The 144,179-nt window shown below is 35.5% G+C and overlaps 4 protein-coding genes and 1 non-coding gene across 5 annotated transcripts; 1 reads left to right on the top strand and 4 right to left on the bottom strand.

The window, feature by feature from the left end:
- Positions 1-4,626: 4,626 nt before the first annotated feature.
- On the bottom strand, positions 4,627-9,890 carry LOC142349139 (uncharacterized). Its single transcript, XM_075400554.1, has 2 exons — positions 7,824-9,890; positions 4,627-7,692 (listed from the first exon to the last, which is right to left on the bottom strand). The coding sequence occupies exons 1-2, from the start codon at positions 9,888-9,890 to the stop codon at positions 4,627-4,629; spliced, it is 5,133 nt and encodes a 1,710-aa protein (XP_075256669.1).
- A 23,848-nt stretch (positions 9,891-33,738) lies between these two features.
- Positions 33,739-62,879, bottom strand: LOC142349272 (uncharacterized). The gene is made up of 3 exons (XM_075400723.1): positions 62,381-62,879; positions 40,256-40,561; positions 33,739-33,964 (listed from the first exon to the last, which is right to left on the bottom strand). The coding sequence occupies exons 1-3, from the start codon at positions 62,609-62,611 to the stop codon at positions 33,791-33,793; spliced, it is 711 nt and encodes a 236-aa protein (XP_075256838.1). The 5' UTR covers positions 62,612-62,879; the 3' UTR covers positions 33,739-33,790.
- Positions 62,880-72,146: 9,267 nt separating this feature from the next.
- Positions 72,147-76,058, bottom strand: LOC142349358 (mitochondrial calcium uniporter regulator 1-like). The gene is made up of 3 exons (XM_075400841.1): positions 75,772-76,058; positions 72,686-72,898; positions 72,147-72,429 (listed from the first exon to the last, which is right to left on the bottom strand). Exons 1-3 carry the CDS (start codon positions 76,015-76,017, stop codon positions 72,187-72,189), a joined length of 702 nt encoding a protein of 233 aa, XP_075256956.1. The 5' UTR covers positions 76,018-76,058; the 3' UTR covers positions 72,147-72,186.
- A 2,957-nt stretch (positions 76,059-79,015) lies between these two features.
- On the bottom strand, positions 79,016-111,348 carry LOC142349560 (serine/threonine-protein kinase mTOR-like). The gene is made up of 6 exons (XM_075401200.1): positions 104,951-111,348; positions 104,255-104,476; positions 84,892-85,136; positions 84,421-84,566; positions 83,378-83,807; positions 79,016-79,879 (listed from the first exon to the last, which is right to left on the bottom strand). Exons 1-6 carry the CDS (start codon positions 111,278-111,280, stop codon positions 79,333-79,335), a joined length of 7,920 nt encoding a protein of 2,639 aa, XP_075257315.1. The 5' UTR covers positions 111,281-111,348; the 3' UTR covers positions 79,016-79,332.
- A 26,472-nt stretch (positions 111,349-137,820) lies between these two features.
- Trnam-cau (transfer RNA methionine (anticodon CAU)) lies at positions 137,821-137,892 on the top strand. Its single transcript has one exon. It is a non-coding gene; the product is annotated as a tRNA-Met (tRNA).
- Positions 137,893-144,179: the final 6,287 nt, after the last annotated feature.

The raw sequence follows: 144,179 nt of genomic DNA, 5'->3' as shown, positions 1-144,179 counted from the left end.
TTGTCAAAAGGCAATATTTAATTTAAGTCCATCTATAGCGCACAAACTTACAAGCTTGCAGGATAATGCGTACAGGAAATGGAGCACAAACATGAAAACAGAGCATTACCGCTACAGAAGCACAACAACCATTTCTCAGAGCAATTCAAGAAACACATCAATGAATAGAGATTGTTTAAGATTATTCGAAATTTTATTCAGGGCAGGATTCAAAAGAACATATTAAGCGACAACACAAAAATAGAATGAAGTCAAGGTGCTCGGTAATATGCATTTGCATACTACTATGTTCAGAAATCTACGCTCTCTGCTGGATGTTTCATCTGGTTCTACTCCTTTTCACCGGGATTTATTTATGCCTATAGTTTAACCCCCATTTTTACAACCCTCTGTCATCTACCCCCGCAACCCCAAGTTCTTAGTGGTTGTTTGAACCGCTGAGCCGTCTGATGCAGCTGTGTTTCGAATGAGCTCTTGGCAAAACTACTTTGGGATTAGACTATCTTTTTCTGGGTTTCAGGACAAAATACCCATTGTGACAAAATACCCAATGTGACCAAATACCCAATGCCAAAATACCCAGTGTGACAAAAAAAATACCCAAAATACCCAATACTTTTTCATAATGTTGAAACTACCGGAACGATTATTTAGCATAATATTTAGCTAGTGCATTTGGCTATGCCTTGCGGGCCATGGCCATGCCTCAGCCGCCCGTGGGATTTGATATGAAAATATCACAACCGAACCTGGGACCAAATTATAAGCTTAGTTATGAGACAACATGCTTGTAAAACCGAGTGCTAATTTGTAATCGGATTAATGAACGAAAAGATCAAAGGGAATAAATTGGGTGTACTGGCATTGGGTATTTTGGCATTGGGTATTTTGTCATGCGACCCTTTTTCTGCCACTGTTTTCTCGCCACTTTTGTTATATGAACAGTTGCAAGAAAAAGGAGACAGAAAAAGATAGTCTAATCAGCTGCAGTGTATTGTAAGTTATGCAACTGTTACAATTGCAACGAGAGTTGACTAAACACATTACCACACGCTTGTTACCCCCTCGCAAAATTAATCAAAAAGTCGCCTTGGAGTTGGATAAGGTAGTTCTCGTGGAGTTCTTTTGATAATTAGCAAGAGAAAGGTGTGACTTTGCGGTAAAATTCTTTCATTAAATAGAGGGATAACAAAAACTCAAATATAATGATTATTTTTTAAAAAATTTAATATTTTTTTCCATTTGATTGGTACCAGTCTCTCCCCTCACATTACGAGCATTGCTGCCAATTATCCGACTAACATAAAAGCCGCTCTTATAGTTGACCAGAGCTATGAGTTTGACATTAATTAGTCCTTGTCCGACATCAATTAGTTGCCTTAGAGAAACTTAGAAGACAACAAAATACACCATACTTCTCAACAAAAAAAATAAAACGTAGAGCTGTGAATAAATCCAATCCAAATTCTAACTGATAGAGCTTAAAGAATGACTAAAAATTTAATCTTCTGGAAATTGTTCTTGGTTTTGATACTGGATTCAAGAAACCACCGTACAAAATACTAACTCAAAGCAGTTCAGAAACGTCAAATTAAGGCTTCTTAATGTTATGAGAAGATTTAATAGGCACATAATAGGCTCCGGGCTTTACTTGTTTATACTGTTTCTTAAGACGGAAAGGCAACTTAAATTGCGCAAGCTAGCTGGAAAATGTTCCAGACGATTCTACCTAAAAAAGTAAAAACGGCCAAGCAAAAAAATTGCACAAAAAGACAAACAAATACAATAACTACTTCAAACTTCGTACGATAGCAATTAAACAATCACCAATAGCTGAAAGAAACTTGTAATATAGCTGAAATTTGCTGACCTGAAAGCCGAACCGAAAAAATTTGTCAAGTCAAAGTTTGTTTCCACTCAGTTTTCGGTAGCAACTTTTTTTTTAGAAGAATAGCTTCATTTCAGTTTTAATTCGATCTAAGTTGACAACTATTCTCCTGAATAATACATTCTCCTTCACTTCAAACCCTACGTTTTTTTTTCGTTATGCATATTCGTTCATGTCAATTGGGCGTTTAACATCCAAGGACGCAATTTTTTAAGATCAAAATCTACCAGCCATTCATGACGTCAGCAAAATTGGAATGCGTCGACTAAAAACAGAAATCATAATCTGTCGAAATTATCTGCTCAAAACACTGAGATCAACTTTATTATAATCTATTTTTGCCCGTATTATAATTATCTGGTTATTATGGTTAGAAACATCACGCTCTGTATCAAATTAGTAGATAGCAAAATGAAGTAAAGATATACGAGTAGGACAAAAACAAACTGATTGACATTCAGGTCAGAGTAGAGGAAACATTTATTAAAATTGGAAGCAAGAGTTATAACTAATTCCCCGATTCTCCCAGAAACATGCTGGAAGCTTCACTCCATTGCAGTGTCAGTTAACACAAACTAATCAAGTCAGAGTAAGCAAAGAGACTTACTCTGAGACCGTTCTCACTGACAAGTTTCAACATTGCTAATGAGATGGAGACGGCGAAGGGAGAATGAAGAAAGAGCAATTTTAATTAAAGCAGCCGTCACTCAACCAGTCAAAGTCTTCGGCATTTGCTTATATTGTAAATGCTAAACACTCCTCTATCCTCAACAATACTATTGCTCCCACCATTATCGGAGCAGCTTCAACTTATTCTTTACGGTTTCATACTTTTCTACCAATTTTTCTTTGCTATGCGGAAATAATATAAAACATTAGACGGCAGTGCAAGAATTCAAAACATCCCCTCCAAGACACGCAAAGCGCGAAAGGAGGTACATAGGTAAATGACACACACGTTAATTAGCAAACACAAGTCAGGCGATTAATTAGCAAACACAAGTCAGGGGATGGGGGTCATTTGGACTTTTCAGTAAAAAAAACTCACTTCAAGAAAACGTTTTGCAATGGTCCCAAATTCTCTTAAAGTCATACATTCACATTCAACAGCAACTCTCAAAGGTGATAGGTCACTATTAATTCTCAAAACACTCCTTGAATTTTCGTCCCCTTAAAACGTGCACGTTTCGTGTTTTAACCATGGTTGCGTGACTCTGCAAAGTCACTTCGAAATTCTGACTTAATATCTCCAATGCCTTTCCTCGGTAACTTCAAGCAGAGTCACGTAATCAATATACTTAATCAACTCTTGTTGCGATAACAACAGCTTTTTAACTTCGATGAAATGAAAAATCGATGAAAAAACACGTTATCGCCCATTTAACATTACGAAATCTACTTTCTCATTAGACTAACTTTTCTCATTATCAAACTTTTATCACCGCTGTTAATATATAAACAGTGGCAATACACGCTAGTGATGAACTCGTATCCCAATCACGGCAGTGTGGGGCAAGTTATGGAACTGTCGTAATCGCAACGACTAGTGGGTGTTAATCTATTGCAGCCTGCTTTAGGCGGAAGGCGGTAACTGAAATTATTAAGGCGCCCTCAAATGAGGTCAATAGTGGCTATTATATACCACTATAACCACTCATAAAATTGAAAGAAATTACAGCAATTTGGGCGCACTTTTCATTTGACTTTTAGTAAAGAACTGTCGCCACTTGAGTTCAGCTGCTGACACGAATGAGAGAAATTTAGATCACGCAAATCGAAAAAGTCAAGGGCGTAAAAGTCACTCAAGTCAAAACGGTCAAGCAAAATTGTTGCCTAAAAGGCCAACACTTTAACAACAATTCCTTCGAGCTTCGTTCGAGAGCAGTTAAAAATATTACAACACGGTTATCACCCCCTCGAAGTCAACTTTCGTGCCCAAAAAGGTAGCTCTCATATCTGAAGAAACATGAACAAAACAGCAGTTTATTTTCCGTTTATGGAAAATTGATCTGACCTTTGTTTGCTGAAACAATCCCATAGAATCTAATGAAAAAAAGGCATGGGTACTGATAAGTTTTGGCGAAAATATTCAACTACTATATAGCTTTTATGACGATCAACTGAAAAACTCCACCACAATACCAACCCCTGTTTTCGAACTCATTCACAAGTAGAACTATGGCATCAAGGGAGATTCAGTTCAGTCCAATTCGATCAACCGATGTCATTAAATCATAAGTGGCAAGCGTTAAAAACATAACCGCCTAGCCTCGAGCGAATTCCTCTCAACGCGAAGGGGGGACGGTGGGAGGGCGGGTTTTGGCTGTGTTATCTTTTCTTTAGTCTGATCCGCTTTCAGAGACAACGACTGGTTTTCAAGAGTTTATTTTGCTGTATGTTCTTTTATAAGCTTGTATGCTTGTTAAATAATAGCTTACAAAGGTGTGGTTTATACCCGCATTTACTATCAAAGTTAAGTGTGGCACGATGAAACTCATGTATGATAATGAATAAAAAGGTTTGGCATTGCAAGTCAAGAAAAATCAAAGTTAAAGATATGACTTTTACAGCGATTATGAATATGAACTCAATAAATTTGAACTAAATAACAAGAGGAAGGATTGGGGGGCTAAACGGTTACGGACCGTTTACACTCCGGCAAGCAACAACAAAACTTAGCAAATAAATTTATCAGAAAAGAACAAAATAATTGACATCAGAAATTCAAATTTACTGCCTCAAAAGTTTCCGCTTAAGTGAGTTTTATGCATCAATTTGACATGATTGAAGGAGTATTCATAATTGAGTTCTGTCTGGGTTCTCGATTTTTCAATGTGAAAGGGACCGAACATGTCCATTCCAGTATTCACAAATGGGTAGAGTTTGGAGTGCTCCGGAAAGCGAAATTTTGGTAGAGGAGCCATCTTCGGTCTGACATTGTCTGCTCGCCAGCGTCTGCAGATGAAGCAGTACTTCCCTAAAGTTCTTAGAGCTCTGCGGATTCCAACTATCATGAACGTTGCTTGGATATGTGCACGAACATGTTCAATTCCATGATGCCCGCAGTCGTGATGTGCTTTCTCAATAAGCAGTTTGGCAACTCTGCACTTGCTGTGGAGTATCACCGGATGTTTGCTCTGAAAAGGCAATCCAGATTTTTGAATTCGTCCCTCAACCCTAAGTAGTCCGTCGCTATCCAGAAAGGGTGTATATGGTAATAGTTTGTCCTTCTTGTCTAGGGGTAGTCCACTTTGAAGTCGAGAAACTGTGTCCTTGAAGTGTGTGGACTGAGATATCCTCAAGAGAAAGCTCCGAGCCTTGTTTTCGTCAGCCGCGAAGTCGTCCAATTCGCAAGGTTCTTCGCGTTTGATCAACCTCTTCAGTACGCGCACTGCTCGAAACACTGTTCTAATTGTGCCAAGGAGTCGAGGCCAATTTGAAAATCTGTTCGGATCTACCAACGGTTTTTCACTGGTCTTGACATCAACTTGAGTGGCGTATGTTTCAGCTGTTTTGTCACCGGAGAATGTCCACTCGCTCTCAGGTTTGATCAGGAAAGAAGGTGCTGTTATCCAGAATTTTTGAAGATCGCATGGAGCTAGACCTCTGGTACCATGATCAGCCGGGTTCATTTTTCCTGGTACGTGTCGCCAGTCATCTTTGTTTGAGTTCTCAGCAATTTTGTTGAGCCTATTTGCGATGTACATCTTCTGTCGATCCTTTGATTTGATCCAACTGAGTACTGCTGTGCTGTCGGTCCAAAATTTTTTGCTCTTCACATCTATTGTCATCTCAGTCTCACAGAAGCCTGCTAGTTCTGCTCCCAGTGTAGCTGCTTCGAGCTCCAATTTGGGAATGCTCATCTGTTTGATTGGTGCCACCTTGGACTTGCTGATGACGTAGTGGGTAGCTATTGAGCCGTCAGCGGAGATTGTCCTCAGGTACACCACTGCTGATACTGCTGAAAGTGAAGCGTCTGTGAAGGTGTGCAACTCGTGAGTTCCATCGACGTTGGGAACTAGACATCTGGGGATTTGAATTGAAGGCATATTCTCGAAGTCTTCCATCCATTGCTGAATTTCGTCGTAATGTTCCTTTGATAGTAGCTGGTCCCAATTGTGTCCTTGTTTGACGACTTTTTGCAAGATGCATCTCAGTCGAATTGCAAAAGGCGAGATTATTCCAATGGGATCAAACAAAGAAGCAGCCATTGAGAGAAGCTTTCTCTGTGTGATATTCTCTCTTTCATAGCTCAGTTTGGGTTTCGCAAAAAGAAGTTGATCGGATTCAGGGTTCCATGTTTGACCAAGTATCCTTTGTAACTTTGGAACTCCAATTCTGTCTTCCTCTGGAATCTTTTCCAGCACAGCAGGGTTATTGCTGAGAAACTTGGTGAGGTTGAATCCCCCTGTTTTGAGAACATGTTTCAGCTCAGTCGCTGTATTTGCTGCCTCTTCCTCTGTTGAGAATGTTTGAATGAAGTCATCCATGTAGAATTGTTTTGTGATTGAGTCAAAGATTTTTGGATGTTCTTGTCTGTTATCGTGGGCGCACTTTTGCAGAACAAAAATTGCGCAGGCAGGAGAACATGTTGCTCCAAAAATGAGTCGTTGGTATTTGGATGTCCTCTCCTGATTATTGTCGCTCCACAAAAAACGGAGAGCATCTTGGTCTTCTTCTCTGATTCCAACTTGCATGAACATAGCCTCTATGTCTGCTGTTACTGCAACCTTGTACTGACGAAACCGTAGAAGAAGTCCATGTAGATTGCACAAAAGGTCCGGTCCCGTTAGCAGTGCATCGTTCAAAGAAACCCCTTTGTATTTTGAGGCTGCATTTGTCACTCGTCTTATCTTGTCTGGTTTTTGCTTGTTGATGACGGGATGATGCGGTAGGTACCAAATGTTCTTTGCATCCTGGTTCGTAACAGCTGCTATGTATCCCTTATCCATATCATCAAAGATAGTGGTCATATATCTCTGCTTCAGTTGGTTGTCTCTCTCTAATCGCTTCTGCAGGGCGTGCCACTGAACCCTTGCCATGAAGTAGTTGTTGGGTAGCGTGACGTTTTCTCGCCAAGGGAGTCCAATCTCATATCTTTCCCCGTTGTGATGTGTGGTCTCTGCCAAAGTCTTTATTGCCTTCTGGTCTTCTTCATTGTGTCCCTTCGTAGAACCCTGACTAAAGTTGACACCTTCAAAGGTCCAAAAAAGATGTAGAAGATTTTCGTCCGGGTCGTCACTACCTCGCTTCAGATGGTTGAAAAGAGTGATGTTGTGGTTGCTGCTTCCTTTATGATTTGGTTGAAAGTACTCTTGTGGCACAGGGCCTGTCAAAGTCCATCCTAACAGTGTGTTGACTCCGTAGGGTGTTCCTGGTTTGCCGGTAGTGAAATGTCTTGGAACAGTAGCCAGAAAAGCATCTGCCCCTATGAGTATTCCAATTTTGTTGTCACGAATTTGTGGGAAGTTGATTTCTGCCAAATGATCATGGTCTCTACAAAGTCTATTCAACATTTCTGCGGGGACAATTGGCATCTGGAACTGCTCAATGCAGGTTGCGTACACAGGAAGACTTGTCACCGGTTTTGAGCCGTGAAGTGAACCAATTTCAATCATGACATCAGCTGTTGTTACTGTGTGCTCCCCATGTAGCGAAGCTAGAGGAAGTTGTATATCTTTGGGGACTCTAATCCGAAGAGCATCAGCAATATTTTGTGTGATCTGTGTATTATCACTCCCACTGTCCAAAAGTGCATAGGTCTCTATGTTGAAGTCTTTGTAGAAGAGCGTGACTGGTATTGCCTGTAGTTGAATAAAAGCTCTGACCCATGTGGGTTCCCGATTTCTGCTACAAGTGTGGTTTTGCACCCGTGGAAATTTCGATGAATCATCATTCAGTTCGTTGCTAGTCACTGATTGAAAGTGAGTGTTACTTCTGTCATTAGTTTGCTGGGTATTGATGTGCTGCTGATTGGCAGTTTGATGTGAGTTGTTGTTTCCATAGATGGATTACGAGGGTTGAAACTGTTTTGATTGTATCCCATTCTGTTGTTGGTATTTGGCGTGTTACTGGTTGTTGACGAAAGCTGAGACGTTGTATGGTTGAAGTTTCTACCGTAGTTTGACTGCACCGGGTTGTTCCTGGATTGGAATCCCCCTTTACTCGTTGCTTGGAAATCACTTCTCTGCAAAGTCCTGAAGTCGTCTCGATGGAGAGTTGAATGATGAAACCCATTACATCTGTCTACAAGACATCGAATCTTTGATTTACAAAATCCACCCTCATGTCTCTTCAAGCAATTGATACACAAGTTGTGATGCCTCACCAATTGCTGACGTTCAGCTACAGGCTTGCTCAGGTATTCTTTGCAGCGACCAAGGTTGTGATCCCCAGAGCATAATTGACAATTTGAGCTGACTTGAAGAACTATGTTGGAGTGTTTCTGGCCTTGGGAAGGCCGTTCAACCCGGTCTGTCCTTTGTGGTCTTTGTGGAGAGACATCCTCGCAAGCCTCTGCATATGTGCTTATCCAATCTGCAAAGTCAGCCGGATTTGGCTGCTCTATTCTCATGCTCCTTACATGTTGATTCCAGCGAATCGTCATTGGTGTTGTCAACTTCTCCTTGGCAACTTTAACTACCGCAGAAGCCCTCAGGTCCGATTCAAAATGGTGAAGTCGAAAGGTCTGTACCAAACGTCTGAGGAAGGACGCAAAACTTACAAAGCTGCTGGGATCATCCATTCTGGTCCTAGGCCATTGTTCAAGTTGTGTGAGGTACGCACTCACAACATGCTGCGGCTTTCCAAACTTTCTGATAAGTTCCTGAAGGGCCTCCTCATAGAAGTCTCCGTTGTAAGAGTATCCACCGATGAAGTCTTTTGCTTTGTGAGTTACCGAGTTTTGCAAGTACGTCATTTTCTGAACAGTTGAAAGAGCTGGATTGTCGTGAATGATTGACTTGAAAAAGCTGTACCATTGATGCCACATCAAAGGATCGCCTGAGAAATGGTCAAGACTAATCTTTGGTAGACTGAACGCATTCATCATCACTTGATGGTTGGTCCATTCAGAACTGTGGGGTCGTTGTTGGAACTGTTGCTCAGAAAACTGTTGTGGCATGAAATTGAAGTGACGGTTGGTCTCTCCGTTGGGAGCGTTCATCATTTTGTTTGTCTCTGGGAATGAGTGATCCATTTGACTACCGAGCAAATGACGTGACTGCTGCTGATTCCGCGGATAGTGATTGTCTGCAAAAGTTTGAGTGAAATTGTCAGGCATTGCTTGATGTTGAAATCCGGTTGCTGTACCGGAATTCCAGTACACAGTGTCTGATGGTTGATCGGTAGAAATATTGAGGGTAACAAAACCTTGATTTGGAACATTCACATCAACAATCGGGCAACTCTGAACCTGTTTCGCATCTTCACTGAAGCTGCGATGCTCCTGTATCGCACTGTTCTCTTTTGGTTTCTGTTGCTGAGCATTGTATTTTTCTACACTTGTTCTTTCTTTTTGAAGATCACGATGACTGTTTTTGAACGGTACACCATCATGGTCATCAGAACTGAACACCTCATCCCAGCTCTCAGCGTTTTCACCTGCATTTTGCATTGGCGTTTTACGTCTCATTCCGCTTGGTTGTTTACGTCTGCTTCCTGAAACAACCACCTTGCTGCGTATTTTGTTGGGCTCTTCCGAGGAGGTGTCGGAAGAGATGAACTTTTGATGGTTTGACCCATGAATCAATCTGACTTTTTGTTTGGTTCTCAGCCATTTGCAATTTCTCCGTGCAGACTCTGCAGCAACAGTGTCGAACTCTTCTTGTGTCAACTGCTGTTCTATGAGTTTGTTACACATGCGATCAAGCTCCGCTTTTTGCTCTCGAAGTTCGTCAACGAGCTCTTGGAGGTCTGTTGCTGCTTCTGTTTGTTGCATTTGTTCGTCGAGTAGGTCTTGTGCTGCTTCCCACTCAATGACTTTGAACCTCAAGAGTTGCATGAGTTGAGCCTTGGAGGTTGACTTTGTTTTGGTTTTGCTTCACATGGTTCTGGCTTTTCTCATTGGTTAATGGTTACTTTGTTTATGGTTGCACGATGACATTCACAAAAAAAAATTATTGCACTATGAGTGTTATGAGTCACTGCACTTTTAGTTAGCACTTAAAATGTTGTTTGAACGCTTATTAATTGTTTTTTTTTGTATCTAAAAATAACTTGAATGCTATTTATACTGCTGTTGTGGACAGCTATTAATGGTTTGGTTGTCTTATGTTTTACCAAATCTTGCTTGAATGCTGTTTTTTTTATTAAATTATATTATGCACGCTTTGCGCTGTGGGGAGGGTTTTGTCTGATCACGGTCGCAGAGAAACACCCTAACCAGGGGAGGATACTGTTTTACCTTTTAGAAAATTTTGTGCCTAGAAACAAAAACTTTTGCACTTGCGTGTCAGCAGGTGCAAAACTGTAAATCAGAATCAGCTAGAGTATCAGTTTGAATGTAAGAAGGGCTTAATCGAACCCTGAAATTTTAAATGCTCTTTCGCTAGACTTAGGGTCAGAGAGTTTTAGCTGAACTAGAACGTGCTATAATCTAAGAAAGATCAGGCTTTGCTACCTATTTATATGTTCGACTATCCCCGTCGTCAGCCTATGCGTTGGTTCAAAAGAGAACCCGCAGCCTCACCCGCTCAGGCCCCAGTCAATCTTATTAGCAAATGTGGGACCTCTAGCCGCATGGACTAGAGAACTGCATTGAGCGGATTGCATCATTATGTTCGGAGTGCAATGAACGATGCAGGGGGAAGGTCATCGAACTGTAACTTACTTAGAAAGCCTGACAGCCTAGAAATTTGAAGTGCTAAAATATCAGATGGAAAAATCTATAGCACGTTTAATTCAGCTAGGTGGTGGGATTTTTTAAAGTTTTAGTGAAAAACTACAAGTCGAAAATTTTAAGTTGTCTCTGTATTGTGAGTCGATGGTTCGGTTTTAAAACCGAGGATGCGCCAAAATTTGTTATCTTTTCTTTAGTCTGATCCGCTTTCAGAGACAACGACTGGTTTTCAAGAGTTTATTTTGCTGTATGTTCTTTTATAAGCTTGTATGCTTGTTAAATAATAGCTTACAAAGGTGTGGTTTATACCCGCATTTACTATCAAAGTTAAGTGTGGCACGATGAAACTCATGTATGATAATGAATAAAAAGGTTTGGCATTGCAAGTCAAGAAAAATCAAAGTTAAAGATATGACTTTTACAGCGATTATGAATATGAACTCAATAAATTTGAACTAAATAACAAGAGGAAGGATTGGGGGGCTAAACGGTTACGGACCGTTTACAGGCTGCACGGGGCCCTTACGGCCTGAACCATGTTGGAGACTAATGAGCTGAAAGACTCTAAGATTACTTAATGCCCGCTGGGAGCTACCTGTTTATCCTGTTCATGAGGACGAAAAGTCAAATGGCTCAGACGAAAAACAGGTCAAGTGAAAAATCGCATTAAAAAAGACCGATAGGACTAATATAATTGCGACAAACTTCGTTTGAGAGCAATTAATAATAAACTTAAGTGTTTTTCGAAAACTATCTTGAGGTCTACAAGGTTTTAACATTACGCAAAATGTAGAATGTCTTCTCTAGAGCTCTTGGATGTTAATTTTAAACAATTGCTCCAAATATTGTTTTCATTGCAGCTGCGTAACCGACTGTGTTCAGCGGATAATCGAAACCGAACTCGGTTCTGCCAGTCTCAGCCAATCATTACGTTACATTTTAATATAAGTAGTCTTAATTATATTAATAGGCGATTGCCTGTCCACGTGTGACCGTGGCGAGGCGACCTTTACTTGCATCAACGCTGTGATCTCCGGTTTCGCCGGGAAAATTTGCGTGCTTTTCAATTTTTTTTCTTAGTATTGGAAAAATTAGTTTGACCGAAAAGGATACCAATGGGAACCCCTTTTCCTCAAACAAAATATGTAGACACTTGAGTCGGTTAACTTTATAACGATTCAGCAGCTCTCAATTTTTTGAAATTCGTCAGAAAGAAGCGATATAGTTTAATAATCTCTGTATATAGTTGATCTACTTTATTTTGAGCACATAAGAATTGTGGGGATTCAGACTGAAGTAAATAATAATTGTTGCAATCGTGGTGCTGAGACCGACGACAGTGGACCAAGCTAATCAAATTGTTGGTGTTTAGCAAAAAATCTCTCAATATCTTGCACAAAACGTTTGATTCTTTCCCCCCCCCCAATCTAAACAGCACTAACGAAGAAAGGGGAAATCCTAATCAGGGAAACCGCAGCGGTTTTTTTTTCATTTTTATCTTTGATTCTAAAGCTCAACAAGGGGACCCAGAAATGCGTTCACACCTAATGTTCCGACCCCGCCAACCATGTTTTTGGTTAATTGTCCACCAATTGAGGAAGCGATGGAAAATCTTCAAATCACTTATTGTTCGAAAATAATTGGTGCATCCTTTTAAAAAACACCGCTCTAACTTCATTCCACTATACAAATAAAACAAAAACACATTAGAGGGCCAATGATACCTGCCATCATGGAGAGTAACAGAAAAGAAAAAACAAAATTAAATGAAAACAACAAGCATTACTTACGACCAAAACTCATTGTCTATTTTTTTTTAAATTTAACGAAAAAGTCAAATTTGAATTAGACAAAAACTAAACTAAACTGAATGACTCATTTCAGCAGATTTTTTTTAAAAATGGGACTGTTTTTTTTTGAGAAAACGGTAGAGAACACAAAAAGGGGCAAACTTAGAAAATACGTTTATACTTTTTTGAAAACAATTAAATTCAAAGTCATGAAAGCCATTAGCTATCAATTGGAATCGTTCAGTGGCTTTGTTTATACCTTCATACAAACCATTGAGACTTGTCAGTGCCCAAAATGTCATACGACTACAAAAAACAAAAGAACAAAAATCAGAAAGTAAATTCAATTTTGCGAGGAAACGGTGTAGAAGACTGTAAAATCACAATATATTAATTAACAATTTTAACACAATAAATGTGATCTTCTCCTTGTCGTTAATGTGATGGTCGGAGAAGACAGCAAAAGAGATTCTCAAAAAAAGGAATTTATTAAAATTGAAAAAAAAATATACAAAAACTTATAGTATCAACACCAAAAACCACTATTTAAAAAGCAGAAACTCAATGAAGACTACACTATAATACACTTGAAATGATTGCTATCCCTGTCTTTGCTGAGACTACGCTAAAAGGTGCCAGAAATATGATTGAAAGTGGCAAAAATTTTAAAAAAAAAACACCTTTTAATTTCAGCAACAATTTTTTAAAAACCGCAAGACAAAACAAACTGAGATTTCAACTGAAAAATGGCAAACAGATTAACTTTATAGTTTAGGAACCCAAGTGGACATGTTATTGAGATTAAGTCAAAAGACTACATATTAACAACGAACACAAGCAGAACTCAAAACTTCACTAACAATTTTACTCAAACTGTGTTGAAGACAAAAACATACGCTTATCGCTAAAATGATCATGTTTGTTCACTGGCTTTCAATTGCAAGTCAATCTGACCTGTCAATAATTGAGGATTGATTTGGAATCATTCTGGTTTGCAACTAACATTAAAACAAAAGTATTTGAAAAAATATATAGCGCGGCTTTATAATCCGAATGTTTTTTTGAAATATAAAATTCCACATCTGCACAAAAAAGGGTCTACTTGTACTGTTGGTTTATTTTAACGACAACTGTTACAAAAGTTACCGAAATAGCTAAATCGACTAAGAAGCCAAAAAAAATTGGGTACTTATCGAGTTATATTACCAAAATAATTTTTTGTATCAACTGAAAGCTTTTGATAGTTTCTTTAATAGCTCCCTCGATACTGAAGTAGCCATTTGAGTAATCGGATCCAGTCATAAGACTACAAAAAAACAAAATTTTTGCAAAACTAAACAATTAAAACAAAACAAACAAGAAAATAATTGGTCGGAGACATAAAAACCATGAGCTTTATTCAAAAAACACAGTTTTCATTTACTGGAGATTAATTGTACATAAATGGAACCTCTGATTGATCGAATTTTTAAATAAAAACACACTTGCCTGTACGTGGAATGAAAAAAAATGAAAAATGATTCTAAAAAGGACAGACCCAAAACAGAATCCGAATCCTTTTTCGTCGCAAAACTCAACGATGGGACCAAAACTGTTGTGGCTACCCGGCCGTCAAAAAATTTAATTGTTCTAAAACATTGCGGAGTACAATCGTTGGCCATCGAAAATGATGAACAACCAAAAAATTATGCATTTTTAAAATAAATATCTGTTTAAAACATAGCCTGCAGATTGCCGGAAAATAGCCGCGATAGACGCTTTTTGCCTTCCATAATTGAAACAACTAAAGAAACAAGATAGCCAGATTGACCAAAAGTACTTCAGTAGACCACTAAATTGTTTGGGTTAGATACGTACTGTCATTTTTATGATACACATACGGTCCATAAGGAAAAAGCCTTAAAAGAGCTTTTTCAAAATTGATTTTCGAAATCAAAAACTCAAGACTAATACTCAAGAATTAGGGCATATAGGTTTGGCACTATTTAGATGCACACTATTGATCTTTAACTAGTAAATGTTCATAAAATGAAGTCCCATAAGTGAGTTCAGAGGTCATTTCTTTGAGTGAGGTAAGTCACGCAATCGACCTAAAGCAAAATTGACGTCACGCAGACAAATTTTAACTGCTAGGCAGTAGAAGTCACTGAAGTCATTGAAAAAGTCAGGGTAAGGCGAAACAAAAATCTGTTCGACCAATTAAAAAAATATTAGGAGCGCAATAATAGCCGCCTGGAATTGCTGACGCGGCAATTAATTAGCGAAAGACTGCAAAAAAGTTTTTTTTTTCGGAAAAATTTCTGAGGATTCGGAGGTAAATTAAGCTAATATCTGAGAACAGGGAGATTGTGTCACCAGTTTTAATGTCTACACTACCGGTGAAAATGGACAAAGATGGCGCAATAGACATATTTGATGGAAACAAAAACGGAAACAAAAAATGCTGAATTTTCAAAAATTTAGCTGGAAATATAGCCAAAACAGTTAGTTCGAACAATTCATCAACTCTTTTTTGCCTTCAATCATAAAACCAATGCGACTATCGCTAACAATTTTATCATATTTTTTTAAGCAAAAATTGATCAAATTTAAGCACAAATTACGAAAAAAACGACGTAACTCGAAGAACTTTTTAATTTAAAATTCTACGTTTGACAAGCTTTCAATGATACTACTCACAACCCTGCACGATGAATACATCGATCAGCAAAAATTGACAGAACAAAAAAAACCCAGTTGAGTATATAGTCCCCCCCCACACTTAAGTGGGCCGGAACAATTACATTGGGTGAAAACGAATGTAACTGTTTTCGAAGACAATTTGTAAAATACTTTATCAAGTACGACTTTCTAATCTCAAGTGTTTTCATTAAATTAAACTAACGACAGCTTCGGTAGTAAGCATGTTAAGATTGTTAACATTTGAAATTCGTTTTAACTAAAAAAAATTGTTGCTTGGCGAACCTTTAAAATTTTAGATTTGCTTTAAGATTTGCTTACATTTACACTTTGTTTTAAGCATTACCAAACATTTGGTCGAATTCTTATCGCCTACTTTTGATGACGTAACTAGCATATCTGTAATTGCAATACAAAAAAAGCAAATTAGTTACTAATTAAACGATAAAGAAAATCAAACTAAAAATAAATCTAAAAGCTATTATAATTTCTCGTAATTACAAGAAGGTACATTCATCAACAAAATATACTAAAAAGAGTCAAAGACATTATTGTTAAAAGCATTAAACAAGCAAATTGTTCAATCAGTTGCTTTCTTGCAATCAAAACACATGACTTTGAAAAATGGCTTTCAACTTGACATAGCATGGTGTTATTAAAATCTAATTTGAAGGTTGTGGAAAAAAATTAAAACCAAAGAAACACCTAAAAATAACGCATAATTAAACAAGGGTAAATCAAGTGCAACAAACATTGGCGGTTAAACATAGCATTTAGAAGACAAATAGTTTAAACAGATCACGTTGTTAAGAAGAGAAAATGATCTTGAAATTTAAAATATCTTCAGAGTGGCAACTACGCAAATTCTTCATTCCTAATCAATTTATAGATATTGGCTTCATCAATAAGGCAAGAAATTAACGTCAAGATGTTTTTGAGAAAGTAATTTTTATATTCTCAATTACAGCAACTGGCTCCTCAACTTTACAATTGCCCGAAAAACTAATGATACTTCTAACAAAACAGTAAAAGCAAGTCATGACCTTTAAAGAAATAAACACTTCATTAAGATCTAACAGCGGTATTAAAATTGGGGTGTATCAAAAAACCTTATAACATTGTACTTTCATTCATTTCATACGAGGACAACAGAAAATTTTACCATAATGCATCTGTTATGTCGCCATGATGTAAAAATGCAGACTTGAGAGAAAACATACTTCCCAGTGCAATAAAACAATCCATTTTCCTATAAAGGCCTGAAAAACCACATATTATTAGAACAGTTAAAAGATATTTCTGTCGCATCACGATGAAACAGTACTTCTACAACATCTGAACAAATAATTGTTCCGACCCCACTGGTGGGGGGAGGAACTATATACTCAAATGGGTTTTTTTTCAGACAATTTTGACCGATCGATATATTCATCGTAGAGAAATAAAAGTGGTATCATTAAAAAACACTCTGAAAGGGAAGCAGTTCAAATTACTCCCTTTGAACAAGAACAATGTCCAATAGCACACAGAACTTGATTGAAACTTCAAGAACTATGTGATTGAAAACCCGTTATGCAGAATGTTTAAGAGCATATCGTCGTATTTGACAGCAGTAAACAAACAAATCAAAATTCATATATTTAGATCAAGGTCAATAGTTACACTATCAATTTCGATTTAAAGATGTTAAGACCTTGAAACAAAAGAGCCAAAAAATATGCCAGCTGCTAGATTTTAAGTACAACTTTCAATATTCGTAAACGCAACATTGCTTAATAACTTAAAAAGTTAAAAGATAAATATTCATAGAAGAAAGTAGCTGAAAGAATTTTGATATCAGTCTAAGTATATATTAAGTGACATATCAAGTGAAATATTAAGTGATGACATTTCCTGCACTGAATTTTAAATAAATATACACATATTTAATCCGATCCGACTTGTGGGGGAGGAACAATATACTCAAATGTGTTTTTTTGTTCAGTCAATTTTGGCCGATCGATATATTCATCGTAGAGAAATGTGAGTGGTATCATTAAAAAGCTCGTCCAGCGTAGAATTCGATTTTTTTGAATTTCGTATTTTTCGAGGAGTTATAGAGGTTTAAGTTTTGTGTGAACACATGATATTTGCATGATTTTGTTCACTTTTAGCGTAATTTTTGTTCAAATTAAGATTTTTTCTAAAAAAAATAGTAATTCAAAAATACATTTCACGCCACGAAATGAATCAATTTGTGTTCCTAATAGACGAAAGGCGATACCAAAGACTAGTTCTGGTCTCATAAGGAAGTTTACTATCAAAAAATTCGAAAATTCTAATAGAGCTCCTTTTTTGGAAACATTTAATGGTTTTTTGTTTTTTTTTGTCACCTAGAGGCTAGTCACTTTTCATATGGAGGCTTAGTTAATGACAAACCTCATTTACAGTAAAATGATGCCCAATGAACAAAAATTCGTTTTCAAGGAATCGTTCATGTTTTTTTGTCTTCGACTCTTTGAGTTTTCGTAAAATCAATTGAAATTTTGATTTTTTTAGGTTTTACGAAAGAAATCAATTTCGAGTTCCTAATAGACAAAAGGTCATAAAAAGATTAGTTCTGGTCTCATAAGGAAGTTTACTATAAAAAAACTTCGAACACTCAAATTACTATCAATTTTTATTAGAAAATCTTTCATATTTTTTGGATTCCCATGACACAAACTCGTTGACCAAAAGTGCAATAGGTGTAGTAATGGGCATTAAGTGAACCTATCTAGTTCTTTAGATGGACAGCTAGTGGCTGTTAAGACTTTGAAAATAAACTTTTGGAAATTTGTTTCAACATTAACCAATCATAAACTTGTTTTCGTGAACTGTACGTCAGCCTCAGTAAGTACAGGACTCCTTTCCCTCCTACTGCAACCAACATTAATCTGTTTAGCAGTATTATACTCTAACTATTGGTAATTTGACTTAAATGTCACAAGATTTCAAAAAAAATTCAAAAATTTTGGATATTGTTGTATTATTGGTTGCTCTTTAAATCTTATAACATTATCTTAATATTGATAGCTCCCATTGGCTTAGAGAAAAAGTTCAATGGATCATAGAAAAAATTTTCAGAGAAAAAATTATGGTTTAACTGAGCCTAATTTATTGACATCCGTTGAACGCTATTGAATTTAATGGCTGTCAAGACTTCAAAAATAAATTTTCAAAAATTATTTTTTCACATTAACCAACCGTTAACTTATTTCCGTTAACTGTAAGTCAATCTCAGTAAAGTCAGTACCCTTTTCCTTTCTACTTCAACCGAAATTTATCTAGTTAGCGTTTTATCTTTTGATTGCGTTAACTATTGGTTTTATGACTTCGATGCACGAGTTTTCATAAATTCTTTTAATTTTAGGTTATTTTTTCGTAATATTTCTTTTCCTTTTGAAAACGTTATCACTTCACCTTACTATTGAATGCTCCTCCCATTGGCTCAAAGACGACGTTCAAGGGACCATAGATATTGTTTATGGTTTAAATAGACCCGACACTTTCTTCTCGCACTTCTCTAATCAATTTTTATATTTTGCCTGTATTTGTTGTTGTTTTCATAGTCAGTGACTCGTTGTAATGTCTTATTGATGACTTTTGAATGAAAAACATCGTTGTCGTCCCATGGAGGCATATCTTAGCGAAATTATTGGCTTCCGTTGAAATCAAATGAATTTAATGGCGTTGATACTACGGGTTTTCTCAAAACTTTCGTGGTTTGAATGTATTTGTTCATATTTGTTGATTCTTTGAAGTCACGTTGTCAAAAAAGAGGAATCCCATTGCTGTTAAAGAAATAATTAAATAGAAAAGCTTTTACTGAAAATTTCAGTTTTTAATGGCTCTTCGCAGGACACTTTTGTCGCTCAATTTTTTTTGAATTTGCGGTTTTTGCCTGTTTTTTCATTCTTTATGTAGCCCTACGATGCTGACTGGTCTCAGAAACTTGTAATTAAGTATTGAATGAATGATGTTACCGGAAGCAGTCAGTATATAGCGAATAGTCCTAAAGTTTATGATATCATTTTCAAAAATTTTTCAAGCCTTTTAGTTTTTGTTGTTCTTTTCGTCAACTTGTAACTTACTCTCATCATTGAGAGCTCCCATCCAATTTCTTGTATTTGACGAATTTAAATGTCTTGTGGTATTATGTCAAACACAATAGTCTTCTCACCAAGACATAAATTCCCGTATTTATCGATTTCCCTTGAAAGCTATTGAATTTAATGACCTTGATATTCCGCGTTTTTCGTAATTATTACGTGTTTGTTTTGATATACTTGTTCATACTTGTTTATTTTTTGAAGTCAATTTTTTAAACGAAGACGCATCCAATTGCTGTTGAAAAATAATTGAACATGGAAAAATTTTACTGAAAAGTTCACTTTTTAATGGCTTCGATTTTTTTTCTCTCTTTTACTTATTTTTATTTACTTTGCTGTTTTTGCCTGTGTTTTAATCTTTTTGTAGTCGTAAAACGCTGAGAGGTCTCATAAGCTTCTAATTGAGGATTATATGAAAGATATTACTCAAAGCAGTCAGTTTTTAGCGAAAAGCCTTAAAGTTTATGAGTTTCGTTTTCAATTTTTTTTAACTTTTCAGTTTTTGTTTTCTTTTCGTCAAATTGCAATTTATTTTCATCACTGAGAGGTCCCATTCTTTTCCCAGTAATTCAAAAATTAACATATCTATTGATATTAAGTCGTAGCTGATGTTTTGTTCGTTGGACACTGCGTTTTCATAAAAGTTTTGTGAGTGGTTTATTTGTTTCTTTTTCTCTTCTTTTAGCAGATTCGGGTAATAACAAATGCCAATGATTTTCAAATGTGGCCCAAATGAAGTTATTTATTTTTTCAGTATAATTTTAGCTGAAAAAGTATAAAAAATGAAATTAAAATACATATTTTTCAGATAATAGGTAATCTGTATTTTTCTCTATTTGAGTTTTTCTGTATCCTTAGTCCGTTCTCATGGCTTAGCTAACCAAAGACAGGTCCCATTGGTTTCATAATGACTTTTTACTAAGTTTATCAAGAATTATTTTGTTATAAGCTAATGATTTTTAAGACTTTTGAAATTGTTTGGTTTAAAAAATGTTGATTGATTTTTGAATTTCGCTTCATTATTTCTTCTGTTTGTCGACTTGCTACCTAGTCTCATTAAGGAAAATTTCCATCTGCTGTATAGTTAGGAAAAAGCAAGTTTGTGTAGTTAAGGTTTTATCTGATTGCATTTTGACGTTGTTACTAGGTGCTTTAAACTTAGATATTGAGTTTTTGCCTTGAAATTTTTGTTTTTGCTTATTTTGGTATTTGTTTTTTTCTCGTAGTCTTTTTAATGGTAGATCTCATGAGTGTTGTAATGAGGCATGGCACTATGTAATTCAATTATTAGTTAGGTTTTGTAACGAGTTTTTTAAACTCAAACATCTATTTTTGTTATCTCTTCATTTGGTTGACAATTAAGTCAAAAATGTAGTCTTTTTAATGGTAGATCTCATGAGTGTTGTAATGAGGCATGGCACTATGTAATTCAATTATTAGTTAGGTTTTGTAACGAGTTTTTTAAACTCAAACATCTATTTTTGTTATCTCTTCATTTGGTTGACAATTAAGTCAAAAATGTAGATGAGCTCGGGTCGGAACTTCATGTGCGCACGCACATTAACGAGCATCCTTGTTTCAGATATATGATTTTATTTGTTTTTCATTATATCCATGAAAAGTTTTAAAGCTACCTCGAAAAAGCACTGCAAATCAGTTACACCCTAATTGCGTTCGACAAAAAACTGATTCTGAATAAATCTGAACGTCATCAAGGGACCTGCTCTTGAACGCTTGACTTGCTCTTGAATGTTTGCCGTAACCTATGGCAACATTGGGCTTAGAGGTTTTTTGGAACATTTGCTCCAGCAATAGCAACGTTGTGCGAAATTGTGATCTGTTAGATCTGGTAGACTAGAACCCGACGTAAGATCCTAACATTTTAATTAAATATCTTCCCGCATTTTATTTAAAATCTCAATGAGCTCGCAAATTTCTAATTATGCTGTTTGGTTTTGCTTCAAAGACATTTACAAAGACATTTAAAAGCCAGGAAAAGTAAAAAATATATACAAGCTAGCAGTCGCTAAACTCCTCCCTTTCAAATTCTCTTTTTGAAACATTTGGGAGGACTTGAACTACCTACTGCCAATATATAACAAAAATAGAAATCATTTCCGTTTCTTACTGATTGTCAATCTATCCATCTTTCCATAATCAGACTATAAATCTATAATTAATATAGCAACTTGCGTTCTTTATGCAACATTAACAATGCTTTTTACGACTTCAATAAATGCAAACAAATAATATGCGCGCCATCGCCGCAATTAATCAGACAAAACAAATAGTATTATACTGATTGCATGCTTATTCAATCGACTGCAGCTAAAAACGAACTGATTTATGGGAGACAATCAATAAAAGAACAGAAAGTCAGAAAGTGCTCTGAATAGAAATTTTTTGCCATGAGCAGGTCAAAGAGTCTTTTGAAACATCCTGTCAAACCAGACTGACTTTCAACAGGCGATGAAAAGACTGCCATTGATTCCCCCTCTTTCATATCTCCCAGCCAATCCATAAAGTAAAAATAGAAAACTCGCATCCATTAAAATCCTGTTTAAAAGAAATAAAAAGAAAGCTGTATTGATTAGAAAGGTGTCAAAATCAGACAGTATTGAATTCTTCTTGAAGCTTTTTCAATTGGATTTTTCTTGAGAAATTATGAACTCCAATTTTCCTTAAGCAGATGAAAATTTTCCTTATGATATTTGACTTCTTCGAGGGTTTTCACGATTGAAACTAGATAAACATTTAATTTTCAGAAATTTATGAAGAAAATGAACGCACTATGTAAAATTCAAAGTCAAACGACAGTGCCGGAAAAATTTCATGCTCCTATAACAGCTCATATTGAACTACCATCAATATTTGAGGCTATGCGCGTTGTTCTTTCTGCTAGGCAACACTGCATTCGTCTTGTTATCTTAGCGGTATTTTGACATTCGTTTGACGCTCGCGACTGATCACCAAGTCGCTTTTCTGGGAGGTAAATAAAAGATATTAATAAAACGGATATTATTAGGCGAATGCCGTTCCACAAGTGTATGTCGTGCGTCAACTTTTCTGCATTAACGCGTTGGTGGGAGGTAGGCGTTCCGAGGTTTAGGGGGACCAGGAAGGGCATCGTCATTCTAAAGGGGAAGGGTAAGGGAGGCGGACTATTCTGGGCAGTGTAGGCAAATTGATTTGATGGTAACGGAAGTTTCAACCGTTTGTTACCTTAACTGGTCGCTCGCAGAGAGGTCATTTTCGTTGATTTTTTTCAAGCCGCTTAAGTATTGCAGGTAAAAGTTACGAATGAAATTACCTGCTATGAAATTTCATGATTAAACTATGAAATAGAACTCATTTGTGCTGAGATGGTTCTCTAGGATATTGGTGAGCATGTTGAAAACTTATGGCGCTACCTGTTAGCCCACACCTATAAAAAAACTACAAATTATTTCAAATTCGACACGATGAAAGCTGTGCTTGCTTTGTCTTTTGATTGTTCTCGAAATTGGCTAGTTATTAATAATTACATAAGGGGTTTGGAGAGTTGAACTTTCGATCAGTCTACATTTATCCGCTTGTCTCTGAGAGGTGAAGTTCGTACCAAAAAGTGTGATCAAAAGAAACACGTATTGTCAACACGTAAAAAGTCATAACTTATATACCCTTCTGTAGCGCACCATTCTTCGATAAAAAAAAATTTGCTTAGAAACGTGAAGATCTGATGTTTATAGTGGTGGGAAATCTATTTAGTGTTCTCAAAAGATATTTTTAGCTTTTTGTTTTTGAGCAATTACAAGTCCTCTTGACAGGCGATTTCTGGCAGTACGCCACAAACATTGTTGAAGGCCACAAACATACGATCTGGCTTGAAACAATATCATTTTAATTAACAGTTCCAAGCAGCTGTCATCTAATTTGAAAAAAAATCAAAATTCAATATGATTGGTTAATAAATGTAATAAGAAAATGCACATAGCTTTGCAATAGTTTTGTAGGCAACAGTTGAGAATGTCAGAAGGAATGTTAAAGCCTTCATCATTCAACACAATCGAAGCCGCGTAAATCTGGTCTACGAAGCATTTTCATGGCACCTTCAGAAGTTAAGGCATTCGCCTTCCCGAATACTAATTACCGTTATTTCAAACTCGTCAGTTGGCCTTTGCAAACGATATTTCAAATGCATTTGCTTCAGCATTTTTTCACGCAAAATCTCCAGCTCAATTTTTGTATTACATTGTCACTTAAAACAAGCACCACGTTTGCTTCTTTTCTATAAGGCAACAAATAGCATGGAAATTTACACACGCCAACCTCTGAACTCATTAATTCTCTTCACTTTGCTCAAGGGAAGCTATTGTTGCAATAAACAAGGAATCTAACTGCAACTTTTTTTACAGTAATCTCCTTCAAAGCATCAATTTGTTCGTTTCTATTCTAGAATTTGCGAGAAGATGAAACAAGTTTGTAGCATACAATGACGTTTCAGCCTTCACATCATGGATGCTGTCCGACAAAGTTTTATTCAGAGTATCAGCGAATTCAAACCTTTTCTTGCGTAATGGAAATAGCAAAGGTCATTTTTTAGAGAAAAAGCTAAGCGAAGATAATATATGCATACGCTTGCAATTATTGGCTGTGCAACGAAGGCATAGACAAAATAGTCTCATCTAGCACTATGAATTCTACGCTTAACGTGTAGGAAACCATGACATTTAAGATGATTCCAAAATCCACCTGTGCTCATGAAACCCTGGGACCTATAGGATAAGCAAACTTTTCCTGATTTCCCGAATTTGAAGACAAACAATAGAATCGTGAAAACAGAAAACTCAGCAGCAAAACTAAGAGCTGTGCTGAGAATAAAGATGTTCGAATAAAGCTCTTCAAATTCTTAAAGTGAAATCATTGTAACAATTGTTGAAAAAACTCAATATTCGTTTCTGACATTAATTATATGCAAAAAGTGGACCCATCGAGCCACAAGAACTCCCCTCTGTTGAAACGCATTCTCTTGACTTTTATGTGACATGTTTAATTATCCAATATTCGTAGCTCTTCGTAACACAAAAAATTGGTTTGCATGTAACCAAATTTTGAAGCTTTTCGTTGTTTCCGTTGCTAAGTTTCGTAGCCACGTTTCGCGTGAATAAATTCTAAACATCAGATTTCAGGGATAGCAACTTTGACAGTGGAAAAATTACAGTTCCATATTAGTTGGAAACAAATATCTAAAGCATAAAAGCGTACCCCCCCCCCCCCCCCCCCCCACGTACTACCCGAATTACTTAAACCTAAAATACGCAGCAAAACAACGTGATGTCGGGTTGTAATGCGCAAGAAACAGTAACAAGTCAATTTAAATTAACGCCGTTTTCTGCATTGAACCATCAAAACTTTCAAAGATTTCTCCGTTTATAGTAAACCCACACAACTTCAGGTTGCGAATGTTCCATAAATTTGGCCAAGACCAGACTGGCACCAAATTAGGTTCCTTTCCAAAATGTCACTCTCAAATCAGTACAAATACTCAGAGTTAATTACAAAACAGAAAGTGACATATTTCACATTTTGGGCGCATTGATTGCGCCCGTAACTGTCACGTGAACAATTAAGCCCAAGATGAACTGTTACACCTGAGGAGACATGAAGAGGCAATAAGAGCAAATAGGTTAACTTCATTTCATTTTAGTCTAATCAAGTGCAGCCTCAGAGGAAAAGAAGGCAGAACTAGTTCACTATTATGTGGCAACTTGAAGATGAAGACAAGAAGTATGTATTAAATCATGCACGGTGTTCTTAAAAAAAGGATTGAAATCTTAGTGTCTAAAGTAATATATTTACGCACGTAAACAGCGCGGAGCTACGTATCATTTGGAAATGGCGACGCTCAAGCTTCAATTTCATTTTCATTTTATGATTTGACTTCTTGATTTGCATGATTTTTTTACTAACGTTTGTCAATATGCTTCCAAATTTTTAGCGCAGAAACCAAAGTAAATGAATTCACTATTCTCAGATGAAACAGTCAAATCATCAATAGAAATTAAAAATTGAAGCTTGCGCTCCAACAAGAAATAACTATAAAAACTAGCGCGGACGACGACTGACAATATGCATTAGCATAGAGTTAGTTGATCTCATCAGAAGCTGAAAAATACAAAAAGATAATTCTGAAACTTTTCCTAACAAAACATCCAAAAACAGTTCGTGCGCAATTTGTTGAGCAGATAACTCCCTAATATCAATTCAAACAGATGTTTAGTGTACATTTCGTTTTTAAATGTTCAAACATGCTTGATTGTTTGTTACGTCCGTCGAATTGATCTCAAACTACCGGACAGCGGTCCAAATCGCAAGGTGGAGGAGGATGGACCAGGGGAGTGTTGGGGGTGAAGGGGGATGACTGATGAGGGAAAAAAACTTTTAAAAGCTTTTTTTTCAAACATCTAAAAATGTGAACGGCTCTGAAACCCAACTTTGCTTTAACAGTTATGTCTACGTACAGTCATCTCTTGGTTTCTTTAAGAGTTATCTCTTGGTTTCCGCTAAGTAAGGCACTGATCAACTTTACTGACTAATGATTGCCAGGCTAAAGCACTGATTGCCAGGCTAGAGTTAATGCGCAAAGGTTGAATAAATTAAATGCATGTATTCTTCCTTTAAATTAGATGCGTCATCGATTACTATTTCCAGTTGCACAAAAGGAATATCCTAGTGGGCTATAGACAGATAGTGTATTGAAGAAAAAAAAAACATTTTCCAAATGAAACTTTTAAAACAAAATGAACAATTATTTGAGGCATTTTAGAGTCGAGCTTATTGACTAAAAGCTACCATATATACTGCTCAAAAAGTTAATAATTATTTATAATTACTTTTATTGAACATAGCCGACCAACGTTGGCTGAATTAATCTCAAACTACCGGCCAGCGTTTGGCTTTGTTAGTAGCAAGCTGCGGCTTAAGAACGTTAGCATGGTGAGCAGAGTACGGGGGGTTGAGCGATGGTGGTAGGGTTGGGAGGTTCAAATCGCAAGGTGGAGGAGGGTGGACGGGGGAGTGTTGGGGGTGATTTAGGAGGACTTATAAGATTAAAAACCGCGCTTAACTCCATGAAATTGTCCTCAAAGTTTCGGCGAATCGCATACTTAAAGACAAGTTAAGGCTCAAGGCTCTAAGAGACCTGCTCAATCACTTAATTCCCCCGGGCTTTACCTATTTATCCACATTTTAAAGGACGAAAGTTAAAAGAGTCGGACAAAAATACGCATAAAAATAGACCACATGACTAATACAATTATTACCAACTTTGCTTGAGAGCAAATAATTATTATTACTACATTACAAAAGTTACCGGTCCAGTGTCATCTCAAAGGTACAGCAGTTAGCCGCAGTGTACTAATCTTGTGGTGCCCAGCGTAAAAATACCCCTTATAGAATTACCCACATTTGAAACAATTTTTTTCACGCGCAACCTGACATTTTTGTTGACCCAACCACTTTCTTCGAACTTTTGGGCCAGAAGCTATCACCTCGTACCAGCATTGCCGCTGGTACGAGAATGGCCAGGGGGTCTCACCGTCATAAAACCAATTGCAGGAAACATGGAATTAATCTGACTAAATTACAAGTTGACAAAACGAAGAACAGAAGGACAAAGTTTGGAATTTCATTGATCATCTGGCAAACAAGTAAACTCAAAGTCATTGAAAGGTATTAAACAAGTAAAATGATATCTCCGTAAAAGATCTCTGAGAAGGTATATTATTCAGAATATCATACGACTGCAATTTGATCAATTGAAGGAAAAAATCGAAATCACAAAATATTCCAAGATAAGCTTGGAAGCCATTTAAACCCAGCTTAATTGGGCCTCCTTTTAACGCCAATGGGACCTGTCGTTAATTTTATGATATGACAAAACACCCAAAAAGAAATCACAAACATAGGCAAGTATCCAAAAACCACAAGCTGAAATATATTCAAACTTCGTAGAATCAAAGTCATAAGACCATTAGTCAAAACAAAAAACCACTCGTTTACTTAATTTAATTTTTCTGTGAGAGAATGGGACCTGCCTTAATGAAACGAATCAAGAACTTGACAGTAAGAAGATTGATAGTGATAAAATTCAAAAATTCACTGATTTCTATTTCAAAAATATATTCACAATCATAAGGGCCATTAGTTATCAACTCAAAGCATTAGATAGTTTACCTAAAATCGCTTTAGATAGCCAATTGGACTTGATGAAAATTGATGAACAATTTGGTAAAAATTATGGAAAATCTGAACAAAAACAACGGAAATCAGCAAAATGTTCATTCACAATTTTAAACATTGATAACTCATAGGAAAATTAATTTTTTACATTCTAGTTTTGATACTCTAAACTCGGGTTTTTTGATGATACCGCTCAAAACTCACACCAATGAATATATAGATCGGCCAAAATTGATTGAAAAAAACCTAATTGGGCATATAGTTCTCCCCTAGAAGCCGATGAAAACAATGTGTGTGTGTACCTGGAACTAACAAGAGCTTATCAGAAAAGATCAAAATAGTATCCAAAACCTAAAATAGGGCGGCTAGTTATTATTATGCTGTTTTGGACGGAATGATGACCAGATTATGACTCCTGCACCACGAGCCACGAATACAAAAAACGTGTTCAATTTTATTGCTTAAAAAATTTTCCATGCTAACGGGAGAAAACATATATTAAGTTGAAAAACGTATCAAAAATAAACACAAAAAAGAAAACGGAAAATCACATGTTGCTAATTTAGAAATCAATTTGTAGTCCTCTCATTACAGAATATATTACTTTGAAATTTTCATTTAATTTCAGTTTGTTAAGGATTTTAATTCCCCGCTTTCTTCTTTTTCATTTAATGTTTCTGAAACCATGAAAAAATTTGAAAACTAATAGAAAGCAATTCTAAGCTACTCAAACTATAAAAATTAACCAAAAATTTTTTTTTTCAAAGATCTACAAAAGTGAACTTCTCTGAAACCCAACCTTGCTTTAAGAGTTAGGTCTACCTCTTGGTATCCGCTAAGTAAGGCGGTAATCACCTTTACTCACTAATGATCGCCAGGTTAAAGCACTGAGTTTTTGTGCAAAGGTTCAATAAACTAAATGCACGTATTCTATCAATTAATTAAATGCGTCATCGACTACTAATTCCAGTTGTACAAATGGAATCACCAGTTGGAGGGCAAAGACAGAGAGTATATTGAAAAAAAAAAACAAAATAAAATAATAAAATTTCCCAACTACAAGCTAAAATAAAATGAAAAATTATTAGCCGTGAAATTTTAAGAGCCCAGCTTATTGAAAAAGTTAATAACTAAAAATACTACTTTAAAGTTACTAGTACTAATGATTAGCAACTAACGCCAGGCGAATTGATCTCAAACGAGCAGTCAGCTTGGTCAAACTTGACACAATGAAATTGTGTCCTCAAAACCGTTTCGGTGAATCGCATACTTAGTGAATAGTAAGACGTAAGACTCCAAGAGAAGTCCGAGCCTTAGCTGTTTATTCCGTTTTTGAGGACGAAAGTTAAAAGGGTCAGATGAAAAAGCTAGCAAGCGAACAATCGCTCAAAAATAAGTCCACATGATTAATATAATACTTAAAAACGTCCGTTGAGCAATTAAATTATAACAATTTTCGGTTCTGTGAAATCTCACAGGAGCACCATTAGACCACAGTGTACTGTTCTTGTGGTTCCCCACATAAAAAGCCTCCACGTATATTATTCCCCAAATTTCAGACTATTTGTTTTCATGGGCATCACTTTTTTGGTGACTCGCCTTTTTTCCATCTTTTTGCGCTTAAAACTTTCACGTGGTGCCATCAAGTAAGAACTCATCATCACCCCGACCGCTTCCCGTACACAGTGGGTTAAATTATCAATCAGTGGCGTTTGAATTACAAATCTGACTTTCCGGCTATCACGCCACACTATAAAATTGCAACTGAATAAAAACTAACACCAAGATAATTGGTTTTGAAATCCTACCAAGCGAACGCGCATCTGTAACAAAAACTGACAGGTAAATTGGCGTCAGGCGTACAAAATTAAGCACATAAAAAATGGATTTAAAATATTTCTATTCAGATAAGGTTTACATTTATAAATAATCTTCGTTCACACGCTTCCTTCGTACGAGCTGTGCAGGAATTCTTAAGTAAACATGCTTACGAACTTCTGACTACTGTAAAGCTGCGAGCTAAATTAATAATTAGGCGAAACTAAAACTAAGTTCAATCCGTAATTTCAATCTTTAGTGCAGACTGTGAATTTGCAGTTCAATCAGTTGGCGCTTTTATTTTTGCAATCTCTGGAGACTTTTTCAACATTGTATAAGCGCTGTTTCCAATGTTACATATGATATGTGTGAACAATAGGACTACTCTTTAACAGGTGCCAAACAGTCAATAGAAAAACGTTGGCATTAAGAAATCAGTGTGTTTAGAAGTACAGGGAAAACAAGTTCATCAGCAGCCAAGATCTATTCCTCTGACGAACTTTCAAAAGAATTTTTTATAAGCATAGTCCCACCAGTCTTTGTCGCCATAGTACATGCATTTTAAATGACTAATGACGGGATGTAATATAAAAGGAAGAACAGTTGATCAAATGTCAGACTAAATGCAGTCTTTTGTTTCCCAATTTCACTCCTTACCTGTTGTCAGACAGTTTAATGCTATTTGAGCATAAATCAATTTAAATTCATCATGCTCCCTACATTCTAACATGATAGGTATTCTAACCGAATGGGCGTCTAGCAGAATGAGAAAAAATGAGAACTGCAGCAGATAATTGCTTGAATAGCTAAGGCCTGAGGTCAAAATTTGAGAGCATGTACCAACAGATCACCTCCATTACGCAATTTTATGCAGTTTTTGCTTTAAAACATGCGTTTAAAATTGCCTAATCACAGTACAGGAGTTGACCTTGGTCAATTTTCATTTTATTCTTTTCTGCTGTGGAGGGCCATTCGGCTAGATGCGCACCCTCCCTTTTATCTCGATATCAATATGTTCTAGAGAAAACACGCTCAAAATAACTCATCGTGACATACTGACCTAATTTGTCCAATTCGTGGACAACAAAATCTCATTGCCAAATAGGGATGAAAATTGATTTAAAAATTCTATACACAAAAACACCATACACTTCCGATTGATCACAAAAACTAAATGACAAAGTTGAAAATTGTACAGTGAATAGTAAAAGTAGAGATCATAACTGATTTAATTAAGAATTTATGTCATTCAGTTTAATTTTTCCTCCATATTAACTGTCAGTTTGATCAACAAGACAGTTAGATCTGAAAACGAAATTATTTCACCAAAACTTTGAATGTTTTAATCTAAGACCAGTACCAAATATGATCAGAAAATTATCCTTTCACAGAAAATGGATAAATAGATATAAACATTCATTAAAATAGAAAAACTAGGTTTTTTTTAATCTTCAATTGCATTTTTTGCTCTAGTAGGGATAAAATGATATTTGAACAACTCGTTTTTAAAACTGGCGCCCGATCGTTCTCTCTCTCTCTCTCTCTCTCGCAAGTTGAATAGAAACATCTACAATTACTATTTTTAGAACACAAACATAACCGACATACGTTGGAAGAATTGGTCTCGAAAGACTAGTGGCAGTTGGCATCTATTGCAGTCTGCTTCATTGGCGGCGATTAACTAAATTACTAAGAAAAGGCCTCAAATGACGTCATTGGAGGTTATAATATCACTATGACTAATAAAAAAAAATTATTAATAAAATAATAGGCATAAATATTATCAATAAGTTATAAAGATTCAAGTTATTCGCACTATCACTACCCTTTTGCGCACTATTCATTTGACTTTCATTGGTGGATTGCCTCCACTCGATTTCAGCTGTTGATACTTGTGAATGAAAGAAAATTAGATCATTCAAAGCGAAGAAGTCAAGTGCGTGGAAGTCCCTCGAAAAATCAAAACGGTCAAGCGGAAATTTTGCATAAAAGACCAACACGCTAAAATTGCTTCAAACCTCGATGGAGAGAAATGTACAGGGAGGCTCGTCAGCGTGCGTGAGCACATGTTCCGACCCCTCTTATCCTCAAATTTTGCTCTCAATTTTAGCGAAAAAGCAACTGGCAAAACTTTTGGAATAAAATGATTACTCGTAGGCTTGAAAAAAAATATGCAGATAGTTCAGACCCTCAAGATTTTGTATTTGCAAAAAAAACAAAAACAGCATGTTCATGAAGATGACAATTACACATGTTCATAAAGATATGTGAAAAAAAAGAAACCACGCAAAAAAAACTCCTCGAAATGGAGATACCATATCTTTTCTCCGTCAAAAACTGCTCCAATAAAAGGTGCATAACTTTCATAAATACAGGTCATACAAGGAAGATCAGATGGTTTGCAATAATTTTTAGCAATAATGTTATTGAAATTCCATTTTTCGAAAACAGATTTTACAGTCATCTTTATTTTCAAATGGAAAATCAATGTAAAACAAAAAAGAAACAATAAACTCGAGGAAAGGTTTTTGAAAAAATTTCACTTCAAGACTTTTCATTTTAGCACACTACTGAGACCTGGAATACACCAGTAAATTCTCAGCTTTTGTTGATTAAGTTCATTGATATTTACAATTATAATTTAAACATTGTTTGATTGAAGCCGAGACCAAAATTAGTTATAAAAAATAATTTAAATAATATCTTAATTAACAAACAAAGATTTGTCTTAGACCTTTTAATTTAAAAAAAATAATACGCAAGGAATGAAAATTGCAAACAAACGATTTCGAGAAAAACTGAAATGTTATTCTTGAGTTCGTTGTAAAAAAGTTAACACCACAATTTTGGTCGAATTTGTTTTATAATTCAGCAAATTCTTCACGGGAGCACCTAAGAAACCTGAAAAAAGATCACAGATTCTCATAAAAACCTTTCACATCTTATGAATTTAAAAGAGTTGGAGTTAAGATTTTCGAAATAAAATAAAAAAAATTATTATAGCGTTCTGTAAATCTGTTCAGTGCAGCCAGAATTCGGCAGAATTATAATAGAAGTGGAGAGAGAAAAGCTAAAAAATGGCGGCGGCTGGTCAATACAGTTTGCTTATATGTGCCAGTAGTAAGATAAAAATGAAACCAATTTCGGCGCACTTTTCATTTGACTTTCAAAACTGCCGCCATTCGAGATCAGCTTCCTAGAATTGTGAATGCGAGCACAACCTATATCAGGCAAAAATCATGAACTCAGGCGTGCTAAGTCATTCGAACTATGAAAACGGTGAAGGGAAATTTCAAATTAAAAAAAAAACGGTTCTCAAAGCTTGTGTGCTATTTTAAACTACTGTGGTGGACTAATTGGACTTACCAGAACACCTGAAACTACATTAGCTCAGCATCAGGAGCCCTTGAAAGAGATTCCGAATCCACCAATCGGTCTCCCTTTTTGCCAGAAAATTTTTTCACTTAACCGCCATTATTTTTTCACCCCAAGAAAAACAACAACTACCCCCAAAAAGTCCATCAATTTTAAGAAATCTGTAAAAACAGGCAAACTAAAAATTGACTCTTTTTATTTATAGCTTGCCTTCCGAATCAACATCATCGCACCAAGATATGACGACCAAGACAATGCCTATTATAACAAAAAGTCGCGATATTCCCCCACCGCAAATCTTCATTTTTCACAATTTTGGGGCACAAAAGTTCTCGTTGCATGTACAGGATCTTGAAAGATTTTTTCAGTGGAGCTTAGTCCCCTCATGACTAATCCGGGGCTCCCTAACATCTAACTCTTTGGTTTTTTATAATAGGGAACACGGCCACTATTGAGAACAAAGAAACAATACGGAACGCTGAATAGTACTTCAATAGTTAAACATGCAGGAACGCCGCAACGGATAATTGAATGAGAAAACGGTCAAAGAGTACGCATACGCACTTTGTTTCCTGGAAAACGGTTAAATCTGTGTAACGAACACAATTATATAGCCAATGGTTCCGTTCGAGATTAAATTTATTTCGAATTGAAAGTTATTTTATGGCTGCGATCGCATCGATCTCTCCAAGAAACAAACTGCAGTACGCCTCAGCAACATACACCGATTGAGAGGGAGTAAATATCTCATGTTTCCTATAGTAGGAAAACTTCTAAAAAAACTTTTGGAGCCAGTTTTCGTTCTGCCGCTCCGGGTAGTCTCATCTTTGAAAAATATCTTAAGCTGTGAGAGCACAATAGAAACCTCTGTCAGCACTCTACATTTCCCAATCTTTGTTATTGGTACACGCATTGACCGAAAAGCTCCTCTTTGAACAAGTTATTAAATGCTCAGAACATCAAAGGTCCAAACGCAACCAAGGAAGAGGAAATAACACAACCCTTCTAAACTTTAAATTAGAAATCTGAAAAATTATCCACTTAAATGTCATTAATCTAAAATAAACTTTTTCACATGAGGCGGCAGAAGCTGATCCTGGGCGTGGTGAACGAGTTTGTCAAACACTGCACTCCATCGCTTTCCGAAGTCTGACTGACTGTCCTTCTTTCTTTTCAAATATGACACACATAGATCCAAACATGCCCAATGTTTCCGCTCAACACACTGAAACAGTAACACTCCGCAAATTTATGACACAATAACCCAAACAGCTAAAACACTTAATTCAAATCGAAAGCATTCAAAAATTTTAATCAATTGCATTTGAGAAACTTGGTCAGCAATCTAACAGCTGCCAGTGTCTCAATGTGTTTTTATTCTTATGCTTATAAGGAACTTTCTACAATTGACATTTTAAAAAATCTACAAAAACCAAAGCAAACAGGCTGCACCAAAGCAATGGAGTGTCAACATACAAACTCTGGCAATTATGATTTAAAAGTGGAAACAATCAATTAATTGATATATTGCTTATGAATAGCATAGTGTCTGCGGTGACCACATAATTTGTCAAAATTAGCACTACGATCATTTGACGTCAAAAATGGGCACTCCGACTCTTTGTGCATAACAAAATAATCACCCGACTAAATTATGCTTAGTGAGCTTAACTTCAGTGGCGAGATGGGGCAAGAGTGTGGGGTTAAGGGGGTGGAGGCAACGGTAGAGGGCAAAAAGAGATAGGGGTAAGCAGACCATCTAAAATTTCCCTATGCACATGATTTTACGCCTGAACAGTTCGGTGGGGTGATGTGGGAGGGGGTATCAATTTTTCAGAGACGACTTTGAGCAACGAGCATAGGAGGTCCCACAAAAAAAACTATCAGGCAAAAAGTCGGCAGTACAAAAAGTGAAATGAAAATAAAAATGATCAAGCAAAAAATTATGGTAAAAAACACACCAATGACAGCATTAATTGCGATCAAATTTCAATTGGAACTTCCTGTATTCGAAGAAAGGCGATCATGAGACTCTTTCAAGAAGAACTGTCAGCTGACCTTGAGTGAAACGTTGCGCAAAAACTTTAAATGTTTGCTTGAAAAGAACGTGCATTCTTTGCTGTTAGTCTTAATGCACAATATTCCTATTTCAGTGCTATCTTTTGATTAATTGCTGTTTACTTTTTTTTATCACTCGGCAAGGGAGATGCATGCTACATCATTTTCGTCGACACCCCTAGCTTCAGAGGTTGCCATGAGTACCATTCAAGACACAGATGTAAGTGCATTGAAAAAGGAAATTGAGCTCTTGAAAGCCAAAAAACATTACAGAACGAAGAAATTAGGGAATTAAGAGCAAAGCCAAAGGAGAGTAACGATCGACTCAGAGCTCAGGAGAAATACATGCGCAAAAACATTTGCTGCTAATAGTAAATTCGCCCTTCGATGCCCGAAAGTTTTTAATGTAACGCACGAAACTAAACCTTTTTGAGAAATTCTTGGGGATCGAAATTACTGAGGAAAATATTAAAGCGTGTCAAAATAATCCCAATTCCGGAAACGAGTACCAACAGCAAAAAGCAATTTAAACATTTATTATTTAATTTCCAGACAAACAAAAAGAAAACGACTCAGAATAACAAAAACAGGATAAACAACAAATTCATGTATCTCAACGAGCCCCTTCCAGAGTGTGAAGCACCGATCAAAAACAAAGCAAATAAACGGAACATGATCACTGCAACAAATAACTGTGCAGTCTCAGTATTAGGTGAAAGCAGTAGAGAAAAAGCAAAATTTATCAAAATTAACGCGATAGAAGATTTGGACACAGTCAATGGTGTAGAACAAAAAAAATCAGTTCGAATTATCCTCTTCTGATGACCTTATCGACTCACCTGCATGCAAACAACTTAATATTCGTAAGTAATAGAAACGATAACGTCTGAAGTACTCAGTAGCTGCAATTACAAGGTAAAACATAACTATATTATTTTTATTTGGATTCTAAGGTATGTAAAATGAGCAAAACGCGAAATTTGAGCTAGGAATTTTTCTCCAGACCTTATGTGCGTTTTCGCCAGACTTTTTTTGAACTCCTAAAATGTCGACTCATATTAAAAAGAAGACCTCAAATTCAAGTATAAAACTATTTAAGCACACTGCTTAGTATTTCCGCAGGCCTGTCGGTTGTCATTAACGCAACCAAGAAGACAGAGAGCAGGAGATCAAAGAAGCAGAATATTTCGATTTGTTGCTATTGATTTCCACAAGCAGCAAATAAAAAAACAATTACACACCAACAATGCAGAATAGTGGATATTTAAAAATAACAAAGAAATAGACTGTAACGGCAGGAAAATGCTCACAAACAGTTTTTCTACGTCAACAAGGACAAAAAAGGATCTGTCAACCAAGCCAATTCCAATTTTTTCTCAAAAACATTATCAGTTTCTAAGAACTTAGACGAGTTTGAAGCTTACATTACTAGCTTGTCTGAAACCAGAAGCGGTTTGTCTTACTGAGGCATGGCTCATTCATAACTACAACAAAAATTGTTTTTCTTTGGATGGTTATCAAACCATTATAACTAGCAATAGTACAAAAAAAGGTGGAGGTGTTGCGATCTTCTTAAAAAACAGCATAAATTGTCAGATAGTTAAACAAAGTAGTTAAAAAACGAAGTCATTTCAACTACTAACAGTTGCCAAAAAAAGTAAAAGTCTCATATCACTCATCTGGTCTAAAAACCATTTTTTATCAGCCCCTACTTAATATAGAATTGATGAAAAATGAGAAAATTCTCAGCTTGATAGTTCTTTAGCCGGCTATTCGGAGTCTTCACAAAATAAAGTAGAATAATTTAACGAGTTCATCTCAAACTTTGGGAAAAAATTTAACGCAGAATTCATTAAGAGTGCTGTTACGATAGAGAAAACCAGGGTCAAGGTATGTTTTCAAAATCAATATCCGAGAATGAAGTAAAAAAAAACTCAACAACTGTAAAAAAAAAATTAGCTATAATTGCTATAACTTGAACTACTTTCATTTAAAAAAATGTGACTGTTTAACAGCTCCTTTACAGCAATTGCTTAACAGACGCATAGAAACTGGACAACACCCAGAGTGTCTGAAGATATACCGTTCTTCATAAATGGCATTAATGATTACCCATCAAATCTAAGGCCAATTTCGTTGCTACCAATTATAAGAAAAATGTTTGAGTGGAATATCTTTGATCGAATTCAAAACTACGTAAAGGCTTTTAACATTCACAATTTGGCTTCAGACACGTGAAGACCACGGTTGATGCCATTGCAACATTAATAGAGGAAATAAAGTCAGATCACCACAACAACAGCGACATAACAAAATGCAGGTTTCTAGATCTAACGAAAGCGTTTGATACTGTTATTCAAACCTGATTGGAAAAGTGTTACATATATGTGGTCTTCGCTGTTCAATATACATATTTAAATATTATTTGTCCACACGACAACAATATACAATAGTTGAAGATCAAAAGTCCAAACTAAAACTTATGCAACTGGGCGTGCCACAGGGTTCAATTCTTGGGATGTTTCTTATCTTCATGAATGACTTGACCGTGTCCCGCGGCAAATTAAATGTAATTGCATATGTCGATGACATCGTTGTGAAGTGCAGAAGTTGTGATTCCAAAAATGATGAAGACACGACAAAGCATTAGATAATTTTAATGATTGGCTCATAAAAAACAAATTCACATTCTTTAATGTTTTTGTAAAGAAAAACAAAAAATAATCAGTCAAAAACCTACTTAAAAACAAAAAACTTGAGGAAAAACAAAATTTTAAACACCTGGGTATCATGGTAGACAATGAACTCCATTTCTCAGACAACTCAAAGCATGTGATGACAGAATTTTGTCGAATTGCTCAATCCATTAAACACTGACAACTGTTTTGAGAGAAGAACGGATCAAAAAAACATTTATAACATACATAAAACCAATAATACATTATGGAGTCTTGGTATACAGTTCAACCAAAATTAGGGAAAAAGATAAAGTTATTAAAAGTAATGTGCGAATAAATTTCCATCAAAAAAATTCGAAAGCACTTACGGGGAAGGGTACATGTCTATGAGGTACTCAAGCAAACAGTAAAAAATGCGCCGACAATGTAATATTTCACCAATCTCAAAGGGTTTCCCGATGCAAAAGTGCCTTAGAAAAGGCAACCGGTTGATTAAAAACAAGATGACACAAGGTAAAAATCTATTTTACAGTTTTTCAATAGTAGTTAGGATAAAGCGGGTATTAAGATTGCTTCCTGGTTACGAAGATGAAATAATCGAAAAGAATGAAAACATGTCTACAGCAAAAATATAGAATTTCTGTCATCATGTTTTAGATAATTATATTTTAGGTAAGGATGCCAAAATCAGAAAGTCGTATGAGTTTTAAAATTACAACTCAGAGGTGTTCCTAAACCTGAATTATGTTTTCTTGGGGCCTAATTGTACCTAGACAAACGGTTCATCCCCTTTTTTATTTTGAATAATTTTCACCAAGATAAACTGCATGAGACATTTGAGAACGGCCCAATAGTGCTCTCCAACAGTCAAAAATACGATCGTATTTGTTAAGGTATTTCTGAAGATATTCAACGACTTATAGAAACAAATTATTATTATTAAATATTGAATTAGACTATACGAGCATGTAAAAAAGCATAACTCTCAGAATCATCATACAACAAGTAAAATGAGAACTCAAAAAACGCAAAAATTATGGTACAAAACACACAAATGACAGCATTAATTGCTACAAAATTTCATTTGAACTTCGTGTATTCGAAGAAAGGCCACCATGAGATCTAATGCAGCCGATGAAAATCTATTATGTGAATTCTCCAGACATCACAGACAGAAAGATTCTAGTGTCTTTGAAATAAAGCATGACACGTTTTATAGTCAGTCTTACTAAATTATACACAATGTGTAGATCTCCGACTCCGGTGCTCTACATATTTATTGGCGTTATAACTGAAGTTATCCTTCAGTTTTTCCTGAGCCGGTTAGTTAGTTAGAGTAAGGTAAGTCTACTTCGCGCGCAGAATAAAGCAGTTCTAGCCCTACAAACTTTCAGGCTGTAAAAAGAGCCCAAATAGCGTCCCCAAAATAGGTTCCGCCTTATTATCATTCTGCCCCAATCACAACTTCAAAGCCATTTGTCAAAAAATTTGAACGTACAAAATATCCTGCATGGTTTGCAAAACACATTTCAAAAGATCAGCACATGATCGTCATAGCTGCCATTTTAAATAGCGTTCGTTACCTGTTAATGAGCGTTAGTCATTTCTTGTAGCAACTAAAACTGATATTTTTAGTTTTACACTGCAACCACAGATCGGAAACTAGTAGACTAGGAAAACCCACGCTCAGCAATTACTGTAAACCTCAAAGGGAAACAGAGTCGCGATGTCTCAAGTACATGCAGTATATCGCTGTCAGTTAACATCACATCAGACGCAATTTAGCCTCGAATTAATGCCAACTGGCTTGAACTGTCTCGATCACAAGAATCTGTATTAAGGCTGCTATTTATTTTCATTTGGTTGCCTCGAGAAAAAAATCAGCAGTATGCTGACAAAAAACCATGCCAATTAAGTGCCAAAAGTGTTGCAGTGAAACAAACTTTTTCCCCCTTACGTCTTTAAAACAGAAAGCATAAGTTTGAGAATCATTATCAGCACAAGGACAAGCGTTTGGTCACGCATGGTAGAATTTCATTCACGGGGGAACAACAGTCCCTGGATACATTTTAGAGAGTGTTCAAAGCTTAATCCAAAAAAGCCTCGTATATTTGCAACAATTCGATAATTCCGGGTTGACTTTTTTCATGTTCTCACGGTTCTCTGCTTCGTTTGTCAAACTCCTTTTCCAAAAATTTAAAATTCATAGACAAAACGAATCGACTGTAATTAAGTTCTTCCCTAGTTTCAGGACCATTTATGACTACATTAAGTTTTTTTAATTGATAGAGAGCGACTGATTTATATTCCAAAAAATAAAGAAGTATGGAGAGGGAAGGCTGAACAAAATATTTACAGCTGATGCTATTCTGGAGTCGTTTCCTAAAACCCGCCCACAAACCCATTCCTAATCTTAGATACATCATCAGGTGAATACAAGTTGAAAAATACGTGAACTAAATTTTTCAGCTTTGCTTTTCCTTTTTAGTCTGCCCCCATTTATGGCTTATAAGTGCAGCTATATTTCACCATATAAGCCCCTCATTATCTTATCATGAATTAGTTAGTATACATTTACGTGTTCATATCGATAATGCGCATATAATTAACAAAGTCTCCAATAGAATATTCCATCCTTATGAAAAATCAGGCAAGGCCCATTGCGCTAGGCGTCTGTGTGGTGTAGTTCACCCCGTGTAAATTCAGGAAACAAAACGGGGGGAAGAGTAACTAGGTTAGTTAAATTATGGATAACGAAAGAAGGAAGTTATAAAACGTACAATATCTACCGGCGTCTTCCCATCAACATCTTCAAGGGAAATATCACATAGCCCAGAATCATCGTTATTTCCCATTCTGTCTCTGCTGCTAATTTCACTTCCAAGCCTGTAAAGGTATTTCACATCCCTTGAGGCGGCACATTCTTGGTTGTGATTTAACAAAAGCTCAATTATTTTTTCATGCCCACATTGGGCTGCCCTGTGCAGAGGCGTGGCCAGGGTAGATTTGGTAGTGGCATTCACATTAGCCCCGTGATTTAATAGGAGCTGAACTATATCGGGGTTGGCCGCACGTGAAGCGTAATGCTGAAACAAATAAATTTCGAAGCATATGGTCACACATCATAAAGCTCAACACCAATTAAGCAAGCACTCTTTTGTTCCCACTTCACCACACACCCTGTATATAATGAATGAGAATTCGACATTTCGAATGACCTAAAATACCAATAAAAGCTTTCTCCTTTTTTCTGGAGAATTGGGTTTCGATTTCATGCTACCGAGTTATTGCTGATTGAACTAGTCTACTAATTGGAGTGCATCGATAAATCATATCAATCATGTCAAATAAAATTTCATTAATTACAAGTGGAAATTATTTTCCATCCACAAAATGTCACATAAAATGACAAAACGGTCATTGCTGATGGCAAAATACTATATTGAGAATTCAACAGCATTCCAATGACCTTCTCTTGGTCTACCACGGAAATTTTTTATAGGACACGTCATCAAACAATCCCATAAAAAATAGACTAACTGTCCTTAACCCTCTGGTAATAGATCATCAACAATACCACATTATTCTAGGTATTCTCAGGATTTAAAAAGTAATGATCCTTTCAGTTATTTAATAATAAATAAATGTGTTTCTGCGTAATCGCAGCGGAGCAGCATTGAGCTTTCAGTCTGCAGTGTATTAACAGTAGCCTGTTCTCAGCTGTCCTTTTTTAATTATTCCTCACATCTCAGACTGTTCATTTGGTGAGCATGAATGCTCTTTCTTGGCCACTTTTTTGGCGTCTGAGACTTACACGTGGTACCATTATTGCAGCCAACATTGGTCAGGCTATGGTCAACCTGAATTTATGGTTAAGTAAGAGCTCATCCTTACACAGACAGCTTCACGGAGGCAGGGGATTGAACTCTCAATCATTGGCGTGTGAATCACACACCTTACCTCTCGGCTATCACGACATTTGAATAATTAACTCATTGCAAACGAAAAAACTCGAGGAGGTTTTGTAATGTGCGTTTGCATATAACGAGACCCCGCTCACCCAAATTCTTGGGATTAATATCTACCAAATCAAGCTGAGCTATGAATAAAAACGGGAAGATGATACTTTGTAATTTTAAAATTGGTAGGAAGAAGCAGTATGGATGGTTCTTTCTCGATTGACTCTGAAGGGAACTGTCTGGCGGGGGACAAGCCCCTTAGACAGTTCCTGTTTTGCTTAAAGTCTAAAGAATTAATGAAAATAGAGAACAGCACGCGTTTAGACACTGGTAGAATCAAAATTAAGCTCCTCCAATGTGTCAAAGGTGAAATGCGCAAAACGTATAACACCGACGTGATTCGAAACCACGCCTCCATCGTAGAACTCTCATCTTCACCCACTACACCACTTCAGCTCTGATTTTAATCATTTCAAAGTTAGAACCATGCCTCAACTCACAATGCAGTCTTTGTTTCCGATCCTCAATATGTAACGTCTAATAACCATTGTGCTACGCAGTGTGTGCACAGGCGCTTTTAACCACTCTTCAATAATGACGGACACCAGTGGACGACGGACTGAGAAATCTCATTTGTGCTGCCGGGTTAAAAGGCACGCATTAATCAATTCTTCGATTTCCGAAACAATTGTTCTACAAGCAAAGAAAACATAGGTACGCGGAATTGGAATTCTCAACGCCTAATTGGCCTCATTTCCGAACTATTTCTTTGAACGATGACAAACGGAATAATGATGTGTTTGAGAACTCACACAAGTAGCAGAATTCAAACGCGCATATAAGAAAACACGTTGCCTAGAAAGAAAACTTCATTGAATGGTCGTTTTCTCTCCTGCTCAGAATCGATCTGACAACCTGCAGCGTGGGTGGCGAACGCATATCGCGCACTGTGCCAAGTTTCTCCGGTTACAAAAAATAAGCAAGTGGGGCGAACTTTGAGGTGGGTTTTCTTCAAATTGGAAAAAGCTATCTTTCAACGGTTCCGTCTAATATAAACTAGATTCCAGGACAATTTCAAAAAGAGAAAAAAGCCCAAAAAACCATGGAAGGAGTGTTTCAATCGTTTCGAGTCATAAGGATAATTTTTCCTGACTCGCCAATTCGGACCAGATGCCAAGCTTTCAGAAAATTCTGACTGGTGCGATTCGAGAATTTATCGCGCCAAAATTTTGAGGTACATGCAACTCCTGTAATACCACGTCCGGGGCCCCTACCCCGTCCTACATCTTAACTATTGCAAAAAGAACGCAACCACCTAGAAAAGCAGGTGTTCCCCCAGGATCAGGAGTTGCCCTATCTCACTCGAACCCTGTGTTTTGTGCTGTTGACGCTCATTTTCGTTTTCCCCTCCACTCAACAAACAGAAAACAAAAACACGCAGACGTCTTAGCTGTTTAAAAACGACGTTTGTCAATTTGAGCCGTTCCGGCTCGGGGTATGAAGAAACAGAGTACAGCTAGTTCAATGTCGATTGACTATGAAGGGAACTGTCTGGCGGGGGACAAGCCCCTTAGACAGTTCCTGATTGGATTAACGTCAATAAAATAATATAAATGGCAAATAGCACGTGTTTAGACACTGGTAGAATCAAGATTAAGCTCCTCAAATGTGTCAAAGGTGAAAAGCAAAAAAGTTAGCCTCTGACGGGATTCGAACCCACGCCTCCATCGTAGAAGTCCCATCTTCAACCACTTAACCATGTTACCTCTGATTTCGTTCCTTTCAAAGCAAGAACAAAGCCTCAACTCACTATGCAGTCTATGTTTCCAATCCTCAAGGTGTAATGTCTAGAAAACACTATGCTAGCGCAGTTTGTGTGAACGCGTTTTTAACTGCTCTTCAACTTCTCTTCAAATGCGCTGCCGGGCCAAAACACACGCATTAATCAATTGTTCTTTTTCTGAAATGAATGTTATACAATCAAAGAAATCATAGGCACGCCAATTGAGCAATCTGAACGCCTAATTGGCCTCATTTCCGAACTGTTTTAGTTTGAACGACAACAAACGGAATTTTCATGTGTTTGAGAAATCATACATGCAGCAGAATTGAAACGTGCACGTAAAAAAATACGTTGACTAGAAAACCTCATTCAGTGGTCGTCGTTTTCTCTCCTGCTCAGAACTGATCTGACAACCTTCAGCGTGGGAGGCGAACGCATATCGGGCACTGCGACAAGATTCTCCGCTTACAAAAAATAGGCAAGTGGGGCGAACTTTATAGTGGGTTTTCTTCAAATTGGGAAAAGCTATCTGTCAACGGTTTTGTCTAATATAAACTAGATTTCAGGACAATTCCAATGGACCAACAAAAAAAATTAACTTCTTTGGCAATTTTGAGATAATCCACTTTTTCTCAGATCAACTCATTTGAACGATTTTCCCGGGAAAAATGCCCAAAAAACCATGGAAGGAGTGTTTCAATCATCTCGAGTCATAAGGGTAAATTTTCCTAGCTCGCCATTTCCCACCATTTCTGACGGGTGCGATTCGAGATCTTGACCGCCCCAAAATTTGAGGTTACCGCAACCTGTACAATAAAACATCCGGGGCCCCTACCCCGTCGTACAAGCCTGACTTTAGCATTGAGCACGCGACCACCTAGTTGAAAAAAAAACAATACTAATACAATTTCTCGAGCAGCAAAAACAACCATTTGGCCAAGTGAGAAATTAATGTCTCCAAACAACAAAAATTAGATTCTGAATTCAAATTCTATCCAACTTTCAAGCCATTATTCGAAAACTAAGGTCCCTCAACAAACAAAATTTTATGACTATTCAGCTTGATTAATCTGTTTAATTTAAATAGATTTTCGATTCCAAATTAAGGTTTATTAAGCGCGCTCTAAATATTTATCAATCGACCGTTCAAAAACCCATGAAGTTTGCGCAACGATATGACGTCAAGTACAGATATTCCGCAACAGATTGTTAGCATTCAGCTAAAAAGTTCTTTCTTAAGGTGTAGCCCGATGGTCGTAAATGAAATCGAGGAAGACAACTGATAAGATGAAGACAGGAGGACAGCTACTGAATTACAAAATCCAAAGAATCAAAGATATAGACTCAACTTACAAAACAGAGATTCTTACTATAAAGTCAGAATTTGATAGTGCTCAAAATATATGCGGCAAAAAATGAAAAAAAAATCTGCACAAAGCTTAAGTCGATTTTCTTTAAAACATATTGATATTAAATTTATCAAAAACAAATGATAACACGTTCAATGAACTCACCACCACCAATCAAAACAAGCGAGAAAAATAAGCGAGAAAAAACGAAAGGCACAAAAACCGATGCTTCGCGAAAATCGAAGTTTTTGAAAAGTAAAGGCTTGAAAGTTAAAAACCACAAAACCTCACATAAAAAACGTTACGACAGTGGAGAATCAGTAACTATCCTAGGAAACAATAATATAAAACTGCAAACAACGATTCCTAATAAAAGACACAGACATAAAAAAAGGAGTATGGCAACTACATACGAACAAATAAAGATAATATTGAAAAAAATTATATGGTCTGTAGCCAAAAAGTTTAGCTCCAAAACAGACATCAATAACAAATGAAACGTTATGAAAAATCTGATGAGATCTGTAAATATTGAGATGAAGAGACAAGACAACAAAAAACCAATACGGACAAAACTTATAAGTCCCCAGTAAAAAAGTCATGAATAGCATAAAATATTGACCTGAAACAATATGAAAGTTCAATGACGGCTCAATACAAAGTCCAATGGTCCGGTCATTAACGAGATTTGATAATATAATGATGAAGTCACAAAGAACAAAAACAGGCATACCAAGACACTGGCGAAAGAAAACATGTCGAAGCCAATTGCGCTACCAATAATCAACCTTAAGAACAAGCTCGTTGAAAACATTATACACTTCTAATTAAAACTTTTTGAATAGTCAATGAAACCTTTCTTCACTGCATCTAAGCAACAAGAGAACAACAATTACAATAAATACGAGTGGAACTAAAACAAAAACTTCTATGTTTTCATATTTTAAAAAATTCTGAAATCATAGCGTCTCAAATCAATAAAAAAAATTACTTGCTGCCCCTTAATCGATTCAAACAATAGCGTTTAGGCTCCATTGCAACACACGTACCAGTTTTAAAGCAATAGCAGGTAATAGTATGAAAAAGCAGAAGTCAAATTGCCGCACGTGGAAAATCTAAAATCCAAAAATTTGTTCAAACGGGATGTCGCTTTCACTTTAAACGCAGTCTGAAAGAATTGTAGTCGTTGATTAGACAGTTCTCACTTTTTGATCTCTTTATAATTACTCAACGCTACCACAAAACTACTTCAATTTGACTTCATATAAATGTTCAAACCATGAAGATCTTAAAAAAGTTATTTTGTTTTCAAAAACCACGAAAAGACTAATAACAGCTTCGCTATTGGGTTTCAAGCCTATAAACAACATGAAATTCTCGCTAATAATAACATAATGAGCTATACAATTGGTCAATAATTGCGCTAAAAGTGAACAAAATTGCGCAAAGATCCCAAATTTTAAAAAAAATAAAGCTGGTTCACCCCATGAGAAAAAAAGAAATTCAAAAAATTTATTTTAACTAAAAATTCGGCGCTCGATGGGCTTTCTAATGATACCACTCATGTCTTTCTACCTCAAATGCATCAATCAACCAAAAATTCACTGAACAAAAAACAGTTGAGCATATAGTTCCTCCCCCTTGAGTGGGATCGAAACAAAAGTAAGGACGTTTGGTTCTGTAAACGATGCAATAAAATAAATGATGTTCAAAAACAAGTCACTTTTTAGTTAAAAGTAAAACCATTCGTCAGAAGTCTTTCCGGTTTAAAAAACAATTTTCTTTTAAAAAGTCAGAAGGGTTAACGTGCCCAGCAACCTCATTCACTGAACTGATCCCGACTGTACAGGAAACCTATACTATTAATAATCGCGATAAATGAAACGGTAGCGCTGCCATTAACGAGGAGAGTTGCTTAATTATTCTTCACCGAAAGCAGTTAATGCATCTACTTTATTGCGGAGTTTCTACGAAGTTTTCTAATTGGATGCGTCGAAGGATTTATTCAGATCGCAGAGTAAAGATTTGTCGATGGCGTTGCTTTAGAATTCATCCTTGCTCATTTTTCGGCGCTGTATAGCCTAGCCACGATGTCTTACGATAAAAAATACCAAAAAATGGTCAACATTCTTCTTATGATTCACTTATGATTCAGTTTCCATATTGAGAGGGAAATATGAGAAAACTCGCAAGGAGGTTAAGATTACTAAGTACATTATATCGGCTTAATGAACTGGTTTTTGATAACAAGCATTACCCTCAAGGGCAGAGGTTGGCGTCATGCAACATAGGCCAGTAAGCTTAAGACTTTCATATACCCAAGAGAAATGAGGACAATTAAAACCCAGAATCATGCTCTCTCTTAACGATGCATAACCAAACAAAATTTTGCATATTTTTCGAGCAAACAGGTAGTATATTTAAAGACGGAAAATTATAATAAGCCATCAGGGAATCATTTGCGCAACTGCTCCATTTTTACCGAGTTTCTTTCATTCTTTCAAAAAAAACAGATAATTTGGAATCCAACCTTCAACGGCAGACTAAAAATATACACAATATTTCTCAGTAAACTTCAAAAACTGATTTATTTTCAAACTTCAAAGCATAGCAATCAACAATGGCCATAACACTCTATTGTAAAAATGAAAGGAAGAAAACGTTAATTTACAATTCAAAGCAAAAATTATCGGTCTGTTCAAAGAACGATCGCAATGACTATAAAATTCAATTAACAAAAACAAACTGTTTCATTTTTCATGAGATGATCAGCTGAATTTATCAAAAAGATTCCACAAAACCCTTTTTTATCAAATTATACAGACTAATAACCTCAGAAATAAATAATAGCAAAATCATGCCAAACTTTTTCAAACAAAACAAATCCTTTCAACAAACCCCAAAAAATTCTCAAAAAAATTACAAGATTCATTTCTATGTACTGCTACCAATTCAGAGCTACTGAAATGAAAATAATGTATGGCGACACTAGAAATAAACGATGGGTTTCCTTGCAAAGATATGTTTTCAGATTTCCAGTGCAATTATTCCAATACAACACAAAGTTTGCCAAAAAGTCATCAGCAGACACTTTACCATGACCGGGAAACATCTCCGGTTTTAATTAATTAAGAAAAGACCAAGATATCGAGCAGAAAGCATACCGGTTTCATGAAAAAATTTCCAATTTGGAAGACACCATAGGAAAGGGGCCATAGAAACTGGCGACAACTAGCTTTTTAATATAGGCATTTTTTAAATCTTTAAATCTTCACAGTAGTTCGTGCCTGGTTAGACCATACCTAAATTTTATAAACTATTCCACTCTTTGAGCTCAGCCGCGAAGAATTTAGTTAGAACTGTGGAAATGAATTCATGAATACGGCATTAAAGGCCGATTAGACCTGATACAAATGAGTCTAAGAGTCAAGACAAACAAAAATGTAAATTACCGCCAAAACTCAAAATCTATTTTCTAAAGCTCTTAATAACGAAGTCAAAATAGCATCAGATAAAATTCAAACAACCAAGTTATCTTGTGCTCTCAATAGCAAGTTGACAAAAAGAAACAAGAAGGGGCCGAAAATAGGGCGAATTGTAAAACCAAATACAACTCCTTAGGAAGCCAATGGTACCTGTCATTAGTGAGACTAAATCATAACACCACGCAAAAAATCACAAACAAATTACAAAAGGGAAAAGCGTTGAAACAATTGGCACCATAAGCTATTAACTGAAAAAACTAAAAGATATCTTGGGCCTAATTTGCACGTCAATGGGACTGATTTTGAAACGAAGAAAACAAAAGAAAATCAAACATTGAGCAATAATTTAGGAAAACACAGTGTCAAAACCATGAAACACGTAAACAAGAATTTATCCTTTGCTTCACAAAAAAGTATTGGAAATGTGATAACTTATTTTTGCAATAAAATTCAAAGTCAATAAAACCATTATCTATTACCTGAAGTCGATTAACGGGTTCAGTGAACCTCACGAAGAGGCCAATGAGAACTTTCAGTAAATATTATCAGCTAGATGACGACATATAGGCAAAAACCAGAAAACTTGCAAGAAAACTTTGTCAAAGCCGTTGAAGCCAAAAGCTATTCATTGAAAATAAATATCTACGTTGAATTGTGCAATCTTTAAAAACCAAAGAGATCATTAACCAATGTGAGAATGTGCCGGGACACCAAAGAGGCGGCATAAACAGTCGCAGATATCATGATATCAGAAAATTTTAACAAATAGTCGTATCAAAATCATAAAATCAAGTTCAAACAAAAACCGCTGAACACATTACATTAGCTTCAATGAAAGAGTATTTGTCTTGTTATTAATGCGACCGCCCGACAATTTGACAGAGACAAGATTAAAAAGCAAGAAAATTCACAAACCTTTTGAAAACTGATGTGATGTACTGAACGCGTATTTGTTCTGGAAATTTCACCAATGGCTTGATTATAACTCTTTAGGAAGCCAATAGGAGTTTCAATGAATAGGATTATTTCATAAGACTACAATAAGAACAAGAAATGCAGGAAAAAACAAACTTATTAAAAATTTTCAAAAAGTAGCCGAGGCAGTAAACACCACGAGCGCTTCTGTGAAAACCTAAAACGTTCATTAAGCCTAATTTGAACGTGAATTAGATATGTAATTAATGAAACACTGATATGAAAACTGACTTATCTCTAATTGACATGAGAAAACATAACCAACAAACGTCAGAAGAATTGCTCTCGAACGACGAGTGGGAACCCAAATTTATTGCAGACTTGAATCGAGCGAGAGGGGAGTAACTAAATTCACTCAGTGAGTCTTCGAATAACGTTATTAGATATAATGACATGTCACTATCACCACGAAGAAAAAATTAAATTGACAAAAAGTACACTAGTTAGGGCGCATTTTTCATTTGACTTCTAGAAGTGTTCTACGGCCACTTTTGAATTCAACTGCTGACACTTGTGAACAAGAGAGAAACTTAGATAACGCAAAAAAGAAATCAAGAATATGCACCTTGAAATAGCATAAAAAAGCTCCCTTGTTCAAAGTGAGTTTCATTTGAGATGAACTCTTGAGGAGCAGAAAGAAACATAAACCGACTAACGACGGGCTCTCCAACGACGGGCGATGCGAATTAATTTACAGGGGACCAAGATCAGTCTGGCATTTTTAACCACTAAGCTACAATGGCTTCGATTCTCTTTAACTCAAAATGTCTTATGTTAGCAACTTCCTTTTCAGAATGAGAGCAACATATAGAATCCAATAAATGAAGAACTTAACAGTGAAAAAATCACTCACGAGTTCAATAAACTTTCTAAAACAAAAGCTCAAAAACCCTCAAGCAAAAATTTTGCATAAAAAATACGGACACGTTTGCAATAGTTGCCTCAGACTTCGTTGGAGAATTATTAACAATACAATGGTTCGTAAGAGGTTCTCAAGTTCAAGAGCCCAAGACCAGTTGATGCTACCGTTGCGCAGTCCAGTTTTGCAAAAGAAAGATTACGGCTCCACTTGAGTATTGGCCCATTTTCAGAGTATTTACTTTTGCTTAGCACCCTACAATGAGCCGAAATAAATATTTCAGGTATACTCGAAAAGCGCAAAAACAGAAAAACAATTTGCAAGGAAAAATGACCCCAAATATCGTTAAAACTCTGAAGGCATCAATCAACCAATACAGCTGAAAGGACCAAAATACCTAAACAAATTTAAGCAAAAATACTGAACATCGGATTCAGTCGCGATTGAAAAGTCGTTTCTCCAGCATAACGCACCTACACAAAATTTGAAAAGAGAACAAATTGGCTTTTTCCAAACTGAAAAGTCTTCAAAACAAAAGGTTGAACTTAGAATACTTGAGTACGTGAGAGGGAAATTTAGTCCTTTGCAAGTATCGTGATTAAAGAATTGTTTGAGGTGAAACTCACATCGGTGAAATTGAACGCTTCTATCGTTGTTCATATCTTTAAATCTAACAAACAGAAAGAACGCTCTTCAGCATTACATTGTTTATAAATCAGCATTCAATACGAATAAAACCCGATTCGGCTAAAACGTAGCAGCGCTTTTCTGAATTAATAGCCCATCATTTTTGTCCATCATTTACGCAATAATTTACTGTGAGAGACGTTTTTGACAAACTCGAGCAACCTTTCATTGTATGTGGAAAACAGACTTTCTTGCAGGGAACGGACATATCTTGAATGAAATCCTCCCAAAAAAGGAAGCCTTTAGTGTACAATTTTGCCTCAGACATACTTATAGCCATAATCATGCATAATACTTAATTTGACACTTGAATAGCAAATCTCCAATTCTTTGTTGATGTTAAATAAATCTAATCACGCGGAGTTATTAAACAGTCGTCTCAATTTCAAGGACTGTTCAGACCAGGAAAAACTGAATAAACGCCAACGTTGTGTAATTTGAGAGCGGATTAAACTCAGGTCATACTTTTTCAAGGATGTCTTAGTATAAGCTCGTCTCTCATTTTTAATCAAATCCATTCTCCGCCTTAACATGTAAATGACGTTCATCCGGGTTATATCTCTACATAAGACTTTTATCCGAATAAACGGTTAGAAGTCTACAGACTCAGAAAAGAAACTTACCTGCAAAACAAATAAAATGTACCTTACAAAGAGCCGAGGAATACAAGCAGTAACTTTACTTATCAAAATGACGCATTGACACCATGAAAATGCATTTAAAAAATAAGATTTGAAAGTTCTGCAAGATATCATTTCGTATTACGTCAAGAAATCAGAATTTACAAACAAACAAACAAATAGATGAACCAAAAACCGCTCAATGAACATGTCTTGTAACATGTGCAAAAATCTAATCTACGATTACAAAACTTCTTTGGAGTTTCTGGAATAAAACATGAGCATTTGCATTTTTTCGGAATAATAGTTTAATATTTTGAAAACACAACTTGATAATCACTATGATATTGCCAACTTGATGCTTACATGAGATCACTATGTTTATCAGAAAAGCTAAATGAAAAAAACGTTAAGGTTTTTCCAAAAAATAGCAGCAATTGTTTCAGTTTTTGAGCAATATTTCAAGGACAGCCAGAAAATTCTTTTGCAGAATAACTGTTCCGACCCACTTTAGTCGGGGAGGAACTATATACTCAAATGGGTTTTTTTGTTCAGACAATTTTGGCCGATCGATATAATCATCGTAGAGAGTTGTGAGTGGTATCATTAAAAAGCCCGTTCAGCGTAGAAAAAGCAACTAAAAAGATTTTTTCAATTTCCGCCTTTATAGGGAGCTATCGAGGTTTAAACTTTTGTGAATATTAGACGCAATTCAGCTGTTTTTACTCACATTTTCGGAATTTTTTACCTAATTTTCGTCGATTTTGCTAAAATTTGTTTAAATTGTTAACTGTAGTGTTAATCATTTTATCTCTAAAGATAGAGGAGGGTTGCTGAATTGTTCACTCCGAGTTTTTTAGCTAAAAGTTATGCCAAATTTCTGAAAACTCAGACTTTTTTCGGGACCAGAGTTGGGACCAAATTTGATTTTTTAGCCCACTTGCTTTATCTTTGCAGGAAGTAGATACCTTAAAACTGCAGCCATAATCTTTTTAAGCTGACAAACGAGCTAGCTGTACACCCGCTGGCTTTGAGAGTCTTCTGGAATTACATTTGCCCGTTTTTTGCAAATTTAAACTCGATATTTATACAAAATGGGTTTTTTATTTTGACAAACTGAAAGTTTTTTTAAACATCTGATCTATTTTGCAACCCATTGAACAAACGAGCATTTTCTTAGACGTGCAGCAATATCTGGTCGGATCGCGCCATGGATAAATAAGATAAAAACATTAAGATTTTAATGGGGCGCGACCTTTTTCAAAAAATTTCCGCTATGTAAATGTTCATGTAAACAACTTACAGGAAATTCAAATCAGGGCTCTTTAATGACAGATGCTATTTGCAATGAACGAGGCCCAACGAGATTATATTTTGGTTTCAGAGTCAAGCTCATGCTTTTTAAGGCTCTGACCAATTTCTTTCGTAAAAATCTTATGGATTTCTTGAGTTTTGCTTTCATTTGTTATCTTTTTTGTAGCCCAATGACTTCATATCCCCAATCCAAGATCCAGTTACTTTTTAGTAAGTATAAATGAACCTAGAAATTTCTTTCAGTTATTATCTAATGTCTGTTATGGCTCTGAATAAATTTGTTAAAAGAAAAAGTCGGTTAATTTTTGAACTTTGCAACTATTTTATCTCATTTCTCTCAACTTCCGGCACAATCTCAGTAAAAACCGCCAGAAACTGATTTCTCGCGGGTTACAAACTAATGTCCGTAACGGTTTTATGTTCAACTAACGGTCTCTTTGTTTTGATACTACGCGTTTTCAATTCTTTTTTTTATTTTTGAGCATGATTGCCTATTTTAGCCATATTTTGTTTCCTTGTCGAATTATTATATTATTGACAAGTTCCATTGAAGGAAAGCATAGTAGGCCAAAAGCACAGCGTTGGAAAAAGGCGTATCTGGATATGTAAATTGTTTTTGTTATATAGTTTATGCTTTTTGGGCTGAGACACAGTTATGGTGCAAAATTTTATGGATTTTTTGTTTTTGTCTCTGTTTGTCTCCCTTTTTGTTGTTGTACGCCTGATAACGATAAGCCTCAATTGCTTTCTCAGGAAATATAACTCAAGCTAGTTATAGATTTCAGTTTATAGCTGTTTGTTTTAAGGATTTTCAATTTGAATTTTAAAAAAATTCTAATCTGTTTACTTTTTGCGTTCATTTTTGTATCCATGTAAATCAAATCTGACTAATTAGGGGTCTCAACTACTTTTGTCGATTCAAACATTTTTTTGCACTTGGTAATAAGTTGTGACTGATTGCTTAGACTATTAATTTCATAAAATAGTTTTCGATATTTCTATACTTTTCAATTTTTGGGTTTCTTTTTGCTATCATGTCTTCGTATTCCATTTATAAGGAAGACTCTTTGGTGTAAAGATGAGGAGAACGTAACAATTTACAGAGCTTGCAGATAAAATCTTATAATAATAGTGCCTTGAACAGTGTGATATCGTAAAATTCTTTGAAGTTCTGGCTTCTTTATAATTTGTTGTTATTTTGTGGGATCGGGACTTAGTCTCATTATTAAGAGGCCAATTGGCATCCTATGTAACAGGCCCAGTCTCATTATAAACAGCGATAGATTAAGTTTAAGAGGTGTTTAAACTTAACCTATCGCTGTTTATCGGTATCTCAAGTCTGTTATGACTTTTGAAAATAATTGTTTTCAAAAAAATATTCGGGTTATTGAGCTTCATTATTTTTCCGTCGATTTATTGCTCAGTCTCTGTAAACACAGGTCACAACCCTCTTCCACTGAGCTATAATTTAATCTTTATAACAATTTTAGCTTCAAACACTTGTTTCCCGGTTTTGTTACTACTGTTAATACGAGATTTCTTAAATTATTTGAGATTATTTTTTTATGTCTGTACATTTTAAAAGATTTTTGTATTTTTTAAATTTATAACACAAATTGTAGGTGGCATCGGCTTTGAATTTTTTTGCAATTAAACATGGGATAATAAAATGTCTCAATTGCTTCCTCTGGAGATATATATGAACATTTAGGGATTTCAGTTGATTTGTAATGACATTAAAAACGGTGAAATTAATTGTTTTCAAAAATAGAAAAGTATTTTTGAACTTCGCTCCTATTTGCTTTTTTGTCGACTTGTTGACCAGTCGCATTGAGAACAGGTCCCATGTCTGTTCTAAGAAAGTGTAGGTTCAATTGTTTCGTTTAGGTTTTACCTGATGCGAGTTTGATTTTGTTATGATTTTTTTATTATAGACATCGAGTTTTGGTCGTAAATAATGTTTGTCGTTTGATATTTATTATTGTCCTTTCCAGTAGTCCTATTATCAACAACTTTTATTGGCGCTCTAGCGTGGCATTATCGTATTTCATTGGTTATTTATTGAACGATATAATTGTTTTTGAAAGTTTTCTATCTCTTCATCATTTGATAGCCAATTAAGTCAGGAATGTGGATGAGCGGGGTCGGAACCTTATGTGCGTACGCATATTACCGAGCCTCCTTGCTTAAAATCAATCAGTAAAAGAATGTTTTTTCATATCTTTGAATAAATGCAAAAAACTAACATACACAAATATAAATACATATATTCAAATTTATTGGAAAAAGAAGATAATTCAAAGCTTTGTCTTTTCTCTCATCACACTCACGATAGGAAAATCACGTGCCAAGCTCGTAAACATAGCCAAAGGTAAGTGGTAAAACTAGAAACGATTGATTTTTTAAAAATTTTTAAAGGTCGTGGTAGTCAACTATAAGGCAGACTGCTATAAAAATTCATTTTTGAAACGTTCAAGTCCATATATCCAGACTAATATTTTAAATTTGATTCTGCTTCCGCACAAATGAAAAATAGGCACACTTTTTACAGACCTCTCACGTATTGTTTTTACGGAAACTTAATTTGAAGTATTATTGTTGTATGAAGCTTACAAAACTCACTAGACCATTGTTTCAGTTTTGTTGAAAAAATCACTGGATTGTTGCTTAATCAATGCCAAAAATTTGTTAAAAAAACCTACAAACGATAAACAAAAAGCAGCCATTTCTGATTTCTTCTAAGGTTAAAATTACTTTAATTCTACCAGAGCTTTCTCACTAAACTGACAACACAGCCGTTCACAATCAATGAAATAGTAAAGCCTGATCGAAGTTCACATAAATGTTTATTGATGATATTTCGACCAACCACAATTAACAGTTCTGATAATGATTCTCTGACATGTTTTGGAAGTTTAGAAGAACTAATGTAAACAGTTTCTGAGTACTTTTGTGTTAAATTATTTACACCAGCACTGAGCATCAGAAATAAAATTATTCTTCCGACACTCACTTTAGAGGGGGGACTATATACTCAAACGGTTTTTTTTGTTCAGTCAATTCTTGCCGATCGATATATTTATCGTACACATTTGAGATTGGTATCATTAAAAAGTCCATCCAGCGTAGAATATATACCCTCCAATGTTCCAATGTGATTGATAGACCAATCTCCGCTGTTCACATTCAAATTTTCCACAATTTTTAAACCAAATTTTTGTCAATTTTGTTAAAACTTGTTGAAATTCTCAACAATATTTTTAATGATTTACTTTTCAAGATAGAAGATGGATGCTGAATGGTTTCCTCCGAATTTTTAGGGTAAATTTTTTGCTTTTCGAGTTTCAATTTTTTGAGTTTCAGACGTTTTCATCAAAAAAAGGCCCGAATTTGTTTTCTTAGCCCACATTTTATTTGCCATGAAATAGAGACCGCAAAACTACTGACACAATATTTTTGTAAACTACAAAAGAAGATTAGTTTAACTTGACCTTCCTATAAGAAAAATCTTGAATTAACATTTTGCCCGTTGTTAACTAACTTAACTTATATGTATCCACAATGCATCATTTATACTTCAGATGTTGTTTATTTCATTTGCCAAACTAATTTGGTTCACTTTATGGATTCTAGCCACCTTACAATAAAAAATTCCTCGGATTGTATTGGTGCGTGATCTTTTTCAGAATAATTTTGTAATTTCTGTTCCATTCTTTTAATTACCGACGAGCATGATCTCAAATCCAGATTCAATCAACGCAAATGCCGTTAAAAAGAATATTAATTGAAATTAACCGTATATATTAGGTTTTCAGGATGTGTTCATTGTTTTTATTGCTTCGTAAATTGTTTCCACGAACTTAAACTGAATTTTGTTATTTTGCCAAAAATTTTTCTTTACAGTCTCGTGAATTAGTCTCACCAATCATTAAATGCAATTGGCTTCCTCAATTGGTACTAAACATGTTTTATTTTTATATCCAAGGGCTCTTATCACTTTGTATATATTTGTTTTTAGAAGACATAGGCAAATTTTTGAACTTTGCATCTTTCTATCTTATTTCTGTCACTTTGTAGCTGTTTCTCGCCAGTGATAGCTCAATCCTTTTTTATGTGAAACAAAAATTATTTTCAATGCTATTTTTATTTATAACTAATGGTTTCTTGGCTTTGTTACTTCCAGTTCAAAAAAAGTTTTGATTTTTTCATGATTGCGCATTTTTGCGATTCCCTTTTGTTTGCTTGACAATGTGTCGCATTAAAGACAAGTCCAATTGCGTTTAAAAATGCGGAATGTGCATATAGTATTTTGGTTTTTTTTTTGTTTCGACGGCTGCTACCTCGTTCTATCGCAAAATTTATTAGATTTTTTTAATTTTCACCAGCATTTGTCCTTTTTTAGTTGTTTTGTAATTTTAGGATAACGAAAGATCGCAATGCCTTCCTTCAGACCAAATTTAATGATTTCAGTTCATAAGTTTATAGCTTAACTTTTCAATGAATTTCAACTTAAATAAAATTTCAAATTACAAATATTTTTGAAATCACCCTTTTTTGTTCTTGATTTCGTCATCACGTTTCATAGTCTCATTTTTGACCAATCTTACCAACCTTTTGCTGAGCCATACAACATTTTTCTAAGGCCAGCATGCTTCGGTTATATGGTTTATAATGTCTCAAGTTTAAATGGTTTCAAAAAAAAATTCGAAAAAAATTGTTTGTGAAATTTTGAGTTGCGTCCGTATTTGTTTTTTTGCCTCGTGATTTAGTCTCACTAAGATCAAGCCCTATTGGCATCCTAAGGAGTGGCAAGATGATCTATTTTTGTTTAAGTTGTAAGCTTTTTATGATTTACGAATAAACTTCAAAATGAATGAACTTTTGAAATTTGTAACTTTTATCTACATTTTGCTTCTATCCGTCACAACAGCTCCAATCTGCTTCGTAGCCAGATGAAATTTGTTCTTCGAAAGGGTTTCGTTTTCAACTAATGGTTCGTTGGCTTTGCTACTATAAATTCCATTTAAAAATCCGATTTCTGGATATCTTTCCATTTCTGGGGTTGATTTTATGTCTCCTTGCCACAATATCATTCCACCGGGGACGTTTTTTGTACAATAAGAGAACAAGAACAAAATCGATTTAATAATTTCGGTGAATTGGTCAAGATTTTAACCATTTTCTTGCTGCAAAAGTTTTTTTGTTAAATTAATTGATTCTTTTTTAACTTGACTTTTTCGTTCTTTTTGTCTTTTTGTAGTCGTATGACATCTTCAGGATAATGACTTGTTTCAATTCATTCCTCAACAGGTATAAATGAAGAGGTCAAAATTGGTCCCATTATTACACCTCAAGATGATTAAATAAAACTCTTTAAAGATTTTAGTTGAAAACTAATGGTTTTAATCACTAAAAAATGGTTTTCAAATAAGGATACTTAAGTTTGATTTTTGCCGCTTCTCATGTTTTTGTCGAATTGTTACAGAGTCTCATTAACGCCAAGTCCCGAGACTTTTTTGTGAAGCAAAGCTCAATTTCTATTGTTTACATTTTATCTGACGCCATTTTGATTTGGTTAGTGTTTTCTTTTAAATATAACATCTACGTTTGGGTGCAATTAATGTTTGTTACTTGAATTTTGATTTTTTTAAATCTCGTATTTTCATTAATGGAAGGTCTCATAGGCAATCTAATGCAGTCTCATTAATTTATTTAGTGGTTTGCTGAACAATAAGTGATTTTTTAAAAGTTGTGAATCTCTTCCTCATTGAGTAGGAAGTCAAAAATGTGGAGGACCGGGCTCGAAACTCTATGTGCGAACTCACGAATACCAAACCAAGCCTTCTTGTTGTCGCGACCAAATTTAGTGGCGCAGGAACTATATAATCAACTAGTTTTTTTTCAGCCAATTTTCGCCGATCGATATATTCAGCGTACAGGATTGTGAGTGCTATCATTAGCAGATTTTATGAAATTCGCTTTTTCCAAGGACTTACGGAGGTTTAAAGATTTGTGAATGTTAGACTTACTTCCGTTGTTTTGTTCACATTTCATAATTTTTTGTTGTAAAAGAGTAATCTAATTGGTTTAACGTGTAAAGAAAGAAGAGCGTTGGTGAATTGAAATTTTCAAATTTTCAACAAATCATTATTTTTTTTCATAAAAAATAGCATCAAATATACTTATCCGGCCCACTTTGTCCAGTTTGTCCGGTGGCGCAGACCTCAAATTGTTGACAGAGTCTTCATTTACTCGGCTATTGGCTAATTGTACCTCCGGTTCTCAGAAAATTTTCTGGAAATATTATTGCGATCTTCCATTAATTGAAACCGATAATTATAAAAACCGCATAGTTTTTTTATGATATATTAAGTATTTCGTTTGCAAGAAACCTATTAAACAATATATTAGAACAATTGTGCCTTTAACAGCCGCGCAGGAATATCAATGCCAGTTTGGGTCTCATTGTTGGAATTTTGCAATCAAAAGGTATTCTGCTTGTATTTTGGGTCTGTCTTTTCATTCTTACATTTTTTGCATTTCTTTTATCTCAATTGAAAAAATTGTTTTCCTTTGAAAATGCAAACATTAGGAGTTTGCATTACAATCAAATAAAGTCCAATAAAACAATATTGATTTTTGAGCAAAGCTCATGCTTTTCTTGGCTCCGACAAATTGTTTCCGTAAATTATGAATGAATTCTAATTATTCAAATGTCTAATTTGGTATCTAGGGAGCTATTAGGGAGGCTATGTAAGTCTTTTAGTTGATACATATAGCTTTCTCTGGTAATATAACTCGATAGGTACCCAAAACTCATCATTCACTTTTTATATAAATTCTTGGTCAAATTAGCTATTTCGGTAATATTTGGTACATTTTTTGTTTTTGAAGGAGAAGCAGCAAGAGCAAAACCAGTTTTAGTCTAGTTGTCGAATCAAAAAGATTAAAAATTACTCTTTTTTGTAATGAGGTGCCGTATAAATTTGTGTACTTTTTCCATTTTCGTTTTTTATGTTAGTTACTGATAAGATTGATTTTCGATCAACTTTCAAATCAGAAGACAAGTCAAATTTACGTGTAAAGGGGTGCCAGTGACTATACGTAACAAGTTCAGCAATAAGCATTTGTTCTTTTCGCTTCAACACCGTTTATATGAAACTGTTCCTGAAAATTTGAATTTTATCTCTACTAAAATTAAATGTGTAGTCTTTTTTGACTTGGTTTCACTAATGACGTCTGCAATTGTAATGACTAATTCCCAAGCAGTTAAAAATTCACCATCATTTAGTTGAAAGACTATCGTTCAGCTGTCTTTTTTCAACGTTTTGTTTGAAAAATAAACAAAAAAGTTTGTTTGAAAAAACATACCCGGCAGATTACCGGAAAACAGCCGCCGTTGATTCCCATAACCACGACTGGGATTGAAAGAAAAAATAATAATGAAAAACAAAGATTTTGAAGAAAAACCAATTTAAAGTGCAAACTATTTCATTGTCACTTTGTAGCTGCACATATTCCGGCTTCATAGTGAGACGATATAGGAGCTAGTATTAATACCATTGATTATTAGAGATGGTAACCAAGACCTTTAAAAACAAAGTTCGAGTAACAGGAAAATAAAACTGGGCTCTATGGGTTTATCCCGTGTCTATTTCTGATTAAGTTTTTCGACCCTGACTCTATTCATTTTGAATTGCTTTGTTGAGCAACTGCTGTCTAAAAGCACATTGAGCATAATGAGACCAGTGATACGAGTGAGCGGGCGAGTGAAACTAGCCTAGACAAGTCAATAAGATTTCACGAAAAATGTCGAACAAGCTGTGAACTAAGGTAAAACGAATAAATTAGTACGACGTAAAAAAATATGAGACTTTTAGTCTTATTTCTGCGACCTTTTAAACGAGTTTTCAAAATTTTTTTTATTTGTTTGACATTTTCCAAATTTTGAGGTTCTCTTTTGCTGTCTTGTCCGATTTTCTTATTGATGGCACATTAATGAAGAGTCACACATCACATTAATGGCGTCGAAATAAGGCGCTATGGATTGTATTCATTATTTTTTATTGAATATATTGTGATCTGATAGGTTTCGACACCGCTTCCTCGCAAAATTGAAATGACTTTTTCATTTTTGTCTGTGTTTGTTCTTTTTGTAGTCGTACGAAATTTCGCATAATGGCAGATCTCAATCAATTTGCATTAGCTAATTGCATTCCCGACTTTGAATTTAATTGTTTTCAAAAAGTGTAAAAGTTTTTTTTTAACTTTACCCTTTTTGTTTTCTGTCTACCTGTGAATTATTCTCAATAACAAGAAGTCACGCATCGTTTCTGGTGAAATGCAAGCCATTGGGTTTAGTTTACTTTTTATCTGATGCTATTTTAACTTTTTCATTGTGCTTTTAAAAAATGGACAGACATTGAGCTTTGGTCGTAAGTAATCCTTGTTGTTTTTATTTGAATTTGTGATTTCTCTTGTCTCTTACGCTCCTTAATGGCGGTTATCATCGACTCTCTAAGGAGTTTTTTTTAAATTTGTATAACGGTCACAGCTAAACCTATTTTTTTTTAGCATGCTCAATAATTTTAAATTTTGTCGAGAGAACAAAGAAGGCCGCTCATATATCATGTCGAGGATCACTCTTAAAGAAGATAATAGAACAAATATGACTGAACAGCGTCGGAAGAATTGCTCGCAAACGAGTGCCTAGGGGTTGGCGTAAGTACTCGATAGCTTAGTACTCCCACATTTACTGGGTGATGGATGACGGAAAATCAGCGAGGGGTTATCCAAAACCTCAAAAAAATCCTTGTCCACCGTGAACTTGATAATCTTCGCCTCAAAAAAGTCTTGATTTAGCTGTAGAAGAAAAAGAATAAACTCAACATCTGGATATTTTGTAATGTTTAGGTCAGTTTTATACCCCACCTGAAAAACATTTCAGCATCAATGCAACCACAAAATTTAAAAATCACATTTCTGCAGCGAAGAGTCCTCCAGCTAATCTGACTGAAAAATAGACTGATTATGCAAAACGAGAACGCTGAGAAGTCGATAGCTGTAGGCAGTTTGTTTCTGATCAGATTCAATTATTCATCTTACTTTTGATTGATGATGCGACAGGAATTTTGATATGAGCCAAATTCACACACTGAGAAATTGACTGCAAACTATCGCATAGACAAAATCGTTAAATAATGAAAAGGTATTAACAATTAGTCACAAATTATACAACTTCACAGACCAGAACATTTTTTTGGTGTCTTAGAGGCAGCTGATATTTAAAAATATCATCCTTCAAACAAGTTTATCGCTGCTAAGAGAAAACAGTGAAAGGACAGAAAACAACGCTTTTTTGCTATTCAATTGAAGAATTGAAGTAATCAAAATTTAGATGATGCTCAACTCGTTTTCATGATATTAAACTTCATCAACAGAAGCACTGTTCAATACAAAAAACCATCCGTCCGAAATAGAAGTAACTGTTTAAATGTATCCCGGCTAGTCCAAAAAGGACGTTTTAATAATGCCGCACCAAGTGTAATCAAGTTGAGAATTAATTGATAGCCAACGAAAATCCGGCTGCAAAGGGGTCATGAAGTCCCATGAAGGGGTGACAGAAGTCGATTATGGAAAAGGCAATCTGTGATAATTTAGCACACAATGGTTAGTTTTCCTAATTTTGATAAAAACAAGGCAATTATTTCTATAATTAAAAACTTGATTTCCTCGGAGTGATTAGGAGATTTCTTTATACGAAACTATCAGATTCTCCCGGCTTCCCATCTTCTCTTTTTTGGGAGGGGGGGGGGGGGCTGGAGGATGGATGCATAATTTTTGTCTAAATAGGACTCTAGGGAATAGTACTTACTAACGCGGTATAGCCAGATTTATCTACATAATTTGCCAGCTGTTTGGCCCTCGATCCTGCCTTTTCTAACATCTGTTTCACTTTTGAGAAGTCATTTGATGCCGCTGCACCACAAATACTTCGTTCGAAGTCTAATTCGTCCAAACTTTGTGAGTAAGCAGTAGTCGTAGAAATGTGGCTACAACATTGAGTTTTAACTTTAGTTTCACACATTGCTGGACCGCCAGTCATTCAAATGAGTCTGATAAGATTTTTTGCAAAACATTACAACATTTTTCTTCGCATAAGCAAAAAAATATTCATTTGGCCTTGAACGAACTTTCAGTGGACGTTTGACAGTTTGAAATTGATTATTTTAAATTAAAATCGCCCATCTGCAATCTGAAATAGACATTCGGTTAATTGCACTGAGTTTCTCTGTTAATCCTGATTAATGTCCAGTATAGAAGGCTGAATGGGGATAAATTGACAGCAGCAAATTGACTTCAAACTTTTCTTGACTACTCAAATTGGTCTTTAATCAATGCCTTCTAAATAATTTAACCGAAGCTGAAATGTAGACCTTTGAAGCAGATTAAATCACTTTTGGTTCTCTGAGGCGGTAAATAGGCTCCTATGAGCAAATTGCGATGAACGTTAATTGGTGAAAAATTGAGTATACCAAAAAAACTATGCAACTAGCAAGCTCGCAATAACATCAGGGTACACTATTAGAAGAAGCAAAATGATGTAGGTTTTTATTTAAACAAGTAGGAACCCAAAAAATGCTTCCGATTTCATCCAATCTGAACAGTTAATCTTGCGAGCAAATCACCAGCTCCAGATTCAATATGCAAAAACAATCTAATCTAGTGCCTTAACATGAGACCTTCCTCAAGCAGTTAATTCCACGTGCGTTCAAGTTGCTCTCTTGATTTCAACAAGCAAGACGAAAATAGAAACAAATTTTACACCGAATCTTGAGCACCCTAGATTGATCCCCCACCAACTTTTTTTTGGCTGTTATCATATCAGAAGCAATGTGCACGTGAGCAAATCAATTATGTAGTGGTTCTTCAGCAGCTTGTGTGGACCTCAAACCGGTGAGATCTAACCAAAACGACCCCCGCCCTTGTTTTTTTTTATCTGGTGGGATAAAAAAAACTTGATAGGCAATTGCGCATTAAATGTTAACAGTTATGAAAACTAGAGAAAGCAAGAAGGTTTCGTTAGCTGAGACTAACAATACTACAGAGCTTAGTCAGGGGGCAAAACAATGCAATTTATCTTCGGGACTGACTCAGCAAATGAATAATTTAATAATTGATGACAACGCTTCCCGCTTTCAAGTGCCCCCCAAAACAACACTTTTCTACCCCGACAGAAAGGATAAACTGTACCAGATATCTGTTATCGAACATCATCTTGGAAAAACTAAAATTAGATATGACCAGTGGGGACCGAACTTCGATGAGATGGTGTGCTCCAAATCAATATGGGCCTACTCGCAATTTACATCTTTACTGTCTAAAGAGAAAAAGATACCACGCGATTTAGCGAAGCGAATAGACGAGATTGTGCAATCCGCGAGTTCACCAAATCTAGCTACAACAGATATAAATCTAAATGAACTCCCAGATCTCGAAACCATCAGCAGTAAGCACATCCCTACCCTAAGGTTCATTCCTGTAAAGTTTCGGGTGAGATGGTCAGAATTTCTAACATCCGTTATCGATGCTTGCATTTCACACGCGCAATCGATAGAAAATTGGAAAAAACTCTTTGCAATTAGCAAATGTGTTCTACGCGCGTCTAATCGTGGGGGCAAGAAACACAAGCAGCAGCAAGAGAAACAGTTGTTGAGCAGAGTTGAGCGATGGAAATCAGGTGATTATGCTGCACTGTGGTACGAGGCGGCCTCAATGAAGCAGTCAAATAAAACTAGCAATGAGTCAATAGACGCCTTAGCAAGCCGAGCGAAATCTCTTTGTCTGCAGGGGCAGTTTGGGAGGGCAGCGAAAGTTCTGTCTTCTGACGGCGTCGCACCTAACAATGCTGCAACGTTCAATGAACTTAAAAAGCTCCACCCTAAGGAAAAGCAACCTGACCATCAATTTGATCAAGATGCTAACACGAACGCATATCAATTTGACGAGGCATCAGTATTCTTCCAAATCGAGTCGTTCTCCAAATTTACTGCAGCTGGGCCGTCGAAAATGTACCCCGAGCATCTGCTGCATGCAGTAAACTGCGGTGCCCCTGATCAATCAAAGCGAGCAATCACTAGTTTAACAAAATTTGTCAACTTAGCTAGCAGGGGTCAGCTTCCCGAATTCGTTGCTTCTATACTATGTAGTGCAACAATAACTGCATTGAAAAAATTGAAAGGTGGGGTCCGTCCTATTGCTGTTGGGGAAGTCATTCGACGTCTTATTGCTAAATGCATAGCTCGTGAAGCGAATTCAGATGCTGCTGATCTTTTTAACACAAAACAATTGGGGGTAGCGGTCAAGGGTGGTGCTGAGGGCATAGTACATGCAACAAGAGTTTCCTTTGAAAAACTGCAAAGGTCAAAAGATTCCGGAATATTGCAGATTGATTTCAAAACTGCCTTCAATTCGGTAAAAAGAAGCAAGGTTTTGGAAGCAGTCGCAAAATTCTTACCTAGTGTTGCCCCTTTTGCGACTTTTTGCTACTCACAACACAGTCATTTGCATTTTAACAACACATACTTAAGTAGCCAATCGGGAGTCCAGCAAGGGGATCCTTTGGGGCCGCTTTTGTTTTCACTAGCTCTGTGGCCAATCATTAACAAAATTGAAACAAAATTACCAAATCTAGTACAGCATAATTGGTATTTGGATGATGGCATCCTTGCTGGTACCCACCAACAACTTTGCACAGCATTGAATTTGTTGACAAATTTGGGTGAAGGATGCGGCTTAGAGCTCAGAATAGAAAAATGTGAGCTTTGGTCACCCATTGATCTGAACGCTATAGATAACAGAGTAAAAATAAATAGCAAAGAAGGACTTGAGATCTTGGGCGCTGCCATCGGCAATCCCAGTTTTGTTGCTGCATCTTTGAGAAAAAGAGTCAACAAAATAGAAAAACTGCTCGACAACTTGGCGTACCTAGACGACCCACATTGTGCGCTTGGAATTCTTCGAAACTGTCTTGGTGCCCCAAAGATGGTATATTCCCTGCGATGTAACACTCCATCTGACGAATCCTCTGTTATTTTGCAGGATTTTGACAAGCTTCAGAGAACAACTTTTGAGAATATGTTAGGCACCCTTATAAGTGACAACGCTTGGAAGCAGGCTTGTCTACCAATAAGCAAAACTGGCGTTGGAATTAGACAAGCAATTGACCAATTGAAAGCGGCGTTTGTTGGGTTAGTATCGCAGGCAGACGCTTTAGTGGAACAAATAACCGGTGAGAAAATTACAGACAATCAAATTTTCAAAGAAACAGTGGAAGAACTGAAGAATCTAGAAATTAGCCAATATACGCAACACAAGATTCAGGAGGCACTTGATGATGCTGCTTTTTCTGACCTTCTTGGTAATCAGACTTCAAATCGGGAGAAAGCTCGTTTGCTTTCACTAACGTTGCCTCAATCTGGTGCCTGGCTTTCCGCACCTCCAATCCCTAGTCTGGGCCTTCATCTTCAGCCAAATGAATTCAGAGCCGCATTGAAGTATCGGATTGGTGTTCTGTTATACATTGAGGAACGAAAGTGCCCTTACTGTCAAAACGGCAGACTGGACAAGCTGGGTGATCACGCTTTAAGCTGTCATGGTCGGGGGGATATGATATCGCGGCACGATAGAGTGAGGGATAGAATATTTGCTGCTTGCTCGACCACAAACTTATCACCCGTCTGCGAACAGAAAAATTTGATTCCAGATAATAACTCAAGGCCAGGAGACATATACTTGCCCAGCTGGTCAGCGGGACAACCATCTGCGTTAGACGTAACCATAACTTCCCCACTGCAGCCCAGTCTAATTTCAGATGCGGCGAGGAGGTGTGGTTTTGCTCTGACAAATGCTGAAGATAGGAAATATGAACAATATGCCCAAAAATGTGCCGAAATAGGTATCCAGTTTGTACCACTCGCGTTTGAATCTTTCGGGGGCTTCTCAGATTTGGTTCGAAAAACTTTGAAAGGTATAGCCTTGCTTGCCGATAACCGAAACTTTCAACCAGCTGGTTTATCAGTTGCCTACAATAGATTATCTCAAGGAGTCTCAGTGACTTTAATGAGAGGTTCAGCCACAATGCTGATCGCCAGAGATCCCCTGTTATGAGACTCATTCCTGCGACAACACCTTCAGCCCCACAATAGTTAATTTACAGTATTGTCTCACCCAATTTTAGTTGCCCAGTTATTGCTGTGCGCGAACTTGTTTGTCACCCAATGAGTGGGGACAATGCTCATTTCTTCTGCTCAACCCGATTGTGTGGGTTGATTTTAAAGAAATTTTGAAGACCCAATTGTGAGGGTTTCTGGGAACAAATAAAAGGCAAATACTCAATTGCGTGGGCGCCATGGTGATTTGTGGGCACAAGGTTGATCGCAAGAAAACTTTCTGAGAATTGACTGAACTTAGAAATGATTTAAACCATGATTTCCCCAAACAAGCACACCTTAAATTTATGATTATTTTGTCAAAAAAAAAAATTCTGGGCTGAATAATTGAAAAAAAAAGTCAATTAAAAGAAAGCCCCTCCCCTAAAAGGGTAGTCGGTCAACTCGGGGGCAGCAAGTCAACTCTTATGTATATTATAAATCCTGACAGGACAGTAGTCAACAATTAACGCATCAGATGCGAAAGATGGAGAACTTAAAGCATCAAAATTATAGTCACGATAGATATGATAAATAGCGATCAAAAAATGTTGTAGAGCGATTTTGAATCAAGATTAGGAAAATAAATATATAGAAACATTTAGGACAACAGCCTTCCTTCCTCTACAAAGGTTCCTATCGACACTTCTACTGCAAGGCGCCGGCTTATGTAGCGTGCTCCACGGAGGCAGAGTATGGAGCGATGCAAAAGCGCGAAACTTAATTTTGTCCTTATGTACGTGATCACGTCCAAATAAGAGCCTTCTTTCTTATCGCTAAACAATCAAATGGAAAGATGCCAACGATTTTAGTAGAGATAGAGAGAGAGAGAGAGATAGAACAAGCGATTGAAAGAAAGAACAAAAGGAAAAACTAGCAAAGAAACAGATTGAAAGCAGGTCAGACAACTGAAACATCAAAGATCCAAACAAAACAGAAACAGGGGTTAAAACGATAGAAAACAACAAAACTGAGAAAAAACAAAAAGATGAGTGCAACAACGAAAAAAATTAAACGGAAAGAAAAATGAGGGATAGGATAAAAAAGAATTAAATATAAAAAACATAGCTGGCAGATTGCCAGAAAATAGCCGCAATAGATTCGTAGATCGGCAGTCTAAAAAACAGTAAAGACAGACGAAAAAAAAATCGTCTTTTCATTGAAGGCTGATCTGTTAAATTTTGGTTAAATTTTAGCTGCTCAAAATTGTAACTGAGATAGCAATTTAGATAATGCAATGCTCGTCTAAAACGCTCGAGTATAAATTTTGTATTAAGAAGAAGACATGACCGCAATAATTGCTAAATTTTCGTTCGAGAGCAAATAAAATCTTTCTTCCATTCATCGAAGCAACAAGTAAACATAGCTGACAGATTGCCAAAAAATAGCCGCAATAGCTTCGCAGATCTGCAGTCTCAAAAAAAACTGTTAAAAAAGACAGACCAAAAAAATTAGTCTTTTCATTGAAGGCTGAGATGTTATATTTGGATTCAGAATCTTTATTAGTTTTTGCTGCCTCTATTAGCTGATCTCAAATAACCTTCATTTAGAGTGACACACACCCATTTGACCTTATCCCTTTGAATTGAAGTAAATAAAAGTCAATTTCAAATTGAGGAAGTCATTTTTGAGAGTGAGGTAAGTCAAGTGTGACCAAAAATTTAATCACGCGCATGAACAAAAAAACTCGTTCCACTAAGAGCGAAAAATGACGTCACACATGCAATTCAAATGAAATTGCATGAACGAATGAACAAAAAATGGCTGTGACGTCATATGGTCGTAACAAAAATCATGACGACGAAATAAAAAAACATAGCCGGAAGAATTCCGGAAGCGACTCGAAGCGTCAAAACTTCACTAACAAAACTGTAATTGCAGCGGAAGCAACTATCTTTTGTGTTGAACCACTAACTCGCTACCTCTCCAGGTCTGCTCTAAAAATTGGTGAAACTTAAACCACTGTCAACAAAATGCAGCAAAATTTTATATTATTGAAAACGTTTGGTAACGTTACAAAATCCAAAAAAATTAAGGTGGTAATAAGTCCGATAGTCTTAAAAAGCTGACAAGGTTATCAATAGCCCTCAAATAATTCATGATATTAATCTGAAAAAGATCGCGAAAGCAAACCACAGATAACAAAATTAGAAACTGAGTTAAATCTTTTGAAAAGAAAGCTCAAATTTAAGAATCAGAAAATACCTATAGTTACACTTTTAATCACTGCCATTAGGACAAAACACAACACACACCTGTTCCTTGTTGTACATATGCTAGACAACATGATTTCATACTAAATCAAAAATAAAATTGATCATAGAAAAGACATAAGCAGAATATTCAGAGGCAAAAAATCCTTTAAATTAATACCAAGTCCGGAAGAAAGCTGCCTTAAAAAATCATATGTGGAAATTTTGGGAAAAGCTTGTTATCAAACTCTCAGTACTGCCTTATGTTGAACGAAATCAATTGCAAACCAAAGAAATGACGAAAATCTAAGAAAAAGCTGAAATCATTCATTTTTTACAACTGAAAAAATCAACATGCCGAAATTAAATGTAGGTGACAGGAGAAAGCTAGAATGATACAAACTAGAATCTTAAGAATATGGGCACAATGTAAGGAACACCGTAACAAAACGACAATCTTGACTTTTGAAAGTTAAAAATTAATTTTGAAAAAATCAAGAAAAACGAATACATTTCATTGTTCAGCATTCAAGACATAGAAAAGATAACTAGTCAACCGAAACAAAGATCTATCCTCCTGAAGAGAACAAAAAAATAGGAAAAAGCAAAATTCATAAATACGAAACATTGAAACATTTTGCAAAAAAAAAATGGTCAAAGATCTTTTATGTTACAACTGCAATTATGAAAAAGTTTTAACTGTTTTTTCAAAACTTAACGCCAAAAAATAAATGAAATGTTATTGAAACGAAAAAAAAAATTCCCTCATGTTGCACAAAAAAACTATTTCTAGCAATTACAAGCAAAATACAAACAAAAAACTGACAAAAATCGGAAAAAACCTACCAAAATCGGATTAGCGTTTGTACAATTTTATGAAAAAAAACATCGAGGTAGAAAGAAGCGTTGAGTATAGGAATTATCAAAGAGAAGTTGCCATATTAACTGATTTTTGACAAAAAGACGGCTAAAAGATCCAAAAATGAAGAAATTAATAGAAAAAAGCCAAAAACTAACTTTAAAATCAAGAATTATGTGCCATTTTTCAACTTGAGACGCATTTTCAGGCTCTGCAAAACACTGTGGCATCAATTTCCGAGGTTGACATTTCACTATAGTATCGAATAAAACTTATTTCTACAAGAAACTAAATTAAAAGCAAAAAAATTGGGCCACTTGGACGAAAAACGGCTAAAAACGGTTATCTATATGTGCAATTCAGTCAAAAACTACTTTTCAAAGTCAAAAAGTCATTCACTAAATGCAGCGCATGATCAAAAACTTCTCTCGCTCAGCGAAAATCTGTTCACCAAGACAGCTTTTCTCACTTTCGCTTTTAGGTCAAAATGCCGCGTGAACAAATCTACTTCCTGTAAAAAAAAACCGAGAGAAAACCAATACTCCTCTTCGAGTCGTAAAAACCAAGAGAAGGCCAAAAATAGCCTCAGCTATCGCTGTGCGGCTATTAAAAAGATACGAATAAAAAAATATTGAAAAAAGTATATCTAGGAATACAAAAATTATTTAAAAACAAAGACAAAAAGCCGACACATTGAAAAAAAGATCAGAAAAAACGTCAGAAAAAACTAGCTAAAAGGATATAGATTAAACAAAAATGAAACAAGTAAAACGTAACAAAAATACAATAACCACACAGAGAAAGAGAGCGACAGCGAAGAATTATTGTAAGAACAACATGAAACTGAAATTATAGACCCAAAATACTACAAATACTTCAAAATACAAGATAAAAAGAGAGGAAGAAAGGAAAGCAAGAGAATAAACAAACCGAAAAAAAACATTAACGATCAAAAAACCGAAAACAAACAGCAGCAACAAGGAAAAAAATCGAAAATTAAACAGCAAAAAGCCAAAAAAGAGAAAAACTTACAAACTAACTGAAAAAAGAAAACATACAAAAAGATGTCAAGAGTTCAGAAGAAAAAGAAGCAGAGCGGAAACTTAAGCAAAAAGAAAATAAAATTAAGTCCGAAATGAAGTGAGCATCAACATATATAACCAAAACAAATTGTAAAAGGCACTTGATAAAAATCTTTATCCCAGCAACCGCCTCTTGACCATCGGCATTCTTCCAATTCTGCTGCTTTCGGTCACGAACCTTTTCTGGTTTCTGAGTCGTTTCACTCATTGATCGTTTTCGAATCCCTTTTCCCGTCATTGATCTTCTTTCTTAGCGCTTAAACATTTAATGATATGAACAACAAGCGGGGCAATTTAATTCAAAGCAGATTTATCCTAGTTTAATTCTTCACTATGGGTGCCAAAAAACTCCGACTAGGAAATGATTCGAACCCTCGAACTGCAGCACGTTATACTTAAGCAATGGCAATAGCAACTTAAATTCTGAATAAGAAACATAGCTGGCAGATTGCCAGAAAACAGCCGGAATAGCTTCGCAGATTCGCAAACTCAAAAAGATTGCAAAAAAAAACGAAAAAAACTTATTTTAAATGCTGAGATGTTATATTTTGATTGTGGATCTGTTTAACTTACTGCTGCTTCTATTATCTTCCCTCAAACACCCTTCAATTAGCATGACACGAACTCACTTAAACCTTATCTCTTTAAATTAAAGTAAATAAAGGTCAATTTCGGAGCGAGGATAACATTTTTGAGAGTGAAGTAAATCACGTGTGACTGAACATTTTTGAGAGTGAAGTAAACTTAATCATGAACAAAAAACTCTCTCCACTGAGAGTTAACAATGACGGCACGCGCGCAATCCAATTGAAATTAAATTAACGAAAATTAGATTTACTTCCTCAAAAATAAATTTAGAGGAGGTTATCTGGCCACTAAGTCGGGAAAAACTTGCAGAATGACAAAAAAATTTCAAACAACTTGCAAAAAATCGCAAATTTTAACAAGAAATTGAAAAATTCGCGATAACGATTCAAAGCAAAAGCAACAAGGACAAAAAAGTTAACTTAGAATGTCCTTGATGCTTGAAAATCAGGGGTTCTTTTAACTCAAAACTTGATCTTCTGGAAAAAAAACTAGAACTGATTTCAAAATTCAAAAATTGGTTTCTTTTCGAGAATATTCTCTGCTACGCAAAACAAGTACCGAATTTAGTATCGGCTCAGATTTCCAGATAAATTTCACCTGTTACCGTTGAAGTCTCAGCGAATGAAATTCAAAAATCTTACTAAGCAAATGCAACACATTATTTAGTGTCAACGCCACGCAGCAGATTTGGCCTGTTACAGTTGAAAACTATGCGAGTGATATAAATTCAAAATAAAAAAATTATTACGTCATTTTGAGAATATTCTCCACCATGCAAATGCAACAGATATAATGATACCAATACAACTGAACATAAGCCCAATTTGGTACTTGAGATTCTCCATTTTGCTCCGGTCCAGCTGAGCTCCCAAATCAGCTGCTTTGATCTCAATCTGATTGGACAACCGACTCACTTCTTTGTCCAGCTCCGTCAGTGCTGACTTGGTCCAGCTTTTGTGAAGATTGAAGTCTAGCTGCAGGTCATTGCGAATCTAAATAATTAAAATACTTTGAATAAGGCTGATTTAAGAAATAATTGGCGGTTTGAGACAAAATGCTCGATAAACTAAAATTAGTAAAGAAAAAGAAAAGAATCGAGCCAAAAATGTAAAACAAGAACCACATTAGTTTTAGCTTAAGACAAAAAACAATTGACACAAAAATCATATAGAAAAAATACCTAATAGAACATGTTAGAAGAAACAGAAGAGGATTTAACACTTTTCAAGGTCAACCAAAAACAAGTACCTTTTGCAGATCCTCCTTGAGTATACCATGGAATGCGTTGATCTCAGTTCCTAATTTCTGGTTCTCGCTCCTGAGGACTTGGACTGTTCCCTTCTCAAGCAGAGCCACCTCTTTTTCCAACTGTTCTATCCTCGCCACTTTTCTACTCAACTCTTCAGACAGATTGTCTAATTGCGTAAAATGCTCCTCGTATGTTTGCGTGCTGTTTTTCACCTATCAAAACCAAGCAAAATCACATTTTTTTCTTATCAACACCAGTCCAGAATAAGATCGAACTAATTACTCGCGAACGCTAGAGGCTACAAATACTATCTTTAAGAAACCAATTTTGGTCTAATCGTTTTGAAAAACATACAACATACAGTTTTGGAATCAGAAACCAAATACATAAAATAACTACATCACAATATAATGCCCTCGCACACAAGTTTAGCCCGTTCTCCTCAACAAAAAGTCAAATATGAATCTGTCAGACGAAAAAGCCAAAATCTCCAGAAAAGACGAATCGGACCAAAATAACGGCTGAGCTTAAATTGACAGCAATTAAAAAGAGATGAAACTTGGCCACACTTACGAGATAATGGCGGCTCGTAATACACTTCACCGTAATATACATCAAACCAAGAAAAAACATTGACCGACTACCGTGGGACAAATAGCTCTCAAAAGACAGGAGGCGCAATTTAACTAATAGGGCGCTTTAGCCTAGATATTTTTTATGGGTGCAAAAAAACAACCAAGGAGAGGTTCGAACCCCAACCTCCGGCGTAATACACTTCAGCTCGTAATACAATTCAGCGTAATACACGTCAAATAAAAAAAACATTAACCGACTACCGTCGCACAAATTGCTCTCAAACGATAGGAGGCGCTATTTATTTCATAGGGCGCTGTAGCCTACATATTTCAATGGGTGCGAAAAATACCGACCAAGGAGACTTTCAAACCCAACCTCAAGCGTAATACAATTCAGCTCGGACATTAGGGCATGATCGTCTATCAGAGCCTTGTGATATCTTATTCTACAGTCGGTTCTGTTTTAGCAACAGAGATATGCATAAGAGCAATTTGGGACACAAAAAAGTCAAGCGTTAAAACGTCACTTCAGAAATGAAATCGAAAGAGTGCATACAAAAACGCAAGCGTTTGCAATGGTTGAACAATTATTATCAAAAACATTGTATAAGAAAACGCTATAAAGACAAAAATCTATCGAGTTGATTTTATAAGTACAATATAAATGTTTGCAAAACTTTCGGCGCAAACAACGTGATGACGGACATCTTATTCGATTAAAAACTAGAAAAACTCAACTAAAACTCAACATTTTAATTTTATTCAATACCCAAATTTCAACTTCTTATATTTAATTCTTAGTTCTCTGCGATAAATGGCTAACAATTCTATGTATTAAAACTATATTTTCTCCGTCCTCTTTCTCGTTTCTTTTGCACAAAAATTTTCCCGAGCACCAATGACGGGGTAAGAAAGTAAAACGAATTGACAAAATAATATTTTACATGTAGTTTTTTTTTTAAATAAATCCGCATGTAAAAAACGGTTTCTGAACATTGATTGCTTTACCACCTCCAAGTTATTTCGAATCAAGTATTTTGCCTAAGTACTTGATTCGAAATAACTTGGAGGCGGTATTTTGCATAATATCGAATCACCCCCTAGAACTGTTCGTGTAAAAAAAAAACAAAACTGGAGCAGGCGATCAAAAGACGGAGTTTGAGAAAATAAGAAGCACACAGATAAAAACGGCATCACTTCGTTGGACCCGAAATCCAATGCGCAATATTGAAAATTAGTGAGCCGGACGGAAGGAATTAAGTAAACAGGTCAAACACAAACCCATCGCGTAGAAAAAATTATTAGAGAGGGCAAACAATGGTAATAACACCACTTGAGCGGTTTGCACGAAATCACTCAAATATAACCCGTCGCTAGCTATCTACTCACAATTGGAAGGCATGAAAGCGTACTTCCAAAAAAAAACTTTCCTTTAAGGTCAAATTGGCGAACAGAAGACATTATACTTCCTAATTTCAGAGGCAACATTTAGATGGTTCAGAGGGAAATTTCTGCAGTTAATTGGTTCCAAAAATACGAAATCTGATATCAAAAACACGTGAGCCATGCCACGTTATTCACAAACCTAACCCTTAATTTTTATTATGATGAAATCACAAGTTGTTTTAGTTGTTACAGGTACGGCAAGAAAGGCGTTTAAGAATTGTTCAAAGAATCTGTTTTTGAATTTAGGCAATCTGAAATGTACTTCTTTTTCACTCGTACCTCTTTAAGAGAAAAATTGACCTCAATTGATCGTCCACATTGTCGGCTGAAAATCACAATCTCAAGATTTTTAGGGTTCTGCGATTTATTCAAGCCAGTTAACTCCTCTTTGCCCTTTTCTTAAAAGCTTTCATTTATGAGGAGAGGGTCGACATGACTCCATAAGCTGGTGACAATTCACGCTAAAAAACGCTCAAACGTTTGTGTAGCACTGGACGTCATGACTCCTTAAAATTACCTTTTGAGCTGGCTGTCACTGTTGTGGCTCAAAGAAGCCATCACAATTCTGATGGGCAAAACCAAGAATTTATTTTTCCTCCTTTGAACCATGTAGTCAAAATGTACATTTCTAAAGCTGATCAATTGTGAAAGTATCAGGGAGCAGAAGTTATTTGGGATGAGAAAGTAGATTTATTTAAATTGCATTGTTTGCATTTGCCTCATCCAATGAGCGGAGAACAAAAGAGACCAATCGAATGTATTGATTATTGGAAACGAAAGTGTGTGAGAGAAATAAGATGAAGCAAAGTGCAAAAATCCATTCCTTAGTTTCAGCATTCATTTCAATGTTTAAATTGATGAAAACAGTGATCATGATCAATATTTGGAATTAAAATCTAAGATGCTTAACATTAATTCGTAGAAATATTTCCTTCAGATCAGTTATTGAAAAAAAGGTTTTCGCTCAACAAAAATTTATGTTTGTGTTTGGCTTCATTCTATAATGAAATAGAGAGAAACTATATGAGAAAGAACTGTTTGATCATGCCGAGTTTAGAACATACCACTGACTTTAATTGCTCGTTGATGACCTCTGCTTGTGAATCAGTGAATCCAGCTGAAACTAGGGCCTTGTGCAAGTGATGCGTATCGTAGGGCACCCCAGTGGTCATATTTACTCCTCCACCTTTAGCCGAAAGCACTCGGCTTCCAGCTGATAAAGATCGGGTTCCATTCTGGCTCAGAAACAGAGTTTTCAACTGACAGGAGCACACGCGTCCGAGAGAAGTTAGCTTAACTCCAGCGCTCATTTAAAACAAAGAATCTGAAAATACTGTATTCATATCTTCCTAGATTTTTCAATTAAGCCGATCGGTCAATTTTTTTCCAAGAGCGAAATTCAAAATCTCTCAGAAGAAAAAACGGTAAATAATAGTTGTTGCGTCAATTACATTTATCGAGCAAGTTTCAATTTTCTCAATCAACTGTTTATCAATCACCCATATGAACATGAATTTGCTCACCAAATCAAAGGAAACTAAAAAAATTCTCCATTTTGTGCCAACAGGCCATCGGTCAAACTATTTTCTGTCTTCAACTCACTGACTCTTGAAAGGATATTTTTTCTCAATACAAGACATATAATTGTAGTGGCTACAATGCTGGCCACTATGCAGCCGGCATTGCAGCCACTTTTTTGCTTCCGAAACTTGATTCTAATCAGAATCAAGCGATCGCTATTTTTCCATTTTTTAAATGAAGAAGCCATCAACAGCTAATTGTTTCGGCCCCTCATAAGAGGGCAGTAAGTGTTATACTTCTACTGTAACGATCAGGATCTTTGAAAGTTTTTTTTGCTGTCAATTTTGACCTATCGATAATTTTATTGTAGAAAAGTGGTATGGATCATCACAGAGCCCGTTAGACTTACCATTTCAATTGGAGGGTTTTCCGAATATTGCTTTTCAATTTTTAGATTTGTCAGGTTAAATTCTGAGTAGACAGGTTTAAATTTTCGACATTGAAATTATTTATGTTTTAGCATGGTAACATAAAAACACCTATTTAAAACTTCTGCAGGAAGTTAAAAGTTTAGAAAATTTTGTATGTTCAAACAACACTTTTTGTAGTTTGAAACAATGGTGTCTTGTCGCATATTAAATTTCTTCAACTAAATTTGGGCTCCTTTTTGGGCTGCCTGTTGCTATGCTGCAACCAATTTATATTAGCAACAAGTTTTACTTCTGAGTGAGAGCAATAGAAATTACTCAAAAATGAAGAACGAAAGCGTGAAAGTCACTTTAGAAGTCAACACGTTGAAAATAATTGCTATGAACTTCGTTCAAGAGCAATTAAAAACACTAAGGAACAAGTTAACACGAAGAATAACAAAAATGGTTTCAACTAACATTTTAATAAAATATTCAACAAAAACAAACAATAACGAATAACTGCCCTTATTTATATAAACGAATAAATGCCCTTTGTTGACTTCTAAAAAACCGCTATGCGGTATTAGAACAACTGAATGATTCCATTAGTTTTAAAAAATCAGCACAAGTAGAAATCAGAATCAGTTGGAAAAATTCGTATTCAAAAATCAAAAAATTGTTCGAACAACAAATTCTCACTCCTACTCTAAAAGCAGATAGGATAGAAAAATCACGCTGCAAATTTAATCCCTTCTGCTCCCTATTCCAGCGAGACTAAAATCAGCACTTTAATTTGACTTCTCATTTGACAAGTCGAAAAAGTGCGCACAGATCTCCACAAAAAGACAGCACACCAATATAATACAAGTCCTTTGATTTCTAATAATTACGGTATAAAATTAAACACAGTCAGAACAATTTCTTTCGAAAGACTGGCGGTAGATCTATTCTATTGCAGCCTGCTTCAGGTTATAAATCATTATTAAGATTCAACGTTTTGAAAATGAAATTAATTTCCTCACACTTTAAACTGCCTCCCATTAAATTTAGCTGCTCAAAATTGTAACTGAGATAGCAATTTAGATAATGCAATGCTCGTCTAAAACGCTCGAGTATAAATTTTGCATTAAGAAGAAGACATGATCGCAATAATTGCTATATTTTCGTTCGAGAGCAATTAAAATCTTTCTTTCATTCATCGAAGCAACAAGTAAACATAGCTGACAGATTGCCAAAAAATAGCCGCAATAGCTACGTAGATCTGCAGTCTCAAAAAAAAACTGTTAAAAAAGACAGACCAAAAAATTAGTCTTTTCATTGAAGGCTGAGATGTTATATTTTGATTCAGAATTAGTTTTTGCTGCCTCTATTAGCGGCTCTCAAATAACCTTCATTTAGAGTGACACATTCACTTGACTATATCTCTTTGAATTGAAGTAAATAATCACGCGAATGAACAAAAAAAACTCGTTCCACTAAGAGCGAAAAATGACGACACGCACGCGCTTCTGTTGAAATTGTAGGAACGAATGAACAAAAAGTGGTTGTGACTTCATATGGCCGTAACAAAAACTTGACGACGAAATAAAAAAAACATAGCAGGACGACTCCTGAAGTACAATTCAAAGAATTTCCATTGACTAAACAAAAAACTAGACCTAGAACGGATTAGTGAATTGGGAAAACCATTTCTAAAAAAATCAGATAAAAAAACAGAAAATCAATGCCAAAATGCTGCTAGCGAGAACAAAAAACCACTAGCGAGAAATGTAAATTTGATTCTAACAAAAATTAGGCCTAGAATGAATAACGAATGGATTAGGAAAACCATTTAGAAAAAAATGCGATCCAAAAAATTGAAAAAAAAAAAACAGTAAAAACCAAGTGAAATTGCCGCATGTGAACAAAAACCACTAGCGAGAAAGCGAATTTTTGTTCAAACACCGTTTTCTCACTCTACTTTAAAATTAGAGCAAAAAATTTAACTCCGCAAAACCACTCGCTTTTTAGCTCCATTTCCTGTTTCACCGTGACCAAAATCACTACTCCAATTTGACTTCACAATCATGAAATTGTGTGAACAAAAAAAGACAGCGCCCCAATACAATTCAAATTCTTTGAATAGTAAAAAACCAAGAGAATAATAGCCCCAGCTATCGCTGTGCGGCTATTAATAACAATAGCCGACACGCTCTTGAATGAGAGCATTTTAGAATATTCAGAAATGGAAAGCAATGGTGTGAAATTCGTTTGAATGATGTATCTGGATAGATCAAAAACCATACAACAAAAGTGCAATTATATTTTAAGCCTTTTTGGGAGCTCTCGCGAGTTTTCGGCCTTCTGATAAAATTCTGATCTTCTCAAGGAAAATAAATAATCCACAGAAAATTAGTTTTAATTATGAAATAATGAGCAAAGTAACTAAAGAGTATAAATAACGATGATTTATATTGACTGTCAAAAACTATCCAAATAGAAAATAGCACAACTTTTTATTGTATGACATAACCAGAATATTGATTGAATCTAAAAAATAAGTTCCATTTTGAGTTTTAGCCAAACAAACTGACGCATAATATTAACATTTCTCACGAGGCATGACATCATATAAAATGACCTCCAATATTCATAGTAGTTTTGATCACGTTCACGAACCAATTTATATATACTTATGACATCTGCCAATTTGCATTACCAAAAAGGACACCACCCAATATACGACTGGCACAAATTCTCATGCGATGTAGCTTGTATGATCAATTTTGACACTTGGGTCTCAACGTCCAAGTTACTCTGTGTGCCAAAATCAGCACCTTCCAATTTGTCATTGACTCGTTTCAACACGTCAAGGGCTTTCCTGTTACCCTCTGGCTGCGCTGGCATTGCAACGTTCAAGTTGGCATCGCCAGAAGCCGCATTAGTATTGGTTCTTGAGGAACCACGATGGCCGTTATGATTATGGGATGACGTGCCTTGTTGAGGAACAACTCCGTTGCTTCTCTGAGAATGATAGTTGGGCTGTTGTTGCGAAGCACCATGGTATGGCACGTTCTGTTGATGACCGGTTCTCATATCTAAAGCCAACCAGTTCAGCAATGGATCGTTGACGAATGCTTCGAGCACTGCAATTAGACTGTCTTTGTTCTGACGCAATAGTCGCATTGTGGTCTCGCAAGCCACTCTATAGTTTCCCTCTACTCCATTAACTTCCATCGCTTTGATCAGCATTCGCGTTAGCCTAGAATGATACACACATTGATTTCCCCCGTTAAAAAAGAAGAGCTCTTTTACAACAGAGAACTCATAAACAATAACATAACTAACACCCTCGACCGAATTGCTCTCGTACGAAATAAAGTGAAAAAAAGCCACTTTTCATTTAAAGCACTTTTCATTTAAATTTCGAAGCACTTTTCATTTAAATTTTAGAAGTAAATTGCCGTCAATTGATCTCAAAATTGTGAATGAGAGAGTAAATTAGATCCCGCAAAACTCAAAAAGTCAAGTACGCAAAAATCACTCGAAAAGTTTAAAACATAGCCGGCATATTGCCGGAAAATAGCCGCGATAGATACTTGTGGCCATGACCACCAGTCCTTTAATAGACCACTAGACTTTTTGGGTTAGATTCGGACTGTCATTTTTATGAGACACTTAAGCTTTATAAGGAGAAAGCCCTAAAAGGGCTTTTCAAAATTAATATTCGAAACCAAAAACTCAAGACTCTAATAATCAAGAATTAGGGCATATATGTTTAGCACTACTTAGATGCACACTATTGAGTTCAGAAGTCATTTTATTGAGTGTGGTAAATCACGCAATTGACCTAAAAAACAAAAACGCGGGACGCAGGGAAAGACGAAGTAAAAAAACATAGAAGGACAAGTCCTGACGAACAATTCAAAGAATTTTCATTGACTAAACAAATAACTAGACCTAGAACGGACTATGAATGAATCGGGAAAACCATTTAGAAAAAAAATCCGATCCAAAATATCGAAAAAACAGTAAAAACCAAAGTGAAATTGCCGCATGTGAACAAAAAACCACTAGCGAGAAAGCGGATTTTTGTCCAAAAACCGTTTTCTCACTCTACTTTAAAATTAGAGCGAAAAAAATTCACGCCGCAAAACCACTCGCTTTTTCGGTCCATTTCCTGTTTCGGCGTGACCAAAATCACTACTCCAATTTGACTTCAAAAATCATGAAAATGTGTGAACAGATCTTAAAAAAAAACAGCCGGAAGAATTCCGGAAACGACTCAAAGGAGAAAATTGCCCATACTTATGACAACTAGAACAACTATTGTGAACCCTAAACCTCGACAAATGCCATAAAAAATAACGAAGAACAGAAGCGGCATTCAAAAACAAATTGAACAAAAAACTAGCTAAAAGAACTAGAAAAACTTAATGAGTTTTTTTAATGGTACAAGGAAGCATAAAGCCGAATAAAAATCCTTTGCAATTAGAGCAATGAAAAGTTCGCAAAACAATGAGCAGGTCATAATAGGCTAAGAAACTTGTCTAAGATTGAAAAAGAAAAACTGCAAAAAATAAGAAAAATGGTTTAAAATTTCTCAATTTTTCTGACATTTTTCCTAAGAAAAAAATATTTTATACCACCATAACCTTAATCAATTGGTATCTGAAAATTCCTTAAGAAACAACCTTCTATTCCTTCAAATCCCACTCAACCTTCTATTCACACCCAGTAAAACCAAAAAACGGTCAAAAAATTATTAAATTTCGTCTAAAAATCAGCAAAACTGATCAAAAACCTCCAAATTAGCATTAAACTCAAATTATCTACTTGAAACCTTCAATTCCCATCAAAACAGGCCTAAAACTAATACAATATCACAATCAAAACTCATAACCATCAAAAGTTGCAAAAAAACTGCTTTTAAAAGCCGCACGTGAACAAAAAATTTCGCTGCTTAGAGAAAATCTTTTCACACATCAATTTCTCGCTCTCTCAAAAACAGCGGTATGAACAAAAACCACTCTCTTTTCGCTCCGCTCTTCACTTTGGTTCAGCGCCAAAATCACTCCAAATTTTTTCACTCGTTTCAATTCCCGCTTCAAAAATCACTCCAATAAAATTGATTAAAAAAAGGACTTCTCCAATACTCCTCTTCGAGTCGCAAAAAGACAGCGCCCCAATACAATTCAAATTCTTTGAATTGTAAAAATTAAAAGTGCAATAATAGCCGCCTGGAATTGCTGACGCGGCTTTTAAAAAGTAAAATTAGTACGCAAAACAGAAAAGTCAAGGGCGCAAAATGTATTCTAAAAGTCAAACCGGTCAGTGAAAACTTTGCATAAAAAAGACCAACGCGTTTACAGTCAACTTCTTTCGAGAGAAATTAATAATAATTCATAGGAGTACTCTGCCTACCTTGAAAATGAACCTAAATGTGTTATGTAGGTGCGAGTATGTGGTGGGGGGCAGAGGATCTAGGACGTGGTGGATGGTAGGTGTGGTGTTTTAACAGAAGAATTTAAAAATTGAAGCAGAAATGGGTCAAGAACTTCTCAACATGACCATTTCACAATGAATAGTATTAACATTGTGCCAACGATTGCACTTAACAGAGTGCAGCGAACGGCGGTTTTCCAAATGAGGTAAAAACGGGCAAAGGGTGACTTCTTTCGCACTGATGTCAAACTAATTGAACCTTGTTTAGCATGAACTAGGTTAACACTAAGAAATAACTAAACACGATTTAATGCAACAAAAAGACCACAGGAGTCTGGCAATGAACCAAAATTTCACGCTGCAAACCCACTCTTTCCTTCGCTCCACTTCTTCATTTGGCGTGATCAGAATTACCACTCCAATCTGATGTCAAAAATAAACAACCGATATAGTTGCACAGATCTATGAAACATAACCAACTAACGTCGGAAGAACTGCTCTTCAACGCCTAGAAGGAGTTCTAATCTACTGCAGCCTTATTCAGTCCAAGGGGGGTCGACTTGAGGAGGGGGGTCTAAGAAAACTTCTAAGGGGCTTCAAATGATGTCATTAGAGGGTATTTTATACCACTAAAAAGCTCTAAGTGAAAAAATGACCTCATTCGGGGAATGAGATGGAAAATTAGATCACGCAAACAGTTGAGGGCTTAAAAGTCACCAGAAAAGTCAAAGCGGCCAAACAAATAAGTGGCATACAAAAAACACAACTTTGCAATAATTGCTTAAAACTACGTTCGAGAGCAATTAAAAAGACAGCAACCCGATACACTTCAAATTCTTTGAATGGTAAGAACCTATAGAAACCCAAAACTTATCATCATTTTTGAAAGACACACGACTGCAATAATCGCTTAACACTTTGTTCAAGAGAAAATAATAAGCCCCAATAGAAATAAGTCTATCTACAAAAGTGACTTATTATAATGAGCATACAAACCGGAAATATCGAATAACTAATTATTTGCACAAAATAATTCTGCAGCTGAAATTTTTACTAAATGCGATTTCTGATGAGACATCTACAAATTACTAATATCAATATGTCAAAAGGCAGAAGGAAGTAATCAGAACCCAATCAAATATGAATATGTTTTAAACATTTTCAATGTAATGCCAAAAAACGGTTTTGACCTCGCACGTTCTTGACCTCGGTTTTGATAGATAGCGGCCAAATTCGATTAAGCTGCAACAAATCAAACCGTAACCAACCAAATCATGACTTATGCCGAAATTAAAGAAATCCTCTATCTACTAACCTGAAAGGTATCTTCTCCGGGAACTTTTCCCTGTGCACAGCAACTTCAAAGCAGTCGCCAAAGTCTATATGGATAATATTTCCCGTGGTCCGCTCCAGCATAATATTGGAGGGATGTCTGTCGCCCAGACCAAGAATGTAGCCAACCATAGACATCACAGCTAACGACCTCGTGTACGTCAATCGTCGCTCATACCATATCTCCGAATTGGCACTTCGGTACCACATGATTTTAGCCAGATCCATTCCGTTAGTATTATTCAACGCGTACTCAAACACCTCCACTTTTTGCATCTTGGTGAGGTGGTCGTAATCGGAAGCCATTCGAAGCATCAATCGGTGTTCCCAGTTCAGGTGAATCTTCATCTTTTCCCTGTACTCTTTGATCAATGTGTGCAGTGGATCACAATGAGGAACCCAGCCACACAGACCTAGAAATAGTTAAGTCCTTCAATTTCATCAAAGAAATTTCACCCCTAGTAACGATGGGATTTGATACTTGCAACATTTTGCATTCTTTTGGAAGACGATACTAGAACGTTTTCCGCAAATGTCTGAGAACCGCCTACAGCCAATTTTTTATGACAAATTTTTCGAAAGTTTATTGCGGACATTATACTAAAAGTTAGGTTGACATAACAATTCCCCTTTAGCAGCTGGAGAAATTATAGCCGATTATTTGGCTCTTTCACATGCTTAATTCAGAGAATATAAAGCACCCTTGCAACAGAATTCAAAATCTTGCCAGTAAATAGGCAGGATCCCAATTTGAATTTTACTTTTTTAAAAAAACACTTTCTACTCACTCAAAATACATGCAAAACCCAAATTACATAGTAGTAGATAAAATAGATTATAATAGTAATTACTGAATGCAAACCGTTTTTTTAAGCAGATCCAAAGCAAAATTTAGGAAAAGAATATTTCTATGCAAAGCTACGAGTCTCTTCATTCAGTATCTCGATACTCATTTATAAATCCCTCTCGATAAACGATGAATTGGTCCAAACTGCACAAAGCCAGACTTTGAAATTGGGTACAGACCTGAGTTTGTGGAGAGTGGAATGACAGCGTATTGTGGAATGGCACCCAAGTTGCGCTTGAGGTTGTGTTTGTCTTTGTCAAGGAGAGAGTTGACCAATCCAAACAACTGAAGCACTCTCTCGTCCTGACGCATATCCTCGTGGCCTACAAACAAAAACACTCAACTCATCATCGAGCAAATTAGGTATAGTTCTGTAACCAGTACACAAGGTCAGCCTTGCATGTCAGGATGAAGCCCAACTAGGATCAAGGAATTCGGTGGATATCAATTTAACGTATTATATGATTACCACAAACAGAATGCTCTTATTAAGGAACAACACTGAAATCCTCGATAGCGCTTACATTTTCCTTCCGTCTGCGATCATTTTTTTGGGCTTCGATTGTCCGAGGGTCAAAGATGTTTACAAGCTTAAGTGCGGCAAACAATCTTTAGTTGTTACCTCTGTGTGAAAGGACATTAACTTAACTTTCAGAAGGAATTGGTAATCTTTGCCGTTGCTTCCACTGATACACAATTTCCTCGGCTTCTGCTTCGACCCAATTACAGCCACCACAGGGTTCACAGATGAGATGCGAATTATGGGCTGATTGGGTTCGTAAGTACCTGGTACAGCCAAGTCCATGTCCCTACAGACGTTTAGAAGACGAGGAGAGACATAGCTCAGCTCCAACGACGTCATCGATTGGTTTTGCTTTGTTATCATACGGAACACCTGAACAAACACAATTTAGAAATCTTATCAAATGCCAAGCATCACTGCTGCTCCTCAATATCACGAGCTCAACTAAATCAAATTAACCTGACCATTCTTTCTGATCATCTGAGTATCCAATATCTTCAAGAGTCATTTGAAGTTTTCAGGACACCCCAACTTAGTGTGCGGTGGGGGTATATGCTCAACTGGGTTTGTTTATTTCGTTCAGTCGATTTTGGCGATCGATATATTCATCTTAAAAGAGTTGTGAGTGGTATCATTAGGAAGCCAGTCAACCGTAGAATATCTAATTAAAACGATATTTTAAAACTTTCTTTTCTTCCAAAGATTTATCGCGGTTTAAATTTTTGAGAACATTCGACTGATTTCCGTTGTTTCTGTTCACAATTTCCGTAACTTCAATTTTTTTTTGAAATCAGTCTTGCTAAAATATTCTAAAATTTTAACCGAAAATGCCATTGGTGTTAAATTTAAAGATAGCAAAACATTGCTTTATAATTTAACTTTTGAAAGTTAAGGCTTATTCATGAAAATAGCTCCAAACATGCTTGTTCAGTCCACTTTGTAAAATTTTCCGGAATCACAGAACTAAAAACTGATGACATAATTTTCCTTTGCTCAGATGAGGGCTTCAGATTATTTTTAATTCCACTTCCTAAGAAAATGTTCTGGAAAAAATCTTTCCGGCCTTTCGCTAATTAAAATCGATACATCTCCAAAAATAATTTATTTATGTTAGGATTTTCTCTATCCAAACTATTTAATGCGCTAAGATTTGGAACAATTTAAGGTTTTTAATAGAAGCGCAGCGATTGCAAGGCTAGTTTTGGTCTAACCGTGGATGTTTACATTAACAAAATCGGACTGTATTGGATCGTTGTCTCTTTCAAAATTCTTTTTGCAATTTCTGTTTCTTATGCCAATTACAGACAAGTCAGTTTTCATGTAGAGAATCGAATAATGATAGGTCCCATTTACGTTCAGATGAGCCCCAGTGGTTCAAATGGCTATTTTGGCTCAGACAGGTTTTCGAGTTACGCTTGCATTTTTTCTTCTCCTTGTGTACTTATGAATTAGTCTCATTAACCAAAAGTCATTAATCAATTAGTCTCATTAATCAACAGTCCAAATGCTATCAAATAAGCACTTGTAAAGCTCGAACGCTTTCAGTGAACAACAAATGAAGACTTTGAATATTTGTTTTAAAAAATAACGGCAACTTCTGAAATTATCATTATTTCAAATTAATTCACTCAACCTGTAATTAGTCTCATTAATGACAAGTTTCATCAACTTTCTGTTGCAGCAACCATTATTCTCTACTGGTTTCAAGGTTTAATCAATGCTTTTATGACTTTCACACGAGAAATTTTTATGAAGGTTTTTGATACTGCTCTATACTTTTTGGTCTTTAGTTTTTAATACTGGTCTATATTTTTGGGTCTTTTGTTGTTCTTTCCCATAGCCCTTTTCAAAACAGGCTCCATTGTTGTTCAAATGAGGCCAAGATGAAAATATATTATCTCTCCAGTTACTAGCTTATGGTTTTAATGGTTCAACAGTTTTTATCATTTATTTGGAATTCTTAAGTCTTACGTTTGTTTATTGTTATTTATTGGTCTAATGACTCAGTCTCACTAATGGTGCTAAACAAGCAACAAAAGAAAAAAAAATTAGACAACAAGCCAAAAGTTGATACAATCACTAATCTTGAAAACAAAAGTCATTTAAATCAATACTATCTGATCAAAATCTCATCACAAAAACCAAAACAAATTCATACCAACCAAAAACTCGCCGTACAACGTAAATTAAAAACGCATCTTAAAGGGCAAGAAAAACAATAGTTCAAAATTTGAAAAGCCACTAAATAATTAAAATAGTTAAAACTAGTCAAAAGCAAAATAAATTAAGAAATTTGAGAATTAATTATGTGTACAAAAAATTTCTCTAACTAAGCAAAAAAAAAATAAAAAATTACCCCTATCTCTTACTTTAAAAGCTGGTAAGCGCAAAATTTTCTTTTTTCTGTCTGCTATTCAACTCTTCAACAATAAAAATCCATTTTTCAAATGCGGGAAATGCCCTTAAAAAGAAAACACCGATTCATATACATAACCGACTAACCTCGTGTAAATAGCTCTCGAGTGGTAGCCTTCGGTAATACCCAGCTATGTCATACGTATAGGGAGGCTAATTAAGCTTAACAAGGAGAGGGGGAAAGCAGCAGGGGGTGCATTAAAGTGGGGGTTCCTTAATTGAGGGTGAAGGGAGGAGCTGGGAGGTGAGCGCAGTGACAGGTCGCAAGGGGTCCGAGCGTGTAGGGTTAGGGGTGGAATGATGCCGGGAGGAGCTGTGGAGGCGTGGGGTGGGGGGGGGGGGGTGAGCGGTGGAGTGGAGTGAGGGGGGGTTAAGTGGTAATTGCTACAAAGCGCGGGAGGTTAGTAGCTGGGCATAATAAGGGGGTACTAAGGGGGTATTAGAGCTTTTATACGCAACCTAAGACTTTAAGGAAAAATTAAAACCAATTCCGGTGCGCTTTTCATTTGACTTCAATAGTTGAAATCTCTATCGAAATCTCTTTCAGATAATAAAACTTCAATTTCAAACTTTCAACTATTCAGTACAATTTTTAAAAATTTTGTCATTAGATGAAACTCTTGATTTCGTTTCAACAGTTTTTGTTTACGGAATTCTTGTTTTAGGTCAGAAACGCTAACTATATTGTTGTTCAGATTGTCACCGTTAAAAAATTTGATTGTCTTGCTGATAAAGCTTTCCACTTCACAACTTCGTCAAAATGAACTAACGGATCGAAGAAAATTGATGTATTTTAAGCAACATGACCTTTTGTTTTCCTGTACCTTTATACCATTCAGTATTCTATAGAAAGACATACTTAAACAACCGAGAGAGTTAATTAGCACATTGACTCAAAGCGGTCATGCTTTGGTAATGAGGATTCAATCGTGACAAGAATTCGGAGCGCCAAACAGGTCCTGGGGAAAAAGGAGGACTCCATTAAAAGAAATTGGATTTCCTTTGTTTAGGTTTCACTTGATGGGCTCATTCTCTTAAAGGCAAACAAATCTGGTGATTTCTAATAGGATAATGAACTCAAGTTATATTTTGAAGCTTTCAGGACACGAAAATCATGCCCTCCGCAACTTTAAATCAAACATGAAATCGAATGAACAATTGACCAAAATATACTTGAATGAATTAATTAATATTGATAATGTTATTAGTGATATATATCACAGAATCAAAAAAGTTACAATTACAAAACTTTTGAATAGATTCTAATTAAATTCTTTTTTTATCAAAACGCACCACCAGTATAGGACTCAAGGCAAATCACAAGAAGACTATCGCGCAAAACCTATCGTTTCATCAATTCCGGTAAACATCTTGACTTTTTTGCGCCAATTCAACAAAAAAAAATACTACAGAAATGAGATCCGATTCGCCCCATTACAAATGAACAGTACTTCAAATATTATTGATGTTTAGCGAGCAATCCGTAAATGATCACTTGTATCAAAACCTTCGATCACGAACTAAACATTAAGGGACAAAATGACAATGAAAAGAACAAACAAAGAGGCTCGGCAAGGTGCCTTTGCACATAATTTTCCGACCCCGCTCAACCACATTTTGACTTAATTGCCTTAACTTTGAAAATTCATATATTGTTCGAAAATAATTCGTGTATCCATTTAAAAATCACTTTAAACTCAAACAACCAATTAAATAATGCCTCATTGCAGGGCCGATGATACCTGTCATTAAGGACAAGAGAGACAACGAAATCAATAAAAAAACAAGCATTAAGTAGGACCAAAACTCAATTTCTATCTATTTTCTTTAAACAAACTAAGTCGAAGTACCACCAGATGAAAAATAAATTAAACAAATTGATTTGCGTTTCAACAGAGATGATATGGGACCTGTCTTTATTGAGTATAATTAATATGCAGAAAACAAAAAAGAGGAAATTAAAAATAACTTCAAAGTCATGAAACCGGTCAATATCCAGGATGTCATAAAAAGGCAGGCAAGAACAAATCCACAAAAATTTTAAGAGAAAACAGTGTCGAAGACTCCAAAATCAATAAATTCACTAAAATCATTAATGTAAACAATTGCGCGCTCTTTGATCGCCATAAATGCTATATGTGACTCATCATTAATGTGATAATCCAATGAGACAGCAAAAAATTACCTCAAAAAAGAGTATGTCCAAAAATAACAAAAACAACAAAACTCAGCATCAAAGCCGAAAATCAAAAGCCAAAATCGAAGTCAAATTGAATTTCGCAACAAAGCGATGTCGAAGCCTTTAAATTCATAATCTATTCAGCTGCCTGTTTTCATCGTCATTAATTTGAAATATGGTTTCTCATCAATGTGTCATTGTGATAATGTGACGAGACAGCAGAAAGGATCTCAAAAATAGGAAAATATCCAGAAAATACAAAACGTTATAAAAGCTCATAGTATCAAAACCAGAAAACAATTATTTAAGTTATAAAACAGCAAGAAAGACTATATTGTAATTCACATGAAAGATGATGAGACTGCCCTTCGCTGATACGCCACAAGGTAACCGAAATGAGATAAAAACTGGCAAATCTCAAAAAAACATGTCATAAAAAACCATTAGTTTTCAACAAAAAATAGAAAGGAGCTTCACTTTTTGCTGCCTAGGAACTAATTGGACATTAGATTGGTGAGACTAGTCCAAAGACTACGAAAGAGCAACGAATTCATCAGAACTCAAAATTTCACAAGAATTTACGCAAACAGTTTCGCAGCCGAAAAACCACAAACTTTTGGCTGAAATTATGATGTATGTTGACTGCCCCTCATTTGCACCAAACAGAACTTCAATAATGGAGCTGCGTATTAAAATCATTCTGTTCGCTTAATAAACAGAAAAAGACAAAAAGGCAAAAATATTTCTATACCGGACAGCGCCTCAATACAATCCAAAATTTCGAATTATAAAATTCCACAATTAGAACAAAACTAGTCTCGGTTTTATTGCTCCTCCATTGAAACAGAATATTGCTCCAAATGTTACCCAAATGGCTAATTCGAGTACAAAAGTCAAAAATCAAGAAGGAAATTTGGATAATTATCGAGTTATATTATCGAAAAACCGTTAAGTAACTGAGAGGATTAGATGGTTGAATTATTAGCTCCTTAGAAAACGAATAAGTCACAATCATATTTAGACACTCATAATTAGACACAATCATAAGACAGCAAAATTAACAACAAACTTTGGCAAAAAATCAAGAATTCATAAAGACTTCACAAAAAAAATTTGTAGGAGCCCATGGCTTTTACTCAGAAAACACAAAATTTATTCATAGAGCCTCATTTGAACATATATGCGACCTCTAAATGATTGAACTTTTACATGTTACTAACATCGGGAAAAAAATGCAAAAAAGGACAGAGCAAAAATAGAATCCGAATCCTTTTTCCTTGCACAAAAATCAACGACGAGATTAAAACTGGCCTTGCTGTCGTTGCTTGCCTGTTAAAAACTTCATTGTTTCAAATAAAGGCATAAAAGATATTTGGTAAACAAAAACCTTTATATATCAAGAATAAATCATGCATTTTCAATAAATATCGATTCAAACTATCGAAAGGTCGCCAAATTGATAGTTCCAGAACATTTTCTTGGGAACAGGAAGTAAGAATAGCCCTCATCTTCATTAAAAAGATCCGGTCAATAATTTTTATGTCTGCACTACCGGTCAAATTGGACAAAGTGCGCTAAAGAAGCATATTCGGCGCCAATTTTCATAAAAAATGAAAAAAATTGCTATATTTTTTATGCTAAAAATTTCAGTAAAATTTACGAAAAATGCGAACAAAACAGCGGATGTGCGACTAACATTCACAAAAACTTAAATCTCCTTTACTCCGTGGAAAGAGCAAGATTCAAAAAATCTTTTTAATTTGACATTCTACGCTTGATAAGCTTTCAAATGAAACCACTCACAACTCTGTAGGAAGAATATAACGATCGTCGAATATTGACTGAACAAAAAAATTAGTTGAGCATTCCTCCCCCACTAAGGTGGGTCCGAACAAAACCAGCTCTTATTTTCATCATATAAAGCAATAGACTAACATCAAGCTAACCTCCATTGTGACCTTAATAGTGATGAAATTTCGTGTTCATAAAAAGTTTTGGTAAAATCTACTTCAGGAAAAATCGGCAGTAATTTTCAGAAAAATTATAGAAACAAAAACAACAATTCAAACACAAAAGTGCTCACAATTATTAGGGAGACATTAGAAAACAAACAAAAAAAATAAAACTAATCACATAGGCTGAAAGAATTTGTTGCAACTATGCATAAAACTCTAAAACAAAAGGTGACACACTTGGACATCCTTGACACACTCGGACAAAATAAAAACAAAAATTAATTATTAAAAAAATGTTAAACGATTGTTTATCGCGTCCTTCTTTTCCAAATGCGAAAAAAAAACAAATTCAATCACCAACACGATGCCATCTAAAAGTTTGACATCAATCCAGTTGTTTTGTTCTTAGTCAGTTTATTATAAAATCCTGAACAACGTCTTACAATTATACGACATATCTTTCGAAGAATGACCTAAAAAAAATCTATGAATTTCAGATTTATATCGTGACCGCAGTGCCATGAGGTCGCAGAGATAAAAAGAAAGGGGGTTGTTTCAAGATTATCGCATAATAAAGACCATTATCTCGTTTATCATTTTTTGAGACCCCACAAATAAGAGCACAACATTACATTAATAACGCATTATAAAAATTACAGGTATGAGTCAAATTTAACTTTGGAAAAATTGAGAAAGTAAATTAAAATTTCAACAATCCGGGTCACAATTTAGCTCAACGTCGCCGAATACTAAGGTCAAGAGAACACCTCATTCCCATAACTAGGGACTTCCGAAAAAATCAAATACTCCCCTCCAGTTCATATAAAAAACATCAAAAACTTTCGAAAGCTAGAAAAATAACAAACACTGAGACAAAAACCTTTAAATTTTTTCCAAGCCTCACAACTTTCAGATGCTGACATTATGAATCACAGAACTTCAAATTTAACTTCTGGACTCCAAAAACTATAGTCAGTTAATTAAAAATATAGTGCACCAATGTTTTAAGATAATTCGTAACGCAAAAGCAACACACAGAAAACATGTATTTCTGAATCATAAAGCCCTTCCGTAAGTTTTCAAAATTTACGGAATCATTGAAGCGTCAAACAGAGACCAAAATGAAATTGGAACGTTGTTGCAAGATTATTACATAATCAAGAACAATTATCTCGTTTATCGTTATTTGAAGATCCGCAAATAAGAGCAAAACATTGGACAACACAATATAAACCTATAGTTGTGAATCAAATTTACTTGATATAGTCAGTACCAGATTATACAACTCACAATTTTTGCTCAGAATACGCACTTAACCCGACAAGGAGTCTATGTGTTGACTCACATTTTCGGGTGTTCATAATTGAAACATAATTCAAATCGTATCATCAATAACTCTTGTAGCCAACACAGAAAAAAGCAACAACAGACATCTACGTGTAAAAAAACCACGGAAACATTCCATAACGAAGATTAGCTAAGAAGCTACAGATACTGAAAACTGTCAATACCTACCAACTGCAATCAACTCATTCCAAAAACTAGGGACTTCCGAAAAAAATCAAATACCCCCCTCGAGTTCATGTAAAAAACTTTTGAAAGCTAGAAAAACAGCAAAAACTGAGAAAAACCTTTAAATTTATCCCATGCTTCACAACTTTCAGAGGCTGCCACTATCAATCACAGAATTTCAAATTCAACAATTGGACTCCAAAAACTGTATCAAAAGTTGGTTCAAAAATATAGTGCACTAATGTTTTAAGATAATTCGTAACGCAAAAAAATAAACAGCAAACATTTTTTTTCTTAATCATAATGCCCTTCAGATAATTGAATCTTCAAAAATTACCGAATCTATTAAAACCTCAAATAGAGATCAAAATGAAATTGGAACGTTGTTGCAAGATTATTGCATAATCAAGAACAATTATCTCGTTGAACGTTATTTGAAGATCCGCAAATAGAGGCAAAACATTGAGCAACCAAATAAAAATTTGTAGTTCTGAATCAAATTTACTTGAAAAAGTCGGTATAAGATTTTACAGCGCCCAATTTTCGCTCAAAATGCGCACTCAATTTGACAAGAATTATGTTTTGACTAGGATTTTCGGGTGTTTATAATTGAAACATTATTCAAAACGTATCATCAACACCTCTTGAGGTCAACACTGACAAAAAAGCATCAACAGAAATCTACGTGTAAAAAACCACGGAAACATTCCATAACGAAGATTAGCTAAGAAGCTACCGATACAGAAAATTAGGCAATACTTACCAAGTGCAATTAACTCATTCCCAAAACTAGGGAATTCCGAAAAAATCAAATACTCCCCTCCAGTTCATATAAAAAAAATTTTGAAAGCTAGAAAAACAGAGAAAACTGAGAAAAACCTTTGAATTTGTCCCATGCCTCACAACTTTCAGAGGCTGCCACTATGAATCACAGAACTTCAAATTCAACATTTGGACTCCAAAAACTGTATCCTCAATTGAAATCAAAAAATATAGTACACGGATGTTTCAAGATAATTCTTAACGCAAAAAAATTACACATCAAAAATGTCTTTCTGAATCATAATGCCCTTCAGATAATTAAATCTTCAAAAATTACCGAATCCATTGAATCCTCAAATAGAGATCAAATCGAAATTGGAACGTTGTTGCAAGATTATTGCATAATCAAGAACAAATGTCACGTTTAAAGTTATTTGAAGACCCGCAAATAGAGGAAAAACATTGAGCAACCCAATAAAAAATTATAGTTGTGAATCGAATTCACTTGAAAAAGTCAGTACAAGATTTTTACAGCTCACAATTTTTGCTCAAAATGCGCGCCTAATTTGACAAGGTGTATTTTGACTCAAATTTTCGGTTGCTCATAATTGAAACATTATTCAAAACGTATCATCAACAATTCTTGTAGCCAACACTGACAAAAAGCAACACAAGACATCTACGTGTAAAAAACTACGGAAATAATCCAAAACAAAGATTAGCTAAGAAACTACAGATACTTAAAATTATAGGTCTTTATATTTGCACAGGTAATACTTAACAAGTGCAATCAACTCATTCCAAAACAAGGGACGTCCCAAAACAATCAAAAACTTCGACCAGTTCACATAAAAAACATAAAAACTTTCAAAAGATAAAAAATAGCAAAAATTGAGACAAAAACCGTTAATTTTTCCATGCCTCAACTTTTAGAGGCTGCCACTATGAATCACAGAACTTCAAATTTAACTATTGGACTCCAAAAACTGTATCGTAAGTTGGTTCAAAAAATATAGTGCACTAATGTTTTAAGATAATTCGTAACGCAAAAAAAATAAACAGCAAAAATGTCTTTTTCTTAATCATAATGCCCTTCTGATAATTGAATCTTCAAAAATGACCAAATCCATTAAAACCTCAAATAGAGATCAAAATGAAATTGGAACGTTGTTGCAAGATTATTTCATAATCAAGAACAATTATCTCGTTAAACGTTATTTGAAGATCCGCAAATAAAGGCAAAACATTGAGCAACCAAATAAAAATTTGTAGTTCTGAATCAAATTTACTTGAAAAAGTCGGTATAAGATTTTACAGCGCCCAAATTTCGCTCAAAATGCGCACTCAATTTGACAAGAATTATGTTTTGACTAGGATTTTCGGGTGTTTATAATTGAAACATTATTCAAAACGTATCATCAACACCTCTTGAGGTCAACACTGACAAAAAAGCATCAACAGAAATCTACGTGTAAAAAACCACGGAAACATTCCATAACGAAGATTAGCTAAGAAGCTACCGATACAGAAAATTAGGCAATACTTACCAAGTGCAATTAACTCATTCCCAAAACTAGGGAATTCCGAAAAAATCAAATACTCCCCTCCAGTTCATATAAAAAAAATTTTGAAAGCTAGAAAAACAGAGAAAACTGAGAAAAACCTTTGAATTTGTCCCATGCCTCACAACTTTCAGAGGCTGCCACTATGAATCACAGAACTTCAAATTCAACATTTGGACTCCAAAAACTGTATCCTCAATTGAAATCAAAAAATATAGTACACGGATGTTTCAAGATAATTCTTAACGCAAAAAAATTACACGTCAAAAATGTCTTTCTGAATCATAATGCCCTTCAGATAATTAAATCTTCAAAAATTACCGAATCCATTGAATTCTCAAATAGAGATCAAATCGAAATTGGAACGTTGTTGCAAGATTATTGCATAATCAAGAACAAATGTCACGTTTAAAGTTATTTGAAGACCCGCAAATAGAGGAAAAACATTGAGCAACCCAATAAAAAATTATAGTTGTGAATCGAATTCACTTGAAAAAGTCAGTACAAGATTTTTACAGCTCACAATTTTTGCTCAAAATGCGCGCCTAATTTGACAAGGTGTATTTTGACTCAAATTTTCGGTTGCTCATAATTGAAACATTATTCAAAACGTATCATCAACAATTCTTGTAGCCAACACTGACAAAAAGCAACACAAGACATCTACGTGTAAAAAACTACGGAAATAATCCAAAACAAAGATTAGCTAAGAAACTACAGATACTTAAAATTATAGGTCTTTATATTTGCACAGGTAATACTTAACAAGTGCAATCAACTCATTCCAAAACAAGGGACGTCCCAAAACAATCAAAAACTTCGACCAGTTCACATAAAAAACATAAAAACTTTCAAAAGATAAAAAATAGCAAAAATTGAGACAAAAACCGTTAATTTTTCCATGCCTCAACTTTTAGAGGCTGCCACTATGAATCACAGAACTTCAAATTTAACTATTGGACTCCAAAAACTGTATCGTAAGTTGGTTCAAAAAATATAGTGCACTAATGTTTTAAGATAATTCGTAACGCAAAAAAAATAAACAGCAAAAATGTCTTTTTCTTAATCATAATGCCCTTCTGATAATTGAATCTTCAAAAATGACCAAATCCATTAAAACCTCAAATAGAGATCAAAATGAAATTGGAACGTTGTTGCAAGATTATTTCATAATCAAGAACAATTATCTCGTTAAACGTTATTTGAAGATCCGCAAATAAAGGCAAAACATTGAGCAACCAAATAAAAATTTGTAGTTCTGAATCAAATTTACTTGAAAAAGTCGGTATAAGATTTTACAGCGCCCAATTTTCGCTCAAAATGCGCACTCAATTTGACAAGAATTATGTTTTGACTAGGATTTTCGGGTGTTTATAATTGAAACATTATTCAAAACGTATCATCAACACCTCTTGAGGTCAACACTGACAAAAAAGCATCAACAGAAATCTACGTGTAAAAAACCACGGAAACATTCCATAACGAAGATTAGCTAAGAAGCTACCGATACAGAAAATTAGGCAATACTTACCAAGTGCAATTAACTCATTCCCAAAACTAGGGAATTCCGAAAAAATCAAATACTCCCCTCCAGTTCATATAAAAAAAATTTTGAAAGCTAGAAAAACAGAGAAAACTGAGAAAAACCTTTGAATTTGTCCCATGCCTCACAACTTTCAGAGGCTGCCACTATGAATCACAGAACTTCAAATTCAACATTTGGACTCCAAAAACTGTATCCTCAATTGAAATCAAAAAATATAGTACACGGATGTTTCAAGATAATTCTTAACGCAAAAAAATTACACATCAAAAATGTCTTTCTGAATCATAATGCCCTTCAGATAATTAAATCTTCAAAAATTACCGAATCCATTGAATCCTCAAATAGAGATCAAATCGAAATTGGAACGTTGTTGCAAGATTATTGCATAATCAAGAACAAATGTCACGTTTAAAGTTATTTGAAGACCCGCAAATAGAGGAAAAACATTGAGCAACCCAATAAAAAATTATAGTTGTGAATCGAATTCACTTGAAAAAGTCAGTACAAGATTTTTACAGCTCACAATTTTTGCTCAAAATGCGCGCCTAATTTGACAAGGTGTATTTTGACTCAAATTTTCGGTTGCTCATAATTGAAACATTATTCAAAACGTATCATCAACAATTCTTGTAGCCAACACTGACAAAAAGCAACACAAGACATCTACGTGTAAAAAACTACGGAAATAATCCAAAACAAAGATTAGCTAAGAAACTACAGATACTTAAAATTATAGGTCTTTATATTTGCACAGGTAATACTTAACAAGTGCAATCAACTCATTCCAAAACAAGGGACGTCCCAAAACAATCAAAAACTTCGACCAGTTCACATAAAAAACACAAAAACTTTCAAAAGATAAAAAATAGCAAAAATTGAGACAAAAACCGTTAATTTTTCCATGCCTCAACTTTTAGAGGCTGCCACTATGAATCACAGAACTTCAAATTTAACTATTGGACTCCAAAAACTGCATCGTAAGTTGATTCAAAAACATAGTGCACGACTGTTTTAATTTAATTCGTAACGCAAAATAAACACACAAAAAACATGTCTTTCTGTATCCCCCTTCAGATAAATAAGTTTTCGAAAATTACCGAATCGATTGAGATCAAAATGAAATTGGAACGTGGTTGCAAGAATATTGCATAATCAAGAACAATTATCTCGTTTATCGTTATTTGAAGATCCGTAAATAAGAGCACAACATTGAGCAACCCAATATAAAATTATAGTTGTGAATCAAATTTACTTGGAAAAGTCAGTACAAAATTTGACAGCTCACAATGTTTGCTCAAAATGCGCACTTAATTTGACAAGGAGTGCTGGTGTTGACTCAGATTTTCTGGTGTTCATAATTGAAACATTATTCAAAACGTATGATCAACAATTCTTGTAGCCAACACTGACAAAAAGCCACAACAGACATCTACGTGTAAAAAACCACGGAAACACTCCATAACGAAGATTAGCTAAGAAGCTACAGATACTGAAAACTGTCAATACCTACCAACTGCAATCAACTCATTCGAAAAACTAGGGATTTCCGAAAAAAATCAAATACCCCCTCCAGTTCATATAAAAAACTTTTGAAAGCTAGAAAAACAGCAAAAACAGAGAAAAACCTTTATATTTGTCCCATGCCTCACAACTTTCAGAGGCTGCCACTATCAATCACAGAGCTTCAAATTCAACAATTGGACTCCAAAAACTGTATCGTAAGTTGGTTCAAAAAATATAGTGCACTAATGTTTTAAGATAATTCGTAACGCAAAAAAATTACACATCAAAAATGTCTTTCTGAATCATAATGCCCTTCAGATAATTAAATCTTCAAAAATTACCGAATCCAATGAAGCCTCAAATAGAGATCAAAACGAAATTGGAACGTTGTTGAAAGATTATTGCATAATCAAGAACAAATATCACGTTTAAAGTTATTTGAAGACCCGCAAATAGAGGAAAAACATTGAGCAACCAAATATAAGATTATAGTTGTGAATCGAACATACATGAAAAAGTCAGTACAAGATTTTACAGCTCAATTTTTGCTCAAAATGCGCTCTTAATTTGACACGGAGGGTATGTTTTGACTCAAATTTTTGGGTGTTCTTTGGCATGTCTTTTTCTTAAACCTAAAGCCCTTCAGATAATAAAGTTTTCAAAAATTACGGAATCCATTGAAGCCTCAAACAGCGATCAAAATGAACGTTGTTGCAAGATTAATGTATAATCAAGAACCATTAACTCGTTTCTCGTTATCTGAAGATCCGCAAATAAGAGCAGAACATTGAGCAACCCAATAAAAAATTATAGTTGTGAATCGAATTCACTTGAAAAAGTCAGTACAAGATTTTACAGCTCACAATTTTTGCTCAAAATAAGCACTTAATTTGACAAGGAGTGTATGTGTTGACTCATCTTTTCGGGTGTTCATAATTGAAACATTATTTAAAACGTATATTAACAATTCTCGTAGCCAACACTGACAAAAAAGCAACAACAGAAATCTACGTGTAAAAAACCACGGAAAAATTCCATAACGAAGAGTAGCTAAGAAGCTAAAGATACTGAAAACTGGCAATACTTACCAAGTGCAATCAACTTATTCCAAAAACTAGGGACTTCCGAAAAAAATCAAATACCCCCCTCCAGTTCATATAAACTTTTGAAAGCTAGAAAAACAGCAAAAACTGAGAAAAACCTTTGAATTTGTCCCATGCCTCACAACTTTCAGAGGCTGCCACTATGAATCACAGAACTTCAAATTCAACATTTGGACTCCAAAAACTGTATCCTCAATTGAAATCAAAAAATATAGTACACGGATGTTTCAAGATAATTCTTAACGCAAAAAAATTACACGTCAAAAATGTCTTTCTGAATCATAATGCCCTTCAGATAATTAAATCTTCAAAAATTACCGAATCCATTGAATTCTCAAATAGAGATCAAAATGAAATTGGAACGTTGTTGCAAGATTATTTCATAATCAAGAACAATTATCTCGTTAAACGTTATTTGAAGATCCGCAAATAAAGGCAGAACATTGAGCAACTAAATATAAAATTATATTTCTGAATCGAATTTACTTGAAAAAGTCAGTGCAAGATTTTACAGCGCCCAAAACTAGCTCAAAATTTGCACTCAATTTGACAACAATTTCGGGTGTTTATAATTGAAACATTATTCAAAACGTATCATCAACACCTCTTGAGGGCAACACTGACAAAAAAGCAACAACAGACATCGACGTGTAAAAAAAAACAAAGAAAACAATCCAAAACAAAGATTAGCTAAGAAGCTATAGATACCAAAAATTAAAGATCTTTATATTTAACGCAGGTAATACTTACCAAGTGCAATCAACTCATTCCAAAACTAGAGACGTCTCAAAAAAGATCAAATAATCCCCACAAGTTCATGTAAAAAACATCAAAGACTTACGAAAGCTGGAAAATAGCAAAAACTGAGACAAAAAGCGTTAAATCTTTTCCATGCCTCACAACTTTTAGAGGCTGCCACTATGAATTACAGGACTTCAAATTTAACTTTTGGAGTCCAAAAATTGTATCGTAAGTTGGTTCAAAAAATATAGTGCACTAATGTTTTAAGATAATTCGTAACGCAAAACAAAATAAACAGCAAACATGTCTTTTTCTTAATCATAATGCCCTTCAGATAATTGAATCTTCAAAAATAACCGAATCCATTAAAACCTCAAATAGATATCAAAATAAAATAGGAACGTTGTTGCAAGATTATTGCATAATCAAGAACAATTATCTCGTTGAACGTTATTTGAAGATCCGCAAATAGAGGCAAAACATTGAGCAACTAAATATAAAATTATAGTTCTGAATCGAATTTACTTGAAAAAGTCAGTGCAAGATTTTACAGCGCCCAATTTTCGCTCGAAATGCGCACTCAATTTGACAAGAAGTGTATGTTTTGACTCAGAATTTCGGGTGTTTATAATTGAAACATTATTCAAAACATATCATCAACACCTCTTGAGGGCATCACTGACAAAAAAGCAACAACAGACATCTACGTGTAAAAAACCACGGAAACAATCCAAAACAATGATTAGCTAAGAACCTAGAGATACTGAAAATTAGGCAATACTTACCAAGTGCAACCAATTCATTCCCAAAACTGGGGATTAATAAACCAAATACTCCCCTCCAGTTCGTATAAAATATCAAAAACTTTCGAAAGCTAGAAAAACAGCAAAAACTGAGACAAAAACCGTTAACTTTTTTCAAGGCCTCACAACTTTCAGAGGCTGCCTCTATGAATCACAGAACTTAACATTTAACATTTGGACTCCAAAAACTGTATCGTAGGTTGATTCAAAAAATATAGAGTATGAATGTTTTAAGATAATTCGTAACGCCTCAAACAGATTCAATGAAGCAACGCTGAGGACATCAACACTCCCAGCTGAATTCGGCTGAGAGCATTTAAGTTTATCAACTATCAACCAACACGTGATGACAACTCACAAAAAAAAACACCACGGCTCATGTCAGACTGTGCTCAGAACAGAATGTTTCAACAAAAGTGTCAAGTTTTGAAAAAATTTCCATTTATCTGAGAGGCAAACCCTTGTTTGTATGAATATCAGTTTCGCAAATTCAAGCTATTTTTTAGAGCAATTCCGATTACACCTTTCTCTAGTCCAAAAACATAAAAGCAATCAAGACCCTCATTTGGATATAAGTTGGACTCATATTAAATATTATGAATTGAAAATCTTCTCAACCTAAGTCCTTCTCCAGAAAATAGAAGTTCAGTACGATCAATCAGTCGCAAACAAAAATAAGTTTAAACTAATACAGGCACTAATTTTCGAAACAGAAGTGAAGCGTACAGTTGACACGCTAGAAGCAGCAAACAAATAATGAAGGAGTTTTTCTTCATCTGAACCTCATCAAAAAGATACCCCACTCATGGAATATCTGTCAACTAGAAAGACAACATCAGTTTTAAGGTTTTCTGGAAAAAATTAAAGAAATATGAAATATCACCAAAAAATAGACATTTTGATAATCTCAAATTTTCTGTCTTTGGTAAAACATTGTTTCAAGATATTTTCAATCCAATTGCCCTACAATTGGACAAAATATTTTTTAGCAAAATTTATATCAGAAAAACAACTTCTAGTTTAACAATTTACGTATCGAGATACTAAAAATTCTCGCAATTTGATTACCTCGCGTGAATTCTGTGTCTTGATAATTCAAACAATTTTGCGTTAAACGAAGAAAGTAATCTTTAACAACGAAGCGAAAAAATGACAGGACAGTTGCATTGTTGGCAAAGATAATTGAATTTTTTTCTTCAATTAATGCCCTTTTTCTTTTCCTCTTGTTAAAAGATCTCCAAATGATCAATTAAGCTAATCAAGGTTCCATAAAAATCTTACCTACCTGAAAGGCATGATTTTGGCCAGTAGATTGCAGAAGTTAAGAATCTACATTAATAAACCCCTTTATTTGCTTTTTTTATTTGAAGTGAAACTATAAAAAAGGCTCCTATAGAAATTATATTGAAGCGGAGTGCTAATTGAATTGAAACCTTTGCAGCAGCTGAAAGACCAAAGTCAATTTAAGGATGAAGTAAGGAGGTTGAAAAGTGTGCCCTTCCTGTGTTGTGATTTGGCTTACCACTGAACAAACAATTCTGTATTTTTGCGTCACATTAAGACAAAAATTGATGGAGCGTTATAAAGTGATAGGCTTACAACGTTTAGCATCAATTTGCGCAAAATCAAAATGTATTTTTTATTTTTCCGAGTTTTTTGTTATGAGAAACTGAAATATTGTAGTGTTCAAGCTTTTTCAATTTTTTTTCACTGAATTAGGTGATCAGCTTGGTCTCAATGGATTGCTAAAGCTTCGAAGTGAACAATCAGGATTAATCAACAGAATGTAGAATATAAAAACAACTTTCCTTCCTTCTCATCACCTTGTATTCTGTTATTTTATTCTGAAATAACGATCTTTTTGGTCAATTCTGTTATATTTTAATCCAATAAATCTTCAAATCATAATGGGGAGGTGTGTTTTGAGTTTTAGCGTAGATTCCCTGAGAACTGATAAAAGTTAATATAATAACAGAAAATAAAAGCTTTCTTTCTTCCACTTTCTTAACTCAAAAACCTTATTATAATGTTCCCATACAATTGCCATTCAAACAAGTACTCTCTGAGCTATAGGCCCCAATTTTCACTCAGGCCTGAACGAATATTTTGTTCAGGCCTGAGAAACCAAGAAAGAAGTAAACAAAATTTCTTTCCATAGAAAAATTGTTTCCTGTAGTTTACTTGTAGATAAGGAGTATCACAGTTGTTCTATTTAATTCGGCTTCTGGAAAATGAAATCAGAGAAACTAATAAAGGAAATAATTAATTATTTAAATTGATATATTCCAAAGAAAAAGGAAATTAAAAGTTAAGTCTTTTTTTTATTACCATTTATAGTCTGTTTATCTTTTGGATTCCCATTCCTAGAACGTTTTTCTGCTTTGGTTAAATCAAAAACTAATTGCAATATTAATAAGTGGAAGCCTAAATTGATTCCACAATAGAAGAGAAAGAGCTCGCGCAAGGAATAAGAAATTTTTTTCAGTTTATTGCTTTCTGTATAATTAAATTTAGTTTTCGAACAAATTTGTATAATCGAATTAAATTATATATTATTAAGTATTTTCATAGCAATTTTGCAAGTTGTTATATTAATACAATTTAATATCCTCCTCAACACCCAGTTTTCCCAAAATTTTTGAATACTTTCGTCTTCGTGTGTCCATTGAATTTTTTTAAACAACTCCCCTTTTCCAACCTGCTACAAAATTAGTTAATTTTGAATAAAAAAAATTAAAACTAGCCTCAAAGGGCTACAAAATTGCGTTTCTCTTTTCTCTCTATGATGCGTACACAAAAAGTGAAAATTGACTGAAGAAAAAAAGCCGGCCTCGCATAAATATATTCCCCAATTTTGAAAAGATGTAGAAACAATTATATTACACCTTGATTGCTTAGCATGGCCTTTAAACCACAGTTGTCTCAAAGACAACGTAAATTGAGTCAATATAAAAGGCAATTCCAAAAAACACTGTTGATGTTTTAGAAAATTACCGGCTGCCGTGGCTTAAGTTTCTTTGACGCTTATAAAATTGTTGTAATATTTTCAGAGCCATATTACACAAAATTCCAAGCTTATTTTTAAACTGCAAAATATGTGATTTTACTTGTTTCATGACATACTTTTAAATAATGGGGTTCATTCCAAGGCTTGTGACTGTTCGGTCAAAAGATGCCAATTTTAAATAATTCATAATTATCAAAATTAGTAATTTTCGATAGACACCGCCACAAAATGTTCAAAACTTTGAACAATTCAGTTGCTGCAAAAACCTCAAGTTATGTAGATCATATCTACCTTTTAAGAGCTTTAAAACGGTACCAATCTTCGATGGTCTGGAGAAAAAGCCATCCTCGCATAATTTTGGAAGCTTCTAAAAAGGTTGAAGCAATAAGATGTTCTACTTGCTTGATAGTATAGATCCCAAGCCTGGCTTAACTCTCTAGCGTTGCCTTGCTGTTGATATCGACTGCAACACTCCTTTGCTTCAGTGAGGTCCCTCCCGAAGTGCTGCATGAAACTCTGCTCTTTCATAGTCTCCGCTCCCTTCTCTATCAACTCGTGAAGCGGTTCCAAGATGGCAAACATTCCACGCGGGTTTCGATCCGCAAAGTACATGCGACTCGCTTCCTGTAATGAAGTGACCCAGAAAAATAATTAGAAAGAATTCGTCGGCTGTAACAGTCGATACATTTACGAACACATTTACGACATAACTTTTCAGATATATATTGTATGTAGTCTGTCTTGCACTATACAGTCGATATATATGCAAATAATTTGTGACTGTCCCATAAAGTTGAAATATGCGAACGTTCGAAAAGCACCAAAAAAGCAACTGAACGTCAATGTGGTCATTCGACAGCCAAGGCATTAGGCTATAGGTATATTCCCTTGTGGTCTGTTTCATGTAGTGCATTTAAACGTTGACCTTTTGAACACACATCAAGCAGTTTTTGAACCGTTGGCTTATGTCAACTTAATGGAACAGGCTATAATATAGAATGAATTGGTAGTTTGGTTTCAAAAAATTAAAGAAGCAGCTCTATTTGCATTATCTATAAAAATCAACCAGTCTGGTACAAATCATCCTACAGTACATACCTCCAGGCCTTCATGCCATAACTCGTGCCACAGAATGGACACTCTGATCAGTTCGTGACTCAAAATCTGAGCCTGTTTCACTATCTCCGGGTATCTGTCTTTCATAGCATCCAACACCGTCTGCACTGCAGAAGCCCTCGAAGAACTGGTTGATTTAGCTCCTACCATCAGGGAGTACACGGCAGCGTGTGGGTGTGCTTTCCCAATGTCCACCAATAGAGGAATGATAATTTTTCCGATACCCGATCGGGCACTTGCCACTCTGGCGATCAACTGAGGGATCACTTGTAACCAGACATCAACGTGGACTTGTTTTAAGGTGTCCAGAACAATATCGGGAGTGTCCAGCATATTGGGATTCTCGAAAAGCAGAGTCAGGAGTCGAAGAGTGTCCTGCAGAGTATCTTTTTTCTTGTCCCAGCAACAGCGGATCGATTTGACAAAAGCATTCACTGCCACTAGGAAATGGCATCGCACAGGATCATTCGGAATCATCTGGGGAGGAACTCCACTCATAGAACCAAAAGATCGGCCACTTGACGAGGTTCTGGTGTACAAGGAGCTCACAGGTCCTAATTGAGGAGCCGATAGCGATGGCAATAACAAGGTGTTGGAACCTCCAGGCATTGTAGAGGCACTATTAATAGAGCCGTTTGCTCTCATCAATTTGAAGGCTTCCGCACTGCTCTCAGCTAACATTCGCCACGCTTTGTACCAGTTCTTACAGTTCTCAGTTGCGTATTGGCAATTAGCGATGATTTCAGTTATGGACTTTATGTTTATGCCAAAAGACTTCTGCCAGGATGCGTAAAGCAGACAGAATCGGGCAACTTGCCTGCCCCGTCCATTATCGTACCTGCGTGACTGCAAGAGAATATCAGGAACAAACATTCCCGCATACAGTCCCATAACTTTTGAAGTTATCATTCCCAAAGACTGGATCAACCGCCTCTTGACCAAATCGTTCCGCCTGTGAACCTCCCACAGTTGTTTTAAGAACATGTAAACAACTGAAATTTTGGTCGCACACGAATCAGCCAACCTCTCTGTCATATCGCCAATCTCTCGGTCCAGGGCCTCGGGATCTGTCATTTCCTGCAACTTCTGGTTGCTTGGAAACTCAATATCTGGAATCAATGACTGCAGAACCTTGAAGCTGATTTTCATTTTGTTCTGTCGCATGCAAAGTCCAGCAAATTTCAACAGCGTGACTTCGTTATCTTCGGGGCGAATTGCCAAGGAATGAACAAGTAGAGAACTCTGCCAATCGTGTACATTTGGCTGTCCACCTAGAAGACGATCACGCCACATTTGTTTAATCGATTCCTGCCTTGGTCTCAAAAAATTGTACGAAATAACTTCCTCCATTTCACTGAAATGCTTCAACTCTACAAGAGTCCCGTAAGCTCTGCTGTAGCTTTCTTTGACCAATGTTGTCAAATCATTATCAACCAAATCACGGCATTCTTGGATCAGTCTCATAGCATTAAAATTTTCCTTTCTATGCAATGAATAGGCAGCTTTGTAGTATGTTTGTTTCAGAGAAGTCGACGGCAACGCACTAATGTATGTATTCATTTCATCCCAATTTTGAAGTGCCCAGCACGCTTTAACCCCCAAATCACCAATCATTTCCGGATAGTCGTTAGTCAGGTAGTCAGTGCGACCCCAGACATCCTTGACCAGTTGATGCAACTCCTCCCACTCCGCCATTCCTTCCAAGCATCTCATTTTGCCAATCACGTGCTTCGGCTCCACAGCACTTCCAACTCTGTTATTGTACTTTTTCAACGCATTTTCCCACTGTCCCAAACTCTCATACCAAGATTCGTCAACAACGTCAGCCGGTGCAAGTTTCAAAACTCCCGTCGCCGCATCGTAGTTCTGCAGCTTTGTATTCACATGCAACAAGCTCTCGAGGATTTCAGGGATCTCTTTAGATCCTGGTTCGTGGCTCATCAGGGCGCTTTCCCTATAGTACAGGGCTTTCGCATAAGCGCCGTTTTTCTCCGCAACTTTTCCCAGAAGCAAATGGTCTAATGGTAGCGGTCCTTTCTCAGAGTGCTCCATAAACTCCGCTAAGTTCAATATAGCCAAAGTTAGTTCAGGCGCGTTTTCAAATTCTAGAGCATTTTTCAGCTCTTTTATCAGCTCGTCTTGATGTAACTGGTCTAATTCGACCCAGCAAGATAGAAAAGCAACATTGAACAGATCCTTTCTCAGCTGTGCGTGATCTAGAGAAGAACAGCCTCTCAAAATACGTGAGGGTGATTTGTTCAAAAGCATAAATGACAGATTCTTAAACCAGCTCAACCAATCATCTTTCGATACCTTTCCTTCAGTAGACCAAGACCTCTTCAGCATAGGTAGTTCAGACTCGATCGAATATTTCTGGACAGAGCTCACCTCATTCGCAGGCACTGGCGACGCACTTCGACTTTTCCTCTCAAACACTCGCGCTCCAATATCTGATCTGTATTTGCCAGCCTGTGAGTAAAACATGTGGTCAATGTTATCCAAGACGAAGAGATAATTTAAATGGCTGATTTTGTATTTCTCTACCACCTGTTCAACAATTGGTCTAAAAATCAGGAATCGGTGCTTCAGAATAAAGCAAATCGCAGCCAGAACATCGAAGACTCGGTTGGTGACAGTTCGTTCAGTTCCAGCCGAGGTCGCAATTGTTGGCGCTTGACCACTGGGTGTCGCAGGCGACGAAGTCGAAGTTTGACCCGCATATGATTGTTTATGAGAACTTTGGTCATATTCTACAACTCGAAGCAACGAATGAATCATCAAGCTGGAGTAGTCAGTCATATCCATTTTTTCACAGAAGTAAATCAAAGTCGTGCAAATCTCGATTTTCAGATCAGTTTGATTGGTGGACTCAAGACATCCCATAACTGCAGGCAATATGATGTGTATGTAACCTTCGAGCATCACCCCGTATGTTCTAAAGCTTTCAATTAGACTTTTCACAACTGGGTTTGGGGTCTTTACATCTCGTTTGATCACTTCAATCACCTTTGGCAGAACCATATAGTAATGCTGTTTGAAGTCAGAACCGACAAATTTGGCAAGATATCCCAAAAGCTCGATCAAGTTTTTCTCCAAAGCAAGTGACCAAACTTGACTTAGACATTCGACAATGTCCTTCAAGTATGGTCTGATATGATCTTTGACAGTGTTGACAATTTTAGTCAAACTAATCAGAACTAGCTCTGACATTTTGTTCTTCTCAGTGTTCGCCGGCATGTTTTGGAGCACATTCAAGTAGGCAGGAATTACACGCCAAATAAAAGACACGCTTTTGATTCCCATCGATACAATCATCAACCGAAATCCATCAATAACCCGCGGCCAATACTGGCACTGATTTGGGTCGTTTAAGATTTTCAATAAGGCGTCCGTCGCAACTGCTGGGTACACTTCGTCCATAACTGCCGTCTCAATCATAGAAGTCAACTCTGACAAATTTGGATCAGAATTTTCCGTTTCCTTTTCGGCTAACCTCAGACTCTGATACATTGCTGGCTGTAAGATTGTTTTGTAGACATACGGATCCAAAGGTCCCAAGGATCCCAACACTTTGATCGTCTGATTTCTGACTGCAACTGAAACCTCGCTTTTTATCATGTCCAGTAAAAGTTCAAGCAATTCTGGATAGTCGATGCAAGGTTGGACAACATTTCCAGCACTGAACACCAAGTTACCAAGAGTCCACAGACCAGCAATTTTACGTTTATTATTCTGGGTATCCTTAATGAAATCCAAGATGGTCGGCATCAGTTTATGGAAGTAAGCACCAATGTCACGCCCACTAACTTCAGCCAAGATTCCGATTGTCCTCATAAAGGATACAGCAACTGAAAGGTCGGTGGAATTGACCACAGGTGCCTCGTTGGCAGCAATCAACTTGGGAATGAGACAGTTCATGACCGATTCCATATACGCACTGAGCAATCTCGGAGTGTTGTACAACAAGTTTCCAAGCAGAACTGAACAACGTTCTCTAGCTTTTGGAACTTCCGTATACTGTAATTCTTTCAAAAGCTGAAGCAAAAACTTCCTCAAAGCTGGCATAACATACGCAGCATTAGCCTCACTTAACCGACCCAAAATGCAAACAATGTATTCCCGAACTCTGAAATTCTCATCATAGAGCGCTATGAATAATGAATTCAGATTGTCTACTTGTGCCAAGAACGGATCAAATCTGGAATCCAGAGAAGAGACTATAGCCAAGCGGACATCATAGGACGGATCAGTCACTCCGATATTGATGATTTTAGGCAAAGTCGTCCGCAATATTTTGTCTGATTCATACAAGGCCGTTTTTGCGCGATTCGTGTCAAGTAGAAAACTGGCATCGTCCGAAATCAAAAGGTTGCAACAAGCTTTAGAAGCTGCCAAACGAACACTTTTCTCATAATTCATTAACTTATCAGCACAGAAACTGACAATTGAAGCAAGCGCAACCCCAGTGAAGTCAAAAGCTGCTAAAATGTTCAAAGCCATAATGACTGAGCTGGAAACTTCTTCAGCGCCTTCTGCACTCAAATTTGAAGCACTTGTAACCACACTCATACTTGAAATCTTTCTTGAAGATTTTAAATTCGCAGTCTGGCCCGTCGCACTAATTTCTTCAGTAAATTTAATTTCAAACCGGACAATTCTACTGTAAAGCTCAGTGAACAGTCTGTTTTTGATATCAAGTTTGAACTGGAAGTTCTCCAGTGGTGCGTTCGAGCAAATGTCATGAAGACACAAAGCAACGTAGCGATTTAGACCGTGCTTCATTACGTGATCCACTAATGTGGTCATTTCAGATTCTTTCAGGGAATAATGCAAGGCTTGCACGAAACAAGCAATCAAGGCGTAAGCAGAAGCTGGCGGATTATATGAGCCCATCGAAACGCTTGTGGCCTTGGCGCCACGTTTCAATGACAATGGCTCGGGTGCAAAAATCTGCCCAATAAGTTTTAAAATTCTTTCTTTGTGAATAACGACACGTTTGCCCATGATTTGTATCAAAAGCGCCAGGGATCGGATCTCAACGTCAGCATTATCATCCGGGAGGTTCCCAATACGTCTATCGGCACTTTGTGATCGGACGCTGTAGCTTTCAATGAGGTATGTGAGTGATTCGTGAAAAATTTTCTTCAGCCCAGGATGACCCGGAACTGGTCCCTCAATTTTATGACACTCAAATGCATTCGGATCAACGGCAGCTAATCGCGGAATCAAATTGATCAAAGAATTCCTGAGGTTGGCGTCTTTGTTTGAAGGCTGGTAAAGCATTATTGACAGGACCAGGTTGCAAATTTCATCGTAATGGCTCGTAACTTCCTTTCTTGATACTTTGCTATGAACATTTTTAGGCAGTTCTTTACGCGTTTGGTTCGAGTCCAACAAAGCCTCGAATTTCTCAACTGGGAGAATATTAATAGAAAGTTTCCTGAGAGGCGCAAAACTTCCTGAATGGTAATCTTGCAGTTTCTTTTCCATACCCCCGATCTCGTCTTTATTAGCAACCGATACCAATTCATGAAGCATTAAGATAGCACCGTGTGAATCAACTTCGTTGGTCAAATTTTCCGCCAAAGTTTTGAAGTTTTTATAAACCTGATGAGCCCAATTTCTGTTCTCCTGTCGACCAGCACGTTTTGGATCCTTGACTTCTCGCATCGCGTACAGTCGAATAACGACGTTAAGCAGAGCAGCGCCTCGTGTCCGAGTTTCGCTATTACCTTTGAAAGCCGGAACAATTCTGGAAAAGAAGTTATCGCCCTCCGCTTTGCCGATAAAAAGTGAGGGCATTGAAATCGCAATCTCTTTCAACATCAAAACCGACTGCAACATCTGTGTGTCATCTTCAAAATGGTTGAGAAACTCGAAAAATATCCGAATTTGATATTCGGCACTTTGAGTGAACTTGTTGCCAGAAGCTTGATGCAACTTTCCCAAAGTGGACGCCGCATGTTCCTGAAGCTTGATATCTGTACTTGGCCTGATGGATGTTATAGTTCCCAAATGTCGTGTATAATGCTTCAACCTCACTTGATTTTTAATCAGCAAATCCAGAGCGATCAATGCGCTCCTTTGTTTGTTCGGATTGTACGGCTTTGTGGTCATGAATGTCGTTATTTTGGTCTCAACCGAGTCCAGCCATGGACTGTCTTCAGAAGTTGACGGTCGAAGTGAGTGCTTGGATTTCTCAATCCAGTCCTGAAGACGCTCCAAACCATCGTTCGAGGTTACTTCAGTCGAGCTCAACAGGTCAAAAATTGCGTCCACCTGAGCATCAATTTCCGACTTCTCGTTCGCCATGTTCAATCTGATCAATTTAACCGATATTTTTGTTTAAATCATCTTTCTAAAAAGACAATAACCAATAATCAACTTTCAGGGCAGAAGTAATATTCTGAATAAATATGAGGCTTATATATATTTCCATTTAACAACTTTAAAACATTGTTGTTTTTATATTAAAAAAATGACATATAATAGCATAAACAATCCTAAGTTCTCATAGAATTTTGCGCTGCCTAGGCACACATAACGCCAAGAACACATACTTTAAGAGGTCTTCCAGCAATGCAGTTTGAATCTCATTTATCTTCATTTCTTATCTTCATTTCATTAATTGTTAACACGGTAAATAAAAACAAACTGCATCGTACGCGCCGGACAATATCTACCCGTAGCTAAGTACAACCATTTTTTAAGGATAACAAGACGTCTCGCGCGAGACGTTTGCCAAAAATTTTTTATTCTGAGTCAAGATTTTTTTATTGCCATTTTTTTCTATAGCAACCTTGAGTACGGCTTATATTTGAAAAACGAATAACCCAGAAACCAAATGTTGATATATATTTTACCAGAGGAAAAACCAATTGCGAATTGTCAATTATTTTGCAATGAAAAACCGTTTTCCCCAGAAGCTGTAAGTTCAATAAGAGCACCAATAGTTAACGAAAAATGCAATTAAAAACTTAATTTGAGATTTGTGTGAAAATCTCTTTTAGGCACGATACTCATTCCAGGTTAGTATTAATTCGTGTGTCCCATAATTTTGAACTTGGTACAATTTAAAGCAAACGAGAAATGTGCTTAAAAGTCGTATAGAAGATCGGAACTGTGTTGAAAAACATATTTTCACATCTCGTTGTCTCATTTTTTTCTGATGCTGCTACAAAGCTTTCAAGTGTCATCAATTCAATGGACCCTTAGTTAAAAGGAGTAAATATGTCGGGAAAAATTTTGCAGTGAGAAAGAAAGTTTTTCCACTTCACCAACAATTTTTTACCTACACAAAATTTGAATTAAAAACATTGGAAATTCCTATAGAATATAACTTCAATTGGATAAGAGACCTAACAAGACAATGGAGACAACTTGAGTCGAAGTCTAAAGTCGATGAACAACATAAAAACATTTTGCTTCGTTCTTTCCTCAAGCAGTTTTTCCTCTAATGGTTTTCAATGATTCTTAGAAACTATTTACGGTATTTTTAATTTCAAATTAAAAGAACTACGCAGGTTTATAAGGAACCAGCTCATTTGATAGACTTTTATAAAATCGAATTTTTTAACAAATATTTTCGGATTTAGGTTACTTGTTTCTTAAATAAAGCGAACAAATTACCAGTGTCTGCTTTGCAAATTCTGTTAACTGAGATAAACAGTCAACTGTAACGCAACTCAAATTAGGAATTCATTTGAAGCCCCAGGAAAAATATTAATCAACAGAAAACAGAAAAAAAACTTCTTCCTTTCTTTCTCTAAAAAAGAGATTTACTGTTGTTCTGCTCTGGAGTATCACATATTTCCGCTACTCTAAAATTCAGTTATTTCAATTCTCAAATGAAAAAAAAAACAGTTTTGATTTAGAATTTGATCAATCTTTTTGTTATCGAAAAATTATCTTCCTCTTATATCAAAACCTTTGGTGATGTACAACAGGTAACTCCTTTGAAGCAGATAGTCCACATGGCAAAGGATCTAATTTGCTACAAAATGGTTTCCTTCGGGAAGCCAGAGAGATGAGCAAAAAGATGATCAACTTCATTCTCTAGAAAAATTCTTTCCCATTACTTTCATGTACATCAGGAGTATCCCAGATGTTCACTTTGATTCAGTTTCAGCCAAATAAAACCGCAAAAAAGTAGGGTACTGTATTGTAAAAACAAATTAATGTCAAAGAAAAAATGAAGAAACTGAAAATTTTTACTCCATTTTTCCATTTAAATTTTTAGCGTCCACTGTTTAAATTTTTTCCATTTCCACACTATATAACAATTCTTCTGTTATGGACATATAGAGCTTTTTCAAATAATGAATTTTACTTTTACTCTAAATAATGAATAAGAGAAGGAACCCGTTAAAACTCATCGAAAAAAGTTTTCTTCTGTTGAAGACTTTCCTACCGTTGTGAAGTACTTCACTCCGTTTGGTTTACTTTTTAAATGTAACAAATTCACTATCAAGTTGGAAAATAGCCGCCGTTGACACACTTGGCGCACATTAGCATTGAAACAGAAAATGATAACAGAACAGAGAGAAACAGTCAGATTACTTCCCAATTGTCAAATGTCAAAAAGTGTTCAAGCGGAAGCAAGCAATTGGTCAAATGACTATAGATTTGGTCAAATGACTAAGCAATTGGTCAAATGAGGAAGCAAGCAATTGGTCAAATGACTATAGATCACCTAATGCACTATGAACTTTTTTTAATCCGGTTTCCAGTGATTTCGCTCATATTACCGTGACATTATTCACAACATTACAAATCAATGAGTGAATAATTTTAAAACTAATTCAGAGAAAACAGTGAATAAGGTAAGTCAGATATCACACGATACGCTATGTCGAGACTTGTAAACAGAAAAACTTGATCTAAATGTAAAAGGAATTTTAAAAAATAACCGATTTCGGTAATGACAGAGTTCTCACTGTCAAGCAAACTCATATTTCAATTAACTGGTGCTTGCTGAAGCCACAAATAAAACTTGAGTCAAAACAGACAAAAATGAAAAGAAATTAGCCAGAAAAAAATTCAACTGATCCAAACAATTAGAAGAATTCAATTAATTCTTTAGATAAATAATAAGTACACAACAACAATTTTTTCTTCTTTGCAAATGAAACTATCCAACTGCTCGCATAACAATAGGCTTGCTATGTGAGGCTCAAAAATCTTTCTATTGTTGAAAACAAAAAATTGGAAGAAATTGCTAAAAAAAATAACAGTTACAAGATTTTCCAATTTTCCGTCTCCGTTCTCAATAAATACACGTTTTTAAACCATAAACACTCTCATCATTCGGTGACTTAAAAACGTTGAGTTAAGGCGTCTCATTAATTCACACTAAATGTGATAAGTGTGAAATAAAGTTGAAATAAAGTTTAAAAAAAATGCTAAATTAGCTTAAAAAGTAGCAAAATAGATGAAAAACTTGAAACAAATTTTGTAGTTTTTTTTATAAAAATGAACAGTAGCCTCTAAGGGCTACAAAATGTTGTTTTTCTTTTTTCGCTAGGATGCATAAACAAAAAGTTGAAAATTGACTAAAGAAAAAAAGCCAGACTCGCATATATATTTCCCCATTTCAAAGAAATGTTGGAAAAAAACAGACTACAAACCAAGTAAAATGTGACTCAAGGGATATAAAATGTGACCCAGAGAAAACGCGGCATATCGCTTTACACCATAGCGGTGTCCAGTCAATGATGAAACAGAAAGGAATAGCTCACTTCAAAAAGACGCGCTTACAGTTAACTTTTATTTAGAAGATAGCTTTGATTGAAATAGTAAATTCTGATACTATATGCCATGAAAAAGTTTCAATAATCGGCAGCAAAATCCAAGTAGATTTAAATGTATTAAACAAGCAAACGCATCAATAGGCGATAGCGCAGCGCTGTAGATCTATTTTAGAAGGTTCGCGTAAAAGGTTGTATCATAACCACCCAGTTATTCTAGAGAAAGAATCAAAAACAAATTATTCTTCAAATATAAATATGAAGCTCATAAATAGTCAATATACTCATGGATACAAAAATGTCGATACCAAGCGGTACACTTTATTGGAAGGAGCACAATTTTATCAACTCTTAAAGCCTGCAACCAAAAGAATTTCAATTTCAGAATCAAACAGTGGACAACAATGCACTCTCGAAAAAGGCTAATCTCAGGTCCAATGTCATCAAGATCAGCTTTTAAATCAGATAAAATTGAATCCTTCCTTGTCATGTAGTTATACATTGTTACAGCGATTTGTACTTGCAATTGAAATTAATCTAATGAGGTCAGTCGCTCTTCTTTCAAATCTGCATCAATGCGAAGAGAAAACTATTCATTAATATTTTGCGGTTTACAAATTTTATAACTTTCATTTGTCCCCCCGATTTTTTTTCCATTTTAGGGCCATTCAATCTCTTAACCTGTATCTTGAAAGTTCAAACTTATGCATTGAAAACATATTCCGCTTGAAATTTTTTCGTTTTTTTTTTTCAAGTTCTCCGATATGCTAAATTTTGAACAGATAAAACAAGGAGGCTCGGTGATGTACGATGGTACATAAAGTTCCGATACCGCTGATCCACAACCTCTTCTCAATTGTGCAGGGATTGAAGCAGATATAGACAGCCTTTAAGGACGTAGTTTATATTTCGTTACTTAAATTTTGACGATTCTTGTAAAAAGAATAAACAAACGTCTATCCAAAAAAAGGTTCATATCAGTGACATCAGAACTCTATAGTTCTATCAAATCAACGCTACTCAAAATTGCTCGAAGAACAACAGACACAAAATCAACTCTGTTGCAAATTCTCAAACGTACAAAAAACAACTTTATCGACAACATCAAAATCAATTCCGTTTTCAAATTGAATCTCAAATTGTAAGATCTTTTAGGTAACAAGTGGCTTCTATTTACCTTCGATGTAATTTTAAAATCTCAATTCAGACATAAAAGTGAGTGCAGTAGTAAAAAAAATGACCTCTGCCATCACTTAAAAACCTAAATCGAGCATGCAAAAGCAAATTCAAAGAGAAGTAACCCACGAGGTAAGATTGTCCTTGCAAATTATCAAATGAATATTCAAGCAAATTGGTTATCCATGTGATTAAAACACGCATGGACAAAAAGATAATCGTGAATAAAACTACTTTTCTTTGAACAATGTTAGTTCCAAGTTGAAAAAACCAAAATCAACCTTACAGTATCCTCGGAAAACTGAAACCACTAAACACCAGTTCAAAGATTTGAATATGAAGCAGCTAGGATATATTTAAAGACATTAATTTACGAGTCGAGATAACAATATTGACAGGCAAAGTTCCTGAAATCTGTTATTATTTTTGCAACAAAACCTAAAATCAATCGTTGTCAGATGAATACAATCAAAATTTTCAACTATGCCTCTTCAAAAAAAAATTGGACATGTCAGTAATCAAACTAATTGATAAATCCGCTTGTAAACAACCAAACTTAAAACATAAAAACATGAGTGAAAAACCAAATTTAGGCTAAGCTCAAATTCTCCAGAGTAATACAAAAATATTAGGGGCCATTTTACATCTATGATAATCTATGATGATAAGGTATCAATTAATTAGGAAAATTTGAATCAAATATGCCGCATTATTGAGTCATGAAGTTGTTAATAAATGAGATTGAAGGCCGAGCAACCAACAAACCACCGCTTTTAGTATACTTGACAGGAAAGTCGAGGAAAAAAACCGAAAGAGAAGTCAAATCCCGCAAATGGCTCTAAAGATAAAACATAATAGACTAACGTCGGGTGAACTGCTCTCAAATGGCCGACGAGCGGTTAGCTTCGTAAGTAGCTAGGCACGGTTTAGTGAGGCTAGCTTTAGCTTAAGTGAAGTAGCGTAAGTGAGCGCAGCGGGGGAGGGGGTCACCGGGGGGCTGATGGGGTGGCAAGAGTGGAGGGGGGGGGGGGGGGGCAACAGTGGGGGGTCAATCTCTAAGAACCGTCCTTCGCACCATAAGTATAAGTCTCTAAAGCAAACTCTGTGAATCGCATACTTGAAAACAAGTGAGCTGAAAGGCTCTACGAGCACTTAATGCCCGCTGGGCGCTACTTGTTTATCCCGTTTTGAGGACGAAAAGTCAAATGCGTCAGACGAAAAATTGGTCAAACGAAAAATCGCATTAAAAGACCTACAGGACTAATATAATTGTTACAAAATTCATTTGAGAGCAATTAAAAATCTTGATTCAATTCTAAATCTGCTCTTTTCTAAAAAAAACCACGATGTGCTAGGAGACAAAAAATCAGTTAAGCATAGAGTGGTTTCCTCTTCCCACAGAGGGGTCCGGAACAACAAACTTCTCATGCACAAAATTTTTTGAAAGTTGAAATTGATTACAAAATATGTAACATTTGTCATACAATTACCGTTAAATGCATATCTTTGAACTTCCATTGCAAAAGTTGTAAGGGAAAATATAGAAATCTTCGTTAAAAAGGTGATCAATGTCACATCTATTGAGGAGGCCTTTAAATGTGCGTTTGGAAACACCAATTACGACCTCTCATCCACAAATATTAAGTCAAACTTTCGAAACAAAACAGCCAATTCGACAAGTTGGACCAAAAATTCAATAACATCCCTGAAAATAAACTAGCACAAGAAACAGCATATTTATTACATCAGCTGACACCAAAGAAAAAAAGATTTTTAAAACTTTTAGTAATTTTTAAATTATGGACGAAAAATTTTAACGTTTCCTGCTCGAACGCCGACAAAATATATTAAGTATTAGGAAAATGAAACAAGAACATGCCAACGAAAAAAGAAAAAAAAACTGATCAATCGAAAACAAATAGCTTTCACTCCAGCAACTCCGAAAAACGGTTAAACGCAATTGTAACGCAAACTTGGTATTGTAATGCAATTTGGTATGTGCACTGCACAAAAATTGGTACCATGATACAGGAAGTTTACTTTATATGGCTCTCTTATGTTCTATCTTTAAGCTCAAATATATTTTTTTAAATTCAGTGAAAAAGAACCCAAATTGACGAAGTCACAAGGAAATTTATCCATCTGAAATTGCCACCAAACAAGCTTACCAACAAAGAGAACAGCAAAAAAGAAAAAAACCATTTGCAATAAAAAAAAACAATTACGAAAAACGTAATCCACAATTCTAATTCAAAAATTTGCGGAGAAATATAGCGGAAGTAACTGGAAAATTCATGGGAAGTATCTGTGAACATAGATAACAAGTAGGCCCGATAAATTGCGTCTACACAATATTCTGACCCCACCCATCAGCATGTGAGACTTTTTCTACCAAATGAGTAAGAGACAGAAAACTTTCGAAAATCCATTTTTGAAAAATAATTGGTGTAAGAGTTTAAATATCTGTTTAAACTCAAACCACTGCAGTAGAGGTCCGATTAGAGCTGGATGACGAGACAAAACAAACAACAAAATAACAACAAACAAGTCACGGCCAAAAATCAAAGTCTACTTTATATCAAAAACCTTTAATAACAAATCCAAAAAGCATCAGATAAAATTAAACTTAAAAATTAACTTCAATGAAAAAGAAAGGGTGCTTGTTGTGATTAAATTAGGTATGATGCCGACAAAAAGGGCAAAAGTCTACATTTCAAAAGTGGATATTCAATTAATTTTTTTTTTGAAAACAATTTCAAAGTTTCAAAGTTTACAAAATTTCAACTTAAAAGCATTTGATCTGAAAAAATCAAACCCTTTACGAAGCCAATAGGACCTGTCATTAGTGAGACAAAGTTACAAGATTACAAAATAACATTGAATACAGGTAAATTAAAAATTCCAAACAACTTTAAAACATAGTTTTCAAACTAAAAAAGCTATAAGCTGAAATGTACATTCAGTTGCGCTTCATTTTAACATCTTCTTTTAAAGGAACTATATAAAAAGGACATCAGAAAACACAAAAATTGTTCAGCATCAGAAACAAAGCAGCATCAAAAACAAAGAACGAAACAAGTTTATATTTTTCAAAACAATTGATTTCAAAGTCTATTAAAAACTATTAGCTATCATAAATTAACTAATAACCCATTAAAAGCAACTGAAACCTGTCATTATCTAGAGTATGTCCTGCTACTACAAAAAGAACAATAAATGCAAAAGTCAAAAATTCGAGTTCATTTTGCGAGAAAACAATGTCCAAGCTTTTAAAACCATAGGCTATTCACTGAAAAAAATAAATATTCTCAATTTCTTCTTATTAAGCTTATGTGTCAAAGCAGCAAAAAATTAACTTAAAAATGGACAAACACTCAAAAATCGCATTTTTTAATGAAAACCATTAAAGTATCCATTAAAAAATCGCAACCATTAAAGTATCCATTAAACAATCGCATTGCATTTTTTTTAATGAAAACCATTTAAGTATCCAAAAAAACTCTAGAGCTTTTCTCTGAAGACATCAAACATAAAAGACGCGTCAACTTTTAAATAGGCTACAACTAATTTTAATTTGGAAGGTTTGAATGTTACTCAAGAATTGCTACTTTCTTCGTGTCATTCATTTGCATCATTTATGAGAACACTCTATTATTTTTGCACGAAAACTTCTGCTGAACACGAAGTAGTGAACTAATAATTTCGCAACTAATTAATTTTGAATAATAATTGTCTCTTTTGGGCTGCAGAATGAAAACTATCACACCGAGGCGACCGACAATCTCTTAAACTCCGACGAGAGTTGAGTTTTGGAAAATTGGAAGAGGGCGATAACAGCTTATTTCAAATTTATGAAAAAAAAAATCAATTTCCTATGATTAGAACAGTGCATAACTAACGACAGTGCGTAGCTGATCGTACTATTTTGTCTGTCGCTGTTTTTTTGCCACATTTCATATAAATTTAATTAATCAACTATCGTTGCAATAACGAGTTGAAGTTGACGTTTAACGGAGAAAACTATCTAAAGAAATTAGGATAAGACAACATGTCTTCCTTTTGTTTTCTTTTTAGTAGTAATAGAGTGAGTGATAGTCCCCGGGGGGGGGGGTGAGGACCTCCATGTATTAAGATAGGGTATAGCGTATTTTTTGGGATTTGGGACCTCCCTAATGTATTAAGATAGGGAATGAATTATTAAGATTAGGTATAGCGGTGTTAATGCATTAAGATAGGTTGCATGTATTAAGATAGGTTGCATGTATTAAGATTAGGAATAGAATCTCCATGTATTAAGATTGGGTATAGCCGCCATGTATTAAGATTAGTTATAGCCGCCGACATGTATTAAGATTAGTTATAGCCGCCGACATGTATTAAGATTAGTTATAGCCGCCGACATGTATTAAGATTAGTAATAGCTGCCGACATGTATTAAGATTAGTAATAGCCGCCGACATGTATTAAGATTAGTAATAGCCGCCGACATGTATTGAGATTAGTTATAGCCGCGGACATGTATTGATTAGGTGCCGCCATGTATTAAGATAGGGTATAGGTTTTGTGTATGTATTTGTGCATGTACATATGCTAGTAGTATAGTCGGTGCAAATGTGGGGGGTAGGTTCGCAGACGCTCCTGATTGGCTGAAATTTTGAGGGGAAAATATCAATGTTTGTGTAGTTATTAAGTGATTACGTGAGAACAATAGAATTGGCGTGGGTAATTAATTGCTGTAATTATGTGAGGGGCAATTATGTGACATGTTGAATTTTTGTTTACAAATTTCAGGTCATATTAAAATGTGAAATTAATTGGCGTGGGTTTTCAATTACCCTAGTTATCTGAGGGGTAATTATGTGACATGTTGAATTTTTGTTTACAAATTTTAGGTCAATTGCAAAGATTGTTCCCCTAATTGTTTGAATCAATTGTGTAACAAATGTCTTTTGCGCGCTCATTAATTGGAAAAAATTCAATGATAGAAAAAAATGAATTAAAATTGTATAAAATTACAGACACAGTATAAATGTAATAGAGAATACTAAAGAATTGTGCTATAGTAAAAGCATTTAAGTTATATGTTGAGTGGTGCTGTATGAATACCGTCAGACTGAACAATGCGCTTAGGGTAGAAATAGGACAGTCCCTTCTTTGTCTGCTCATACGTAGCAACACAATGGTTTATTGTTCTGAACCCTCTATTTGTTGAAGTAAGATTGATAATTTCATCCATCACACGTCGATATTTCTCCATCGGTCCATCTCCGTTCTCTTCTAGTGTTCTTTTATTGAGACCTTTACTGCTGAACTTGTATTTGTCAGACTGTGCATCGTAGCAACAATAAGTTTTGCTACAAAGACAAATCATTTCCGTACATCTGAATTCTTCCTTGAAAAGTCCTGGTTCCCGTTTATCATGCTTCTTATGCTTAGAACAACATGTTCTAGGGAAGAAATTTTGAATAGCATCTGCTCTGAAGGAATCATCACAGTCCTTTTCTCGCAAAGTCTCCCATTCTTCCTTTTTAGCAGGTCGAATACAATCATACAAGTTCTCGTGCGCTAGCGCTAAATAAAGAGAATCTGTATCCATCTCTAACTCTTCGAATTTATCCACATCGCAAAATCTGTCGAAGAAGTTATAGTAGAGCTCCAACATACGTAATTTTGCGTACTGAAGTATGAAGAAACCAACTATTATAGGTTCTCGATGCTCAATTTTCGATTTCGCAAGCTCAACTTCGTAAATTTCTTTTGATACATTGTTCAGACGCTTAAACATTTTCCCATTGATTGCTTTGTGCGTCTTCTCATCATTCAAGTACTTGGTCTCTGTGTGTCTACTTCTGTCCATAATTTGATACCCATAAGAGCTGTTACCCAACAATTTCATTGTCTCAGCCACAACGCTAGAGTCAGGATTTTCATCACCCGCTCTTCTAGCATCTACCACTGACTGAACAAATTTGTTGAAGCATTTTTTGGGGGTGTATTGTACAAATCTATAAATCTTTGTACATTTCAGACCAAGACTGAGATAAAAGTTGAGTAAAGGTGTAATGATTGTCCCATTTTCCAACTTGAAGCTCGAAATCAACATTCGTTGAGGTTGTTTGAGTAGGTTGTTTTCAATTGCATACTCTCTCATATATTCTCCAATATCAGCTCGACTGACATTAAAGTTCTTAAAAATAGGAGGAAAATTAGAGAACTTGTACTTTAATCCGTCTGGAACTTCGAGATCGCACTGTACATATCCAAACATTTTCCCATCTCTTATTTTCGCTAAAAGAGACTCTTGCTTCATAGGTAGTTTGAAGGGAAAGTTCTTCCTCACGTGATTTCTAACATCTTCCTCTTCTTTAACACGTTCCCACCATTTACACTCCCAGACTTCAACAATATTGTATCCTTTGTTTCTCAAATAGTCTCTTCTCAATTCATCATGTTCTCTTTTTCTGATTCCTCTCTGCATTTCCTCCTCCGAGAGGCTTGCTCGATCTTCTTGGCATGGGCAAAAATGGAAATAACAACCCATTGCTTCAAATACTGTGTCACAATGAGCACAAAAACCGTCCACGCTAAAACAGTCAATCTTTTTCTGTTTCCCGGTCGTATAATAGCTTTCAATTATGCATTCCGGGCGTTGTGATTGGAGATAAGACATGACCATGTTCTCAAATGTTCGAAATTTATTGGTTCGAGCTTTGAACTTTTGAGAATTTGTGTCGAGTTCCCACCGTGTGTAAATTCCTGTTGGCATTTCTCGACACATTGAAAAAGGGTAGAGTTGACTAGCATCAATACCCACGATAGATTTACAAATATTTTCTGAATTCCTGATAAAGGTTTGATCAACTACTGCCTTTCTTGTGAACACAATAGAAGGTCCAGCAGTCATGTCCTCGCGTATTTTATCATGTAAATCCTTGTCACTTTCAACAAATGGGAAGAATTTATGGTTTGTTGACTGGTGAAGACAAATGTTTGCTAAATTGGGAAGTGTACATCCGAGTTTTAACATGTCGATTCCTTTGTTGTGATAAAATTTCATCATTTTTTGCATTGCTTCTAGTGTTGGAACAACATCCTTGTTGTTGTACCACTTGACAAAATCTCTAAATGTAGACATTTGCTCTTCCTTCCAAATCACTTTCAAGTAATTGTAGTTATCGACTCCAGATGGAGGAACTTCTTTCAGTCTCAATTTTTTCAGAGCTTCTTGTTGAGATAGTCCACTGTTCAGCAACTTAGTAAAGTCAGTGAATTCTTTCTCCAAAGGGTTGTGATCCTTCAGCTTACTGAAGAAACATTCATAGGGGGGTAGAAAAGGTGCGTCAATTTTATTTGGAGAATCGAACCATTCATATGGGAAGAAACCTTTAGTCTCGCTGGTCTTGTAAGCTTTGAGGAATGAATCGAGAGATGTAGCTCCTCCAAGGAAATTTAGAATGTCAAGGAACTGCACGTCACCGAACTTGAAGGAAACAAAATGATTTGCCTTTTTGATAACTGTAGGTTGAATATCCCGTTCATGAATGAGATAAGGTAGAAGGTAGGATTTGATGAGATTCAAATCGTACTTTCCACTGTTGAATCCAAATACAGGTAATGTGTTGATATAACGCTCAAAGTGTTGTTGCAAGTCCAAAAGTTGATTTTTCTGCATTTGTAGGAACTGAGTAGACATATCAGCTTCCTCCTCCTCCTCAATACACTCATCTTCAAAATCAAATGCAGGATTTGTTCGACCTTTCCTTTCGTTCAATTTTTCAAAGATGGCTTTGACTCGACTATTGATTATCTCTTGAATTGATGCGAATTTTGCTTGCATTTCGGTTTTACTCTTGTTAGCTAACTCCTCAAGAGCTTCGACAAAAGAAACAATCAGGTTCTTAGGGTCTTTGTCGCAAAGAAACACAGGTTCTTCAATCAAGTTGGAGGAAATGGAGACAGATATTGGTTCATGTTTTCCAATCCAAGTAGTTGTATTTGTATCTTTTAGCTCTTCAGTGGGAACGCAGATAGATTCAAAGTCAAAAATAGCCAAGTTTTTGAACAGTTTTTGATCATCATTGTAAGAAATTCCGAATGCATCGAGTTTATCAAACAAGGTTTCTCGCAGAGCATACACACTCTTTGGATAAATATGCTGTACTCTGTCTTTGCAGGATTTTACATGACGGTTGAAATTACTTACGTACTTTATAAATGTATCGCAACTGGGGCAACGGAATCGTTTAAAGAATGTGTTAATATCATCCACGTAGCATATATGGTTGTTGTATCGCAGTAAATTAATGTTCTTTTCGTACATTTGAACACTTCTTCTTGCAAGTTCTCCAACGAATTCTCCTTCTTCTATATCAATATCATATATAAAGATGTTATGCTTTATCGCATTTTCAACAAACACGAGATGATCGATTGATACTCCCCTAAAGTTGATTGCATCATGTCCGGATTCATGAAGAAAGGCACTAAACAAGTTTGCTGCATTCGTTTCCAACTCAGATGATCCGTACAAGTGAACAGCTATAGCTCTGAACAGGCAAAGATAATCTTTGTAGGTCTCGCCGTAACCATTCGATACAAGACAATTCACATCTGGTCGTCTAAGTAACTGTTCAGGAAGAACAGCATCGATACATCCCATTGGAATATTTTTTAGGAGAGCGCAAAATATTGTTACGTTAGTAGTCAAAGCAAATCGCCACTTTGTATTTTCCCTCTCCTGTGCGCACGTCTCCACTAGATCCATTTTCTCTACTCTGTCTTGAAGAGAGACCAAGTCACCTTTTGAGCAGAGCAAATGAGATTTTTCAAAGAAAGTGTTGTTCTCATGCGCATAAAAGTATCGATACTCATCTGTTTCCACCTTGCGCAGGATAAAACCAAGAGCTAGATTCACTTTGGCAGCACAATTTAATTTTTCGAAAACTTCTTTTAATTTCTCGTTGATCTCATTGGGATCGAGCTTGGACAACTTGAAGTTGAACACTCGATGTCTCCCATTCTCCATTTCCGTATCATCAAAAAAGTGCTGGCAAGCACTAAGTTCCTGCTGCAATTGCTCGTTGTTCTGGTCTAGCTCCTCTGATTCTAGGACTTCTTTGAGCTTTTCACTCAATTTGGTCCCAACTTTTGTCGAAGTTCCATGCTTTCTCCTCTTGTGTTGTTGGAGAATAAAAACTTGGGAACTCTTCCAAGCACACAGTACACACAGTACTAAGCTTAACATCTTTTGGGGCATGATGCTTGGCAAGGTGATAATTCAAGTCTTCCTTCTTCTGAGTATAGTAATTGGGACATGATAAAGTCCCACTATCACAAGACTGTTTGTGTCTTGCCATATTTTTCTTCACCACCATTTTCTCGCACTTTGTGCATTTCACTGGGAGATTTCTATCGAGAGCAGGCATTGTTATGTTAGTTCAATTTGAATTGAGTAAAATTCAGGTAAATTGCGAAGCAACTGAATCTGAAAAACAGAAAGTATAATGATTTAAAGCTGCTATGTAACTTTGAGGTACTCGATGATGACTCATCCCTTCCATATATGGAAATGACGTCATTTCTATTTTTAGATTCAGGCGTCATGTCAGAACATTCTAGAAGATTGATATGATTCTAATTGTAACAGTTCTGCAAATAATTAACTAGCTTTCAGTTTAAATGTACAAATTCATTCCGTGGCAAAAAATTCGAACTTAACATTTTTTTTTCTCATTTTCTTCTCACTCTTATTTGTTAAACTTTACTTGAATTTTTCCATTCAGATTATTTCTCCAAAGAAATTACAACAAGAAAACTATTCTTTAAAAATTCACAATTGTTACAGTATTCTGTATAGATTTAGTCCAAAATTTTGTATCTCAAATATTGATAAAATTTACTGCCTGAGATCAATTTTAGATTTACTGAAAATAGAAACTAGTGAATGAATGTGCTTCCAACACAACAAGAGAGAGATCAAGAAAAAATTTCCATCTACTATTGAAGAACAAGTTTACGTTGTACAACTTAATGTTGTTGTAATAGAACCTCCCACCCAATCAGACTTCAGCTTTAGAAATCTAATTCTCAAGATAAACGATTTCATTTAATGCATTGCTTTTTCTATTTTAATTTTCTTTTATATTAACAGAGTTTTACTTGATACCGTATTCATTTGTGAAAAATGTTGATCAAAAATCACTTACAACTTTTGGAAAAAATTTACAAAAGAAAGGAAGGAATCGCTGATGCTTACAGAGTAGACGAAATTGATGTTGACTCTTATTTCTTTTACAATTTTTTGGACGTTTTTACTCAAAACAACAGAATTATCCGATTTAGTAAAGGATTTGAATATGCAACCTTTTCTATAAAAAAATTCGAGTATGATGACTACATAACAAAACAATCTTTCGATTTATCGTCAGAACTACTCATCAACAAGTATGAAATGCTCTTCATTTTGAATTATGTCCCAGAGATAATGGAACAGTACAGAAATTTGTCTCAATCTAATTATATCCCGATTCCTGAACCAGTAACAATTACTTCATCTCTGCAGAGTGCGCTGTTCTTTCATTATTACAAGGACTACAATGCAGAGGGGGTAAGACTACGATTTGGAATACGACTCCCCAACATTTATATACAAAAATTTAGTTCCAAATTTGGAACATTTTCCGAGATCGATTTGAGATTTAACGAGATGGAGAGAATTTATCAAAGCTTGACTTTTTTGATCAATTACGTCAACTCATTTCCTCTAACTTATCCATCTTTGGCTGTTAACTAGGATAACACGTGTAAAAAGTACCTTTTTTGGCCACTATTCAGTTTTGAGCTTACGGGTTTCGGATAGTAATGTTAGATTTTCTATGAGTTGATTCCTTCTTTGGTAACTTTACAACTGAGACATTTCCTTTTCTGGAAAATAACGTCACTTTTTCTGCTAAACTTTACCCTTTTTGGAAACTTTGTTCTCATTGGTTGGAGTTTAGTATAAATAGAGCTGAAAAATTCTCCCGGCATCACTTGCTTTCTATTCTCTAAAATCAACATCACCTCTGTCTCAACTACTATAAACTCTCATCTAATCTCACCTCATTGAGAAATGGAATTTACAGTGCAGAACAACAGCCTTCTCTACTCAGTTTCTTTCACAGAGGAGACTGCTCGGATCAGCATCAGAGACCTGTCGAATGGTCTCTACGAGTCAATTCTAAACCTGCCTATCACAGTGTGGCACATTATTGAGCACCAGCGACAACAGTTTGACACATATCATCAGGGACAGGTTCCAATCACGGAGAATCAGCTTGGAACTCACGCAATGGGTCACGAAGTTGCTGTGATCAGTGGGCATCACTACCCTCACGTTAACGGAACAGATTTTCCCGACAACTACGTTGCTGGAAGCATTCAGTACACATTTCCATGGGAGGAAGGACAGATTCCCAACAACTGGTTCAATACACCCGAGACAAGTCAAGTATCCAGTCCAGAACCGCAAAACAGCCTTCTCCAGATAGTGAGCAATGCTGGCAGCAGTGAACAAAGCGAATTGAGTGTTGATACTAGCACCACGTGGTCATTTAATGATCTGGAAAACTTCGATCCAGCTCAATATTATGGTTCGACTGATATGTCAACTACACCGTCAATGACAACCCCCTCCATAGAGGACGGAACAGCTCACAACCCCATTGTGCTGACTGATGAGGCTCCGATAACTCCCATCAGTGTTCGACCTACCGAACCGCCAGCAATTGTTGAAAGAGTCCGTCCATTTGGCAATGAAATTCAAAACTTGCCAGATCACGTTGTGAGAACTCTTTTTGAATAAGTTTGATATTGTATATTTTATACTTGAATTCTTTGTGATGTATTTATACTTTTGTTTTAATTCATTTCTTTTTAAGTTGAACTTTTTCTTTACTACAAACACTATGCAAGCTATGTTGAAAAAAAAACACAGCAATTTTTTTCTGTCCAAATTTTAGGAACACTTTGATAAAAAATTCTGTTTCTTAACAAAAGCGATCGTTTAAAAATTGATTTTTAAGAAAAAAACTAAATTACTTTTTCGATTTTTAATAAAAATCTTTGTTTTAAAAATTGATATTTATTGAAACAAAACAAGTTCGAAAGTTGTCATTTTAAAATGTAAAGAAAATTTCTTTTATTTGCGCAAAATCATACCGTAAAAGGAAGAAAAATGAAATTTTTTTTTGCGTTTTTAAATGACAGTTTTTGAAAATTTTTTCGACATTTAAGAAAACTTTTTCAATTCAAAACTCGATATTAAACAGAAATTCTTGAAAAAGTTTTCGATTTTTAGGAGAAAAGTTTGAAAATTTTTTCGATATTTAATAAAAAAGTTGTTTGAATTTTCGATTTTTAAGAAAAGTTTTTGAAAAATTGATTTTTAACATAAGTTAATTTAAATTATAAAGGTAAATACAAATCACAAGCAAGAAATTATATACTTTATTTTCTAATTTCAAGATACAAAAGAGGATTATCAATTATGCCATGTCCATCTAACAAACAATCAACAATCTTTATAAGTTCACTCTCATACTTTGAATTTCTAAGGGAATGCACCCTATCTAGAAAAGATGATCCAAGGGTTTGAGTACTCGCATTTCTTTGCTCAGCGCGTAGAAGGTGACGCTTGAACTTCTTTCTACTCAATCGTTTTTTGGAGATACTGGGCACTTTTTCCACGTACTTATTCTCCAAGTTGTGCTCTACCGCTCTGGTTAACTGAGTAAAGACCACTCCTGACTCTTCTATAATGGAACCAAAGAACTGATGTTTATAGAGTGTGTACAAGCAATCAACTGTTTGATAAACATAAGACAAATTTTCCATTTTCTCTAGTATCTCTTTCACTGAGGATGAAATGAGAATAATGTGGTAGTGACAGGTCTTTAATGGACAAAAGTTGTCATTATGAGTAGCAACGGAGTATTTTTTAGTGAGTAGATAAGGTTTATACTCCTTAACTGATACAGAAATGAATAATGTCTTGTCATTATAATCTCTGTAAAATTGAGGTAAAACCTGACACATTATTGCTGCCATTTCTATATCGGGATAACACTATAGAACCTATATATGGAAACAAGAATTACGGTAACGTAATTTCTATTTTTAGAGATAACAAGTTCTGTTTCCATAAAAACCCATTTTCGAAATGATACAGTTCAAGAAACAGAAGGCTAAAAAAATTCGTTGTTATACTTGTTCAAAATATTTCAAGCACTATTTTTCTTTAATGCAACACAGACGAGCTAAACACCAGGATCCGTTTGAAATTCTGGTTAAAAAATTTGCGAAGCTCAAGATTTCCGAATAGATTACCCTATAAGGAAATAACGTCATTTAGCATACCTTTTATGGGTATACATGACGTCATTACCATAAAAGGAAATTTTAAGTTATTGAGAGGAATTGCGGACAAATACATCATTTATTTTCTCTTTCACTCTAAGCTCAAGTTGTTGAAATGTCTCTCTCTAAAGTATCACCTTTTCTTTCGAGTGCTCCTTCAATGTACACTCAATCCTCACCAAAACCAGGGACTGATTCGGTTCCTTTTTATATGGACTTTGGTTCCAATTCAAAAAGATTTGGGAGATTTACTATGTCCCAGATTTCAAGAAACGGACAACTTTATACTGAACCAACCTTCCAAGTCTTTAGAAAAGACAATTCTGGAACTTTTGAAAAGTACCAGCAACTGCGAATTGGAGACTATGAGTTTAAGAAATTCTGCTTCCTCAAGGAGGATCTTCTCAATGGAGAACTGGAGATGAGAGAAAACCAAACCCAATTCGACAAAAACATAGGAATGGAACACGTGCTGGAACAGTGTCACAAAGTGAGAGAGATTAGCATTGGACGAAATCGCAGACTCTATGTTACTTTCCTCCAATACATCAAGGACAACCCAGCTTCAACTTATGTACAAATTCGACTTTTTACTCGAAAGGAGAACAACGAGTTCAAACAAGTGACTTATGTCAGCTACTCTCTGGATGAATTCAAGGAGTTGATACAAAATCTGAAGGACTTTTCTAATATTCAACAATGTACATTTCAATAAATGTGTAATTTTATAATGTATTTGTCTTTTTAATTCATACTATTTGAATCATTTTTCTTTTTTTCAAACTGAAAATGAGTTGGAATATTGGTTCCTCCAGAAATATTTTTCTGAGTCTAAGAAATAAATCTAAAGTATTCCACGTTAGACTTCACTACGAACTAAAAAAGTCTTCTTATACAGTTCTTGAAGTTCTAAATTTTCCCAAAATTGATAAACTTGACAGTGAGTCCAATTTTTCAGAACTAAAGTGGGTTATTCATAACGGATTACGACGCACTACTTTAATATATCAATCTGATAAACACGAAATTTCCATTTCACAACATCGTTGGAACGGAGTTCAATGGAGTTTTTTGACAAAAATTGAACTAAAAAAGGAGGAATACAAAAAATTATTGGAACATCTTCCTGACCTTCTTTCTTATGTAGAGACTTTCAAAAAGACCAGTATCACTTTAGATAAATAAAGAAAACAATTGATGGATATTGTCACACTTCTAAACATTTTTAATTGTTACAGTAGTATTTTTCCAATGTTTCCCAACAACGAAAAACGAAAAAACTGTTTCCTGGCTGCATGTAAAATTTGGGATCAAAACATTAATTTGGAGGAAATTGACCAAAACTTCCCCCATGGAGGACTTATTGGATACGGTAATTCAATTCTGGACTTTTTCCTAGCAAGATCGAAAGTGTTTCGTTTACATGCAATTTTACACGATTCTGCTGGAGCGGTTAAAGCAACTACAAACCAAGGACCGGGTTATTGTTACATGTTACCTCAATTTCCGAGCTCATGTCTCTTGGGTCACATTACTGGTCTGTTCTTTTGTATCTTTATAAAAATTTGTCATCCACGTATTTTCAAAATGCTAGACTGTTGATCATTTTTTGAAAAATCATCCCAGAAGAAAGAATGCCTCTCGTTGTACTAGATATTGAATGCTTAGAAGGAAAAATTATCAAAGAGTTGGGAATCTTTAAGGACGGAATTGTACTTGGATACAGTTTTCTCCCACCTAAAGACTACAAGCCGACTTTTGAAGCAAAATGGAATACAAAAAATATGCACGGTATAAATTGGAACCATGGAAAGCTTGATTATTCTGAGTTGGCTTTTATTATACATCAACATTGCTCACCAACAACAGAGTACTTTGCTAAAGGACTTGAAAAATGCAAAATTTTATCACCCTACTTGTGTAAGGATGTGGAAAATCTTGATGATCTTGGTTGTCCGAAGGCTTCCAAACTATTAGAAAACAAGGATGTTGAATGGAATTGCAGCAACTACCCCTATCGACACAAGAAGACTCTTCATTGTGCAGAAAAGAAGGCTGACGTTTATGGGATATGGACTTTAAATTTTTTTGATAATATTTAATGTTTGTATTTGTGATTGTAATTTATCATTTTTATTTGTAATTTTTTTTCCTCTGAAATTAGTATAAGAGAATGAGTTGGTCAAAAAATATCTACAAATACTGTGTTCCCATACTTTATTATTCTTTCATAGTCTTGCTCCTAACTTTGGTACTTTTTTCAATTTTGATGCTTTTTCTCACTGATTCATCTGAGGGAACAATAATTTGGTTGTGTGTTATGTTTAGTTCACTTATCTTTTTATTAATTTTTGACATTTTTTTCGTTGTTTACGTTTCAATTCAGTTGCACAGTTCCTTTATCCCTAGGGAAGAAGATAGCGTATAAATGACTGATCACACTGATAAGGGGCTTCAATTAGGTAATTTTGTCTTTGATGACAATAATCAAGAACGTCAATCTTGGAAATGTTTTGGACAGACGTGTAACCGGTCTTTAGTAGTTTTTTTGTCCCAGTTCTTTGTCATACTATTGATTTTAGCTTGTTGTATCGTAAGAATTACATTAGCTGAGACTTGTGAGGAGACAACAGTTTGGATCGCCATTTTGTCGAGTACAGTTGGATATATTTTACCTTCTCCAAAATTATGAACAAAATAAATTCCACGAAGGAACGAGTTTTTATTTCATTGGTTGGACCAAGTGGATCTGGGAAATCCCAACTCATCCGTGATTGGTTAGTTTTTGGAACTTTTCAACCAGAATTTGACAAAATTTACAATTTTTATCAACACTATCAATCTCTTTACGGACTAATGTCAAAAAATATAAAACACATTGAGTTCGTTCAAGGTGTTGATTTTGAGTTGATACAAAATTTACCTAATAATGGAACAAAGTATTTACTTATTTTTGATGACTCTTGTGAAGAAATTTCTAGTTCTAAAGAATTTGTAAAAATAGCAACTGCTGGTAGACATAAAGGTTTAAGTACAGTGTACATAAAGCACAATCTCTTTCATCAAAGTCGACTAGGAAGGGATATTGAACTACAGAACACCCATATTGTTTTATTCAAATCACCCAGAGACGTCTTACAAATAAACACGCTCAGTCAACAGTTGGGATTGGGATCTCAACTAAAAGACTGGTATACCACAGCAACTTCAGTTCCCTATGGTCATTTACTTATTGACTTGACTCCAAAAACAGTCGACTCTCTGAGATACTGTACTAACAGTGGTTCAACACCATCTTTTTTTTTCCTACCTCAAAGCAAGCAACAGATTACATTTTTGAACGATGAGCACACAACATCTCTCTACTCTGATCGCGTTCCAGAAATATTCCCAGAGCTTCAAAATAACTTTTCTCAAAAATTGTCCCAAAGACTTTATCCAGTTTCTAAACGAGTGCATAGTAAACCTTCTAAGAGGAGAGCTAAAACAAATTCAAAAACAAGAAGTTTTAAAGTTCAGAGAAGAAATTCATCTTCTTATTTTAAAAAGAACAAGCCTCAGTAAAAGAAGACAGATTCTGAGTTCCAAAAAAGGTATCAGTCTTATATCAATTTTAACTCCGTCAATCATTAATCGTCTCTCTTGAAATGGATCAGTTTGTTTTGATTCCTCAACAACTTTATGATCAAAAAATCAGGTTATCACCTCAAAAATTGGACAAATATAACGAAAAACAGGATTCGGTTCCAAAAAATTTGGAAACTGTTTATAGAAAAGTTAACGCTAAAACAAAGTCTTCTAGCAACGAATCACTTATCAATGAAATTTTGAATTCACCTCGCATTAAACTATCCCTATCTGACTCCATTTTGTTAGACGGAAGAGATACAAACGTTGCATTTGTCGATTTTGTATACGCTCTGAAGAAGAAAAACGTTGAATGTCCCGATATTTATTACACAATTCTTGACGCAATCGGCATAAATCCACATAAAATTTTAAACAAAGATGCCAAAAGCAAAGAACGAGGAAGCTGGATCCCTTTCCAAATCTGAAAAAGCCAAGCTACAGAGGTTGTACAGGGAAGGAAAAGCCGCATATGGTTCAATTCAAAACCTTCAGAAAGCTAGTGGGTTGTCAAAGAAGAAGGTTACTGATTTTTTATACAGAAAGAATTCTTACACTAAGTTTAGACGAGCAATTCGACATTTCAAAAGATTACCTGCTTTTGCAAAACGTATCAATGAGATTTGGTGCCTTGATTTGGCTTTTATGGATAAACTGTCTGAATTTAATAACGGTGTGAAATACTTATTGATATGTGTTGACGTCTTTTCTCGCCTGGTCGGTGTTCAATCAATGAAGTCAAAATATGCCTCTGATGCTGTAGCTGCCTTTAAAAAAATGTTAAGGAAGAACACTAAACCTGATAGAGTTTGGGTTGATCAAGGTACTGAGTTCGGGGGAGAATTCAAAAATTTTTGCAAGAGTAGAAACATCAAAATCTACTCTACAAGAAGTGAAACAAAAGCTGCTGTAGCAGAAAGAGCAATTAGATCTTTAAAAAACATTATTTATCGCTACATGGAGGAAAACGGCGATAAATACGTTCACAAAATGGATAGTTTTGTTAACACTATGAATACAAGAGTTAACAGATCTATAGGTAAATCACCCAAAAACGTTAAAAATTCAGATTTTTTGTCAATTTTTTTACAAAAACCCTATTATTTAGTACAAAAAACCACGCTTTAGAATTGGAGACAAAGTTCGAATATCCAAGTACGATATCCCATTTAGAAAAGGTTACAAGTCTCAATTCACAAGTAAAATTTTTGAAATTGTTAAAATTGCGACTTTAAAACCACCAACCTATAACCTTCATGGAGAACAAGGTGATGAAATTCTAGGCAAATTTTATGAACAAGAGCTTGCAAAGTGTATCATTTAGATATGAATTCTTTTACTGTAGAGTTGGTTTCGAATGCTTCCTTTGATTGTTATCCAAATAATACATTAAGTTCTTTTACAAACTTTCTTCCGGAACAAATTAATCTCGAAGGAGAATGGGAGGTTGCAATTACAGAACTATCTTATCCTTCCTTGTACCAAAACATCACGGAAGGGAAATTTTTCTATCTAGATGAAGCAACACCGAATACAAAACCATCAGACTATTACACACTTGATCCAGGTCTATATCCTTCGATCTCTGATATTGTAAACGAAATGAACAAAAAAGTTCAAGAACGAGAAAAGTATGAAAAAACACCAATCAGATTACACGTTAACAAAATTACACAGCGAATTTCTTTGAGTCTTCCCAATGAGAATTCTTTACTTGTTATATTTAGTGCTGATCTTTGTCATGTCTTTGGATGTGAAGAAGCTGTTTATGGGATGGGTGTTTTCATGAGTGGTGCTGGTCCACATTTTCCCAAGTTTCCTTGTGACATTGTACGAATACATACATTGATGATATATAGTGATATTGTTGAATACAACATTGTGGGTGATACAAAAGCTGCTCTTTTACGATGCATTCCTTTTATATCAAAGGTTAAGAATGGAGACATCATCTCAACTGGCCAATACATGAATTATCAAAATTTTCCAAACCTACAGTTTAAAAAAATTCTGAAAAATTCATTCCACAGCATAAAATTAGAGCTCCGAGACTCTTATGGTGAAAAAGTACCTTTCAACTCTGTTGGAGTAACTAGAGCAGTACTAATGTTTAGAAAAACTTCTGAAAATCATTTTTAGAATTAAGACTGTAAAAAATGGTTGCTGATAGTGATTTACCGTATTTTCGCGGATATGCCAGACAAAGGGGTAGGGGATTTGGAGCTTTAGCGCAAACAATTGGGAGGACAGCAATTCCGTTTTTGAGACGATATGTTGTCCCAGCAGCAAAAAGAGTGGGAGCTGATTTAATTGAAATGGCTGCTCCTGAAATTGGAAATGTTTTGACTGGGAAGAAAAAACTCAAATCTGTCGCTGCTGATGTTGGAAAGAAAACTTTACGTAAACAGCTAGGTGCAGGAAAAACAAGAAAACGTCGCATTATTCGTAGATCACCTCCAAAAATCAGTCAACGTCGTCGAACGAGAAAAGATATATTTGCTAATCTAAAATGAATTCTAGATCAACAAACGATTCCAATTTTCGATATGGACACTTTACAAACTCTTGCTTGGAGATTTTTGACAAAATTCCTGTTTTGGAACCAATTGAGTCTTCTCATGTTCAAGAAGTTTATCCTAGTACTTCACTGGATGAAAGCAGCATTGAATTTGAATTTGAAACAGATAGAAGCATCTATCTTGATATGAGAGATATCCACCTTCAAATCAAAGTTGGACTACAAAAGGGAAGATTGTTTGATGACTTTATGAAAAAAGATGAGCATGGAAAACCAGATATGGGTATTTCTTTCACAGATGACGATTTACATTATCTAACTCATGTCAACAATATTTTACACTCACTCTTCTCCAACTGTGAAGTGTATCTGAACAATCAACAAGTGTACAACTCAAATGGTCTCTATGGACACAAAGCTTTAATTTCCAATGAATTTAATGCTTCAACGAGAAATAATGAAGGCATTTTGGCTTGTCATGGATACGAATTTGAAAAAGAACCTAGTGATTTTGAGAAGAGCCCGTTTATAGACCGAGAGGAAGAACTTCTGCTGAAAAATGGAAGCACTTACTACGGTAAATTAGCTATTGACCTGTTTCAATGTGAAAAGTTACTGCTTCCAAATACAAAAGTAAGATTGAAATTGATTCGTGCAAGACCTAATTTTTACATGATTTCCTACAATCCTCACGTTTCCCTTAAGGTTCTTGACTGTTCCTTATTTACACGACGCGTGGTTGTTAACGAAGTGTATCACCAGACTATCAAATACCAATTAACTCATCAACCTGCTTGTTACAACTTTATGGAAACCATTGCACGTACATTTATTATTCCCTCAGTACAGAACCAGTTTATTCAGGAAAATGTTTTTAACAATGCTCCAATCAGAAGAGTAGCTATTGCGATGAACACCAATTCGGCATTCACAGGACATTTTCAAGAAAATCCTTTCCATTATCAGAAATTTGGTTTGCGAGAACTTAGAATTGTTCGCGGAGGTAGAGCTATTGTATCGCTTGATACAATTAATGACTGTAGAGCATACGTAACAACAATGAAAGCAATGAATTTTAACGAGGAAATTCCTGCGTTACCGAATCATCAGTTTCAGAACCACTACATACTTGTATTCGATCTCACTTCACTTCAAGATGCTGGCGAAAATGTTCATTATCCTGAACTCAGTGGTGAAAGTATTCGATTGGAAATGTTTTTTGATCGTTCACTAAGAAACGTAACAGAAATCATTGTTCTGGGAGAAAGGATGTCCACTGTCAAAATTGATCAGTTTGGGACTGTTGCTAAAAATGTCTAATAATTTTTCATCATTTTTTCATTTTTATGTACTTTGTTGGAACATTTGTGGGCTTAACCTCTCTATCTAGTTGTTGTTCTCTACATCAATTGTTAATTAACTAATGGATGTGGATGTGAACTGGGGTAGACTAACTTCAAATATATATATTTATATTCCTTTGCTAATTTTCCTTGGACTTTTTATAATTATTGTTTTGTTTCATCCCAGCACCCAGAACGAAACGGTTGACAAAATCACAAAATCCAAAGATTGTTGCTTCTCTCAACAGAACGAAAGTTTTCAACTTGATTGCTCTGTCAGGAATCCTTGTACAAACGGAGCTTGTGAGATAAAGAAAAGAAAACTTATTTGTCATGGATAACACCTCACTTCGTGACATTATTGAACGTATTACAGAGCTTAAATTCCGGTATATTGGATCCTTTCCAGCAGATTTTGTCCCAAATTTGCCCAAATTTACTTTTGCAATCATCAACACTTCTCCAAGCAGTGAAGCTGGTGAACATTGGATAATGATTGGTCGCCTCAATAGAAACTATTACTATGCGGATTCTCTAGCACGATCAATCACACATTACAAATTTTTGAATAAAAAGTATCAGAAAATGATACAGAGTCCACTCCAGAAAATGGAAAACTTGTGTGGGTTCTACACTATTTATGCTGCTTTTCATCTGTTTAAAATTTTACAAACAAACTTGAACAATGTTCATGATGTGCATGTACTAAATTTTTTTAGTAATTATATGTAAATTTGATTACTGGGGTATACACAAAGCTGGTGCCCAATAAAGTCGACATTAGTTTTTAACATTTGTACCTTTTACTCAGTTAGCTACGCAAGTTTTTCCTTTTTGTCGACTTTATTAACCCACTCGGCTAAGTGTACCTTGATGTTCATTGAAATTTATACAATTTATTGTAAATGATTGAGTAATTTTGTATTTTGATGCTCATAATTTGTACTGTGTCTGTCATTTTATACTATTTTAATTCATTTTTTTTTCTTTTATTTAACATCTTTTTTCAAATAATGTACAAAAAATAATGCATATATGCATGTAATTAGCAAGATGGCGCAGTGGGAGCGCGCTGGGCCCATAACCCAGAGGACGGTAGATCAAAACTACCTCTTGCTATCTTGACTTTTTCCAATTAATGAGCGCACAAAAGACATTTGTTACACAATTGATTCAAACAATTAGGGGAACAATCTTTGCAATTGACCTAAAATTTGTAAACAAAAATTCAACATGTCACATAATTACCCCTCAGATAACTAGGGTAATTGAAAACCCACGCCAATTAATTTCACATTTTAATATGACCTGAAATTTGTAAACAAAAATTCAACATGTCACATAATTGCCCCTCACATAATTACAGCAATTAATTACCCACGCCAATTCTATTGTTCTCACGTAATCACTTAATAACTACACAAACATTGATATTTTCCCCTCAAAATTTCAGCCAATCAGGAGCGTCTGCGAACCTACCCCCCACATTTGCACCGACTATACTACTAGCATATGTACATGCACAAATACATACACAAAACCTATACCCTATCTTAATACATGGCGGCACCTAATCAATACATGTCCGCGGCTATAACTAATCTCAATACATGTCGGCGGCTATTACTAATCTTAATACATGTCGGCGGCTATTACTAATCTTAATACATGTCGGCGGCTATAACTAATCTTAATACATGTCGGCGGCTATAACTAATCTTAATACATGTCGGCGGCTATAACTAATCTTAATACATGGCGGCTATACCCAATCTTAATACATGGAGATTCTATTCCTAATCTTAATACATGCAACCTATCTTAATACATGCAACCTATCTTAATACATTAACACCGCTATACCTAATCTTAATAATTCATTCCCTATCTTAATACATTAGGGAGGTCCCAAATCCCGAAAAATACGCTATACCCTATCTTAATACATGGAGGTCCTCACCCCCCCCCCCCCGGGGACTATCACTCACTCTATTACTACTCTTTTTGCTGTGACATTCTCCTTTGCATTCCTATTCGTTGAGCTGAGCAGACAAAATATTACCTGGCAATTTAATCAACTTTCGTAGCAAAAACAATTGCATAATTCATCCATGAAGTAAACTATTAGCGCCTAATAAATACTACGAAAATCTGAAACTGCGACTGAAATCTGCCGTGGGATTGAAATTCTTCTTCACGTCTTAGTTGCCAACAAATACGGGAAAAAATAGATTTTCTAATCCCAGAGCAAAGTTCCACCACTGTTTCGGATTTTCGTATTATTAATTCGGCGCTAAGGTGTTACTCCATCGATAAATTATGCAACTGTTTTATCGCAACAAAAGTTGACTCGAGAAATTTATTCACCAACAAACAATTAAAATGCAAAATAAGAACAAAAAATGCAAGTTAATGCTTTTGCCACAAATGCCTCAACTTTATCAATAAATGAGAACACAAAGGAAAACGTCGCAACAAAAAAGGGAAGATCGGGTATTGTATAATTTCTGCTGATAGCTTTCTACATTGAAAATGAACTTGCCTAAGTGAAAACTACTTCAGAAAGTAAAAGAGCAGCCAAATTTTAGCACCGCCTGTCTTGTCATCACTCGATAAAGCATAGCCAACTAACGTCGGGCGATTTGCTCTCAAACAATTGGCGATCGATTGGCTTCATCAGTACCTAGCTACAATTTAGGGAGGCTTAAGGAGGAGAGGGGGATCGAGTGCGCTGAGTTATGGGTGGAACGATGTACAGTGGAAGAGGATAGGTTGGAGAGTGGGTGGGGGTGGGGTTGGAAGTGGGTGGGACAGAACAGTTTCGGTTAATCGAAAACTTAGAGACTAGTAAGGAGCAATGCTCTAAAAGAGCTGCTCATCCACTTAAAAGCCTCGCTGCTTTACTTGTTCACCTCCTTCTTTGAGGGCGAAAAAGCAAAAGGGTCGGACAAAAAATCGGTCAAGCGAAAAATGCATCAACAGACGACAGGACTAATATAATTGTTGTCAAATTTGTTTGAGAACAAGTAAAAACCTCCTCAAGTGAAAAAACAATGCGCGCAACACTAAGAAGGCCAATTTATTCACATGTCAATCATAGGAACAAAGAACACTTATGTTGGCTATTACACTTTTCACACTTAAACTTTTTATTTATCATAACTTCAAAATTAAAGCTTACAAGTACCAAATAATTCATCGTAGAGTACAGCAATTTACTATATGACTCGTTCTGTTTTATCAAAAAGAAAATCAAATTGACTTATTCTGCTCAAAAAACAGTGCTCGAATTACGTGAAAGAGGTACACTATTTTAGCCGAACGCTTAGAAGAGCTTAGCCAAAACAGAACCAATTTGGTGAGATCCATTTGAAGCATAAATTCTGATACATAGCACACTAATCTAACGGTAGAAAACTTTCATGAAAACTTTCAAAAAAACATTCAAGAAAACTTTCAAAAACGGAAGTTTTTCATGATGTGGCTCAAACTGTGACAACATTAAGCTGTATAAAATATGAAAGAAAATCTGCTTTTGAAAGGAGCGTACACGAAAAAATCATTAAAAAGTTGACAATACAAAAACGGGGTAACTCATGAAAAAATGGCACGAAACTGAAATCAGTTGTCCCACGATAAAAAAAAAATTATTAAAAAGCAAAATTCTTTTTTCGAAAGAAACGTGTGAAAAAAAGAAATGCATATGAGCCATATACTTTTTCGTTCTCCTTGCACAAAAATAAACTTCAAAAATTGATAAATAAGTAAACATAAGGTAACAGAAACAAGGCTCGCAGAATCTAATTTTTGAAAGAAAAAACTTGGATCTGAAAAATTGACATGCTAAATGAGATAGTCTCTGCCTACTTTATTATGTCTACTCTCATAAAAAAAAAGTAAGGACCTTAGACACCATCGAAATTCGTATCTTAACATCCTAAGTATAAACATTATTGTTGACCAAAAAATCAACAATGTGTCGAAACCTAAGCCATGAAATGCTAAAACTGCAGGAACATCAACAAATGAAGATCACTCACGTATACAAAAACATAGCTGGCAGATTGCCAGAAAATAGCCGCAATAGCTTCGTAGATTTGCAGTCTAAACAAACAGTAAAAAAAGACAGACCAAAAAAATTCGTCTTTTCATTGAAAGCTGATATGTTATATTTGGATTAAAAATCTGTATAAGTTTTTGCTGCCTCTATTAGCTGCTCTCAAATAACCTTCATTTAGAAGAAGACACACACCCATTTCACCGTATCTTGAATTAAAGTAAATAAAAGTCAATTTCAAAGTGAGGAAGTCATTTTTGAGAGTGAGGAAAGTCACGTGTGACCAAAAAATTAATCATGCAAATGAACAAAAAACTCGCTCCACTAAGAGCAAAAAATGACGTCACGCACGCACTTCAGTTGAAATTGCATGAACGAACGAACAAAAAGAAGATTTGAAGTGTTTGTTACGTCATATGGTCGTAACAAAAATCGCGACGACAAAATCACGGCTATCGCTGTGGGGCTATTAATAAACTGAAAAGAAAAAAATCTGCTATTCTAGGAGATCATAATCATCTCTTTGCTGCTTCTTTTGTTTGTGAATAATTAACACGGGGTAAAATCAACAATCATAACCGACTAAACGTCGGAGGAATTGCTCTCGAACGACTAGTGGGAGCTCTAATCAATTGCAAACTGCTTCAGTCGGGGGGGGGGGGGGGAGAGACGAGGGAGAGCCTAAATGGGACTAAGAAGTTCAATAATGGGCTTCAAATAACCACATTAGAGGTTAAGATATACCACTATTAAGATTAAAGTAAAAAATGGCACCGTTTCGGCGCACTTTTCATTTGACTTTTAGTATTAAATTGCCACCAATTGAGTTCAGCTGCTTGAAATTGTGATTGAGAATTTTAGATCACGCAAAATGCAAAAAGTCAAGGGCGTAAAAGTCAATCAAAAAGTCAAAACCGTCAAGCGAAAATTTTGCTTAAAAAAGACACACATGTTTACAATAATTGCTATGAACTTCGTTCAGGAGCAATTTAAAAAAAAATACGAAATGCAAAAGTAAAAATTTTAATATCAAAAAAACGTGAAGTCAGAGAAGTTTCCATTTTGACTTTCAAAGGCAGACGCAATCAACCGGGGTAAATAACAAGGAAAATAGTTAATCAGATAAATTTAGTTCCGATATTAGGAAAATTCAAGTTAAAGTAAGAAAATGAAATGTTTAGAGAATCAATGGACAAAAAGATGGTTGAATGAATGATTGAGTTTAATCCATTTTCTTAAGAAAAATAAATTCAATACGAAAAACCATATCAGCCTTAAACCCCTGATATAAAGCGACAGAAGCAATGGAAACCAAAGCCAAAGCATTTAAAATGAAAGATGAGTAGAAATAGAACAAACCTCTGCATTTTCACAGCAGCAAAAATTTAATTACTATACGAACATATCAACTTTCAACAACGCATGTCAACCAGAACAGAACTTGATTCAAAATTAACGCACGCGAGAAAACAACTCCCTGAGCAAAAAAATGTCTACACCTATTTCATACTTCTCGAGAGACAATTGAGCGAAACAAAAACCCTTTCCCCTTTGTCCCCCTCAATTGTTTTCAGATTTACCAAACAAATTCTTAAAATCAAACATAAATACTCAAAATTTAGTAAACTCTTTTGAAAATGAAAGTCGTACACGTCAGAGAAACAAAATTTAAATTTCCTTTGATCGAGGCATCGTTAGCCACCAATGAGATTTGTCATAAAGGAGGCTAAGAGATAAAAGTTCGCAAAACCTTTAAAATTCGATTCCTGGAAAATGAAGGTCAAAGTCGTAAAAAAAATTAGCTTCGAACTGAAACAATTAAATCGATAAAGACCATTAATAATAGCAACCTATGAGACCTGTTCCTAATGAGCTGAAATGATAAGAGCACAAAAAACTACAACAAACACTGAAAAATCAGAATATCATAATATGTTGAGAACAAAGTGTCCAAGTCTTGAAAAGCACTAGCCATAAACTCAAATACCACCTATATACTTTCATCTATGCCTCATTAGCAATCAATGATAATGTCAATGATACTGTCAATCATTGATACCGTGTGAAAAGACAAAAGATATAAAAAAGAGCCGAAATCGAATTTTCAATAGCATATGACAACTAAACGTGCCAAAGTTAAGAAAAGCATTAGCTGCCCCTCAATGAGTTTAATCAATTTCAAATAGCCGCCATTATCAAACATATGTACCATATTAAAAGCGCTAAAGGCAGAAACACTGAAAACAGCAATCAAATTGCCGCACGTGAAGGAAAATTTGATTTCAAAAACCTAAAATTTGTTGAAATACCAATTCTGGCTTTAAACCTACTGGCATACTGTAGATTGTGCACAGATAATTTTTCTATTCTTTTAAATGTTGACCGAGATTACCAATATGCAAATGCACGCGCTTAAACGATCAGTCATTTCAACAAGTCTGAGTTTTCGTCACATTTAACACTAACACAATCTTTTGCTCAGGAGTGTTACAACTTATGTTTTGATTTGCAATCAACGTTCTATCATAAAAAAATTTGTGCTCTCAACAAAATTCTCAACACAAAACGGAGAAAGCCCTTAGAAGCTCCATTCTACTATTTACTACTGCATTGCTTAAATAAACTTAATACAGTTCGGACAGAAAGACTTTTTTGACATGAACAAGCAAGTCCTGTTAAACAGTGTGCAGAAGTTTATTACAAAAGAAGCGCTTAATTTATCAAAAAGTTTAAATGGTAAAATTTGCTCCCTAAAAAATTCTACAAAATACGATATGTTCTGAAGGCTCAGTAAAAACTAATCTGTCAACAAAAATTTAGTTCAGTTTTTGAAAGCAAGACTGAAATACGGTCTACTCACTTTGTCTGCAGCAATGAGATCAAATTATCTGATGTCCAGTTCAACCTTGATGGAACTCAAAACTATATTTTTTACTTGCCCCAAGTAGCTCGATTCCTGCATTCGATTACATACCGCCGACTACATTAAGTAAAGCGGCTCGTATATTAGCACTACTCACCCATCTTGTTATTACATATGTTATTAATTCGCAAACGGGCCTGAGAATTGGAAAAGTGCATGTTAACCCGACTCAAAAAGGACCCCGAGCGTAGCTTGAAAATTATCGGCCCATTTCAATACTCCCGGGGTTATCTTTAACTTTAGAGAAAATTCTATTTCTGTTTATATATCCGAAGATCAGAGATCGGCTGAATCCTAGACAACATTGATTTCTTGCACAGCATTCAACAGATACGCAATTTTTCATATTTCTGCATGAGTTATATTTGAATAATGACAAAGAAGCGGAGCAAGTTGTTCAATAAAATTTCAGCAAAAATTTTGAAT

Source organism: Convolutriloba macropyga, chromosome 11 (genome assembly GCF_964194025.1).
Source record: "Convolutriloba macropyga chromosome 11, txConMacr16.3, whole genome shotgun sequence".
Taxonomy (NCBI): domain Eukaryota; kingdom Metazoa; phylum Xenacoelomorpha; order Acoela; family Convolutidae; genus Convolutriloba; species Convolutriloba macropyga.
This window is presented reverse-complemented; position numbering and strand designations above follow the sequence as displayed.

Coding starts and splice junctions, on each gene's coding strand:
- LOC142349139 (XM_075400554.1), bottom strand. CDS start 9,890: ATGCAACTCTTGAGGTTCAAAGTCATTGAGTGGGAAGCAGCACAAGAC. Junction 7,693..7,823: donor CCAGCAAACTAATGACAGAA/GTAACACTCACT, acceptor ATTCAACTACAG/GCAATACCAGTCACGCTCTT.
- LOC142349272 (XM_075400723.1), bottom strand. CDS start 62,611: ATGACTGGCGGTCCAGCAATGTGTGAAACTAAAGTTAAAACTCAATGT. Junction 40,562..62,380: donor AATCTGGCTATACCGCGTTA/GTAAGTACTATT, acceptor TATTTGTTTCAG/CATTACGCTTCACGTGCGGC. Junction 33,965..40,255: donor GGAAGACGCCGGTAGATATT/GTACGTTTTATA, acceptor TTACTGTTTCAG/TGTGTTGAGCGGAAACATTG.
- LOC142349358 (XM_075400841.1), bottom strand. CDS start 76,017: ATGAGCGCTGGAGTTAAGCTAACTTCTCTCGGACGCGTGTGCTCCTGT. Junction 72,899..75,771: donor ACGAGCAATTAAAGTCAGTG/GTATGTTCTAAA, acceptor TGGTTTTGATAG/GTGAAAAACAGCACGCAAAC. Junction 72,430..72,685: donor TCAAGGAGGATCTGCAAAAG/GTACTTGTTTTT, acceptor TTAATTATTTAG/ATTCGCAATGACCTGCAGCT.
- LOC142349560 (XM_075401200.1), bottom strand. CDS start 111,280: ATGGCGAACGAGAAGTCGGAAATTGATGCTCAGGTGGACGCAATTTTT. Junction 84,567..84,891: donor GATTACCAATTCCTTCTGAA/AGTTAAGTTAAT, acceptor GTTTTTGTTTGT/AGGCCACGAGGATATGCGTC. Junction 83,808..84,420: donor TCCACTCTCCACAAACTCAG/GTCTGTACCCAA, acceptor AACTATTTCTAG/GTCTGTGTGGCTGGGTTCCT.